The following is a 116,048-nucleotide window of genomic DNA, read 5'->3' as shown; positions in this document are numbered from 1 at the left end:
TCAAAAATTAAATGAGGAACTGAACAGAGAGAGCAGAAACAGTGCTGAATAATGTACAGAATAAAAAGATTTTGAAGGAAATTTTTATTTCTTCATGACTTTTTACTTCAATTGGGATACGCACCAAAATCCTCTCCCATGAGAATTCACAACACAGCAGCAGTGCCAGACAGACTTTATACATTTAAGCCTTAAATTTGCCAACATGTTCATGAGCTAGGATCAGTCTTTGAATCTGAGCAGTTGCCTCATAAATCTGGAAAGAATTGCAATAATGTTAGCTGATGATTTTTTGAAAGGTTTTAACAGGTATACATTCAGACCTGCACAGCACTGATCAATGTGGATTAGGATGTGCAGAAAGAGAAAACAGAAAATGCCAGTGTGACAGATTAACTGCAGTGGGCTACATGTAATAAATCACATACAAGATCGTAAGGACAGTCTTGCTTTCTCAGGTGCTCTTATCTAAATAAGGTTCTCATGAAAATAACACCACACAACTGTTACAGCTAAATAACGTTACCAGTCATGGTATGCATGGTATGTTTTTATCTTTTACATCTTTTATAATCTTTGTCATCCTTTTATGAACCTTTGCCATTTCCACAATAGTCTTTTGAGATGGAAGGACTTGACTAACTAATGAATTAAAGAGGCAAGTACAATTTGGATCCAGGCAGCAGCATAATTACACCTGCTTTTTATTTCATTCTCTTTAAGGCCCGTCTGCCCTTAAATATTATGGTTTTGACCTGTCCTAAGCATTATGCTGATGTTCACAGAACTATATATTACAAACCGCAAAATCTCTGTTTTGAGAGGCAGTAGCCATAACATTTCTCTGTGAAGTTAAGATTGCTTCTTTCCTTTCACGTGTGCATCCTCTTTTTAAAATTGCATTTGCCATTTTAGCATTCAGTTTCTTTCCATTCTCCTGCAGTTCTTTGCATCAGCCTCATATTTTTTATGCTAAATTTTTGTACAGTAAGATCTATCGCCTCAGCAGTGACCGCCTTTCCGCCTTTTCTGGTTTATTTATAGATATTCCAAATAGCACAAGACTGAGCAGGGCTGTGCCGCCAAGTTTTCTGCTATGAAACCTGTTGATTTTTAAAACTCATTTTGGAGGTTCAAACATTTTGAGTCAAGGAGGCATCCCTTGTTTACACACTCATTAGCTACTTCAGAGAACTTCAATTTATTAGCCATGTCTTCCTTTCACAAAAACCCTCCTCTAGCATACCATGTCTATCTGTGTACACTATTTCTGTACTTCATCTTACTTGCTCTTAATTTACATTGTGTATCAGGCTTTGGAGTAAGCATTACCTCAGATCTCCCTTGGAGATCTTTTAAAGTAATGGTGTCCAATTTGCCTCTTGTAATTTTGCATTTACTAACCAAGTGATTATACATTGCAATAGTCCAGCTACTGCCTCTAGTTTCTCTAGAATTTGTGGATGAATAAATCTAGTGCTTATTATCACTTCTTTTGTCTTTGTTCCTTAACCTTGTTTATTAATTTGTGATACAAAATATACCCTCTGGTTATTCGTTTAAAAAAAAAAAAAAAAAAAAAAAAAGTGTCTCCCATGGACACTTCCTAACTTCTTTTTTAGGTAATATAAATGAAAAAAAAAAAAATTTCCATGGTTACTCTCATATCTAAACACTGCCAAAGCAGTGCTGTGCTGCACCTAATTTAAGCTGAAAAACTGTCCTTCTGGAATAAACTCTCAAATTTCTCCAGTCTGTGCCAGAGACTAAAACAAAATATGACCTTCTAACTTCTCTGCCTAATCAGCAGACACAGTGCACCAGGGGAACATTAAGCAGTTGTAATCAGGGTAAGAAAATGTGGTCATAAATTACTAAATCATAATCTGTCTAATTTGTCTCCTGATTACATCCACACCTAGTTAACACTTTTATGTGTCAACCTGCCTACTGATTAAATTTAGATTATTCAAGTATGCAACCGTTTATTTTACACAGAATCTATAATTATGCATGTAAATCTCATCTTATACATCTTCTTTGCTTCATTTTACAGATTAAAGAGAATATTTACTCACCACAGCTTTCTGGTATGTGTGAATTCATAAGACCAAGTTCCCAAGCCCATTTTATAAGTAGTCTTCTATATTTCTTTATACTATTATACTATTTCTTTATACTATCTTTATATATTTCTTTAAACTGAAATAGGGGAAAATCACCTTCTGATGCATCAAAAACAACATCTTATATTTTATACAGGTTAAGATAAAACTATATTTTTTCCCTTATCCTATGGCAGTTTTACCTTTCCAGTTTTGTCATATTGTACAGCAACAGGAATAATTTCCTCCACAGCAAATTTACAAGCTATAGCTTGAAACTGTCAACTTTCCTGTTTCTTGGCTCAGAGGAACAGGTAGGTTCAGCAACAAGCTAGTGATGCTCAGATGCAATTCCTACTGCATTTTCTTGCACTGCTGCCTAAATTCTGTCACAAGCAAAAATATAATTATTGAAGTGGCAAGACTTAACGCTGCTGCCAGGAAAAGAGTGTGACAAGGACACACAAGAAGTGATGCTATCTTTAATATAATGCCAAAAGAACTACTGAACTTGTTTGGAAAGCTGCATGTCACAGGAGAAGATAGGATAACAATAAGTTAAGGTCACTAACCTTGATTCTCCCTCACATAACTCAGGACAAAAATTAAGAGTTGTCAAGAGTAGTTTGTTGCTGGGGTGATGTGTCAGGAGGCTGAACCTGAAATACCAATGTCCCATGTCCAGCATTAACTGCCATCTTCCCTTGCCAAAAAACACTATTTGTGATCTATAAAACTCCAACTGGCTCCAGATGGAGACTTCTCCCTGACCCAAACTTATCACAGCAGCGCTTTGGACACACAGTCAAGCTGCATCACTTTAGGCCCAAACACTATGGAGGACAGGGAGCTCAAACCAAGGTCCAAATTACCCATTTGCGAATGACTCTGGAAATGGGGAAACCACAAAAAGTCCACAGTAAATACTAAAATACCCGAGGCTTGAGTAATTTATACTTTCGCTTTTGAAGTTGGGAGGTTACTGGTGTTCAACATAGCAGACCTTACCTGTACTTAATTAGTAACTTGAGTAACTTAGTACTTGAGAGAAACAACTATTATACAGCTCACATATTTTTTAAAAAAGACCTTAGGTATCACAGCTAGGTAGGCTTAAGGAAATAAATGCCCTGCACGGCAAGCCCTGATGTTCTGAAGCCGTCTCCAAGCAGGAGGCACTGGGCACACACATGTTCCCGGTTAGCACGGCCAGAGGCACACGGAGAGATCACGGACAGCGCTACGGCTCCGCGGGAGAAAGCATCACCCGCAGACCAGGGCCGCGAACTCACGGACAGAGCAGGAGACGGGAGTAGGGCAGCCAAGGAGCCCGGCCCTGCACGGCCCCGACCCCGCGGCATTCCCTCTGTCCCGACCGGGAGCGGCGGTGCCTGCTCCGCTGCAGTCCACAGCCCGCGGCCCTTCCCGACACCGGAGCGTCCGCCGGCTGCCAGCACCACCCCGGACCGCCGGGCCTCATCTCCGACAAGCGCTCCCGCCGCCCGTCCCGTCCCGCCGCTCACACGAACAGCCCTGAACGCTGACATCTTGGCTGCCCACCAGCAGCCGATGCTCCCGCTGCTGCCCGGAGGGATGAGGGCGGGGGAGGGGCCGTGCGGGCTGCCCGCTGAGGCGAGCGCTGCTGGGAGCCGGGCCCGGGCCCGGGCCCGGGCGGGGGAGCGGCGGGTCCCGTGCTGGGGCGAGAGTCCATTGCCGGGTGTGTTCCGGTTCAGGAGGGGCCCGCGGGGACACGAGCAGCCCACCGCGCTGGGGGACGCGGTTGTCGCCTCCCGCCCAGCTGAGGGAAGCCCATGGGGGTCACTCTCTGAGGTGTCTGGCCCCGCCGCGGCAAGGCAGCCGCGTACCGCACGGGAGATCGCCTGGGGCACGGCCGGTTTCTTTTGTTGACGGGGCTGTCTTCAGCTGCCCTTGTCTGTTCCTTTAGCAGAAAAGCCCCTGTAACCGGATTTACTTTATTTTTACCCCTCAGGGAGTCACCAGCCGTTGTTTTGGAGAAGTGCCGTCCAGGGAGCTCAGCGGGCGCCTGGGCTCGAGTTCTTTCCAAGAACTTCTGGACTCGTCACTACAGAACACAATCTACTGGCATAGCTGGGCTTTAAATAAATTATTTGCGTACAAATGTGAACTTTAATACCACTGAGATATATACTTGAGATATAGTGATGTGTATTGTGTTGATACTTGAGATGTCCTATAAATTATTTATAGTCTGGCTGTTAAAGCAAGACAAACTTTTTACAAAAGTTGATTTTGTAAATCAACTGCAGTGCATCAAAGGTCATGTAATTTTTGTAGTTTGCCTTGGGATTTTTTTGCAGCTTTTTCATGTTTATTTAAAGCAATAATTTTATCTTGAAAAGGAAAAAAAGTATTTTCAATTATGTTCAATTATGTTCTTCTGGGTATCAGAAGCATTACTTAATTTGAAATTATCAATATTTTTAATCTACAAAGCCATAATTGCTCAGTCTTGGATGCTTTTGACTAATATATGTAAGCACATCAAGTATTTTTCCTTAATGAAAACGTTTTGAGTTACATTTATGGGGCTAAGGTAAACGGTAAAGAAGAAGGGACAGGCAAAACCCACCTCGTTGCGTCTTGTTATAGTTTTGGCCAGTGTGACTTTTCTGTGCCTGCCTTTCTGGGTAGCACGGGCGGTAAATCCTGATCCCTGCTTCATCACCCAGATCCCCCGCCGTGATTTTTTTCTAACTTTGATGAAAATCACTTCAGCATTTTTCAGGCCTAACTACCTCAAGACGCAAGTGCTTGGTTAGTCACGCCTTTCATTTGTGTGAAATATAAACAATTAAAAAGCAGCGCAAGGTGAAGCCTCTCGGCGTAAAGGGAGTGCCCGGGGCACCTCAACACCAAATCACTTCAACCACAACATTGAGTACGTTTCAGCGTACTCAGGGTCCTTCCCTGCAGGGTCCTTCCAGCTCCCCAGCTGGACACGTCCGGCCGCGTAGAACCGCCGAATCCCCACCACCCACCGGCACCGGCACCCACAGCTCCCCGGGGCCCGGCGCAGCCCGGCCCGCCAGCGAGCAGTGAGGTCAGGGGGCGGTGTGCGCAGGCAGCCGGCAGGGGGCGCTGCGGGGGCAGGGCCGGGACTCGAGCTCTGTGGCAGCGGCGGCCGTGAGCCAGCGGAACTCCTCCTGCACCGGGCGGATCGGAGCTCCACCTGGCGAAGGAACCTTTGCTTTCGGAGTTGCAAGGAAGAGTTCTTAAGGGAGTGTTCCAGACCAGAGCATTCACAAGTACTGTAGTGGTATTTTTTCTAATTTTCCGATTTATAGGCTTCCTGAGCTGAAATTGATACCTTTGTATTTAATAATGCGTTATGAATGTCTCTTCATTAACTTAATCAGTTGCTTTTCGATAGTGTTTGGAACAACAACTTTGTTTCTTACACTGTGGAAAACCACTTTGATTGGCATCTTTTCAACCTGGTATCTGCCAAGTTCATCTGTTGTCTTGAGGTGGAAGAGGCAGTGAACCATCAGTCCCTTGTCATCCTCTTTGAGTCAATGATTTAAAAGTGTCTTGATGTCCCCTTAGCTATTTATTTTCTAAGATGAATAGTCCCCTTTGGGTACTTTCTCCAGTGTCTTGGTTTTGAAGCGAAAGAATCAGAATCCTAAAGTGGATAAGGGTGAGCGTAAAAGTTCTGTTCTCTTTTTTTCTGTTATTCTGTTATTTTCTGGCACTTTTTTCTGGTACCTCTGAACATTGAAATGAAAACTTTCATGTATTATCTCTGATAACAAAATATGATTCCTAGGATGTAATGATAGCCTCAAAACTCATCCTTTATATAATTATTTCTCTGCACCTCTTGTCCATATAATTTTACATTTACCTACCCTAGGCTTATCTGAAATTCTTGTAGTCCCATAAATAAATTTCTGTCTGCAGCAAAAGTTTCCCCTTCAGTGATGAGGTGGAAATCCAGTCAATCACCCTAATTCCTGAGGGAATGTTTATTTCAGTAAGATGATATGATCAAAGGTTTTGTAAAGTGAGATACCAAGAAAATATGGAGGTGCAAACTTGACAGGCAACCACAACAGGGATGAAGATAAGAAACAAACTGGCTCTAAATAAACTGCAGGCAAACTGAGACTCCAACTGATAAGGATGAGGTAATCTATTACTGATGTTTTTATAAAGATTCTTATGCCCATTCTTGAAAGTAGGCTACATACAGATACACCCTTCTGCACAAAGGGAGCAGAATAACACTGAGCTGTAGAATAATACTGAAGCCTCTCTGAGAGTACTACTTCACCTCTGACTAGCACATCCTGTTGTGCCCTGTTGCCTTCAGATTGCCATGCCTTACCTGAATGAACCAGAAGACTTTAACCCACCACTTTGCTTCTTACAGACCTGTCCTACACAGCTTTTCTCAGGTCTGACTTCATCTCTGGCACAAGAAACTCTCCTTTCTGTAGGTGAGATCATCTTGCATTGCTCTCCCAGTCATCAGTGCTAAGAGGAAATAAGAATTTCTTCCCAAATATTAAAGTATGTTATCCCTTTTCTACATCAGGTATTTACCCTTGGTTCCATTTCTTGGAACAGGGCAGGCATCTTGAGTAGCTAGACCAGGCTTAAAAGGACAGGTGAACTAGGTTTAAGAAAGAACTCTTGCTAACTTTGCAGACCACCAGTGGTACACAGAATGCATAAACCTCTGCCTAGGTAGTATTCTGATGATTCTGATTTTAAAAAGTAGAAGGACGAAAAAATCCTCACACTTGAATAATCCTAACTTCCCCCAATACTTCCCAACTAACAGCAGACAAAATTCAGTAATTATTAGAACAATTAGCCTGAACTGAGACCTCTGGGGGGATGGATAAGATGCTATATACACCTGATTTAGTTTTCTTAAAACTAGACAAGGTGGCTAGCTCTACAAGACGTAATGTTGCACTGACTGTGGAGGAGGCACATACCCTCACTGCCTCTAACATGTATATCATTAATTTATGTTTCAGTACAAGCACTGGAACAACTTCCATGATCTATGCACATTAATTTGCTCATAAGCAAAACAACTGTGTGCTTTGGAGGGTCTAAAGCCAGTTTTTGAAAGGGTACTTTTGTTTACAAGCCTTGAAAAGTACTTATTCCTCAAATTGCTTATGTGTAAAAATGTGAATGATGGCCTACAGGTGCACTTCTGTCAAGAATTACATATGGTTCTTTAAAAGTGTTTTCAACACAAAACGTTCTGTGTGTTAGGAGTTGGTAATGTTTCCCTAAAACCAGACTAATACATAACAGATAAATAGCAACGTGACGTCTGAATATCATGATGATTTGGGCTGTCATGACCGAAAAAAAAAATCTCATCAATCAGAACAATTGCTTTTTAAGAGGCCATTGCCCCTTTCACATAAAACAGAGGTGGAAGACTATGACCAGCAATTCGTATTAATCAGCATGGAACCTCTTCCTTGATTGAATCATGAAACTGCCTCCACCCGGAATCAAAACTGAAGTGCTGAAATGTCCTTGGCCCAGCTCTGCCCCTGCCCGTCCTCTCCCGCGGCAGCTCAGCACGGCTGCCCGGACAGCTCCGGGGCGACTGGAGCCGCGTCCCGCGGGCGCTGCCAGGGCCGGCTGAGGGGCCGGCTGTCTGCGTCCCATCGACGGCACACCCCGGACCCAGGGCAGGACACGGCTAGCCTGCCCCCGACAGTGGCACAGGGGCTCCCGCCGCCCTCGCGGGAGCCGGCCCAGCTGCCGGCAATCAGGACTAGAGTGGGGGGAATGGCCGGAGCTCGGCGGCAGGCTGCCCCTCCCGCGGCGGGGAGCGGATGGAGACCCCACCGCCGACACCCCCAGGTTCGGCTAGCCCTGCCACCAGCTGCCGAAGTTGCTGCCGTGAGCCGGGCCCCGGCGAAGTTATCGGGAGCAGCTGCTTGTCCCACGACCGGGATACCGCAGCGGGCCATCCCACCGCCCCCCCTGCCCCCGGCGCGCCCCCTCTGCCCACCGCCCCCCCGCCACACTCGGGCACCGCCCCCGCGGGCTCGGCGCAGGCGTCGGCCGCGGAGCCGACGGGACGGGAGGGTCAGCGGGCGGTGCGGGCGGTGTTCCGAGCGGAGCGGGAGGCTGCCCGGCCGCTGCCGCCTCTCATGCCTTCACGGCAACAAAGGGTGCGCTGAGCGGCGGGCCGAGGCGCCGGGCCCCGGCTGTGCCGGCGCGGAGGGCACTGGGAGACGATGGCGAGGAAGGGAGAAGCCTCCGCGCCGCTCTACGGTGAGCGCTCGGGCGCGGGGGCGAGGCGGGGCGGGCGGCGGAGCCTCTCTTCGGCCTGTGTACACCGCGGATCCGGCCGGCGTGCGGCGGCGGCGGCGGGAGTTTGTTTCCCTCGGCAGGTGCCGGGGACAGGGTGGGCGCAGGGCCTCCGGCCGGGGACAGCCCCTGAGGGCGCCGGGACACCTCTCGACTCGTGCTACGGCTCTCCCGGCCCGGAGGAGGCGGGACGGTGGGTTCGTGAAGAGGGGACGGTGAGCGCAGAGATGGGGGCGGGCAGGGCGAGAACCGCCTCCGCCCCCCGCTCTGCGGGAGCAGGTGCTTTGTCCGCTCTCGGGGAGCAGGGGGCTACGGCGCGGGCCCGGTGGTCCAGTGTGGGCGGGCAGGCCGGCGGCAGGTGCGGGACGGGAGGGCCGGGCTTTGGGCCAGGCCGCGCCGGTCGGGGGGCACGGGGCTGTGTTGCGGGGCGGCGGCTGCGCATCGCGGGTGGGCCAGGGCCGGGGCTCGCCGTGCGGGGTGCTGAGGTGCGGTGTGTGGGCGCAGGGAGCTGGCGGTCCAGCGACGCAGCCCGGGTGCCCGGGCTCGGCCAGCTCCGCTCCATGGCTGCATCCCGCCAGCCAGCGCGTTGGGAAGGTCACCGGGGGCAGAACTTCATCGCGGTGCTCGAACTACGCTTTAATTGCTCCTTAAAGGCTCACGTATGTGCGGCGAAGGACGCGGGGCTTGCAAAGCTTCTTATCCCGTTTGAAGGTGTCGCTGCAACCCCGATTTCCCCTTCCAGTGTGCGCGAGATTTCCATGGCAAAACAAATCTGCAGAATGAGCAAAGCCCCTGGAAACAAGGCTTCTTTTCTGCGAGTCCAAAGGCTGCCTGCAATTGGCTGAGTAACACAAATGGGCAAAAATGGCTTGGCGAGGCAGCCTTTGCCTTGGTGTCACAGGCATGCTGTTTGACATGTTTACAGCTCGGAAAACTCTATTTTATAATTCATCTCGGTGGTCTGAACCTTGATCTGACTAAAGAAAAATTCACAGCTTAGCTTCCTTCTGAAACAAAGTCTTTAGGATGGGAAAACAACCCCGAAACAAATTAAGAGTGTTTGAAAGGCGAAATCTAAATAGGTGAATCTGTAGTTACTTAGTTTTTGAGAGAACCTGTTTGTGCTCCTTTGGAATTCAAATGGCTTTGCAGCTTACGGCAGACGGAGCAGGCCTAGGATATTCAGCACTGACAGTACACAGGTATGGAAGGAGTCTTCTGAATACAAGAGCAGGAAATACAGTATTCCGTTCAATAAGTGGTATATATGCTTCCCACTCTGATAAAGTCATGACAGGAGCTACTGAATGTTGTACTGTCTTAACACAATCATGTTTTAACTCCATTTTTCAAGGGATGTTACGAGGTAAGAAAGGCTGATCCTTTAGTTATTTAACTTGAGGAAGGGGGGCAGAGCATATGTAGTCAACTTGTAGTTCTAAACCATTATTTTGACCAGAATTTTTGCTACTTTTATGTTTCATTTCACCAGTACACTTACTTCCTTTTCTCTCATTTGCATACGTGGATATTGTTGGTGCTACTGTGTACTGTGTGGAGTGATTGCTCCAGTCTTTTGTTGGGAAGCAAGGTTTGAATTCATATTTGTTTTTCCTTGTTTGATATTACATCATATTAAAGACTTACAAAAGCGAAGTGCAGCACTTCAAAATTCAGCACATACAATATGGTTTTCCTTTTAAATTAGGTTGCAGTAATATTTATGCTCTTGACTTTGTTGTCTCTGCCAGTAATGGGTTGTTTTTTAGCCCACAGCTATATCATTCAGAGGTGTAGGTATCCTAAACTCCTCTTCTTGGAATCCCAAGGATTCCTCAGAGTTTCAGCATTTAAAAATGACAAAAGCAAACTCTTCCCAGAAGTTTTGGTCTTTTAACTTGTGGTGTCAATCTGATTCTTTAGAAGAGATGAGTCAAGCCCATGGTCAACAGCTGACCTTAGGCTCTGTGAACAGTTTTGTAACTAGTTTAAATTTCTCTCTGAGGCAACAAGTGTTTCATCAGGTGACTGATCACTGTTAGACTGACTGATGGAAGCCCAAGGGGCTAAACAGAGTGTTTGACTGCTGGTGTGACTAAGGCTCTGCAGAAGGTCTTGAGAAGCCTATAGGCATTTTGAGTCCTATTCTTCAGCTTTCTTGTTTCTAGCTGCATTGTCTTTCTGCATGCACATGTGAGAAATTCATCTTAGACAACAAGCTTCTTCATGGTTCCTTAAGTTTATTCTTCATTGGGATAGCTGTAAGGTACCCTCAGGAATTGCATCAAGTTTTTCCTTAAAACTGGCTAAATAGGTAGGTTACGTCAAGAAAAATGACATTGACATTATTGATGACTCAAGATACTTCCAAATGAGAAAAACCAAAGTTCCTTCCCAATAAGAAGGTTTCCACCAATGCTAAGGAGGCAAATTACTCATCATTTAATTTTCTTATTATAGCTGATTTTTGAGGTTATGGGATCTTTATTTTTAAACCAAAGTTGTATTATTTGTCATGTAATGGCAGTACTAAGTAAGGGCTGTCATGTGACTGCTGAAATCAATGGTGAAATTCTTTTTGACTTTGTTGCAAAATCAGGCTCTTAGAGGTGATTGTACCACAAGCAATTTCCTATCATAGTGAATTTTAGTTCTGTTGTTATCTCACAAACCACTGAAGTGATGATGTTGTCTTTCTAGAAAGCTGTATTCACTATTTTAAGAAATATTAACTATTATTGAGAACAAATATGTGAAGTGCAAAATTTAGGTATTTTCAACTCAGATTTAGCTAGCTCATTTTTTTATATCTGCATATTTAGATCTCTCTAGGAAGAACTATTTTCCTGTGATTCCTTTAGCCACTAGTGGATGCCACCAAAACTTGAGTCTAAAGTTGGCATTCCTATTTAATTCTGTGACGTGATCACGTCAGGTTTGTTTATTAAAATAATTCAATTTTTAAAATTTTCCCAAGTAGGGAAGTTCTTCTTGTTTCCCTCAGAAGAGCTTTTGATGAACTATGAAACTTTCTATCAAGATATGTTCTTTCTTGTAGCTTAGCCTGCATTTCCCTTTCTGAATTTCATCCCTTTACACACACGTACCCTGTGCAAAGGGCATCTGCAGTCTGAGCAAATTGGGCTGTTTCCCCACAGCAGTGCATTCTACAGTGTGGAAACTAAGGGCTGTGACACTGCTGTAGATAAAGCCTCCTTAGGTCCTGCACTTAATGAATTACATGACACGATACACAAGGATTTAATACCTTCAGAGGCTTGTTTTGCTCCAGTACCTTCATATTAAATACTAAACATCTGCACTCATAATCGCATGATTTAACACCTTATTCACATTTGAATATACTAAGAAGTGTCAGAAGTAGGTGTAACTGATTCAGATAGTTTAAACCTTTCTTCCTAACAGTGATTTGCATTTATAAATCTGGGCATACCCTTCAAATTTTTGCTAGAGGGCTTCAACAGATTATTTGTGAGATGCAAACAATAGCTCAGTTATATTTACAAACATCTCCTTTAATACAACAGTAAGCGCTTACTTTATTAATATAAGTAGCCGAGTTGAATTCTATGTATCTTCTCAAACTATGAAAAGTACTGCATGCCAGAAACTATCGGGTCAGTAAGTGAACATGCAATAAAAGCAGTAGAGTTTAGTCATTGCAAATAGCTTAGCTAGTGGTCTAGTACTTTGTTGTATTTCTTGAGCCAAATTAATTACTATAGTTTCCAGTCCAATTAAGATTCTGGAGTATGTGAAAACATCAAGGCTCTGATTTATCCTTTAGAACTTGAGTATTTTACTTTCATCTTACTGATTTAAGCTGAACCATTCTTTGGAGGAAGATACTGCTCAGCCATGAACTGGGATGATGCAATCAGAACATCTTTAAGGAGATTAATTTAACTGTTGCACAATCACACTGTTCAAATGATTATTGTTGACTGATATGATTGTCACTGAACACTACCCAGAAAGAAATAGTTTAATAAACTCAGCTTCTTTATAAACAAATAAACCTAGTTACATCTTTTAACAAGCTGGATATTAATACATAGTTGAGGGGAAGTTCTCTCCACTACTATACAGTTTAACAAGAAAGATGTAATGAAATTAACTCTAGCCTTTGCACAGTCCTCTGCTGGGTGGTTTGGAGCAGTTTCTACATAATACAAAGCCCAAGAAACTGTAGGTGTGTACTGGAGTTGTCATGCATAGGGAGATAAAACTCAAACCCACTGCTTTTAGTGGAACTCCCAGTGTTACCTACATGGGAGTCTTAAAGCCCTTGGTGTTCTTACTCCCTATGGGGGAGTGGGCTATGTGCTCTGAAAAAGCAACCATTGCACAGAAGCGTAACTGTTGCAGAGTTGGAATTAGAGGTTTACCATAACTTGGTAGTTCTGTCAGAGTTAGTGGATCCTTCTCTTCAGGACTCCATTGATTTTTTTTCTCTACATCAAGGCACCAAAAGCACAAATAGGTGGTTGTTGCCCAGACCAGTCTCGTGTGGGGCTTCCACCCAAGTACTCTGACCAAGGGTTCCACTTCAGCTCAGGATGATGCCTCTGGTTCTTGACTGATCCTATGGGTGTCTGTCCTTAGTCCTGTTTCTGAAGTGCTATGTAGAATCCCTGTCTGGATCTAGGCCTCCTGTTACCCTGTTTTGCCTGATGGTCCCTGGATTATCAGTGGGACCTGTTGCTGTCACTGCTCAATGTGCCTGCCAAGATGTATGAGGCTGCTGCACAGTTGTTTTGGGTGTGACTTGCCTTCCTTTACGGAGCAGTCCTGCTTTTGCTGGAGTCTGTCTCCACATCATTTTGTCCTCTTAGTATGACTGTCAGATACTAAAAGCTCATCCTTTTTGGATTAATCATAATTTTGTGTTTTGCCACAAAGCAATTGCTTTCACAACTCAACTTGATAGAAAGAAATTAAAGAAACCTCTTTATATCAAGTGCAGAGACAGTAATGGTTGTATGAAAGTGAGACTTGGCACTTTTCTCATACCTGTTTGACAAGTTTATGCTCTGGTGTACTGGCAGTTAAATATCCTCAGGTACTGCAAGCCCTTCTAAGCTTTTCTGACTTTGAAAACCAGGTACAATCTCAAATGTAAAATAAAACCAAAGTAAAATCTAGCCCTGCCTATTTTTCTCCAATGCATACATGTAGTTGACTTGTTTACATATTTTTAGAAACCTACTGGAAATCTCAAAGACAAGAGAGCAGGCTCATTCAGTCAGGAAACAGAGGAATAGACAGTACTGTGAACTGGTCTGGTTAACAGCTGCATAAATAACTTATATGTTTGTTTTTCAGTGGGTAGTCCTGTAATTTTCCTGAGCATCTGGGTGCTGTGCCAAGGAGACAGTGTCTTTTTAGTGACTATTAGCCTGATCTAGCAGCATAAGTTTAGAACATGAACATAAGAGTTTTCTTCTGAGGTTAGGGACAAGATGCGTTTGATGAAATATGTCTGTTTAATACAAGGAAGATAAACACATCCCCACAGTTGTGAGCAATCTTGTTTTGTTACAGTGGAAACTAAGCAAAACATCATGGTTGTGCATTGTACAATATATATACAAACCTGAACATGTTGGTTCATCCACGTAGTCTTTTTCACTTGAACTGGCACAGGTTCCTTTGGGATTTTGAAGGAGGTGGTTCTGCCACTTCTGTTGGGGAAGCAGTGGAGAAGTACTCAAACTCTTGGTATAAGACAAACAGATTACCTTTCAAAGTTCCTCCCAACTTTATATTTGATGATCGCTTAGCTGGGAGGTGGTTGAGTCTCAGCAAGTTTGAAAGCCAGAAGTACCAGTTAAAAAACAGTGTTTGTGTGGCATGCCTCTATCCCTGTTAAGTTTTGTATTGTTTGTAGCAGCTCCTGGTCAAGTTCAGACACAGCAGACAACATATGGCCCTGGGTCAGTATTAATTTCTTAAAAATTCATTCTTTCTATCCTCTTAGAGAAAACAGTAGCAAAGACAAGAAATGTAGTTCATAATACTCATTGGACTGTACTGACTTAGCTGAACTAATTTGATGTCATTCGGGTGGTGTGCTACAAAGGACATAAACTCCATGAAAATGGTGGGAAAGCAATGACAAGCGTAGTAAGTAATTACTGTGAAAAAATAGGTTTATTATAAACCCGTGTTTTACTTTTCCTAGGATAACAGAAAATAAATGCCTGGCAGCCATTAGGTTTAGATGGATGTCTGAGATATCTGAGTTTTCTTAGGCAATAGATCCTAACAGTAACTGAGTATAATTTTGGACAAAAGACCTGTGCAACTATAATGTTTTTGCTTTTTTTCCCCCTCCATGTTGTTCAGTCTGAATTTGGCATTTACCTCTATCCAGGTACAGGAATGTACCTGGATAACAATAACAACTTTATACCCGTCATTCTGAATAGTAAAGCTGCAATCCAAATGAGACATCAAGGTGGGCTTTTTTTAATATCACATTAATCTGCTGTGTCACTTCACAGCAGCCGGGCTGCTAGAAGCACCTGTAAATAAAAGAAGCCAGGAGGAAATCTGTGTAGCTTGTGGGATAATCCTTTATAGCCTACTGCTGATGTAGAAATTCAGTGCTGTCCACATGCCCATACAAATCATGGTGAGTTCTTATGGGCAGCGATGTGATGCTTTTGACTGTTTCTTCTAAGGAAAGGCCTTGCAGCAATATTTGCACATTTCCAGCCTGGATCCACATAAATGAAAACATGCTTTCTCTCCTGGATTGCGATGAAGAATGCTGCAGCAAGTGACAGTACTCTTGAGTGTACTCTGTTGGGCAGTCACTTTGAAGTAAAAGCTCTTCCCGCTCTAAAACATGAAACTGTGGCTTTGATTGACCTCTTATAGCTGCCAGGACAAGGAAGTCCTAAAGAGGACCAGTGACTATGGTTCTCAAAAGATGTTTGGAGAGATACTTCAGCAGGAAGTCCAATGTTTCTACCTGATTCTTAAACCAGGAAATAATTGGTTAAAATGGCTTAGCGTGTGCTTCTGAAGTGATAAGGGATCCAGTTTCTCCTTAGGAGCAGGTATCACCAGAAAGAGGAGCTCTAACACATGTGGGTGAGGATTCTGCCTAATTCTTCCTTCACGCAGCATAGTAATGTATAATATATAGAAGAAAGAACAGAATCCTGCTGGGCCAATTGCATGCAGAGCATCTAGACTTAAACAAGCTGATATGCCATGAAATCTGGTATCTGAATTAGTGTCCTTCCTAATCAGTGTACTTTGATATAAATGAATATGCTGAGTAATTGCTCTGGTACTTATTATTTAAGATTATTTGTACTGGTTGTTCCAGTAAAACTAATTGTTTTTTTCATCACTTATATTTTTCTACAAGAGTCAGTATTTCTTGGACGTGATCAGGTTACTAAAAAACAGCTGACTAACAGTGTAGCAAAATACAGCATTTATTTTTAGACTTTTTCCCCTAGAAGAATGATAAATAGTTCCTATGCTATTGCTTTGCTCTGTATGACAAAAGGCAATGAGTTGTATCTGTAAATACCCCTTTTTGTTGGTTCCAGTACAATGCAATATCTGTGCTAGCATCTAGACAACTGCTACAAACAGGAAAATGATAATAAGTGCTATGTGCCTGTGACCAGTACTCTTGAGCTCTTGTAATATTCAAAGGTTTGAATGGGATCTGTGAGATAATAGCTTGGATACATATATATATGTGTATAAGTACACACATATGTATATTTCCTTGTTAGCATTTTTCTGGCAGCTATTCAGGTCCCTACTATACCCAGAGAAAACATCAATAACATAATTATTATAGCCGTGAATACATAATTTAATTTTGAAAGTGAGTGACATAATCTATGCATTCTATTTCTCCTTACGTAGTTCATGATGAGTAGACCCTTGCTAATTTATGCGGGTAGGCTTTTCATAAATGACTGAGTGTTATGGCCAGAGGAATGTAACACTAGCCCAGCATCTTGCCATGAGCTTGAGGCTGGCCACCATTTTGGGAGCCCAGTCCTTCAGTCTGAGGGAGAATGGCCATCTCAGCAGCTGTCTTGAAGCTTATTTTGCATTTTTAGAGAAGATAATAAAAAGAGCTTGGCTTCCTTCTGATCGCTTTGTAATGAAGGGTTTTGCTTTCAAGAAAGGGAATAAAAAAAATCTGTGGATAGTGAATGAATTGTTTGGGATACTGCAAAACAAAACAGGAAGAGAAATCAATGAAAGTTTCTTAACTAAACAAAACCAACCACAAAACAAGTGAAAAAGTAAACAAGCCTGCTAGAATTGTGAGCCATAAACTATCAATGAATTTGTGCAGTACACCTGGAAATATAGCTCTGCAAGCAGAAAGAAATTAACTCCCCAGCTGCCAAGAGTTCTTTTCCCTGTTTCATAGGCTGCAACCACTGCCGGGAAAAGATAGAAGAGAAAACCTATGAATATTTTCTTTATGCTCTGTCTCACTCAGAGGTGTAAGGAAAATATAACAAAAAGGACAGTATAGTAAAGGAATGTCTCGGTGAAGTGTTCCTTTTCTCCCCACAGAATGACTTTCATTCATCGATGCTGCCAGCTGCTCATAGCATAGCTGTGCTCACAAATCACAGTGGGAACTTAATCTCTGCAAGTGTCGAAGTTGAACTGATACCTTCTCTCCCGAGTTAGAGCATCCCAGCACAGGCTATAATGTCAGTCTGAAAACACCAGCGGACTCGTTGAGCAGTCTAGGGTGATGCTGGAGTTGGCCCAGGAGAAGGGCTTAGGACGGGCTGGAGCTAGTTCCTGGAGTCCCCTGCCTTTACTGTCTGTCGGGGCTTGTAGGCACCTGCTTGAGGAGTATCAGAGATACAGTTTTGCAGGAGTGACCCAGGAGATCTCTGGTAACAGTAGCATTTTCCTGCTTCTTGTACATGAAGCTGGACCTGCCAAGTCTCAGGGAGGTTAATGGCATGCACCTGATTCAAAGGAAAGCAGCTCTTGTATGGCCACACCTGATCTGTGTAAAGATCCATCATCTTTGGATGTTTTGTGAATGAATTCCTGTCATTTTCTTTTGGCAAAACCTCAGTAATGATGAACATTGTTCAGCAAGTGGTTGAAGGTGATTTTGTTTGCTTGTTTTGTGCCTTTCGTAGAACTAGGTAGAAAGTACATCACAGCAGACTTTGTGTACAGCTGAAAGTTATTTGTAAATCTTTTCCAAATCTTCTGGCAAGCTAAAATGCTGCATCGGTAATAAAATAAACATTTTGGCCATGAGAAAGTCTTCCAATGAAGGCATGGAATATGATGGTTGTAGTCACAGGCTTAATCACATTAGAAAAAGACCAGGAAACACTTAATGGGTAAGGAAAGCCTCTTTTTTTCCATCAGTTAGCTTCTAATGACTTATGTGTTGCTCAGGACAGAAAACTGGTAGAATATGTGAAAAAGAGCTCACACTTCAGGACTCTTTTTCCAGTCACTTTGCTTGAACAAGTAGTGCACTCAAAGCAATTATAAATGTCATTGTATGGATACAACTCTGACACAGTATCAGTGTATTCCAGAAATACTATATATTAATACCTATTGTTCTGAACTGTGTTTGGCTTGGTGTTCTTGTTTATGGTGATGCACTGGGCAAAACAACTGGAACACTGCTCATGCTGGGAATATGAGTAGGATGGAATGTGGACTGTGGGGCAGATTTTTGCTTGAATTCTTAAGTGAGTGGGAAGTATTTCAAGAGGCATCTAGGCATGGTGGCCTTTTTTTTTTTTTTTCCTTTTTCTTTTTTTCTTTCTTTCTTTCTTTTTTTTTCTTTAGGTCTGAATGATGGCTTTTATGTGTATTGTGAAAGGACAAAATTGCTTCAGCCTTCCAGAACAAGTTAGCTAACAGCTAAAGTACGGCTTAGCAGGGTAGGTATCAAAATGATAGTGAGGGAGAGGGGGACCATGTCTTTACATAAAATAATTGGCAAACACATAGCTAAAAATGTGTTGCAGCACTATGGACATCACTGCCAAGATGCCTTTATTTTATTATTTCCAGATTTCTGAGTGCAGTAATTCACAATTCTAACAGTTTTTAACTTTTTAATTAGTCTATAGTGAAGCAGGAAGAGAGACTGTGGTAATTATTGGATTTCACCCTTATGTTGGAATGGAAGAGTAACTTGTCACAGCTTTTTGGCATGTGATCTTAGAAAGTCAGTCTGCTGTGTGCTAGTATTCCTAACCTGTGTGTTAATCTTTTCAATTTTAATTGGAGCTTTGATTAGGTTTAATGATTGAGATCTTGCATAGAAGGTGCTCTAAGAGGAATAACATTTGTTATCCATTTTGTTTGTTAATAATAGGAAAATACATGGCTGTGGTTCAGGTATTTTTTTTTCTTAAAGCAACTTCATTATTGCATTTATAAATATAACTTGTGGTAGACTTGTCTTTAGTGAAGGGTATAAGGATAAATCTGACATTCTTTTCGACACCTGATGGGTCTTGTAAACTCTCCTATGCTTATGTTACTGTTTTTTTATCCACATATCCTACTGCATCATCTCATTCCTGTCTTCCTTGATTACCTGATTAGGTGTTTCCATTTCCACTGGCTTTTAAGTTCACCCATGCTTAAGGGGTTTTTTGTTGGTGATAAAACCTCACTGGAGCATGAAAAAGACCCAAGTAGAAAAGTTACTGAAGTGAGTAGAGACCTGGGTTCAAGTCTCTGAAGTCTCTGTAGTAGAATTATTTTTCTCTCTCTTGTTCTAGTTTGAGTTGGGTTTTTTTGTTTTTTATTTCATTTTTGGCAGAGAACTGTTCAATATGAAGACAGTACTGGAAACCAAGCCTTCTCTAGCAAGCAAGTGTGCCTGTCTATCAGTCCTGTTTTCTCCTTGGCTTTACTGAGATCTCACAGCTTTTACATTCCTGTCCATGTAGTGGTCTGCTTGTAATGGGATACCTCAAGACCTAGTTTCTTTTTATAGGCTCCAGTTCAGTTTATAGACTTGTCCCCTCACTTTAGGCCAGCTTATACGAGACTATTACAGTGGACAACAACTTCCATAGAATAATAAAGGGCCAGTCAGAAATTTTCTTATTCTTATCTTGGGCATCCTTTTCTCTAGCATGAGTTCTACTGCTTAAAGCATGAGATAAACTTAAGACTTTTGCTATTTTCAGTGCAAATGTTTGTAGATTTTCTTGGAACTCCTGCTGTGTGTGATGATTGCAACACAAATTTAAGTTGCTCTTTAAGAACTCCATCTGTCTTTTTTTTTCTTTTTTTTTTTTTCTTTCTTTTTTAAATAAAAGAAGTTAGAATTTAGAAATAGTAGAGAGAGAGAGAGAGAGTTTATGAAGCCTAATTCCAGACTAGTTCAAGTCTCTTTCAACTTATGGGAAAGGCTGACACAAACGCTTTTGGGTTGAACTGATAAAGAAATCTGCCCTTTTTACTAAACAAGCTATAAAAGATTTGCAAATGTTATTGTAGAATGCTTAGTAAACGCACATGTAAACAGTGTTCACATTCATGTGTTCGTAAGTATCTGCAGAGTCATTGGAAGACTGGTATCTATACCTTTAAAGTCCAGATGCTCTAGTGATGTATGCTAGCATTCATTGTTAGAAGTTTAGAGCTGTGCTGGTTCCAGCGAGCTGATGAGCTGATGTGTCTGAGAGGCCAAAGCTTGAGACCATAACCACATAGTTGGCACTCAAGCTATCAAAAACGCTGACTTTTTATTGAGAGAGATATAAGTAAAGCAGCGCACTGCAGTGCGCTGGGTGGCCAGGGAGCCGTAGCCCCACCACCGGCTCGCAAGTTCGATAAAGTAAAACCGGTTCTTCTATACTTTTCATAAACCCCTTCCCCTCAGTCTCTTACCAGTTTATCACTGGTTTTCATTTTGCGGGCTCTGCCAGCACTGGTTCTTGTTTCGCGGGCTTCGCTCTGGTGCTGAGGGGAATGGTCACGTGACATCGCTGTTTGGCGGGTCCCTGCGCTCGGCCCCTCCTCCCGGTTTTCTGGCTTTTCTTCCTTATAAGTACGCTTAAACATACACCCCAAAACAACAGGATACAACATGCTACCTCAACAAACTGACCAAACAAACATTACTGAATTGAAAGATACACTCAGCAAAACAATAAACTTCAATTTTAAGCCCTTATTTTTCACACAACCTGTGGCTGTTCCTCAGTGGAAGAGGGTGTCTGGCAGCTGTTCCCATCGCTCATGTTACATGGATAACCGTAAGTTTTTGTTCCTGAAGTTCACTACTTTCCTTTCAAAAAGTGCTGGCTTTGAAACTACAGGAATTAGGTAAGTATCTGAGTATTAAAATGTATTTGTTTATATTGTTTAGCCTTTGCAGCTGTAGTGATCCTGAGTGAAGACCACTGCACATCAAGGAGTTAGTGACACATGTAACAGTTACCCTGAGAAGGTGCTGTACTTAGCTCTTGGGCCTACGAGGTGCTGCTCACGTCCTTGGGCTGTGGGATACCCTGCTCACAGAAACACATGGGAACAAAGTAGGTAAAATACAGTCATTGCAAAATTGCTAGGTAGAAGTATTTTTTAGCTTCTCCAGAGATTTGGAGTATTGATGAGTGCAGATTATAAGTTCATGTATTTTACATTTATATGTAGTTTAGTACAGATGCAGTCTTTCTCCTTACTTTACTTTTTTAATGAGATTAATAGAATGCTAAGGAAAAAGTAGGGTGTAAGTATGCACTGTGAAATCTCCCCTTCACACACTGGCAATTTAAGTTTGTCATACCTTCTGTTTATATCAACCAGAGGCTCATCGAAATGAATACTGCGATGTGGTGGCTCAATGTAGAAGGCAAATTCAGACTGCAGACCATGAAACTTATGTTGGTGTGCAGTTCCCTCAAGGTCTCAAGGGGTTAGATTATTGTACTAGGGTAATGCATTCTCTAAGCTCAATTCTAATTTCAGCATTTTATCTAAAGGCCATGAAAAGAGTGCTGGGACGTGCCCTGCTCTGAGTGCCTTCTGTCAGTGTGGCACTGGGAATGATGCCATAGAATTCTCCATGGCACCAGTGACAAGAGTTCCCAGCTGCAGAAACCTGTGCTCTGTTACTGCTGTAAACTTCAGCATAGCAATGGGTGTTAGCAGCACCTTCATGGCTGAATGTTAAGCTTACATGGGGAAAGCTTTGCTGCACTTGGCAAGCATCAAAGGCAGATTTTATTTCAGTACATCTTTTTGGGATCTGTGTGCTAGCAACTGACTTAATGTGTGGCAGAGAAAAGCGTAAGCAGCCTGGATGTTAACAAATATAACTTTAAATACAGATTTTATTGGGACATATAAAACCAACAATATTTTATAGGTTATTATTATATCTCTTGACTTTTCAGCTCAGTTATCCCTAATAGAAAAAAGCATTGCAGTAGATTCAGCAACAAGAAGTGATGCTAAAGTCTCAATTTTCAGGGTTCACTTTCCTTCTAATTCCTAGGATTTCAGTTTTCACAGGATATTACAGCTTTGTCCCAAAAGTGCAGGAACTATAGTTTCCAGTTATAATCTATGCAATTATAAATATTTACCAAGTACAAGATACTAATTTATAGGAATATGTTGGAGATTGAACTAGACTAGCTTTTAGGCACCTTGGCTTAATATTAGGCATTTTAAGCTGAGAAAATAGTACCAGAAGTTCTAGACAGCAAGTTCTTACATCCCTTATGATTTTATTGCTTGCTGTTCTTGAAATGTTAAGGGAAATGTACATTGCATAAAGCTGAGCCTAGGACTGTAAAGTGCTTGTTCCTCTGACTTCCTGTAAGGAGCTGAGTCCATGTTTCACTTTTCAGGTCAGCAGAGAATAATCAGATCTGATCTTTCAGCAGAGTAAAACAAATCCTATTCTTGTGGCTTCCATATTCTCTTACAGTTTTGAAGCTCTCTTTAAAAACTTTCTCAGTATTGCTAGATTATACCATTGTGTTAATGAATTTACATCCAGGATTATATTCTTCAGCTGTTTTGGTTATAAATTGATACAAAAACAGCAAGAGAAAATGTGTTCATAATTGCATCACAAACTGGGAAATTTGCAAACTGGGTATAATAAACTGATTCTTATAATTGTACATCATGTATTTTGCTATTGAAATGGAGGGAGGAATCTGAGCCAGCTCTGTGCACTTTAGAAAACTAACTTGAAACCTGTTTCTGCAGAACAGGTTGTTTCATAGAAACTTTTCTCATAATGCACAGTGCTCTATATAGTATAGAGAACTGGGAGTGAATGTCTGCAGAATGTCATTGCAAGTTAGTCTATGCAGGTTAAAGAGTTGCTATATATGATTTTTTTTTTTAAAATATCTAGCTAATGTGAAGTTTTTCAGACATAATTCCTTTCATTCAAATAATTCCAAGTTTTCAGACCACGATTCAATTATCTGAAGGGTGAAATTAATTTTTTAATTGAAGCACCTAAAAATGAGATACATGGAGACATTACTTCAGTGTCAGTGTGAAAATATCTCAATTGTGTATGTTGGAAATGCCAAAAAATTCCTTTTAGGAACAAGAGCTTTTAATAATGTTGGATTACATTATTATTAACAGTCTTATTACTTAGGAATAGAACCTGGCTCAAGTGGTGCAGACCAACTTGTCATAAAATGTTGTGCCTTTTGGGAACCATAGAAGCAGAAAACATCAGTAGTCACAGTCCACTTCTTTTGTCTAAGAATACATTTGGCTTTCTTTAAATTCAAGCAATTGATTCCAGAGAATTTTTATGAAGACAAAATAGAGAATATAGTGGAAGTCTGTTTTTTATTATTAAGCAGAAAAAGCTTGGAATGAAGGGTCACTTCTGACCATTTCTAATAAACTATAAGAGATTTTTTTCTCAAATAAATTCATAAATTAAATCTGCCTGTGTTATGGTTTTGTGAATATATTCACTGTTCCAGATACACAGAGCCATTGTTAACACCAGTAAGACTGCAGAACACATCCTACAGTAGTAGAAGGCAGCAGTCTCAGAAATGAAAGCAAAATAAATGAAAATATGGCTTCCTATTAAGATACTGGATTTGATTAACATAATCTTACAAACTCCACTTGTAACTGCGTATCTAATGGTTCAAAAGCAACCATGGAGAGCTGGTGCTTTGTTCATTATATCAGAGTGTGCTGTACATAGACTGTTTTCAGAAAGCCAGGCATTCACAATAATGCATCTTACATATAGTGTTATATAGACACAAGCAGTAGTAGTCATGAGTCACAACATCTTCATCTGAATAGTTTTCTTTATATAATACTTTTGTTTGTTTGTTTGTTTTTTGGGTTTTTTGTTTGTTTTTTAATACCTCTACAAGGTGTGAGTGTATCAATACAGAGAATAGCCAGTGAATTAGCAAGTGGCTAATGAGAAGGCTTTTTATCTTATTTGTGAGTCACTAATTTTCTGGACAAATACATTGTTTGCCTAACACTGTAATCAGTCTAAAGCATAACAATTTATTTTTGCATTCAAATAATCACACCAGATCATAGCAATGGTGTGCAAAAATTGCTCATGTAGTTGGACTGTCATATGAAACTGCGTGTCCATAGCTGCAGAACTGCCCTTTGGAAATGGAAATAGAACATTTTCTAGCTTTTGGAAGTGCTTTAACCTACCAACATACTGCTGATAGTTTTGAATTGTCAAGACTAGCATAATTTGCCAGCTACTGTACTGCATACACCATCTATTGGTATTTCACATGTTTGGGCAAACCTTTCAAGTCGGTGTGAGGCTATTCTTTTAAGACAAAATGTTTGACTAATGTTAAATGCACTTGAATTTTGTGCTCTGATGTTCTTGCAGGATAATTAATTAATGCATGTGTACGTAGCCACACTACTATCCAGGTGCGGTTGGCCCTGGGCCGGGACTGCAGGGTGGCGGCTGGCTCAGAGGGCAGGGAACAGCCTGGGGACCAGGAGCCAGCCCAGGCCGTAGCCGGTGTGCGGGGCTGAGTCCGGTCGGTGTCAGGGTGGGAAGGTGGCGGGAAGGCTGTGGTGAGGGCCAGGCCTGGGCAAGCAGCCTCGGAGTAGGGCGGTGGTGACCAGCACAGGCGAGGCCTCCACCTCACAGAAATTTAGCCATTACCAAAGGTCAGAGTGCACTGGGGTGCTAAATAGTTAGTGGAATAAATTTTATTAGTCCTAAAAATGTATTTTGAGGAGTATTAATAGCCTACTTTCCCCTTAACAATAAATGACAACTTGTTCTAGAGCTGAAGGTTACCTTGCTTGTTTTATGCCTTCCCTTTGATTTCAGTATCAGGCCCACGTAGTTTCTAGTAGTAGTGGTGGCTTCTGTCATTGTCTGGTAAACTGGAAGGTTATTTTCCTGCAGGAATATAGTTCTTCCCAAAGCGGGGCCCTGGCTGTAGGACTGACCTTGGCGGCTGCCGGAGGTGCTCAGCCCGCCCCTTGCCAGAGTGGGAGTGGAGAAGTAGCACAGGTACACTGCACCGGAGCAGGTGCTACACACCAGGAACCTGCTTGCCAAGACATGAAGAGCTAAAAAAAGAGAGATAAAACGGAGGTAATTACCTTAAAAATTTGGATGCCTAAAATGCTGTTTTCAATATGCAAGCTGCATTTTTCAATGTTTCAAAGAAAGGAAAAAAAAAAAAGATGAACCCTTGCTTTGCCATTCTGTCTACTTAGGACTGAATAAGTAGATCTGACTGAAAAATTAAATATTTGTTACAGATGGAATTATGGTATACCGCAAGACACATGCTAGCTATGTACATTTTATGTTGAACAGCTTAACAACACATTACATTGGGATTTTAAATGTAATTTTCACAGGGAATGGTAGCTCACTAGATAAATTCAGCTAAGAAAAGCCAGGCTATAATTGTCCATTCTTAGTTTAAACCAGCAAATGTTAGGAAAGGCCTGGTATACAGGGGAGAGGTGTTCAAAACTAGGCATTGCTGTTAGGGCTCTGATTACTGCAGTTTAAAGATGCCTTTTGTGAATTAAAAACACTGTTTTATTCAGAAAGTTGTGGGTCTGACTGTCTCCTTGTTTGTGAGGTTATTGAATGCATTTGTGTGCATAAAATAGCGGCTCATAGAAGATGTCCACAAAGTCCAGGATAATCCAGCTTTTCTTTCCTTCACTTGACATTTTTATATCTGAAAAATGTGTATAATTGTACTTCCTTTCCCAGTAGAAACAGTGCAGTGGTTTAATTATTAATGTTAAATGTTGATAGATAATGATGGTAAGTTTGTGAAAGTGTTATTTTAATGTTATTTTAATGGTGTATTGAAAATGTCTCAGATGGTATGCATGCAGCATGTTACAGCATAAGATATACTAGAAACGGTTGCAATGATATGTAGTGGTATAAAGAATTTGGGGCTAGCGTCTCATCCAGGAGAAAAAAAATAATTGGGTAGCTCCTTTTCTTCTAGATAACTGGAATAAAGCAGCCTAGAAATGGAAACATCTGGCATTTTCTGATCCTGGGTGGTTGGAGGCATCTGGTCATTTTAAAACATGACTTTTCCCAGTTAAAGCACCATGAAAGACTGTGTTTCAGATGCTTTTTTTCCAAAGCATCAGAGTTTGTCTCAAAACCAAGCACTCTTCTTATCTGGATTAACTACTAAAAATGTTGGGAAAAGGAGATACTTAACAAAACAGATCAACCATAACTGTATGATACCAGTTTGCTTTCCTCTAGAGTTCACTCAGTCTTCTGGGCCCAATGTCACTTTGACAAAATGTCTCCTAGAATCACAGAATATTTAAAGTTGCAGAGTATTGTTTCTGCAGATGCTGCTATATTTCAGAATTATAGAATGGTTTGGGTTGGAAGGGAGCTTAAAAGATCATCTAGTTCCAATGTTGTGGTAGCTGTGTCTTTGCTTAAAAATACCATGGGACTCAAGACTGCAATAATCCCAGAAGAAGATTAAGAAATGCGAGTCTGGGAAACAGAAGAGCAGACACTATTTAATCCCTAAAGACTCTGGGGGAACAGATCAGAAGTACATTGAAGTGCAAGCCATAATGAAGCTTCATAAGTGATCCAAACTTATTGTTGGAAATTTAGTAGAGAAATGTTAAGCTTCCTCTAGCTATTTGTGTTCCTGATTGCATGTCAGAATTGCAGTCTAATTGTAGTGCATTGCAATTAAATTGTAGTATATTAACTGTATATGTTTTTAATCCCCTTTCTATGAGTAACTGACAACTGGTGTATTTCAAAATCTACCTAATAGCCTATGTTCTCTCTAGCATCAGAAGAATGTATGGTACAGACCTTTGAAAATGGATCATATCATATTGATCAAACAAGTTCTGATGCTTTTTCTAACCTTAGGGGAACACGGACAACATGTTAATTGCACAGCCACCACCTCAGGAAAAAACACTGCACAGTTCTTGGATGAAGTGATAGTCATCTGGATGTGTGATGTGTTGTCATTCAATTGGTCTTGTGGCTAGGACATGGAGAGCATCAAGTTTCAGATACATGGCTGATTAGGATAGTGCAATAACTAATTTTAAAGTTTGGGATTACTGGAGCCTAATTTAGTGCTTTGTGTTCTTCTCATGGTGGAAAAAAAAAAGGTCAGCCTTCTCCATTGGACTGTTGCTGACCTCAGGATTCCCAGTCAATTCTCTTTGTGGTACATACATATGCATGTACCAGGCACATGGCCTGGACTGATTGGGAAGCAAAGGAGTCTGTATGATGGGTAAAACTGACACAGAAGTACATTGTACTTTGTCTTTTTGAAACCTCCTTAAACCCTTGTTTTTCACTGTCTTGTGTTTCTTCCCTGTCTGTGTCCTTTAGTAAGACTTGTGGAGGTGATGTGCTTGGTTTATGAGCAGTGCTGGATGCCCTCAGCACCTCATGGTAGTCAGTGACACTAATTTTTGAATCTCGTGCTGAATGTGAAGGGAGAACTGTGACTTGGGTGTGACGATTTGTGGCCCTGCAGTTGTGTAAAGCAAAGAACATGTATATGAAGAGGTGACCCATTTGTCTCCTCTGCTACCTCCTCTTCCTTCTTCACCCCTCAGTGTTTTGCAAATGCCAAGCCATTATCAGTGGTATAAAAGCAGTGCTGGATTCAAATATCATTTAGGTTTCAGCCCTTTGCCAAGTTTGTGAGTGTGCCCTGCATGACCATTGCCTCTCCAGTTGGTGTCCTGAACATTCTGTGGGGTGGCTGTCCATAGACAAGCCATGGTGGTCAGCTAGTGATCACAATGCAGTTCCAAATCTCATGTTGCATAGACTCTTGCCTTTCCAGAAAAAAAGGGTACGAAGTAGAAAGGTGATGGAAAACTACAGGAGAAAAGGAAGGTGTGAACATGGAAGTGAATGGGAAGAACTGTGTGGGAGTGGCTAAAGAATGTAGAAGACAGCATTTCAACTGGAGTAATTTGTTCTGATGTTGAACCCCTTTTTTTCCCCATGTGTTAATCTTTCTGAAAGTTCATAGGGGGAATGAATTCACACTAGTCTAATGCAGTAGCAAGTATATGCCACCCTTGGGTGTCTAGCTTATTGGAAGATTTGCAATGTACAGTACTGAAAATCTGCCAGCTCTGCTTGCTATTTGTTACTGCAGTTTCCATTTCTTGAGTTGATTAAAAACCTCTTGCAAGATGTTTTACTTCGTAATCTGGGTGATTGTCATATGATAGAGCAAATGTTTTTTTACTAAATTCTAAATTTTAATAAATTCTTTCTTCTTGCATTACTATTACATTGCAACACAAGCCATCAGTTTGAGTTCTGTTAGATCTTTTTGAAGCCTTCCATTTTGGTAGTATCTAGTACCATGAATGAAAAGAGTACTTTTGTCATCTTGAAAAAACCTCCTAAATTCTGTGTAATAATATAACGAGAAATTTTGGGTTAAAACTTTTAACAGAAGGAAAAATTATTCATTTATACCTGAATCTTTCAAGGTGGAAAAATCCCCAGACGTATGCCTGTGAACCACATACAAGACCTATTGAAAGAGCACTTTTTATACTAACATCAACCTTTTCAATAAATATAGACTGCTTCTACATGTGTCCTACAGTAAAATTAAATGTAACTCTACTAAACAGGAGTGCATCTCAAATATTTATTTGGACTCTTTGCAAAAGTGGATTGTAAATGTTACAAAGATTAGGCTTTTGTACATGTTCAAGAAGTTGCTGCTTCTGAAGGGGACAGGTGAATTGTGGGAGAACTTGTGTTATTTTGTTTTCTCCTTGCCCTACTCAGAAGAGAAGGGTGGGTGCATCCAAATCTTGACATTATTTTTTAGAGAGACATCAACTGGATGAATCTCATTCAGTCCTACTAAACCCGAGCACCACCAGTCTCATTTGCTGGTGTGTGTACTTGTGTCTTTGAGCACTGAATTAGCAGATTGTGTAACAGATTGGGTGCACTTGCCTGAAAAGAGGCTTTGCTATTGCTGAGGCTTATTACAGGAATACATTACTTGAACATACATATTTACTCCAGTAGAGGGAAGCCACACAAACATGTATAGCTCCAACACCTTTAATAAAAACACAGTTCTCTTAAACCACACCTAGCCACAGGCACTTATAATTGTTGACCAAACACAAAGGAAGAAACCTGAATAAACTCATAGTTCCAAAAGTAAGAAACAATTTTATTAGAATGGGGTAGTGTAGTGCTGGCCAAATGCTGTCAGTGTACATCTGTGTTTAACACTGTTCAGGGCCTTCTGTTGCTGTACTATACTGAGATTTACTGAATCAGCTTTAACAGAGGTGTGAACTTGAGCAGGAGCACAATGTGGAATCAGTCACTTGGCTTCTCTCTTTTATTTTTTTTAATTTGCCTAAGGATAGCAAAAAGTTTTGAGAGTTAGGTATGAGAGTTCATGCAGTGATTAGTATTTTATGAAAGATCAACCTACATTCTCTCTGTGTTATTTTTAGCTTAGTTTACTGATAGTGGTTGTACTGAATATCTAATTTGGTAAAAATTAGAACATTACCAGTTCTGTATAGCAGAATGGGCTGTGACTTTGTATCACAGGGTAAGTGGGAACTACAGTATGAGGTCATTCTTCATTGTCATTGTGTACTACATAGTCACAGAGTTGAATTAAAATGTTATTTTTATTTTTTTTTCCCCCCACATGTAGTTCAGTCCTGTCTTGTAATATAATTGTAGGAATGCATATCCAAGTGTATGTGTTTCTCATTACTGAATTCTACAATTGTTGTTTTAATCATTTTCCACAGAGAATGGAAATTTCATACTGGTCAGGATCACTACATGGGGATTCTGTTTCTTTGTGACTAAAAGGAGAGGTCACATTTTTTTTCTATATACCTTCAGGCTTTTGGTTTCAGATTACCTATAATGCATGGTACTCCCTTTCACTAGGTAGGCATTGCAGTATCTAAAGTTAAATGCTAAAAATTTCTAGCACTAAATATTCTGTGTTTTGTGCTATGCAATGTACTTTTTATTAAGAAAATAATTCAGTAAATTATGCCTACTTCTGCAGGAAAGTGTTCCACTTGACAAGGATAAAAATTAGATATACAGCAGTTTACATTTTTGCCTTCACCATGTCAATCTTCTTTTTCCTACTTGCATGACTTGTACATTGTGGGAGCTAGTCACGTGTAAAAAAGGAAGGTAGATTTGGTCTTTATGGTAATTATTAGCAGTGTGGTACCTTATTCTCAGTCAGCAAACTGTAATTTTTTCTTTTAATTGTATTGACTTCCATAAAATGATTTTACAGGTGCTGACTTTTCCCTTTCTGCTAATCTGTTGTATCTTAATGCAAGCTGGTAGAGCCTGGTAGAGGCTGGGGTGGAGTAAGTGAGCAAGCCACGCAGTGATAGCTTTCTATTCACAGAAAGGCCTGCCTGCCTTGAGAACTTCCATTCTAATTGGAGAAGTCTGTAACACTCAGCTTTATTTTAAAATATGTTTAAATAGTATTTTTGTGTGTCTGTGCTTGCTGGACAAAGTGTGCTAGTAGCACAGTTAGTCCACAGTATCTCACTCAGGCAACTTGGTAAAGTGATCCAGGTACAGCGACATGGATAGAGATACAGAAAACTATTATGGAAAATATGGTAATTTACCTGCTTTCTTATGACAATTCACAAGCAGCTGAATGAAATCTCATTTATTGTAACTGTGTTATTTCAGTTGACTTTGGTGGGCTTGGATCTAGTCCCAAATGTTTTTCAAGAATTTCTTCAGTTATTAGTAATATCCTAATATTTTTCCAGCATGACATTTGCACATTTATTTAAATTGCAGATTAAAGGTAATTTATATATATATATAGATATATATATACACGTACACACACAGTTTTTATTTTAGGTAAGTAGTTTAGATTTGCTTTTTAAAATTTTTACAGTGATAAAGTACAACAATTAAATGAATATACTGTTTGGAGACAGAACTGCTAAAGGAAATATCTTGTGAAGTATTTCTTGTAATGATATTGGAATTCAGTGTACATAGGTTTCCTGTTATAAAGCAGCCTGTGAAATAGATCTCCTCTGCAAAGAGGGACTGTCATCTCAGTTTTTAATCCTAGCAATAAAATTACTGTTGTTATGCCACACCACTGCTTTCTGCCTTATGCCTACCAAACTCCTGAAGCTTGGAATTAGCTTTCTCAGTTGGACTTTTATACCTAAGATTGTGGTTGGCTTTTAGCAGGAGCTATGTAAATCCCACCTCACTCCAGAAGAATCTTCTCCATTAAAAAAAAAATGGAAATAATTAAGTAGAGAATTTAATATCCAATTTTGAAAAATGAGAATAAATCAAACAATGTTTTCTGTTTTTTGTTTGAAGGTACTCTGCTGTATGTTTTGGTAAAGACTACAGACTTCTGTCAGTGAGTTTTAGTGTGTTTTTAACTTAGGATATAGCTACCTTTCCTATGTTAACTGCCATGTTCTGTAATGGATTTGTATCAAGAGCCAAGTAACAGAGCAGTGTTGCACTGCACAGTGCTGCCATAAGCACCCTGGCTGCTAATGGTTAGGAGCAGTCTTGGAAGAAGTTTGCTGCACTGCAGTAATTTGCAGAAATACTTATTTTGCAGAAATTGCTGTACAAAACCCTTCTTCAAAATACAGGGGTTAGCTCAGCATTAGGTATTGGTAGAGTACCCTTGCTTTCTGGACCATGGTAGGTTCCTGTTTTACCTGTGTGACAGTGTAACTTACCTCTTCCACTTCCCAGATTGCTGTCACACTGCTCTTCCAAACTCTTAGCTTTCCCAGTTTCTTCTCTGTTAAAATGTATTTTTTCTGGGAGCTTGGTAAGGTGGACCTGAATACCTCAGATGAAGGGCAAACTGAATTTTATTGTCTGCTGTGTTTATTGTACTGGTCTGTGTGTATTCTGGTAAGGTTGTTCAGATACAAACCAAGAATCAAGTTTGGCTTTAGGTAATAAGTAAATTCTGCTTTTTAGATGTTGCTGAATTATTCTCTCATTGAAAAAACTAAGTATTTTTTTCTGTGGGTGCAGGAAATCTTAGGCTAGTAGCACCTTTTAACACCAGTGTGTTCAGAAAAGGAGATCCCTATGTACTCTGTATGGTAAATATGAGACCTACAAAGTTTTTAAACTAGAAGGAAATAAACTTTGATCTCATCTACAAAAAGTAGGTAGTTGAAATGTGAATTACTGGTGAAACGCATGAAATTATTTTAACAGTAATAGATTATATGTTCTTCAAAGACTGTTAACACCCCCCTCTCTATAGATATTTTTTTTAAAAATAAGGACATATTTTTATATTGTTTTGTTTTAAATGCAGGTGAACCAAGGAAATTTGACCCAAAGTTCAGAGGACCTATTCATAACAGGTAAATATCTTAACCCATTCTTTTTAATACTTTTGGTTTTGTAATTCTTCTAAATCCAGAACACAATCCTTACCACCCTCAAGGATGTATGATTACTGGGGAATATTAACTGTATGCTCTTAAGTTCTTTCAGTTTGAGTGCTAATTCTGTATGCCTCATATTGTCTAGTACCTTGTATCTTATCTTGTGCTGATATAAGTAGGACCATTTGAGGTGCACTCTGTTTTCATGCAGCATGGGACATTCTGTCCTTCAGTTGGAAGCTGGTTTTCTATGATTTCATTGTCAGTTTTCTCAGTTTTCATTGATCAGGGGAAGAAATTGTTTCCATATTTGAAAAATACAGAGGATAGGTTTCTAGGGACATAGGCTGCAAATTGTACATATCTGCACTGAAAGGTGCAGAGAGATGAAAACGGTCACATCCCATCATCATGACTGCTGAAGCTGATGCATTTTGAGGTGCTGTAGAGCAGAAATGATGTTTTTGAAGTTGTTGAGCACCAAGCTATCCTCCAAGCCACTAAAAGGCTGAAAACCAGTTAAGCAAAATCTTACTAGTGATATAATAATGTCCATTAAAGAATGGGTTACTCCATGGATTACAGTTGTTGTCAGGTGGATGTTTTGCAAGGAGATTTAGTTAGCTGAAATTATTATTTTTTTATTTTTTTTTTTTTCCACAAGAGAGCTGTTGCCAGTGGTTCAAGTGTTGAACACTGGTGAATAGAAGGGGTGTTCAGTAAGGCAATGTGTATAGTGGAAATAGGCATTGTGTCTAACATGAAGGTAGTTCTGAAACATACTTTGTTGTTAAAAAGCCTCCTGCCAGAACAGTCTTGTTATAATGCTAGTTCTAAACCAGCATTTAGTATCTTTAGTGAGAAGAATAAATTAGAGAACCACAAGTTTTTTATCAATGTTATCTTTCTCAGTGGAAAAACTTAGGGCAGAGGAGAACACTGCAGCCTTGTGCTAATCTCACTTGAACACACACCGTTTTTGTCTGTATGACATATATTTCTTTGCTTCCTTTCTGAAAGCTAATGATTTTAGAAACAAATGGAGATACTTGTTTAGAGAGTTGATCCTAATTTGAAAAGTATCTTTATGATACTGCCAGTGAGACTTTGCACTATATATAGAAATGAATTTAAGTGATATTAGTGATTTAGGGATATTATTAAGTGTTCATCTGTGTGCTTTACTATCAAAATATACTTGTAAAATTTTATACATTGTATCCACCAAGTGAGTAAGCTTACAGGTTGAAGCAGTAGCTCTGCAGTTTTTCATGCTGTAGCAGGGGCTTCGGGAGCCAACTTTCCAGGGGAAAACAGGAACTCCTGGTTTTCCCTGCCACTCTGAGCTGGAGGTGTATACCTTCCTCACAACACATCGGATGGTCAGTTTAACTGAATTAATTTGAGAAAAAATCTAGCACATTGTACTTTAACTCTAAGCTATCTCTGATTCCTCAAGGGCAGAAATTTCCTCCAAGACATCTTTCCCTGCCCCCAGAGGTTCAGTCTTAGGAGCTGTGTAAGTTGGGTACCTCTCAGTTTCTGGACATACGAACACTTGTCTAGTGTCACAGCCCTAAGTCTGTCTATCTGTCCATCCGTCTGTCCCTCCCATTGGCACTGAAATGGACTCCTACTGGACTTCAGGCAAATTTGTCATGTGAGACACATCAGTTTTTTTTCCATATTTCTGGTTTGGGGCATGCAGTGTCTACAGATGTTGCTTATTTGCAGATACTGAAATTTGAGTTTTCCAGAACTAAACAGTATTTCCTTAAGCATGTGGCCTGTAGCTCAAGACGTCTTGTCAGCAAAACCGTGCAGGTCAGTGTGGATCAGTCATTCTCATTAAGAAAATGACAAATTTAAGTAAATGTAAAACAGCTTGTGGTGAAAACTTGTATGAATACTATCTCTGTGCACTTTTGGCCTCCGGAGTAGAAGTGGCAGTTCATGGCAGATTTTGAAAGGAACTTTTCTCTGCAAGCTTTTGGTTTATAGATGCCCTGCATTTTTATTCAGCTGTGCAGGATGATGCCTTCAGTGCCACTGTGTGATCTCAGTTCAGCCCAATGAAGAAAGGGGTCTTCAGAGCTATTTTTGGCATTGTTTGGCATGGGATGACATTGCCCTAGCTCAAGATGACTTAAGGATGTCTCAAAATGCAAGCTGTTAGACAGGCAGGGAGGAGGGACTCAGAAATGAGGACAGTAGCAGTGACCTTAATGTGTCAGCAGAGGTGAAAGGGGAAACCTGAAACTCACACTGTGAATGTCTTGAGCCTCATTTTGCTCTGTGGTTGGAGTGCTGGGCTCAGGACTATTTGTAGATGCTTGTTCTGTTTAACTGACAAACATCTTAGCTTCTTGCTAGTGCAGCATTGTGAGCAAAATCACACTTGTGACAGATTAGGCATGAAGCTGCCAAGCAGAGGGAGTTTCTAGACAGCCATTAACGATTAAATGCATGAACTGTCAGTGCAAAAATGGCTTTTATGTACTAATACTGAGCGTCAGTGATTTTATTTTTGCATTAATATATTTGCTGGGATGCTGTTACACATACACAAAGTACTGTTTGCATGCACTGCCACATGTAACGCAGCAAGAGAGGCCAAGGAGACAGTATGTTTGTAAGAGATGGTAGAAAGCAAATCAGACTCCATAAATTAAGAAAAATGACAGCAGCAAGCATTAAATGGTGATGTGGGAGCCTGAACTGTGCACTTAACCAAATGAAGGTCTTTATTACGTCACCTGAAAGTGGTGAATCTGTTGATTTTATCAGCAGTTTTATCACCATGGAAACTCTGTGTTTAAATACATAGACCTGATGTGTTTTGAACTTGGTTATCTAAAAAGTACAAAAACCCATCAACATTTTCAATACTGTGAACAGAAGCATTTTTAGTGTTTTCATAATCTTTAGGAAATATAAAGTGCTTTTTTCTCATTAATCTTTGAATGGTTACACATAATCATTATATAAAAGTATGGTAGCACTATCTGTAAGGAAGATTATAGAGTCTGTATAATAAGCAGCATTCTTGGTTCCCATTCTCGTATGATAGTTTCATTAATCCACCTTCTGTAGGGTTCAGTTTAACAGTTCAGTCTCCTGAGTGATTTTCTCTGCTTCATTAGCCTGAAACAAACTGAAAAAATAGATTTGCAATAGCAGATTGCTTTCTTAGTTTGAAAAAATTAGTATCAAATCTGTTTTGGGTTGGAGCATGACTGAATTATTTGTGATTAGATTTCAGTAATAAATATGGGCTTCCAGTATCTACTATTTAGGGAGAGTCAATTCCAATTCTTCCAGTTCCTGCAACTTTGAAAGCTCCCAGAATCTTTACAGTATGTAACCTTGTATCATTACAAATTTAATTTACCCATTTAAGTTTTACATTTTTTTTCCTCTTCTCTGGAGCATTGTATTTATGAGGTAATCTGATCTCACTGAAGGTCACCTGCTTGAGATAACAATAGTGTTAAATGGATCCAAGGTTTCACCCATAGTATCACGTAAAATAAGCACTTACTTTGAATTAAGTATTAGTCCATGTGAGCTGTTTCAATGTTTTCTGAAGCCACTCAAAAGAAGATTTATGTACTTACTGTATATTTTTAAAATATTTATATAACAGTAATTCTTGGCAACAGTGAGATTACTAGGTACTGCACAGAAGTTTGTGTATTATACAGAACAGAAAATCCTGGTAAAATGTTCATGGGTACCTGCAAAACTTCAAAAGGAAGCTTTGGCACAAATGAGTGTGGCCTTTAATTGCATTTAGGCTTCCTAAAATGAGACCAGTGACAATTGGACTGGAAAAGGTTTTTTTAGACTATAGGAGTTGTAGTTAAAGTATTTATGACACTATATGTCTCCTGAGACATCTTGAATTAGTGACTGTACCTCTTAAAAACAGCTCTGACAGGGAGAGACCCAGACTTGAGCAGTGTCAGAGCTGCTTCTGAACAGAGGCTGGGAATATGAGCAATAATGTTTTAGCATCTCTGCTTCTACTTGAAGCAGTTGTCCTTTCTTAGATTACTGTCATATTGACCTTGTGTCCTGTACCACCTTGGCCTTGCTAAAATTTATTGCAGTGTGAACTGTGTCACTCTGGAGAAAGGTACATGATTTTTCATTCCATTTATGCACCTCTAAACACTGTTCAAATTCTCCATCTGTTTAAAAGATCTTCCATTATTATCTCCTTGAAAGAAGACAGTGGTCTTCTATAAGTGGAAAGATTGATTAGAAAATGGAAAGAATTCTAAATGCTAAAAACGTGCTTCAGCTGGAGTTTGGCTTCTAAGATTTCTTTTACTGGTGAGATTCAGCTCGCATCCACTTGCATGGACTTGCAAGCAGAGATGGACATTGATAATTTCATAAGATAGTCCTTTACTTTTAACTTGAACCACACTTGAGCTTTCCTGGGGTGCTTGTTGCACACTCCTCTGTCATGGAAAAGCAGAACAGGGCTTGGATTGGGTCAGCACAGCAGCAGTTTGTTGGTGCAGCTGTGGGGACAGCCCGGTGCAGCACTGACTGACTGTGGACACAAGCCCTGCCCAGATGGGGTGGTTATGAGTTCACACCCCTGTACTTTATACAACTCTTTTCACAGAAACTGTGTCTGATAAGCTGGACATGGTAAATAATAGCAGCAGCTGAAATCCTTCTGATAAGGAGCCTCTACACAGTATACCCTCTTATGAGTAATTTGCTGCTTTGTTAATTAAATCCTGGTGACACAATTAGCTGGTTTATTAACCAGCAAGGCCCACAGAGCTCTTTGAGAAGTAATTCTGCTTCTGCACATCTTTAGAAACAAGGGCTCATGAAGGAGAGAGCTGCTTACCCTGGTCAGAGCCCTCAGAGTCAATGGTCTCCACAAGTGCATAGTGACCTTCTGCCTGCTTGGGAGTGTCATGCTTCATGTTAATTACACTCCTGGAACTGCTCTGATCAAGGGCAGACACTGGAGAAAAATTAGTCTGGTGGTCCACATCTCCACTCCTCTGCCTTAATATGCACATCAGTAAGCAGAAGACAGTAATTTAATTGAATACTTGCAGGTTGGTTGTTGGCTCAGTTTTCAGGATGGAGAGTGCTTTTCTTTAATTGATTGTCTGTAAAACAAGGTCTAGATCTTCACAATGTGCTGGGTTGTTGGTTTTTTTTTTTCATCCTCCCCACAGAGCATATTTTGATTGCATTAAGTGAAGTCAAGCAGCTGAACCAGAATTTTGTACAGGCATCAGTGGTAGTTGCATATAGGGTTTTCTCATCTTAAACTGTTGTTTTTCCATTTTTAAGCTATTTATAATGCTAGGTAAGTTGTGCTGAATCTCTTTTATCAAAGTGTTTGCAATATTTGATACCAGCTTCAAGGGCATGCTGAGGCCAGTGTCCTGTAACAGCTTGTACCATAAGTAATCTCACAGATTCAATATTATAAAGTGTTATTTGTTTTAAGAATAGTTAACCTGTTCCTCCGTGTATTTTCATTTCTGTCTACAGTGCAAAAGGCATACACATTTATTTGCTGCAAAAGCCAAGCCTTAGTCCTCAAGTCTGATTGTGTGAATAAGACTTCTACCACATGCAGATACAGACATTTTATTCATGTTAAAATATTCTATGTCTCAGTGTCAGTGAGCAGTCATATTAAACACCTTCTTTTTAAAGCGTTTCTTTCTGTCCCTAGGCACTGTACAGATGTTATTTGCTGTGTGATCTTCATAATCGTCATTCTGGGCTACATTGCATTAGGAATTGTAGGTAAGTAAATGCAGGTCAATAAACAATGCCTTGCCTAGAGGTTAGTAAGGAGTAAACATTCAGAGTCTGTTGTAATTAAGGAAGAGTTCAAAATCGTGTGTTTACTGATGAAAACCTCAAAATTAAGTGTATTCAAGTGATAATCTTGCTATTCTAAAGTACCTGTGGTGGAAAAAATTCACTTTCATTTGTCCTTTACCTTGCAGAAAAAGTTAGAGGTAAACACTATGGTTTTAAGAGGTTCTTTGTTATGTAAGATATTAACTGAATAGCATATGTGAGCAGTAAGAAGGAAGAGAAATTAATATATTGTGAGATCTGAAGTTGTTTGCACATCAGGATATTAATTAATAATAGGTATTTTATTTATGTGAGAGAATTAAATCAATGCTTGTATGTGAAAGGCCATGTGGTTTGTTGTGTATCTGCATGTTTATCTGAGCTCTTTCAATTTGCTTGTAAAAGATTGTTTTGGCCCCGCCTTACATAAAGATATTATAAATATATAAATATTCTTTTCACTCTTATTTATTCCTAAGTAAAAGATGACATCAGCTTACGTACAGTTCCAGTGGTCAGCCCTGTACAAAATACATGAGAGTCAAAGAAGATCACTTCAAGAAAAAATAGGTTATAAATTGATTGTTACTGATAAATTATGCCTTGTGGCATAATACAACATACACAACAAAAAAAGCATCTTTCCACAATTTCTTGAGTATGTGTGATTACTGCTCTTCATCCCTGATTAATTTTGCTTGAAAAATAAGCAATTAATGCAGGCTCATCACACAACTGCTACGACTGAAGATGAGTCAAATTTTTCCCTTATAATTGTATGTATTGCTCACATAGGCTTCAGCTATATGTGTGTCTGTGTTACAGTGGGTTAGAAATTTTTTGTTTCATGGGGGCTGAAATGTAGTCTTAGTAAGATAATAAACTCTCTTTGAAAGATGAAACAAAATGATTTTTCTTACTAGCCTTTCTTAGTTCTGCTTCAGTGATGGCTGCTATTGAGTAATTGCACTGAATAGAAATAGTTACTGTATAATTCACTTTCTTATAATTCTTCTAACTTTTCAGATGAACTAATAGTGTTAATTTAGTATTGTGTGTAGTGTTACTTCCCATCAAACTGACTTAACCCTTTGTATTTATTGAAGAGACACTGAGCCTCTCTGGGCAGCACTTTACAAATGGCTAGCCTCTTATTTTAAGATTATTTTAATTCAGAAAAGTGCACATAAAAGGCAGCAAATAAGTTGCCTTGGGAAAGAGCCTCACATTCCAAAGGACACATTAATTCAAAGGATTAACTCTTGCTGTATTGCTCTATACAATGCTTATACATTGCTCTATACAATGCTTATACAATACCAGTGTTACCAAGATGGATTTCTGTACCATGTAAATTGGTACAGAAAGGTACTAATGTACCTTTTCCAGTACATTAGTAAATTGCTTGTGTTTAAAAGCCGTGAGACAGGTCAGTTTCTCCATACATAAAAGCATTAAAAATATACCCTTAAGGGGAGCAAAATAGGTATATGAAAGACTTAAAAAATGCACAGTAGAGGGAATGAGACAGATAGTATAAACAGATCTGCAGTTGTGGATGCCATTGTTGTACTCATATTTTCTCCTTAACCTGGAGCTTTCCAGCCTTTACAACTGACATAACCCATAGAGCACAGAAAAAAAGAGTACAGCTGATACAGATGTAGTGATAGCAAGAGCTATTTTTGATACTGTCCATATGTGTTGGCTCCATATCAATAAAAGGACTGACAGAACTACAGGCATCCCGAAAATGCTACGCCGGTGTCACAGGATGTCACATTGCTGCCCTGATGGCTGAGTCAACTGCGTAATATGGCTCAGCTTTCTTTAATTTCCTTTTCTAGCCCAGATGTTTGTGCCAGCACCCACACTGTAGCTTTATGAACATCAGAGCATGCTGGAATAGGATTTTATGTGACTGGATTCCTTCTCATTTAGTGTTTGAGTCACCAATAGTGTGGCACAATGTGCTACACATGGTGTTGCTGTGTCAGGCCAGTTCTGACAACAGCCTTCACTCACTGAGAACTGTTGAATTAGGTGCTTATTATTCACTGACCAGGCCAGGAAACCAGTTTATCCCATGGATTCTTTCACTGTCATTGCTCTTAGTTTGCGGCAAAGGTGACAGAAGATTGTTTATTACTCTTAAAGGCTAACCTGCCACAGGCAATGAATGGAGCTGTGTATTTTCTCTTCTTTTGGTAATTTCCCTTTCTGGTGCAGAGTTAATTAAATGCAAAATATGTGTTATACATCAGACTCAATTTTTTTTTCCTTTGGAATTCAGATGAGAGGCATCTTCCTTCATCCACCCAGCACTTGGTCCCAATGATGGGATTTTACAAAGGGTGCTAAATCAGATTGGTTTTAATAGTGTTTTATCAGAATCGTGCCTAAAACCTTAGGCATACAGGATGATTACTACCATTTAGGGGTACTTGAAAACTGCTGAGAGAAAAGCACTAAAATAATTAAGTGGGGGCTAACAAATAAAAAAGTAAATGATATATGACACTGGTGAAGCCCTTCAGCTTTCTCTGAGCATCAGAGCACTAGAGTGAATGTGAAATGTGGTTAGACTGAATGTTCAGAAAGCATTTGATACCAAGAAGTGGGTTAGTTTACAAGCTCCAAAGCACAGGAAAACTAAGATAGGTTAAAAAGAACTAGCAGGTTTATTTTGGTAGCCTAAAACCATTCTAGGTGAAAGGCATTGTTACAGATTCCCTGTAACTCTTTGCAAGTCACTGAAGATGTGTTGTGCATCAATCCTGAACATTTCAATATATTTGCAGTCTGTGACTCTGAGATCTTACATAGATTCTGTCTCTGCTGCACATATCATTATTGTTAAACACCATTATTCTTACCAATGTGACCTTGAGGAAAACGACAGTTTCACAAATGACAAATATGATGTCACAAAGTTGAGACAAAACAGAGTGATTATAGGGAAGAAAGTTTAAGTTGGTTTGCACAGATCAAAACTTGAAGTGTATGCTAAGTGGGCTCCTGACATTCAGTGTATAGTGCAAGAGGGGGAAGGTTGGGACTAAGATCTTGGTACTACCTGTAATCTTTTCCATATAATACAAGCACGGGGTAATATTTGGAAGAAGATCAGTGGTCTTTTCTAAGAGTTCTCTAGCAACCTGATTATAGGGTGTCAGCTCAGGGTAGTGGTATGGAATTATATTCTGGCATTATATCTTGCTTTCTGATGAAACTTAAAAATAAATGAAATTTCCATTTTTTAGGGTCAAATAAGCAACTAGTAGTCAGAACAGTTCAGAAGCTTGGTTAGGTCTTCACACTGCAGCTTAGAAATAATCATACTAATAGTGATCCAGTGTGTGCTTGATCCTCAAAGGGAAATCCTAATGCAGGTGAAAGTGGCTTGGAAGAGAAACACTGCTTCAAAATGGAGAAAATAAGTTTAAAAGTTCAATATAAACCTCTCTACTTATTCACTACTATGGTTTGTGCAATCATAACATCTTTGTTCAGGCTACATTTGGGGGCAGAACATTATTCAGCTCTTCTGTCCACCAGTGACCCCGTCCCCACCAAGAAGGGGAGTCAGGAGGAGAGGATACCCTTGGTCTGAAATGGAAACAGATTTAATAAAACAGTAAAAAACAAAGCCATAGGCCTTGATCTCTGTAGGAACCTGCAGAGCATGGCTGGCTGCCTTATCTGCTTTGTTCTCACCTAGTAGCTGCTGCAGTCTTCTCAAAATTTTAGCTTTTCTGAACAGAAAAATTGATTCTATGATTCTGTCCCAGTGAAACCAGGACACATAATATGTAAACTGCCAAGTGCAGACCTAATAACTGAAAAATAGGATGTCTGCCAAGCATGAGGTCAGGAAATGTTTTCATTTACAAAATGAGAGTTTGTTTCCAGTCTTAGTGCAAATGAGGTGCATTAGATTTAGTCACACCCTGTGTATTCCTGTCACACAGCCAGGTAGTCCCATTAATTCCAATGCCTTTGTGGTTGTCAGTGAACACTCAAATTTGTCTACATAGTTAGCATCTCTTGTTTTCCCTTTTAATAGTGCCCGGAAGGTAAAAAGTCAACTGGTTTGCTTTCTTACTAATTCATCCATGTCTTAGTTTTCAGGTTTATAGTCATAGTTTCGCTTATATTTTAGTTCTGCGTTAGGAAATATGCAAATCAGTGCTCTTTGGTGTGATGAACAAAGATTAAAGTGCTATATTAGAGGTAATAGATTTTCATGTAGGTCACTTTCAACTATTAATTGTATACACTTGTCCTAAATGTTAAAAGATGTGTATGTATTTGCAGCTTGGGTGCACGGAGATCCCAGGAAAGTGATTTATCCAACTGACAGCTACGGGCAGTTCTGTGGTCAGAAAGATACCCTCAATGAGTGAGTACTAAATCCATTCACATACCTTTATTACTCATGCACTATGAGATTTAAATTTCTCTGCTAGGGCTTCTTGTAGGAAGTCGAAGAGACAGCAACGCTCTTACTGTTTTTTTTCCAAATAATGTTCAGAAACAGATTAGTTGTTCAGTGCAAAGCCAGAACTTAATTATTACTATAATGCTATTGCTTTTCTAATTCAGAGAATATTTTTGATAAAGTATCAATACCACTTAAAGACTGCTTCACCAGTTGCATAGAAAGTGACTAGATTGCAGAGTTTCTATCTGCTAAACTTTAGATAGTTAATAACCCATCAAGTAATTCTGCTGTAGTCCTACAGCATTGTAGGTTTTGATTGATTTTGGTGCCACCTTCTGATCAACAAAAAATAGGAGCTTTTATAGTCTAGCATTTGCTGATAGTAATTACGTGTGTGCTACACAGTATGTTGAGTGTAAGCTGAGGAACAACAATGTTTTTGCAGGTTGATTTTACAAACCTTACTTCTTAGAGGCAGGACTCCAGATACCTGTAACAGTGCCTAGGGTTGTTTCAGCTCAAAACCTTGCCGTGGAAAAAAACTGTTGAGAATTAGCATTCTTTCGAACAAATACTTCTGGTGTTGCATGAAACATTCAGGGTCTGCTTGGGATTTGCTGGTTTTTTGGGTTTTTTTTGTCTTGTTTTTGCAGTAGGACCATTCACAATAATGTAATTTCAATGTTGATGTATGATGTGAATTTTTGAATGGCAGAGTGTATGAGCACCCATATTTACAATGTTAATTATCTTATATCCACTTCCATAGGAACAAGACCATTTTGTTTTACTTTAACATTCTGAAATGTGCCAGTCCCATAGTGTTAATAAACCTACAGTGCCCTACAACACAGGTGAGTGAAATACAGAGATAAAGTATTTTCCCTGTCTCTTAGTCACAGTGCTTAAGAGCAAGAAATAAGATTGTTTGGATTTAAAAATTGTTAGTATCCTTCAAAATATAATATGATTGTTTTATAGATGTTGTGTAGCACATGGCCTGTGTAGCCTGTGATCATCAGACAAGTAAGTAGAAATGCACAAGATTGTGTGTTTTGGATAGGAATTGATAAAAACAAATCTGTTGAATACATTAATGAATAGATAAATACATTAATTTGTTACTTGTGAATTCATCATAGGCAGCTATCTAATGCATGTAGTAGTCAGTGCAGAAAATAATTTTGATTGTCGTCCAGGATTTTGGAAGCTAGACACGTTCAAGAAAATGTGCCTGTCCCCAGTGACTGGAGTACCTGAGTGTGGTTAGAGCCTATAGTACTTTCAAAAGTGAAGATCCAGAAAGCTTGTTCTTGCCTTTTACCACAATTTGTACTCTCTTAGCTCTTCTGCAACTTGTCATGAAGCTGTGAAATAAACCCAGCCACAGAACTCCTGATCTTTTTCACATGAGAACATTTACTGTCCTGGTTTGTTGAACAATTGCACAACCACTTACTTCAGTTCATCTTATAACAGGGCAACAACTTGTGGCATGGAGCAGGTCAGAGGAATTACGTGCAGTACTGCTCTGATCCACCTTTGCTGCCAAAATAGTTGTACTGTGTAATTAAGCTGCAGGTGACAGAGTATGTTCTTGGGGCATCTTGACAACATTTAGTGAAGTCCAGTATTAATTTTGGATAAGAGTTGTTACATGGTAACCATTGTACTGATTACAAATGTTAATTATTTATTCAGATGACTGTCATTTATAATGTTTCCCATTCCAGCTTGCCCTTACTCCTGATCCCTATCAAGGATCCCTATGGTTTCTGGCTTATCAGTTAGTGTGACATAGGGGCTATTTGACACAGCTGAAGAGATGAAAATCTCCAGCAAGTAAGAGCAAGAACCCTCTTAGGACTGACCAGCTGCTGTCGGAATGGATAATTCCTCTATCAAAACCAGATTTACTTCAGGAATCCCCACCTGTCTACATGCAAACACTGACACTGTTACCCTACAGTCTTTAGACTTTGTTACTGGGACAGGGCAGCCTGTTGAGAACTACTGAGGTCATTGTGTGGGATTTGAGTGGTGCTGCAGTCAAGCTGGTAATGAATCAAGTAAGGTGAAATACTTGTTGGAGGAGAGTTTGGGGGAGCAGAGTAGTTATTCTATTCATTTTTTAACATATAACATCTCCAAAACGGAGAATGTTTTTGAATGCTGTTTGCTGATGCAGATGGTTAGTTCTCTCTCTCTCGTGAAAATACTGAAGAAATATTTGCTTGATATCTCCTCTTTTGAACTGCAGACAGGGTCTTTAATTCCTATCCCATTTATATAAAATAGCGGGAGAAAAAAACCTCAAGTACTGGCATGGGAAAAGCTTCTGTTTGTAAGACTGGATTTGCAACTGTTATTACAGTTTACTGGATCCATAGACATTTCACTACCAGCTTCCTAGATGGGAAACTGAGATTATAGTAAAGTATATACTTGTTGGTCACTTGTTGTCCCAGTGTCATGGTTTCAAGAAGAAAAATTAGCTTTATCCCAGCCAAACCCAGGACACCTAGGAAGGTCAAAAGTGTCTTTGGTCCTTGGCCTGTGAATAGTCTGTACAACTGTAGTACTCAGATAGAAAGACCTTCTTGCAGTATCTACTGTGCTCTAAGGATTAGTACAAGATCTTTTCCTCAGATTCCTTTAGGTGGTGGAATGCCCTGGATGTGAAATACAGTTTTGTGTGTAATGTCTCTCTGGTACTTGGATATCTGGGTGCTTGAGTAGCACAGCTTTGGAAAAGAGAACAGCCTTCTAGAAAAAGCTGAAACTTGCTAAAAAGATGGACTTTAAACACAGTATTTAGGAACAGTGAGGAGTAAGAACAGTTGTACACTAGCATGATTCCTGTGACCAGCAGAGCCTTCAGAGTCTGTTTATTGGGGCAGCTGCTTCTCCGTTTACGTAAATCTAAATCATAACTTCTGAGTGGATGCACGCATCAAGCCCCAGACCTCACCTGATTTCTCACATAAATTAGGTTTTTAATGGGTGTACCTTGAGTGGTATAAATGTCATTCCTAGCATATGCAACGCCCTTGATATGTAACTGGGGGAGGTTTATCATTGGTCAGTTATAAATCACCTTACATTGATTTAACCTTAACTTGACTGGAACTGTATCTGCGGAGATGTATTTGTATGGAGAGACTGTGTAGAAATATAGAAAGATGGAACAACTTTAAATGTATGAGACTTTTAAAAATAAAGTTCTTATACATGATAGAAATTACGCATAACCTGTGAAAGTAGCTACTGCACCACCTCACTCATAGACACTGCTACTGATGAAAGTAGAGGTGGATCCAACAAATCTTTTTTTTAACGGACTGAAAGCTTTACATATCTACCAGAATGTGTAGAACCTAGGAAGATATATCAAGTGGATTGATATGCCAGATATGCGGAGAGACTTTGAAACTGTATTTTATCAAACAATTTTAGAAGTATTATTTAGGGAATCAAAAGGAAAAACATGTCCCTTTCTAAATACTACAGTAAACATTACTGAAGGCAAATCCATACAACAGTGCACTTTAATAGGTAGCCTTTTTCTTACTTTTTAATTGCATTGACTTTCCTTACCCCTCTCTACCTACAGTGTATCTTTACTAATTCTTTTCTTCTTTTCTTGCAGCTTTGTGTGTCCAAGTGCCCAGACAGGTTTGCCACCTACATTGATGTTCAGGCTTCCTACAGATACAAACCAGATCAGTGGAATTACTTCCGGCAGTTCTGCAAGCCTGGTTTTAACAATCCTCGCAAGGTAAGGTGTGTGTGTGTACATAGGGGACAGAATACATTTCTCCAATCAATATGTAATATGCATGATTTTACTGAGCTACTTCAAAGCTTTTAATTATTCTGATTTCACCATACAAGGCGTTTTTCCATTTATGTGATTTCACTGGGAGTGTAGGCCTTGTGTGCACACCAGATCTCCCACCCTTTAAATGGCTATTGTTTGCTTAAGAGAATATCTGGAGCTCCCCATGTAGTTGCAGTAGTGTGGCAAGCAGTATGCTTTAAAACTTAGGTACTTCACAGCAGAGTATCTCAAACCTGTTCTTAAGGCTCATGAATTATCTAAAGCTACTTAGCGACTTAATTTATCTAGGAAAATTGACTTACCCTTCCTGTAATAAATTTTGCACTCGAATATACAATGTTATTTCTCCTATCTTTAAAACACCTTGTAATTCAGCTATATTAATTGTGTTAAATTCTTGGTCTTAAGAGAAAAGGGAAAGGGGAAGCAAGGAACAATTGCCCCAATCACTTCTGGCTTAGATGCTGCTCCTTAGTAAGCAGGTCTTTTCCTTTTTGTCACTGGAAAAGGAAGGAAGAGTATCTTCCCGAATCACAGCAACAGTTTGGATTCTCATATCATGAGTGTAACTTGCAGCTTCAACAGTCAAATCTGGGGAGGAGGCTACAATGCCTAGTTTTGGGCAATTTCTCAGACTGGGTGACAAACAGAAAACACACAGTTATTCTGCTATGTATTCAGCATTCCTATTTTTACTCTTTTCAGTCTGTTGCTCAAGTCCTACGTGATGAAGATTGTCCTTCGATGATCATTCCAAGCAGGCCTTGTGAGTGGATCTACTTCTTACACACATCTTAGCAAATTAGAAGCATTCACATTAAAGCACAGCTTCAGCCTGAAAAGTGTTTTGTGGCAAGGTCACTAGGAGCTGTCTGTTATCTGGCAATGACTTCCATTCAATTTTAAACAGTTTGTAAAGATTTTTTTTTTGATCTGCCATCCATGAATATCCAACTGGGATCATGTCAAGCTGAGCTTTTTCTTGCTCTTGAATCATAACTGATTACAAAAGATTTACATCTCAAATTGTGCCTTCCAGAACATGTGAGGAAGCAACCCCATTGGCATCAGGAAAATGCCATGAAGGCAGGAGGGATCCTATGGATAGCTGTTGAAGTTCAGATGATATCTAAGCCCAGTTACAATGCAGTTGCCTTTTCAGTTGTGTTGCTGGCTATGCAAGGCATATAGAGGAGTTAGGGGGCCAAAAAATGTTTTTGTCACTGTGGTCAGCAGGTGTTTCTGAGTAGATAAGCAGAGATCTCAGCTCATCTCAGATGCAGAAGTCTAATACCAAGAGTATCTATTACTGACCCAGAAGCTCACGTAACTAAGAAATTGCTGTTTGTTTTTTCATGCTTTAAAATGGACAGCATGTAAACCAGGGACAGGTTATTAAGAAAATAAAAAAAGGAAATATGGATTGAATTTTTGTAAAAACGGATATACTGGCTCAAAAGGCAGAAAATAAGTTGCATAGAAGCTATTATCTTCTTTTAGACTGCCACAAGGAACAGAGATTACAGAGGGAGGAGAAGAGACATGTCACCTAATTATTTCCTCAGAATAATTGGTGGGGTAGATATTCTAGACTGAATATTGAATCCTGGCATCAGTGTTCATTGGAACCTGGTAAGGAAACCACAGAATTGGTATATACAGTTAAAGTTCAGCTGTGTAGGAGGACTGACCTCCTTACAGTCCTATGAAAACCAGGACTTTCTGAGCAAAGAGCAGAGCAGCATAAATGAGTATGTGAACATCTCTCCTTTTCTCTCTCTTTCATGATCCCCACCTCCCTCTGTCAAACCAGTAGTTTCTGTCTCTTTTGCATTGCTTCCTCTCTATCTCTATCTAGTGATAGTGGCAGTACTGGAGCTCATCTGGCATATGAGGAATTGACACTTGTGTGTTGTTTTGTGAGCTAATGCCATTCGTTACCAGTCATGTTGAGTCTGTCCCTAGGGACTGGTTTGATTACTACCAGGAAATGACATACATGAGAAGCTGCAGGTTTTGTAAGCTGCCCAGTTACTGACAGAGAGTAAGTTCTGCATTTATTACAAATTCTTAAACTGCTACAGATACTACTGTTGTTACTCAGTAGCACCTAGAATCTCCAGCTGAAAGCTATGATCTCACCATGCCTGAACTTGGACAAAAAGCCCCAGATCATAAAAATCGTAATACTGAATATAATGGCTCTTCCAAGATTTGTCAAAGTCAATATGTCATGAGATAACCAGTTGAAAAACAATTGAATGTGTAACTGAAATTATTTTAATATGTTACAAGACAATAAAAGTGGAGTTTGACATGAAATGTAATGTGCATGCTTTGTTTTGATATTTTTAATAGTTCTTAAGAGATGCTTCCCAGACTTCTCCACAAAGAATGGTGTGCTAACTGTGGCAAATCAGACAACGTTCAAAGATGGGAGAGGGAAAACAAGAAATGTAACTGATCTCAGGGAAGCTGCAAAGTAAGTTTTAGGCTTCTGAAGTGCTTATTTTTGGATTCTGAGATGCTGAAATAATTTAGGAATTGAAAAAATAATCAGAATCTGCTGTAGCAAATGAGTGAAGGGCAAGACTTGCTAGTAAATGGTCTCTGTATCTGGACGCTTGAAAAATTCCAGTGAGAAAAAAACAGCACTGTGGTATGGAGAAATGGGCAAGGAGACAAAAGTTTTAGTCGGGTTGTCTCAGAGTGACTGTCAGTTTTGAAAACATCCTTGTTGTTTTTCCTAGCAAAAATTAGTGTTAAAGAAAGCTAAAAGAGGTTAAAAACTAAATCCTCATACTGCAGGACTCAGGCTAGCCAGTAATGGCCTTAGCTATTGCTGGCCTTTCCAATAACTTGGACAGTCCTACTGCTTTGGGCATCTCACCTCATCAGGGTTATCCTGTTCTTAGTACATGTCTAAAGGTCAAAAATCAGTGCAAGGGATTCTGACGCATGACCACACCTCCCTTACAGAGGGACAGCAAGCATCTCAAGTCCTGGGTGTCAGCCAGGATGAGAGAACTGCAGCAGTCTCACTTTTCCACCTGCTGTCAGTCCTCAGACTGTCTGGAGCACAGGGGTACCTGTTCTTATCTCTCATAATCTAAAGCTGTTATATTCTAGCACCTTACCAACACTGTGATAACACCTGTACTCTAGCAAGTCCCCTTCTTTTGGCATCCATGACTATACTGTCTGTTCTTTGATAAGAAGATCATTGTTTTCATCTTGGGAAAAGAGTAATATGGGCAAGAACTTTACAAGATAGAAAAACTGTTCCATGAAGTCAACCTTTTGCTTCACTGAGCTGTTTTCTGTTTCTCTGCTATTAGCAGTTCACAACTGTTTGGCTCTTGGTACATTGCGGACCTTAGCAGTATGCATGGTTCTTGTGACAGAACAAATTATTCTATCTGGTAATAATTAGTACTCATAACCCTTTTGGAAAAAGCTTTTTTGGGAGCTGTATAAACATTTTTACCCTTTTTTTTTTCCTTTGGTGTAACTGATGTTGGCTTAGTTACAGAACTGAGGCTGGAGTATAGTAACATACTCTTATCTCTAGCAAAGATATTTCACATTCTTCCACTGAGCCTTTTTGTTGTATAAATAAATTCTGCTTTTATACCTAAAGTAACATTTTCTTTGTCTTTTCTCAGTGGCATCAATAATGTCCTGGATGCAAGATCAGTTGGAGTGAAAATTTTTGAAGACTATGCCATTTCTTGGTATTGGATTTTAATGTAAGATTTTTCATGAGTATTTTTACTTTTTCCAAACTCGCTTTGGAGCAGAGAATTAAAAAAAATAGACAATTTATGTGTTTGTTATCAATTCTATGTTTAAATTCAAGGAACAACTGTAATTTCCTGTCATCACACCATTGTAATGCTGTTATGGCTCTTCACATGAGGATAGCACAGCATGTCAGTCTATCTGGAGTAACTATTTAATATCCTAACAGGCAGAAAAATAGGAAGTGCTGTCTTGTGTTGCAGGACCTGTCTGTGTGGTAATTCCTAAAGTGAAAAAATCTTAATTAAGAGATTTTCAAGCCAGTTGCAGTTTCTAAGTGTCATTAGTATATATGCACATAATTTCTAATTCCATACTAGCAATATACAGTTAAAGGCACAAGAAGAGAAGGTTGCAATAGGGAGACCTCAAAGCACCTTCCAGTGCCTGAAGGGGCTCCAGGAAAGCTGGGAAGGGACTTTGGACAAGGGCCTGGAGGGATGGGACGAGGGGGAAGGGTTTCCAGCTGCTTCAAGATGAGAACCTATAACAAGCATATATTATTGAAGCCTGAATGTGTATCTACAACAATAGATATATAAACTTTGTATGATAAACTCAACAAGGAAAATAGGTGAGAAACCTAAATTGCCAGTCTTTAAAGGTGTTCTGTCCCTAGGGGGAGTACAGTGTTCTCAGAGTCTGCTACTGTGCTCAGAAGCAGGAAACTCACTGGTATTTAGCAAGCTCACTTCTCTCTACATCTCTTAATGAAATCAAGTTTATGGTTCAGCTTCTTTCAAAAGAAGGGGTCACTGAACAGATAAACTGGAGAAACAACTGACTGTTTTTTGAACAGAAATTCTAAATACTGAGACTAGTTTCCACATTTAAAATGTGATATTTTTATAAGAAATTGAAGCCATTTTTAAAGCAGTGGGATAGAATTTTTATGATAGCATACATCAAATGAATTCTGAAAAAGCATATTTAAGTGCCAGAGTTTGGGTGATGACAGTGAAGGCCTGTTATCAAAAGGATGCTGAATTAAAAATTAAATAGGGACCTGCTCCAGTCTTTGTATACCCCAAAAGAACTGCTGCTTTCAAGACTCAGTCTGTTGAGGACAGTTGTTATCATGTACTCAGTTTGGGTACTACTAGGACTCATATATAGCTAAAAATAACTTTAGATAATGATAACTTAAAACTCTAAAGAGTTATAAGCCCCTAAATGACAACTTTTTTTCTGAGGAACACATTCTGAATTTCAAACTAGCCATTCAAAAAAGGAAAATAGATCATGCTAGAAACCCTTTAAAGGACTTAAGACCAGCTTACAAAGGTTTAACTAAATAAGCTGAGGTTCTTTTCCGTGTCCCTCTGCCCATCTGGCTTAGTTTACCCAAAACATCTGTTTTTGATTGTTTATGATCAGGCTGACCCGTTTTTTTATCTTTGGTAACTGGCTAAATAAGCTGGGAACATTCAGAAGAGAAGATACAGAACACATTCAAGAAGAAGTTTTAATTTTTTTTGAGCCTGTACTGAAACAAAATTCTGATGTATCACCTACTAAAAATTCTGAGAAATTAAATGTTCTAGGAAGCATCTGAGCTGGATGTTTGTTGGAGGGGATTATTATTATTATTATTATTCGCATCATTTTATTCACATTGCTTTAGAAGGCTTTGCTGAGTAAAAAGGGCTTTTGCAGTAATTTTTTCATTTCTGAGTTGCCTTCTGGAAGTGAAACAAAACCAAATGCTTTCCTACTGCAGACTTGATAAAGAGAACATGTCTCTGTACATGTCTTTTCTAGGGGCCTCATTAATGGCTCTTAGTACTTTCTTTTTATGCATCACAATGCCCTGATCGTTTCTTCTTATGATGGGTAGAAAGAGTCACTGCATTTCCTCCTAAATCTAAATCCTTTTTAGTCTAGGAAAGCTCCTAGAGTGTTACTTTACTGATATTATTTCTTTTCAAGTAGGCATTTCTAAAGGAGGACATACACCAGCAGCCTCTACACACAGGGATATTCCTCCAGTCTAACTTTGTGTTCTGTAAATGAGACCATGGCCCAAAAAATCCAGTGAGTTGTTTAGCTGGTGTAAGTGACCTAAAATGCATTGTGCTAGTCCCATTCAGGCAACTTGAGAAGCAATTGTCTACAAACATTTCTGGTTGTGCCCTATGCAGTCATCATGTATAAGCTACTTGTTTCTAATTGCAGATAATAACCATGATGATGCACTTCATAAGGAAGATTTTCAGTCTTCTATGTGAAATGAAGTGACCCTCATTTGGAGTAACAAGCATGCAAGCGATGATTCTCACACTTGTTTTCCTTGTTTTCTTGTCTTTCTAGTGGGCTGTTCATTGCAATGATTGTGAGTCTCCTTTTCCTTGTGTTACTGAGGTTCACGGCTGGGGTTCTCTTCTGGATTTTCATCTTTGGTGTGATTGGAATTATAGGTTATGGTAGGTTTAATCTTCCAGCTTCTGAGGCTATTTTTCTTTATTGTTTAAATCTGGGCAAGGAATATCTGTAATTACATCAAGTAAATGGTAGAATTTGGAGAGTTAATGCCTAGTTTTAGACACAGTTATGCTAAGAAGGGCTTAAATAGCAATGAAATTTAGTAAGAAACCAGCTGTGCTGATACTTAGCAACAGATGTAGTAGGCTGAATTATCAGCATGCTTAGCCTGTATTCACTTGTACTGGTATTCCTTTCCTATAGATGCAATTTAAGAATTGACTAGTCTCGCACTAATTTTTTTTTTCTTACCTGACAAACTGAGGGCAAAGCATGTGGCTTACAAGAGATTTCTAAAAAAAAAACAGCCTTGTCTTTGCACTCTTCAGAAACACTTACTTAATACTGATTTTTTTTTTTAAAGGCATCTGGCATTGTTACTGGGAGTATGATCATCTTAAAGGAATACCTGGGTCAGACCTCACTGTTTATGATATTGGATTCCAGACAGACTTCAGAGTGTACCTGCAGCTGAGGCAAACATGGTTAGCATTTAGTAAGTGCCCTTTTAACTTGGAAATAAAAAGTAGGTCTTCTTGGTCCTCATCTAGAACGCATCATGATTGACATGGCTTTCCTTTTTTGTGACAAGCTACATTGACTTAGCAGCTGAACTGGAATGAGGCCAGCTTTAAAGAAACCTGAGTGTGTATTACTTCATGGGGGACCATATCAAAAATAGGTGCTGAAATGTGTGCTACAAAAACTTCGTTCTGAACAAAGTCCGTGGCTCTGAGCACCACAGTGGTCATTTGCCCACTGCAGTTCTGGTGGCTAGGGCTACTGATCATGATTTGGATCACAATTTACCATCACCTGTGACCACCTGGGTCTGGATTCTGAGACTATGTTGAAGCTGTGGAACCTGAAGCCAATTCACATGTCCCTTTGCAAACCTCCAGACAAGCCAAGGCTCAGGGAATTTGTCACTTTTGTTGTTTTGTCTGCCTACAAAACTTCTTGGTTTTCAGCTGAGGGGATAGGTCCTACTGTGTGCAACTGTTCACAACTGCTGGGCTGGTTAATTATTCCCTACTTGTCTGAAGCACCTAGAATGAATGGATATGTCTCAGAGGGGGAGCACATACCAATTTACAGAGGCAGCATAATTATTTGTTTATTGATAAATCTGACTTTTTCTGTTTGCTTGTTTACAGTGATAATACTGTGTGGTGTTGAGGTCATAATCATACTGATGCTGATCTTCCTAAGGAATCGGATCCGTATTGCTATTGCACTGTTAAAGGAAGGTAGTAGGTACGTTTGTCCAATTTATTTTCAATTTTGTTAAATGATTACTAGAGTACACTCTTCTTGAGGTTTGTCTTGCACTAGCAAGGGCAGAGAGTTAAAAAAGCCAAGTCTGGGTTTGTTGACCCAGGCATGTAATATAAGGGATATCAGTTCTCTGTGAATGGGGTTGTGCTTGTAAGAGATTTCTCTTTTGCAGTAAGACATGTCTTATGCCTCAGCCCCCTGCCCTCAGAGTACATATACTGCTAGTGGTACCATGGATCCTCATTGCAATAAACTGTATCAGCAGAAATGCTAAGTGTGCTATACTCCATGATCAGACATTGTAATATGGTGCAGTCCAATATACTTATTTTCAGATCTGAGTAAAGAAGCAACCAGAACAGGAAATGAGAGCTGAAGGCCTAGGAGACCTCCTCCTCATTTTGTGTTTCCTGAATACACAGACTTTGTTCACAGGGGTTCCTGTTTTACACAGTGACAACATTTAGTTCTTATTTTAAAAAAATGGGAAAATAACAAAGGAGAAAATGGACTTAAGACATCAGTCCTTTGGATTTCAATGCAAATAGGCTGAGGTCTCATATAGGCCTTAGAAGAGCTCTGTTACTAGAATGCATAGAGTTAGATCTGAGTTTATGTGTGAAGTTCTAGTTTTCTATGTCTTGCTTAACATTGTGGTTCTCAGGAATCTGGGTTTGGGATTTTTGTAATGGGATTAGGAAATACTGAAGTTCTGTGTTCAGGTAGGTACCTGTTTCCTGTCTTATGCTGCTGTGCAATTAGAGCATAGCAATTAATTCTGGCAGAGCTAAATTATACTCTTGAATTCGTGTTCATTAAAATCCAGAAACACTTCTAACACACAGCACTTTTATTCGCAACCTTGGCAGGTAGAAAGATTCCAGGAAGTTCATAAACTTCCTGCTGAGAAGTAATAACATTCTATAGTTTTCCAGCAGCATGGAAAGGTCACATGAGGGTGGTGGTTTTCCTCTCATGCATATTGCAGGAGATGAAACACTGCATATAATTACTGTAAACCTAACAGACCATCCCCTATATTCAGGAAGATGAAAAATAAGCTGCTAATGACTGGAAATCAAATTACTTTTTAATACCTTTTAACTACTTTTTAAAAAGTATTGCATTTATAATGCTAATAATTGACTCAAAATCCCTAGTTAGAAAAAATTGCCAGTTGTTACTCAGCTTGTTGAAGTAACTGTCCATGGACTTAGTGGTAACTAAGAAGCCCACAATGAACTGCAGAATACTGCTGATATGTAGGGATTATTTCTCAGACTGCTTAGGGCTGTGTCCTCCTGTGTGACTCTTAATGGACTTGTGCATCTCTAGGCTCAGAGTTGACATCTTGCTCTTACCCTCTTGATGGTGTGTGACAGCTCCCTTCCTTTCTGCCAAGCATTTACTGGTTTAGCAGCAGGAACTGAGTAAATTTGTTGCCTTTTACATTCGGGAAACTGCCTCTTGTACAATAAGTTGCATCAGAAGTGCCACAGGTTATAGGAGAGATATTGGATATAATAAGAGCTAAAGGCTTGTGATAAGCTTACAGGGTCACTGGAAAGAAAATTTAGAGTAACAGGAAGAGACAGATGACAGGAGTGTGAAGAGAACCAAACTGTAAGGTTCAGTGAACCTCATGTGGTCTCTGAAATCACATCTAGTGAGATACCGAGTTGGAGGTGTTTGCCTCCAGGATAGATGCAGTTTACCCAGGGGGACTGCATCAACTTCCTCTCTTACAGAGGAGTTATCCGTGGCAGGGCAGGAATTGCCATGCTCAGGTTCCTGCTCACTAGTCTCATTTTAGGCACAAGCAGTAGAATGTCATCCTCTAAAACATCATGTGTTAGATGATGTTAAAAGGAGCTTTCTAAGCTGTCCACAGTGGAAGACCATTATTCTTTCTGCCTGCCAAAGGTGTGCACCACTCATTTATGACACATATAAGGAAAGTCACACAGTCACAGGAAGGGGTTAGCATGTCCTTACATAACAAAGACAAGCTGACTGTCTCTGCCCCCAGATAGTTTTATTACTTACTGCAGGGAAGGGCTTGTGAACAGAGTCCTCAAATACAACATAGCAAGAAGTAAATTCAGGTGTGTAGGAGCTGAAGAAAGAGCACAGGAGCTGTACAGAGTGGGACATGGGTATAAGGGGAATGTCTGCAGCAGTCAGAAAAGAGACGTGATTGAAACGGGTTTGTGACCTAAAAGAGCTGGATCTGTGAAGCAGTAATGGAGAAGGAGAAAGTAGAAGACAGGCTTGAACAAGTCAAATTGAGAAAGTTGGCTGTAGTGCTGCTGATAAAGGTGCAGTGGTAGAAAAGACAAACTGGAGATGTGAATACACTTGAAGAAAGAGCCCTGCAGTATTCTGAGATCTCACCACAAGATTGTGCTACCACTATCAACGAGCAGCTCAGAATAAAAAGGCTGACGCTAGAGGAGGACTGATAAAAAGGTTGTTTCTTAAATTGTTGTAGCTTACTGATACATTTTGTTTCTTTAATAGGGCTATTGGCTATATAATGTCTACTTTGTTTTACCCGATTGTCACCTTCATACTCATTGCAATTTGTATTTCCTATTGGGCTGTGACAGCTGTGTATCCTTCTGTCTGTGAACCTCTCTGGAGGAACAGTCTTCTGGTCTGCAAGACCAGATAATTCTCTGATATTTCAGATTTACCAAACCATCAGTAAAGGGAGTTTTGGTCACTTGTCACTTGCTGCACTCTTCCTTATTGCACATTTACATGTGATGTACAAATTGGACAATGAAATTTATTTTATTTACAGGAACTTAACTAAAATTCATGCCGGGGCAAGGGGATCATACAAAGCCTTATGTACCATATAAGGTTGATTTTAAGGGGTAAAAAAGACCCTTAGTAGAGAGTGAATGTGGCCTTTAATGTGCTTCATGCTCTACAGGCCAGATGTTAATGGTCTCTTAGTTCGCTGGGGATGGTGTCTATTTCCACCAAAATACAAACCGTCACAGAACTACTGCATAATCTCCCATATCAGTGGTAGATATGCAGGAGAGACTGAGTCAATTTTCAGGGTTATTTCCCTTGCCCATTCTGGTCAGGGTTTATTACAGCTCCAGGATGGAGTTTGCCTGAATTCTTTAAGTTACAAGAGTATTCAGTCTCTGCATAGCAAGAGCAGTTTTTCTGTGTCTGTACAAGTTCTTTAGAGCTAGCATACACCCACTGCAGAATCATAAGTTGCTTAAAGCCAGCAGTTGTGTGATTCCTCCTTAATATATTATATTCAGTTTTCTGGCTACATCAGGAGAACCTGTGTATAAAGTAATGGCTAATCAAACACTGTGCAAGTATGCAAACCTGACTTGTGACCCAGAGGTAAGTGTAACAAATATTTACCTATAGTGAGAGCTATACTAATTGTGTTCATTAATCACCATTAAACGCACTATTAGTAGAAAATGTGCATGTTTTAAGTAATGATTCCTCATATTAAACCTGAAGATAGTACCTAGTGTTCAGATAAGGCATCAAAGCAGTTTATAAAGATATAATAATTTTTCTGCTAGGCTTTTCTTTAAGTCAGGTAAATATTAACCATTCTAACTTACAGGGTCAAGAAGGAAGATGGAGAAATAAGGCTTTATATGGAAAGGTGGTCTTGTATTTGTAAGGATTGTATTTCATTGTTCTCCAACAGCAGTGGCAAACTTTGAAAGCTGTGCATCAAACTTGCCCAAGGACCAGCCATGTTTTGAAGGAGAGGTTTAACTTCTTCCAGTACAGCAATGACCTTTATGATGCTCAAAAATATTTGTATGTTTTGTTTTGTTTTTTTTATTTTATCTTGAGTCAAATGTTTTGACTTGACTGTAGAGCTGAATATTAGTAATTTTTGAAAACTAGAAATATTTATCAAATGATACATCAAGGTTGTTTTCAGGTGTTCAAATTTCAGTGTACTGATGTGGTTATGTATACCCTGCTGATGTCTGAACACTAAAAAAGAAAGAGATTAGAAACTGATAGGTTTTAAATCATGCCCAAGCTAAGCAAGTACATGAAGTGAACAATAGATATAGGGAAAAGTTATTCAGTGTAAAAACTACTCCTGTTTTAATACTCTGAGAAAGGTAAGTGAAGTTGTGACTACATCACAGCTTGTGTGAAACAGCATAGCTTAGTTGATTTCAGTTGTGGTGATTTACCCAAACTGCTGATTTGGCCTCTTATTTTCAAATAGTTTTTTGTTACTGTTAAAACATAAGCAGGTTTTCTTTAAGAAAACTGAAGTGTTTAAGTATCTTGAAAGTAGATTTCTCAATTTCAGATTCCATCTATGTAGTTTTCAGCCATATGTTGAACAGCTCTTTTTGCTAACTACTATGAAGTTAAGCATCTGCATAAGACATTAGTATGGATCCTTAAATATGTAAACAGGTTACACAGTATTGCTGTACAGTACTGAGTAAGCTAATGAAACATCAAGCAGAATTATGTTATTTGTATTAAGCTGCTAATCTTCAGAGACTGTTTACACAGAATTCATTGCTTATTGTCTTGTTTATTTTTCTTTCTATACAGACTTTTAACACAACAAATGTAACTAAATTGTGTCCAGGTGCGCAGTGTACTTTTGCTTTTTATGGAGGAGAAAGCCTGTACCATAAGTACATCTTCATCTTCCAGTTAGCCAATGCCTTTGTCTTTCTCTGGCTGGTGAACTTTGCAATTGCACTGGGCCAGTGTACCCTTGCTGGTGCCTTTGCCTCTTACTACTGGGCCTCACGAAAACCAGCTGATATTCCACTGTGGCCACTCTTCTCTTCATTTGGACGAGCAATACGGTGAGAGTGTGGAACTGTATGTCAGCTTTGTCATGTTCTAAAGTTGTCTTTTTATATCTAGGGAAGCCCTACTTAGAATACCAAATTAAAATGATTTGTCAGTGTTGTGGTTTAACCCCAGTGGGCAGCTGGACCCTACCTAGACTCTCACTCACTCCCTCTCTGTGGGATGGGGAAGAGAATCCAAGGGGTAAAAGTGCAAAGATGTAAGGGCTGAGATAAAGACAGTTTAACAGGGGAAGGAAAGCTGCACAGGCAGGCAAAGCAAAGCAGGGAATTCATTGACACCTTCCCATTGGCAGGCAGGGTCCAGCCAGTCCCGGGACAGCAAGGCTTCACCACACCTAGTGGTGACTTGGGAAAACAAGCACCATAACTCCAAATGTCCCCCTCTTCGTCCTCCTTCCCACACCATGTGGTGTCAGCTGTCCAGGCTGTGTCCCCTCCCAACTTCTTGTGCCCCCTCAGCCCTCTCACTGGTGAGGGTGAGGAGCAGAAGAGGCCTTGATGCTGTTTGTCAGGAGCTAAAAAGTTGGTGTCTTACCAACACTGTTTTCATTACAAATCCAAAACATAGCACTATGCGAGATACTATGAAGAAAACTAACTCTATTCCATCTAAAACCACGATGGTGCAATCAGGAAAATGTAACTGTTAGGGGGAGGCTGAATCCTATAGCCTGGTAGCAGCAGGGGCCCTGCAGCTCTGTGTCACCAGGTCCCCTCAGTTACAAGGCTGGGAACACTGTGGTGTTCCCAGCAGTGCAACACCCACATACACGTGTGCACCACACATACAGCTGACCCCACAGATCAGCAGATAGACACACACAGCACTCACACGAACACCACCAACTCTGGAGGATCAGGATGAAGGTCCATTGGAATATCTAATTCCCACTAGTGGACCTTTCCCAGTTCTAATTTTATTTATTTACATATAGACACATACACACATACGTATATAATTCTACATACACACATATGCACAGCATAACAGCATTTTATCTTTTTTAGATACCATACAGGTTCGCTGGCATTTGGAGCCTTAATTCTTGCAATTGTCCAGCTTATTAGAGTAATACTGGAGTACTTGGATCACAAACTGAAAGGTGAGATTTATGAATCCACTCTAGATTATTGAGATCTCCTTTGGTAAATTACTTCCTTTTCCAAGATGTTTTTTGGCAATGAAGAGAGATTACTACCACATTATTTTTGGCCATTATAGTTCAATTGGAAGCCAGTGAATTTGTGCTAATGTACTCAAATTGAGTCTTGTGTCCTTGGGAACTTAATTCAGAGGGGGATGTGGATCTGATCTTGACAGCTAGTAAGCTGCTGAATTTGGTTGAGAAAAGAGCCCACATGTAGAGGAAAACAAATAATGTTCTTGCTTTTGTTACAATTTAAAATTTTTTTTCTGAGTATCTTTCTGTGTTCTAAAGACTGTTAGTAAGTTCTGTGTATGATGCACTATCTTGTTTTTTCAGGTACACAGAACTCCTTCACTAGATTTCTCCTCTGCTGCCTCAAATGCTGTTTCTGGTGTTTGGAAAAATTCTTAAAATTTATAAACAGAAATGCCTACATCATGGTATGTGATGTCTCTTCATGTGGTCTCCCTTATCTGGAATGCTAAATTACCCTAGCTACTACTAGTTGGTCAAGAACCAGCAGTACTAGACTCTGTTGACTATATAATGGAAATGCATGTTGCCCTGCCATGAAAAAGTAAGGTTGTTTTTTTTTCCCTTCTTCTAAACTCAGCCTTTTTTCATGCCTGTCCTTGTCCATTTCTCTCACTCCCCAAAGGAAGTGGGAAGGAATGGCATAACCTGTTAACTCCTCCTCTGATTCAGCAATCTAAACTCTCATTTCATCAGTATTATCTTATTTCATGTTGCATGTTGATAATACTTCTGTCTGGAGGCAGCATTTCAATAAGGAGGCAGGAAAAGATGTGGTATCTATATTTCCTGCTGGAAGCTAAAAGCATGAATTTCATGAATAGCAGCAGTGGTTTCTCTAAAATAACCCTTCATAGCTTCCAGAAGAGAAATTACAGATTTTCACCTAAATAAACATACACAGATTTCAGCCTAGGATGTTCTGACTTGAAGCAGTATTGGTGAACAGTTGGAGACTTGTTGTCTCAAAGGAGGTACCTTGTTCTAGTATATCGTGCCCTTGCGGACACTGTTCCAGGAAGAAGAAATGGTTTTGTTCCCAAATAATTTTAGCTGCTTTACTTTTTGCTGATATAAATCCACTGACTTCAATACTGGTATTGCTGATTCCTTCTTAAGTGAGAGCAGTGCCAGGTCCAAGGAGATACCTACAAGAGTCAGTGCCCTTCTGCCCTACTAGTGCATCTTCGTTTCTAGTGTGGATATATATACACACTATAAATCTAGTGTGGATAACTAGCAAAGCAAGAGGAATTCCTCAGCAAGTACCTTATTTGCTCTGTTTGGCAAACTAAGTACTGATTCTACTGCCTGAAAGGTCACCAGTGGTGGCAGAGTGGTGGCCAGGTGTTTTGAAGGGGAAGCATTGAGAGGGAGCAGGTGACTGGGGGGAGTACTTTATGTTCATTTGAGCCTTGTATGTTCAAGGCCTTGTATAAGAGAGAGCTATGCATTACACATAGTAAGATTCTGCATGTAAAGTGATTTCCTGATTATTTAAAGTACTTAACAGCAACTATTATTTTGCAGATTGCCATATACGGTAAGAACTTCTGCACCTCAGCGAAGGACGCGTTCTTTTTGCTCATGCGGAATGTGGTGAGGTAAGTGGCCATCTCCCAGTCCTTGAAAATTTCAGTGATTCCTAACATTGCACTCTGAAGACACACTTCCTTCCTCTCCCATGCCCCCTCCAAATGTTACTCTGAGCTGCTTCAGTCCTCAGACGTATCCCTTGTTTCCTCGTTTTGCTGTGTAACATCAGGCTGTCCAGCACAGTAACCTGTGAAAAGTTGATGGTAACTGGACGGTTTATATGATTGTGCTTGTAAATTTGTAAGCACCTAGTAGGTTGTAATAGTGCCTCCAAGGAACCAGTGAAGTGCTGGGAGGAGATCTGTGTATATACAGGAGTGGGGTGCATATTGTCTGCCATATGTGTGTTTCTTGAGATTTGGTCCACTCACTGTCTGGGAAAAGCTGAGCAGAAAGACCTAAATCTTCAGATTCATCCAGAAAGCTTATGGGGTGTCAGAGAGTGGCAGTGAAGAAGTGAGAATACTTTTCTTTCAAAACCTGTATCTTTAACATAACCAGTTCTCCCCTGTTGCTGGGAACTCCCCTATCCCTTTTCCCTGCTATCAAATCTGCTGCCAAACTCCCTGTTCTCATCAGTGCTTTTCTTCATTGCTCCTGGCTTTTCCTGTACTACTGTGAGATCAAAAAATAATGGGAAAGTAACTTAGGAGCAGGCTGTGTTGATGCAATAGCAGACAATCTAATTACCAAAAAAGGGACACAGTAAAACTGGTTAGGTGGTTTAAATTAAGTGAAGGACTGGGAGGAGGAGAGGAACTGGGGGAAAGGCTGAAAGAGGAAAATGGAAAGGATGCTTAAGAAAGAAGGGGAAAGGACTGGAGGATGGAGTGCATGCACTCTGTTACCCTGTGCAAATACCAGTGTCATGGTGTCAACACCATGTCGTGCCTGTGCAAAAGGAAAAAAAGCTGCCTTCAGTTCCTTTCAGCTTCTTCGTCATGTTTTGTAAATTATTAAGAACTTTAAGGAGAAAGAATACAGATTTCTGGTTTGTGATGATTGTGTATCACTTGTCCTTTGATGAACAGAGTTGCAGTTCTGGACAAGGTTACAGACTTCCTTTTATTCCTGGGGAAAATTCTCGTTGCTGGTGGTGTAGGTAAGCTAATCAGTTTTTCCCAAACAGCATGTTCTGTTTTCTGGTACCTACAAGTATGCTTGCCATGTCCATATCTGCTTAGTTAACAGCCAAGGTTCTCATTGGTCTCACTATTTGGGAAGCTGTTCCTGTGTTCCTAGGACTTGCAAGATTGAAATAAAATAGATATTTTCTTTCTTTTCCCCCTTCTCTCGCCCCCACCCTCATCAGTGGTTGGCAGCATCTTTTCCGTAATTGCTTTTAGTGCTCTTGTGTGTGCTGCTGGCACGGGAACTTCTGCAGCCAAAGCCTTATAGCTGGATCAAACCAAATTCACATCCAACGAGCCAGACACAAACGGTTCTCCTTTCATGAGAACTTCACAAAATTGACAGTGAGATTCACCTGGTAGCAAACAGCACGCATACAAGAGGGGATGGTGCAGGTCTGCACAAGGTGGGCTTGGAGTTCTGTTATATTCAAGCCCATTATAGCTATGTGTTAGAGTAAAAGAAATAGAATATTTTTAACATTCTTACAGAGTTTTCTTAGTTATCAGAAGGAATCAAAATCTATTATTCATGTTTTTTCTGTGACAAAAGTGATTTAAAAATTTTTTTTAAAAAACACACTTTCAGCAATTTAGCAGTATTCCCTTACAGTTTTTCTGAATTGTCACAGCAGTTTTAAAACAATATTTTAACAATAACCGTATTTTGCATTCTGTATACTGAAAATATTACCAACAAATAATATTTTATATCAGAAGTTGAAAATTAGTACCAGGAACAGATCTAAAATATTTTGTAATTACTGTAATAATTTTCAAGCTGAGGTAGCAAATTTCATTTGAAACGTCATATACTCTGAAATTTAAGCCATGCAATACTCAAATTAATTTTTTTCACTTTCATTTAAAAAAGATCCACCCAATGGACTTTGTTATCCCATTCCATTGTCTTTTTTATCATTATTTATCAACTTTGCTAATATATCCAATAGAATGATGGAACAAAGGAAGTCATTGAAATCTTCCTGGGCCTATTTATATCTTTATGGTAATTGATTAATTTACATACATCTTCTGTCAGAATATGGATCCAGCAGATGATTAATATTGAGGAATTTATTGGTTACAAACCTTACTTAAACTAACCTTGTATATTTTGTCTGTTTTGTATCATCTGTTCTCCAGGTGTTAGTAGAGGGATCACTAATCTTCTGTGCTTCTTGCAGGTGTTCTTGCGTTCTTTTTCTTCACACAGAGAATACCAGTCTTTGCACAGGAAGCACCAACATTAAATTACTACTGGGTTCCACTGTTGGTAAGGCAACCATACAATTGGTACACTTAGGGCAGTCTGGGGTGCTCAGATTACTTGGGGCATGGGTCTGGTAACAGCTCCTGTTGTTATCCTCTCAATGCTGATCTGTCCACTGAAGTGAGGACTGATCTGCTGCACTCTGGTCCTCTGGACTCTTCAGGCAGAAGTGGCACTGCAGTGACTCTGCACCTTTAGAAAAATTAAGTTTCACATCTGCTTTGCTCAGACTTCCCAGACAGAAAAAGGCTGATGTGGAGGCACCAAGAGCTGTGTGGCTCCTAACAAAAGGGGCTTGTCATGCACCTCCTGTTTTTGTAGTCTCCCCAGACTCCAGAGCCTCTCCAGAATAAGCAACTCTATTGTCTTTTTTTTTTTTCTTCTTGTAGACAGTCATTATTGGCTCCTACCTAGTTGCACACGGTTTTTTCAGCGTCTATGCAATGTGTGTTGACACGCTTTTCCTCTGCTTCTGTAAGTACGACGTTTTCTTTCACTAATACCTGCAAGTCATGGGAAGTAGAAAACGAACTTATCCATTCCTTAAAGAATTGTGGTGACATGCTGGAAGGCTGTGAGAAACTAACTGCTGCTGCTTTTCGGAGTGGCTCCTTGATGCATTCTTCAGTGCAAAAGTGTTTTAGTATTCAAATTTAATTAATTTTAAGTAATGGTAGCTACATGGCTCATGGGGGGGTACCTGACATTTATTTTTCAGATGTTCTTTAACTTTCATTAACAGTTTGCTTGTGAGTGCTTTGTGAAACTGTTCACTGATCTGTGACTACTGCATTGCATACACAGGGCTGAACCCAGAGCAGTGTTTTAATCATGGCCTTCTGCAAGGAAAAAAAAAAGTAATATGTCTGCCTCGTTATGTTACATTTGTATTCTGGTTTGCTTCCCATGCTTCCATTCAGTAGGGGACCGTAGGGGATGACAATGAATATTGTGCATTTGTGGCAGCAAGTTTTCGAAATAATTTTTGTCTTGGGCAGTAGAAAAGGGTCCGATTTTAAACGTACTAAATCCATAGGTCTCTGTGACAAACTTTCTAGCAAGAAGTAGCCAAAATGCCAGGCTTCGGTGGAGGCATGATTGTTTCTGGAGATTTCCACCTATACTGCCAAGCCAAAGAACTGGAAAAAAAAAAAAAAAAAGATATTTTTGCTGTAATTTTAAAATGGCTAGTTGTTTGTGTCTCTGCTGTGTGTAAAACCTCTTCTGGTTGGAGAAAATAGAAATTTTACAGTGTCCTTCAGCAACAGTACAGCTAAATTGCCTTGATAGAGATTTTTATTGTAATGTTGAATCTTTTGCTTTCTCCTTCAATTCTCTGTGTGTGCGTGTGGTTGTACGGCTGTTTGCTCTTTTGGCTGTATAAATTCAGGTGAAGACCTGGAAAGAAATGATGGATCTACAGCAAAACCCTACTTCATGTCAGCTAGCCTGCACCGAATTCTAGGGAAGAAGGAACTAAGCCCTAAGAAGGCAGTGGGATAAAGTACACTAGGCCTCAACATCAAAACAATGTCACTTTTAAGCAAAATGTGTGTAAAGTAGGCAAAAGTAAAAACTGTAAATTATGCTTATGGTTAATGGCTGAATCTTTTTTCCTTTTGCTTATATCAAAAAAAAAAAAAAAGAGCAACATTGGTAACATTTAACTCATTTAAATGCTTAAACTAACAGCTTTGAAAACAAGGCCACGTTTTATTTAATAGAGTGCCTATGAGAAGGAAAATGTAAATGTAAAGCTTTTTTAGGTCTATAATGATGTTTTAATAACTTTTGTAATGCAAGTTGCTGCCTTAGATGACAGCAGTTTTGATAATGTTTCTTTTTATAAGTGTATATTTGTAAAAGAAATTCAGGCAATTTTTTGAAAGCACTAACATATTACCTAATTAGCCATAAAAAGATAGTTTGAGACTCTAGCTAAGCAGGATATGGTACTAAATTTGTAAATATGGTGCTATGATTGTATTTTTTGTACAAGCTGGTTCACAGCTATTTAAACTGTGATTATACATGCATTAATGATTCCCTACACTGAAAAATGTAGTGATATTTTAATCACATCCACAACTGCATCTTTCAAGAAATGAAGGTTCCCTTCAGGTCCCAAAGAAGGTAGTCAGAGAAGACTATAGTTGATACTGTTAAAGTGAAGTTTTCTGTGAGTTATGTTGAAGAAATGATGTAACTGAGAGAAGGTCCCACTGCACTTGTGATTCACACAAATGAGGTTTCATATGATACAAGATGGAGAATGTATAATTTTTAGCTGATGTCCAGGAGATGCACTTGTGTTAATGCCCCCCCTGTCTGTAATGAGTGTCTAATTGTGTTCTATATTATAAGGAAGCTGAGCTTCACTGAAAGGGAAACCAAATGCAGTCTTTCTCCTTGGACAAAAGTCTTGGCTGTATATGTGCACAAGGAATTCCATTGCTTCTGCCTAGCTCAGAAGGGCTTCTCAAGGAGACATTGCAATGGCCACGCATGTGCTGAGCCCAGGTGTGCTCTTTCTGTGGATCCAGGCTCAGAGTGGATCACAGTAAGGTGTTGATACATTGAACTTGAGTCTGCTCATGATACAGGATGAATTATTTAGCTACTGAAAGATGCTTCAAGAGATTTAGTTTGTTTTTTTAATTATTATTATTAAATTTGCCTGGTAATTAGTGCAACATCTGTTGGCACATTAACATTCTGTTCAGTTTTATGACCCTCCTGTTAGTGGAACCAAGGTCAGCATCAGCTGTGCGCATGCAAGAAGTCTTACACTGGAGTACTTCTCAAGTCCCTTAATGCCATGAGCTGAGCTGAAAAGGTTTAAATTTGTCTGCTGGGTTCCCAAGGACCCAGACATACTGAGGCCTCCCCCTAGTTTTCATGTATTCCATTACTGTCTGTGTTACAGGAGTGGCTGTGCCAGATCTGGTATGTGGGTTCAGTACCTGGAGTCTGATGGTCTCACAAAGAGAGGCAAATTCTTTTCCAGTTAATCCAAATGCAAGTTTCTGGTGAAAATTTACTGACATTTCAAATCCTAGAGTGGTTTTTCTCTCTGTTATGGCTCCAGTTTTTGATGACAATAACCACTGCAAGGGCACAACTTGCCTTGGTGCCACAAGGCTGGGGTCTTGTTGGTGCACAAGTGATGACCACCCACGTGCTTGCAGGCATGGACATGGCAGGTTCCTGGAACCCTGTGAACTGAGGTGCAAGTGACAAGACACTCGTATGTGTTCTTGGTGATCCAGTGGGCATTGTAGCCCTTTCCCCTGAAGCAGAAATGAGTAGTTCAGAGTAGGACTCAAATAATGTACAGTGAAGACATACAGCTTCAAATGTAACTGCTGGTTGTGGGAACCTCCAGCTCTTGATAATCCTACTGGAGTTACCCTAGAGGAAACCTGACTTTCAGAAAGGGCTGAGAAACCTACTTTTGGAAAAAATCAGGTTCTTGACTAATGAAGCTTTTCATCATCATTATTCCTTTCTCATTATGTGCATGCCATTGATTATACATCCCCCCCCATCATTCTTATCTGAGAATAAGGTCAGTAACTTTTGGGGCTATGTGTTAACATTCTATGATTAAAAAAGCTGCTGGTCTGATTACAGCCCACATACTAAAGATTTATTTTTTTTTTTAATACTACTGTGTGATTATTTTGCAGCTAAAGAAACTGCATTAAGTAATCCATATTTTTACTGGACTTCTGAGTGTCTTACTGGGAGCTCAACTGAAGAAGTGTATTTCTTAACACAGCGTGCTTTTTTATCATATGAATGTAACCATAGAGATTACTAGGAATAAAACATGATAGAAATAGTATACAGTTATTTGATTAGAATACTTTTGTAACAAATCTATGCATTTACTAAAAGGAATTTCTAAAAGTTAAAGTTTAAAATTGTATTATTATTTATATACAGTAAATATATATATGTGTAAAATTGCTCCACTCACTATTTTGTGAAGTTATTTAGAATGTAAGTGGTCATAATTTCTGAGAAGAAAATTTAAAAGCCATTTTCTTAATTATATAATTATGAAAACTGTGAAAATACAAAGCAATACCATGTGAATTTTGTAATCAATAAATTGAATAAATAAATCATAAAGGTTTAATACTAAAATTGGCTTTTAAAAAATAAATTGCTATTAATGAGTTAAGTAGAAATTAATTCAAGTGTTTACTTGGTAAAGAATCAGTTAAAATAGTTTAATACTTATTTATGATAATGGTTCCTAACTAGCCCTGTGGGCCAGACTCTGCAAAATTACACCACAGAAGAGGACCTAGTAGTGATGTTTATAGATTTGGACATTTATTTGTTGCTTGATTTAGTATAAAATCTAAAATTTCATTCTTCACTTTAGAGAGTGGAACATGTGGCCATATAACTGTTAAAATGTCATATATTCTTTTGCTCCTGAGCCCACGGGAGTCAGTGTCAATATGCCCACCCCTTCCAGGAGGCATAGGCTACCCGGTGGCAGTGGGGACAGGAGGTTGGTGGTTGTTCTGAGCCTGCAGTGCAGTAGAGGAGATGGTGGAACAGAAAACCTGGCTGGAGGCCACCGTGCTGCTGCTCAGCAGGAGCTCAGCAGGTCATGTCCTTGGCTGGGGCCTTCTCTCCTAGGAGAAGCTTTGGGAAGGCAGGGTGGCCCTGCAGCAAAGACCCTTTTACAGGTATAGAAAGAACTCTGAAAATGCTGGGTAAGCAGAGTGTTGAAACCAAGAGATAGTACAAAACACCTGTGATCATATTCATGCAATCATGTTTGCATTAGTTCTGGTTGATATTACTGTGTCTCCATACAACGTATTACTGGATGTCTTTCATTTACATGTTTTATACCAAAGTTTTCATGTCAAGCCTTCAAATTTTGTAGAAAAAAAACAAAAAAACAAAAAAACAAAAAAAAAAAAAAAAAAAAAAAAAAAAAAAAAAAAAAAAAAACACAACAACAAAAAAAAACCTGACAAAAAAAACCCCCACCCCAGAAGCAAACAAGAAAGATGGGATCATTTCTTATGCTGAGGTTTGGTTTTTTTTTTCCAAGTAGTCTTCAGCATCTGATTCTTGGGTGTTACAAGGGTGCTGAGTCATCTTTTAAACATTAGGATTTAAAAGTAAGAAATATTTTACTGTTGCATGTTCTGCTGTAGAGCAGGAAAAAGATTTTGGCAGATGCAATGTGAAGCTGGTTCTGGGACAGTCAGGAAGTACTCTTCTACAAGTCAGAGAAGTCATGATGAAGAATAGACTGACTGTTTTCAGTAACATAGAATGTCTCCCTTCGACCAGTTGCTCAGCCTGGACAGCTGTGTCCTCTCTGACCAAGTGCCTTACTGGCTATTATTTTATCTGGCTTATATTTTGAAGTTTATTCACACTATGTAGACTACAACACAGAAAAGGCTAGTTAGGAAAAAACAATACTCTGTTTCAAGTTAACTGGTATGAGGTGAATTGTAGGACAGATGTCAGATTTGAACTGTGTTATGCAGCATTTCCCTGTTGCTGTTATCAGATCATGAAAGGAGATGGTGTGTGGGAGAAAACGTGACAATTGTGTTGTTGCAAATAATTAAATGAAACAATGCAAGACTGTTCCATTTCTAGTGCTAGATCTTTTTATAGCTTTAATTTATGGTCTAGTGAACTTCTGAGAAGGCCCTATTCTGCTTTGGGTTACTATGATCATATGTCTTGTACCTGTGTAGCTGAGGAGAGATATGGGCCCTTGCTACTTAAAACAGAAGGAAAAAAGCTAGTAAATATATAGTATATTACTGTAATACATCTGTTTATACGTCCACAAGCATAAAGTTCATTCTCCATTTCAAGACGGATAATTTACTATTCTGCAAGTGTTTTATAAATTATTCTAATTTTTTTAACTTTTTATACAGGTGATGATTTTTGAGGTAATACATAATTTGTACTGCACTGTAATTGAATTAGAAAGATAACTGTTTCTTCATGTTTAAGTAACACTAGTTCTACTAATATTAAAATTGTCCTTTATCCTATGCTACAAAATTCCACTTGTATTTGTCCCAAATGATGAGTTGCAAAATCACAAAAACGGCTCTGTAAGGTTCAGGAAATGGGAAGTTACTGTTTCATTGATGTGATTAAGGTTTTGTTACTATCTTGCCAAAACCAAATTAACATGAGCACGACAGTTTGAGCTCTATAACTTGTTTGCTTCTGCTATGCAGAATTAGGAACGTATTGTTTAAATATCTTTGATAACTAAAGTGTTTAATATTTAATTTTGTTGTTCACCGTTTTACAGCTCTTGAGGATTGTTCTAATAAAGATTTAGATACAAAATGCAGTTATGTGTGTTTATGCTGAGCTCTGGAGCTGCCCAGGCCCACACCTGGGCCCAGGCCCTGGCTTGATCCACTGGTGGCAGTGGCTGGGGAGGGGAGAGAGGGATGAGGATGGACGGACAGACAGGTGGACAGACAGACAGGTGGACAGACAGGTGGCTCCAGCTGCACCAGGGGGGCTGAGGCAGTGGCAGAGTTGTGTGCAGTAGCAGACAGGGTGTGTTAGCTCAGCCAAATTCATACCTTGTAACTCAGTAGAAATCTCTTTTTGGACTTAAGAGGCTGCCTAAAAGCCATATTTCCTACTATCTTTGTGTGAGGTCAAGAAACTATTTATTGCACCTCACGGGTTGGGCTGGCTCTGTCAAGAAGTGCTGGCTTTGGGGTCGCCATTACAGAGAGCTCTGGTGGGCCGAAGCTGGCGCAGCCCAGTGGACAGGCCCTGTGTTTGCCTGCAGGATGCTTTCCTGGGTGATGGCGGAGAAAAAAAAGCCCAACCAAAAGCAATGCAAGAACTTTTCAGAGATGAGGATGGATTTCAGCACAGCCAGCACTGGAATGGTTATTTGGAGGCAGGACAAAGGGAGAATTTGGGCTTGAGGTTGATAACCAAGGTATGTATTGCTAGTTGTTCCATACGTAGGGAGCTTTGCCTGAGGCGATCGCTGCAATGAGGTGTTGAGATAAAGGTTTTGAATCAGTTGTGGCCACCTGGGCAACCCTGTCACCTTGGCCAGAGTGGCAGCTGCAGTGGGACATCAGCTTCAGTGGAAAAAATGTGGCTGTGGGCTTGGGATCAGTGAACAGAAACGTTCAGGCTTTAAATTCAGAGTTCCAGCCTACATCAATGAAGAGCAGCGTGTTACGCCTATGGCATAGGATACTGTTTATTAGAGAGGCCTAAATGCTGTCAGTTGTGGGGAGGTTGGTGGGTTTCTGTTCTCTAGTCAGTGGCCATGAGCACAGGACATCTGCCATGAGCACTGAGGGGTGGATGGAAAAGCAAAGCCGTGACAAGGCAAATGCAAGAGTGAGGAGGCTCAGCCCAGAAGATGTAGATGTGGGTACTTTCAGTCCAAACTAAGCACTGGAAGGTCAATTGTAAAAGTGATCTTCAGTGGGATACTGGTATTCCCTGGTACTGCTCGGTGGCCAGGCTGACCCAGGCTGTGCCTTCTAGGAAGAGGGACAAGCCCTGTAGAGAGTTGCTTGGAAGAGTTAAAAGACACTGCTAGTGTATGGTAAGTCTCCATGAAATCATACTTTTCTCTTTTTTTCTTTTTTTTAATGTTTGATTAGATGCAAATTTGGATAAAAAGGAGGCATGCTTTATGTTCTGTAAAACATCACTATAAACCTTAGTTCTGACCATGGCAATAAGCAACATCAGTAGCAATAAAGCACTATGTGTATTAAAGCACAGTATCATTGCTTGAATTCAGATAATCATGGGTTGCCCTGCAGGATGTAGCATGTACCCAAATGCTGGAAGATACATCTGTAATATAGTTATTTTAACAGGGATTTTGGAGCATAGAGTACCTTTGCTATGTGTCTAATATGCACGTCGTTATTTTAACTAAACCAGGATTAATCTTTTTTAAAACTGTATCAGTATCTCCTGTTAGCACACATGGTCTTTTGGAACTGACTGCAACTGTTAATTATATTGTCCTCCTTCAGAAGGTATCAGGCTTACTTAATAAATTTGTTTTCTTGCCTCCTATTAAATGTGTTTTCAGGCTATTGTGTTTTACACCTCACATGGTTTTCTCGCTCAGCATACGAAGTTTAAAACTAGTACTGGCTGCATGCCATAGAAACTTTAAGCCACGTCCAGATGATATAAAAAAGAAAACCTGGGTTTTTTCTCATGTACCAGCAGTCTGATCTCTAGTCTTCTCTAGGGATGCTGCTTCTTCACCAAGGTTTGTTCTTTCTAGTTCCCCAAGGGGAAGTTCACACCATCCAAGGTGTCCTTGCAGGCCTGGGTCAGTGCACTACGTCACCACCTGATGGGCTGCCACACGGCTGCTCATTTTTCAGTCAGCATTTAGTCATAACTGTGCTGCCATTCCACTGAGACAGAATAGTGATGAAGTCAGCAGTGGTGTGGTCCAATCAAAATTCCTGCTGAAGGAGAAGATAAAATAACTGGCCTGACCTGTTATCATGAAACAGACCCTGGTCTGTTTCGGACCATACGGAGTGAAAAGGTTTCTGCCTTTGTGGTGGACAGTGTTGGATGTGTACCACCTGAGATGTCTTTGCAGTTTGACTTTGCAGATGAACACTGCTGTTGGTGTGTTGTTTTGGTTTTTTTTTCTAAGAACTGGCATGCTACTTTGAAAATCCACGCAGCTATAGATAGCTTGGAGAGGAAAGGAAGGGATTGTTTTATACAGAGTTTCGTAATGCAGTTTCTGGTTGCCATAATTTTCAACGCATCTGACCAACTCGATTTCCTGTCTTGAATCAACTTTCATCAAGTCCCAAGTTCTCAATTCTGTTGTTTTGGCTGAGCTCTGTGAGTGATCTATTTTAATTTTGGAGTCTGAAAGAGCCCAAGTTTCAAAAAGAATCAGTCTCAGGAGAAGGTTGTGTGCTTAATTTGCTTTAAATTACAATGTCAAAAGTGGGGTGCTTTTTTCCTAGTTTGTTTTTAGTTTAGTTTGTTGTTGCATTTGTTTGTGTGGGGTTTTCTGTTTGTTCGTTTTAGTTTATGGAGTTCTAGTTTCCTACAGAAATACTAGCTACTTAAATATCATTATGTTGGTATGATTAAGCTCAGAAGCAGGTTACTTTGTGGGAACACTAACAGTGGTCTAAAACAGTTCAACAGATCATAGCAAGATACTCAGCTGTAGGGGGCCTGGGTGACTGGAGCCTGAACAAGTTGATGCTGTCTCTGAACTGAGTAAAAGTGGATGTCAGTGTCCAGCGGTGGCAACTGCTACTTGCAGATGTCTGAGCTAACCTGAAACAGTGACAACATTTAATTTAGGGAACTCAAGTAGTCCAGAGCTTGCCCTTGGAAGCCACCTTCTTTCTGTGGTGGTAGGGAGAAAACTACCTTTTCCACATTGAAATAGCTTGACTAGGACAGTTAAGAAATTTCACAGACACTAACACATAGTTGGGAGAGGAAACAGGGATATGGACACACACCATTTTCTCCTGCTGGCAAGTAAAGTTTAGGTTTTGCAGACAGAATCTACCAGTCTGAAATCCTTGAAGGAAACTAGTCTGTGAAGACAGAAATCAACTGTACTGATCGTATGCACTAGTCCTTTGCCATGAAATCAGCGATCCATTAAAGGATTTTTAAAATCTAGACAAATAGGAACACTCCTGAGTGGTGTAGTGCAACTCAGCACACCAGGGACCTTTCTCTTGGGAGTGAAGATTCAAGCACTTGACAAATGACCAGTTCAGCCATAAACACAACATTTTTGCTTGGCATGCTACACCAGAAACTTTATTCAGTTAATTTTGAAAATATTTGCAACCAAAATTTATTTTTTGTAAACTCACAGAAATAAGCTTTAACATATAGGCTGTATACAACTCAAATACAGGTAATACTTTTAGCAATAACTTACAGATACAAACTAATGATAAACTACAATTTCACAAAGAATTGTAAACATCTTGCACAACTGTCAGTCCTTTCTTTTAGGCAAAGTGCTCTTTTGATGACAAATAAATTAACACACACAACTAGAGTGGACTACTTCCAGACAATACAAAAAGGTATTTTAATAAGGCTTGTAAACAACGTAAGTTTTTTATGCAGATTCCATAAAAGTGTCTTGCAGGCTAAATATACTTACATACCCAGGCAGCAGAAGTGATCTTGAAAATGCTTTAGATGTTAAATTAAGAGTTAACATTAATATATGTCCAATTATATTTTTAATACACAATAAATGACTTAGGGGTACTTCCTTAATAGCTTATATCCCTGACAGAAATTAATTAGGTGTGACTTAGTGGCAGCTGTGTCATTGAATGGGGTAGCAAAGGCTGGAGTCCAAGAGCTGTAGGTGAATGAGCTACAAACAAAACAGAAATATTTACCAGTCAACTTCAGAGGCAGGGAAATATTCTAAGCTGGTAAATCCCATTGGGTAGTAACAGCCCCTGGTCCAACCACTGTTCCTCTGCCCACCACGCACAGCCCACCTTGTGCCACCACTTTGGAGAAAGATAAGCTCAGGCCATACAGGTGGCTTAGAGCCCTCTGAAAGTCCTCACAGCCTCTCCTAATCACACAAGCTAAAGTTGTCCACTTGCTGGGTTATAAGACGCACAATGACTGAAACATACGTTTGACCACAAGGCTCTCCTCTGTGGTTACTGTGGGGGAAGCTGAAGGTTTCAGTGGGGCTGCTGGACTGACTAAACCAAGAGTCCTCGGGGTGAGAGCCAGGCAGCAAATGCTTTGCATTAAAATTACATATTATGAAAAAAGTGGCACGGATGTTTAAAGACAGTGTTTAATTTCTTACTACTAGTATTCATAGTTTGGAGGAAGCACAAAAAGCAGTCTCCATACCCAATATTCAGCTATGTTCTAATTAAGAAGTGCTGTCACTTGAAGAGGGACACTGCTTAATGAGGTATAGATAGCAAGTGCTGCATTAATATACTCTGTAAGGAATACTAGAAATTAAAAATCCATTAAGTTTCTTCAATCAGTGCTCAGTAAATTGTTCTTGCTGCAGTCAATAATGATTTAACTTGGATATGCGAAGCTGTTGTACCTACCATCCATGTAGCTGTGCAGAGCAGTTAGCATACTCCCATCCTGGGGTACGTAGGCAGAATATGCCATTTCTTCTAGCATGGGTGGAGACAGCCTGGAGGGCTGAACTGCTGTGACAGGAGCAGTAGATGAATGATTGGGACTAACGTGTTTCTTATGACGTGCCCTGCAATTCTGAAACCATACCTGAGAAGGGGAAAAATGTACATGTTAATAGATTGCATTCTGCTTCAACATTAGCGTAATAAACCCCTATGAGTTCTAACTTTGGATGAATTCAATTAGTTAATTGGGCCTTTAACATAACCTGACAGCCCAAATGCAGAAATATCCATTCCAAGCCTGTTTGGTTCAACCAGCCCAATCAAATGAAGAAAGCTTCTGCAGTGCCCGGGGGTCTGCAGAGGAGCAGCCAGGCCAGGGCTGCACCCTAGGGCAGGGGACCCCGCAGGTCACCCCCACTGCACACAGGGGTGACAGCCATGCAGGTCTGCCAGGGGTTAACCACTCTCCTCCTCACCCTGGGAACTGTGCAAGCTGCCTTTTTTTTTTCCCTTTAAAGCCTTGATAGCAGCTGTCAGTCCTCCTTTCTATAGAAACACTGTCAATTCTCAAGGCTGGAATAAGAAAAAGGAACTGCAAACTTATTTTTATATAAGCATCTATATGATGTTAAATATCAAATTTATGTATAAAAGAACCTACATTCAATGTTGCTGAGAGGGATCATCAAGTGAAGACTCCCAGTTTGTATTTATCTTGGTTTTGGATGGGCTTTGGTATGTATTAACTCTGCTCTTTGGAACAGATCACTAGATATTTCTAAGTTGTCACAGCACAAGCCATTTTCAAAATGAGTGTTGGTCTTAAGAAGTGTCTACCAAAGTAAAAAATATGTATTTAACTTAGTGCGAATTTCAGTGCTATTTAGGCTGAAAGGTTTCTTCCTGGAAGATTAGTAATCCTCCACACAAAGCATGAGAGGAATACAGCAAGTTTTCCGAATTAACATGTTTGTTCTAGACCTATTCCTGACTAAGAATGTTGTCTGAAGTTATGCTAAAACTGACAGATTAGATCTTTTTCCATTTCAGAATAACTACTTGGAGAACATTGTCATTAAGCATTTCCAATGAATAAGTACCAGACTTTTGTTAGTCAAGTAACCTGTGCAGTTACCTGTATAACACGCCTGCTCAAGCCTGTTCTTTCTGCCAGTTTCTGAAGTGTCTGTGCATCTGGATTGTTGTCCTGAGCAAACTGTGCTTGCATAACCTGGAAATGCAAGATAAGAGATTGCAAGTTTTTGTGTGCAGTCCTGAGAGCAGCATTACTGACTCCTCTCAGACCACAATCCTGTTCCTGTGTTTTTTGAAAGTTGTTATTAGTCCCCAGATGGTTCTCACTACATTAAGGGAAAAAAAAAACAAAACAAAAAACCCCACAACAATCTCTATCCCCACCCCACCCCCCAGATGCAAGCCTCTTTAAACATGCTTAACTGAGCTGAGACATTTACCAGAAATGAAGGAAATGAATTGTGTTTGGCAGTAATGAAATGTGAAGGAGGTGCTCAGTTATCATTGTTAAAATAACTGTGGGAGAAAATCCACTGCAAAGAAACTTGAACAGGCTTGTAAAGAAAACTTTTACAGCAGCAGACCTCAGTCCAGGGCATAATGAAGGAATGAACTTTGATTCAGCTCTCCACTTGTCAGTCACTGCTTGCAACTTCTATTACATGGGGCAACTTAACTCTCTTCTGCTGCATGGAGGATGCAGGCAAGTGGAAAGCACTTTGTCCCTCTTTTACTTTCAACTGACCTGAGGAACAGAGGCTCCTGTTTGGCTGACCAGCCCTAGGGAACTGCTTGGTAACCCTCATCTTTTTACAAAAACTGGAGTGAACACTTGTCATTGGGATATAAATTGCATGGCTTTGAGGAGGCAGATGTCTACTTGGGCTGCATTTTGGACAGTTTTAGAGCCTGTAAGAGTTTACCTTATCTTAGGAAGCAAGGCTTCATGGGTTTCTGCTGGGCCTCTTCAACAACTTAGTAAACTATAGTTTTTAATTTCTGGATTTTGACCCTTGCTGGTCTGCAAATTTTGCCTGGTTTAATCTTTGAAGATTCACGCTGCTTCTCTCCCCACTTAGAAAAACTGAAGCTATTTACTTTCCTATTTTTTCAAACAAAGACATCAAAAAGCACAGAAATCCTGTACAAGTACTTCCTTCTGACACTTGTTTTGCTTGTACCAGCATCACAGATGGGTACAGAGAAAGACTCACTCAGCAGATAGTAAGTATCATTAAATAACAAGAGGCTCCAGGATCTCAAACACTGACTGAAGTCAGTCACGATCTATTTAAAAACACAAAGAAAAAGAAACATGGGGTTTCAATGACAGCAAAAGGGAAGAGGCCCTGAATATGGCTCCTACCCAAATATCTGGGCTTTATCTCCTATTCAGCCAGAAAAGAAAGTTCCCTTTCACAGAAGTTTGAGCTCAGTGTCCAGAACTCTTGCTCTCTGCCCTTGTGAGGTTATTGCTAACATGGTTGGTATTCAGAAAAAAACATTGTCTCCAGTGTGGCTGAAATGAAAACCAAATTATGAACAGCCACATGCCAGCTACCTAGCACTGCTTAAATGCCTCACCTGTTTCTACATCTCAGCTTCAGTTTTTCTCAACTGATGTCACCCTGAACAAGATGAGGACAGGCCAATGAAGCAGAACTCAGGCTGAGACAGTAGAAAACTAATGGTGTAGTGGCCTCATGTGACCAGAAATTCAAAGGCATTATAAAATGAAAGCAAGTATGTGCAGCTAGGATTAGGTACAAAGCCAGCTTTCTTTCCACTAGAGGTTGAAACCTCTTCCATCCAGTCCCACCGCAACCCCTTTTTCATGAGGAAGCTGGCCCAAGACATGGGTTTTTTTCCCTAGAAGGCTAAAATGAAGTTGTGATCCAGTGGGTGAAATAACTCCTATCTGAGACAGTGCAGAGCTAACCCCCGCCAAAGTAGCAACAAGAGAAGAAGCCTCGAAAGCAGAGCAGATGCAGGAAAAAAACCCTCTATCCACCTTCAGAGCAGGCTTGACCATGCAGCAAAGATTTTGGCTTGGTTATGACCAGACTTCCTAGCTCCCACTTCCCTTAGTCCTAACCATGGAGTGGAACAGAAGTAGAGGCTGAGCCTGTACAAAGGGATATTAGAAGAACACTTCAGTACACATGTTCAACAAACTGGGACAACACAAGAATTGCTGCCAAGTACTTCAAATGCACTTTCCCTGTATTTCACTCCACCCAGCTCTATGAAAATAAGTGGGACTTTTTTCCCCTAAAACATGCAGCATTAAATCCCAAGTCAGGGTCTTGAAACATGCCACTATCATGCCTTCAGAGTATTTTGAACAGGCAAAGCTCAAAACCACTGAGGAAATCAACATGCGAGACATCTTGAAGGGGCAATGGAAAGAAAAAGTGAATGTGTCTCTGCTGATATTCTCTCTTCCTGGTGTACAGAAGCATGGCTAGGAATATAAATATATGACCTAAAAAGTATTAAGGAAAACCATCTTAGAAGGAAAAAGGGCAATCAAGAAATAAATGCTCAAATATTTCACATCTTCTCTATAAAGCAAATCAAAACAAGAAATACACACTAGTAGGAGTCAACCTGTGGAAAATTCATGTGAAAACAAACAGGAATCCATAATACCTGTTTTGAGAACACAATCTTTTGCAGCCCCTATTGTTCATTACAACAAAATTCAAATTCCCATTCTCTTCATGTCTTGAAGTCATTTACAGTACCCATCTTCAGTACAACTCCTCACATTACATAATTCCAAAAATATTTTGTCTTTATTATGTGTAGCGATGTAAATGTCTGATTAAATAGATTTCATTGAGCAATCAAAATAGAATCTTTTTGTTTCTACTCTGCAGAATTACTGTCTGCCCCCAGGGAAATAAAAAGCTTGAAGAGTAACTATTTCACATTAAACTGCTGAAGCTAACAAACAATTCCAGAAACATGCTGTGTCTTGATAGTTTATGAAATCATTAAAAACATGCAAGCTTTTTCTTTCCCCCCATATGCATGTGAATTCCTAACAGTTCTCTGCCCATGTCCTGCATAAATCTGAAAAGTGCAAGGTTTTAGCACTGCATCTACCTGAAGCTGATCTGCTGTGAAGCTGGTCCGAGCTCTTTTTGCTGGTTTTGGATGATTAACATCTTGTTCTGTTAGCAATGCTCCTTCCACACTAATCCCATTACCTGAAGCAGTAAAAAGAAAACAACATTGTCTGCTAAACAGTCAAAAAGGTGTTTTTTGTAAGTCAGATTGTCCTCCAACAATAACCAACAGTACCCAGAACAACTGAATTTCAACTTTAAAGCTTGAACTTGATCTGGCACCATTACCCATTAGACCCCAAACGACTCCCTTTGGTAAGTGAGGGAAAGACAGATCCAGCACAGTATTTTATCAACTAAATGTTTTCTTTTCCTTAGGATATAAAACAAGTTATACAAACTTAAAAAGAATTAAAACATCAAATAATTTGCACACTTTAGTTCAAGAACCTGCACTTCCAGCCTTAGCAAAGCTAGGTAATTACATCTTAAATAAGGAAGATGAAGTAAAACCCAACAATTTAATTAAAACTAACACACAAACACAGTATTTCACAAAAGCTGGGTGTTACCGTTTTCAACTTCTCTTTTCAGATTATCCAACATGCAGTCGTAATGTACTCTACAAAGGACTTTCTCTTCCACCAAAGCAAACTCCTCTCCAGTAGAAAGCTGTCTCTTGCAGGAGAAGCAGGCAAAGCAGGCCAGGTGGTACACATTGCCCTTTGCCCGGCGGACCCAGTCGGTGGAGTGGATGTGCCTCCCACAGCGGGAGCAGCGGGTGCCGTAGCGCCTGCACAGACACAGGGACAGGAGAGGAGGGCAGCCACCAGCCCCCCCCAGCAACATGGTGACTCCTGGAGCCACCAGGATGTGGCAGCACAGCCAAGACCCAAAAAAATCCAGAGTTTGTATCCAGTAGCTTTGGAGCACACTGAGCAACAGAAACCAATATCCTTAGATGGAAAAGAATAAAATGAAACTACAGTAGATGGTTTAGTGGCTAGGGGCTGTAGGGTGAATGGTTGGACTCTATGAAATACCTTAACTGCTAGATGAACTCACAACTCTTGATCTTTCCTCTTATGAAGATAACTTTTTTAAAAACTATGCATGGAAGACAAAAATGGATGACTGTGTTCAAAATTCTCTCAATTATTCAAATATATTATGCATTACTTTGGCGATAGTCTGAATTATTATATTTTGCTACATCATCCTCCACTGATTGTTCAATCCACTTTAGCAGACAGGAAAACCTGTATCTTGATAGTTATTTCCTTAACTAACATCACGTTATGATTTTTAATAATTTAAATACCTGCAAGCATTTACATTACTAGAGTAGAATATTCCTCTTTGAAGAGGAAGTGAGCCACCAGGTTATGCTGATTATTTAGACACAAATTTGTCCTGAAAATCTTTGCAGGTTTGTAAAATGTTTTTCAGCCCCACAAAACTTAAACCGGAGTTCACAGTATTCAGCCAGTCCTCTCTCTTTCAGTGTCAAAACTCAGCAGCTGAACATAATCCATTCCATACACAGGTGAGAATCCATAAATAGTCTAGTCTGGGGAAGTAACAGCAACCACACCAAAATTAACAGCAAAAAAGTTTGCCTCTTTCCTGACCCTCAATGCCAATATAATATTCTTCTGAACAGGATTAGACCTTAATATTGAAAAACTATTAATGTTCTAAACCAAGGGATCACAGAAAGGTATAAATCCTGAATGCTTCTTTTAAAAATGAGATTTATTCCATGTTGGCTTTGTAGTTCCAGGTGATATCATGAGTTTCATACCAGCATTAGTGCTAGTGCTAGTCCAGACAGAATATCACCTCAACTCTTCCTGGTGTGCTCAGTCAGCATTACCTCAGGGGGATTCTTTGCAGATACCAAAGCTTTACAACCTTACTGTGGGCAGGAATTCTGACTTAAGGATTTTGTAGTACAGAAGGAAATTACTGTATAAATGCAATAGCTATGCAAAATAGAGAGGAAAAGGGGAAGACTCATAGGTAGCTGCATTAGACAGACTTAGTGTTGCTCAAATCCCTCCACAAGAAAGGACAGTTTAATCACTGAAAATAAACCTAGCAAATAAAAACCAAGGAGCCTAAACATGCTTAAGCAAAAAGTGTCAAATAAGCACAGCAATATCTAATAAAATTGTATTCTTGTATGATATACCTGAAATAGTCAAGTTTGCAGAAGATATCTTTATCTTTGATGTAGCAGCTCGTGTGCCTTCCTAGAGAGGTTCTGCAAACACTGCACGAGAGACAGCGCACATGCCAGCAGAGGTCATTTACCTGCAAAAACACAAAAGAAAAGTGCCCCTCAGTGTTTGCATTACCAATATTGCATTTCATAGTTACAAAAATTATTTTTCCATCCATATAGACAAGGCCAAAAATGACACACCGAGATTCACAGAAAAATTATCTTCAAGGCAAAACATTTCCTACAGAACTGCATGCACACTAAGGGTTAATTAATTTGATGGAGTTCTTAAGAATAAGCTTTCATGGTTTTGTAATTAAAAGCATCAGAAGAGGAAGCAAGAGATTCGAGTTCCATGTAGGTATTTTGTGTTGAATTCTTTTCTCATAGCATTAGAGTAATAGAGTGAGTTCTGGCCTCACATGGCCTTGGTAAGGCAGCTAGCTTACATATTTTTATTTCCCAGTCTGCAAAAAGTCCTGTCTTCACAAAGAAGAAACTTTGCAAAGTTATTTTAGATTTCTTAAAACATGAGTATCGAAGAAAAAAAGAAACAACTTGTCAAACAAAACCACACCATGAGCCACATCTTTGTTTTCCAGGTTTCTGCTGAAGCTAAGAGAATGGAGTGAGTTTCAGAAGAGCAGCAGCTGTTTCAATACCAAATTCAACAATTCTTCAACATGCAACATTCATAGTGAAAACAGACATAAAAAGCTTTCCTGGAAAGCAGCAGAAATCTGCAGTTTTGAAAACTTGCATATAACTCTTGGGGCAAACAAATTGAGTGCAATAATTTTCATTTCTTCTTTCCTATAAAGAGAACCTCTTTGTAGTGCAGGCATTCTGCATCACACATCAGAAAACCTAGGACTCTCCATGAACATAAGAATTTAGTGACAGCCCTCTAGGTAGTTCCATGCAGCATAAGACTTCTGTAAACTTAACAGTGACTAAGCTTAGGTGTATTTTAACTTTCTGAGCCAATTTCTCCATCTCATACCAAACAGCCCATACAATGCCCATGGCAAAGCAGCAGATTTGAGATAATCCAGGATGTGCCCTTCATCAGAACACCACCAGACAAGCCACAGAGAAAGTGAAGTATTGACTCCTGCACTCAGGCTAGAATCACCAATTTCAGGTATTCTTCAGTTTATACAATGCAGCTTGCAGTTGCTCAGCGCTCTCCCAACTGCTATCCTTGTTGGCAGCCATCTTCCCATACACTGGCAAACCTATACCACAAAATAATGTCAAACTGTTGACAACAGCCGTCACCAAATTGATCCTCCCAAGTGTTTCTTCCCTCAGCAGCCACAGCCCCAGTGCAGGCCAGAGGACCCTGCAGGCAGCCAGGCCCTGGTGTGCAGCTTCACAGAGCCCAAGCTGATGTCCCAGCCACACCATGCTCCTTGCACTGCCGCTTCTTCCGCAGTTAATGCTTCTGTGCAGAGCAGGATAGCTTTGACAGTGGTCACATTTGGCATCACCCATTTATGTTCTTATGAATTTACAGGGCTGAAAGCTGGAAGATGTGTTGCTGGTCAGCAAGACACCAGGTTACCAGCAGAGATTCCTTCCTCTTTCTGCTCGCACAGGAAGCAGCAATTTAATTTAAAACTAATTTAAAGTTCAGGCTAAATGATTTACAGGTCTTTTGCTCAGAGCCACATTATCCCAATTTTTAAGACAGAAGACTGCAATGATCAGTAAACAACCTACTTACAGGTCTCTGGAGTTAGCTGGACTTGGAACCAAGCTCAGGTTAGTTCAGCTCCCAGTCCTGTGGCACTACTCCGGTGTCAACCCAGCTGCTGCAAAGGTGCCCAGGATTCACCACAAAAAGCAACAAAGCAGCTACCCACACCTACACCTACCCTATTTTACATGCACACCAACCCATGTTCCTTTGACCTTCTCACCCCATCTGAGGTCTAGGCAAGTGATCTAATAAGTGAGATGTTTTCAGCGCTGTTCCCAACTTTCACTTTTCAGGATATGCAATGGCTTTATTTAAGGCTGCATCTGATGGAACTAAGTTGATTCTCACACGATTAACTAATCCAGGATAATTTTAGTGGATACAATACAGGAAGAAAGTATCCCCCCTTTCAACCACATTAATGCTTTATGCTTAAAGTCACAAGGTTTTATTTTAAATTATCTTAGCCCTGAACATTTATGCTAGCAAAACTACTCTGCAATCACACAGCTTACTTCCTTCAAGGGCATTTCCAGACACATTTCACAGAAATAATTCCCCAAGAGCCATTTACTGCTTTGAAATTCACAACACCACGCTAAGAAATTTCCTTTAATTAATTGCGAACGGGCCATACCACCACGGCTTACCCAGGAGCACAAAACACATCAAGAAGTTACCCGCATTCGAAACCATAGGTTCTTTTCCGCTCTCTCCTTCCGCACTTCAAGAAAATAAAACCCTAGCGCAGGAAAGCATTACCCAAAACCCAAGCGGCAACCGGAGTTCCTTCGGGCCCCAGATCACACCGGCAAGCAGGCAAATGACTCCACTCGTTCTCCCGTCTTGCCAGACGCTGGGCTGGCCGTCTCGGTGCGCAGGGGAAGACCCCTCGGCCGCGGCACCGACGGGGCAGCAGCAGCCGCAGCGCTGCGGTGGGGCAACCCGGAGGGTTCTCCTGGAAGCCCGCGGACCACGGCTCCGGGAGGCTGGCTAAGTGCCTCCGACGGCACTGCCGTACCGGGGGAAGCGGCGGCACCGGGCCGCCCCCAATGTAAGGAGCCGCCACCGCCCCCAGATGCCGCTCACCTTCAGCAGGTACTTGTCCACGATCTCCAGCCCGCAGCTGCTACACACACACTTTCCGGGGCCGCAGCCGGAGCCCGAGGCCATGGACCGCGGCGAGGAGGAGGGCGAGAGGGCGGTTGAGGAAGAGCAGGAGTCCTCGTCGGCAGCTGCAGGGCTGGCCTGGGGGAAGCGCAGGGGAGGCGGCTGTCAGCACCCGTCCCCACCGCCCGGAGAGCCAGGACCCCCGCACCGGCACCTGCGGGGCTTCGCCGGGAGGGTGGCGGCAGGAGCCGGCACTACTCCAGGGGGCTGAGCCCAAGGCACCGGACTGGAAGGACGGGAGCGGCCACTGCCACCACCTCCCAACACAGGGCACCGGCCCCATGCCCGCCCCCTCCCCACGCACCTTCTCCGAGGGGCCGCCGAGCGCGGGCAAGTCCTTGTCCTCCAGCCTGCAGACGAACATCGGGTCGCTCTTCCAATACATGGCCCTGCCCTACCGCATACCAGCTCGGCGGCGGGCGGCGAGGCTGCCCGGGGACCCCGCGCCAGGGCTCTGCGCTCCGCGCCTGCAGGGAAAAAAGTTTTGTTTTCTAGTGGGTGGACCCGCGGCGCGGGGACCTGCCTCGCTGGCCTCACCTCCTGCGCAAAACCCGCCTTCTGAGCATGGCGGGAGCGCTACCTTCGCCAGCGAGCCTGGCTTAACGTAAGGGGAGGGGGAGTGAGGGGGTGGCGGAACCCCAACAACAAGAAAAACAAACAAACAACAACAACAAAAAAACCCAAACCAAAACCAACGAAAGAAACCAGGAGACCCCCTCGCCGTTTGTCTTCACTGTTTACCACGGCTTCTCCCCACCGCCCCACTCTAAACAAAGATTCAAATTACATCCCTGTGTTAGCTAAGACAAACACGGCCGAAAGCGAGAGAACGCGTGAACAGCCTTACTGTTCCTCTGTACAGCTGAAACCCAAAGCCCAAAAGAGGTCCTACAGCTTAGACTCACAACCCCTAACTCAGTCTGCCTGTTTCTGCTCTTGCTCGTGTCTTTAAGATCCCCAATAAAACCTTTCTCGTTAAGCTAAAAAAGGAGCACCTGAGCTGCCCAAAGGCCGTAGCGTTACTCCGTTCCTGAAATCGAGCCTGAAAGAGCACGGATGTTGCTAATTAACATCACCGCCTTCGGCCGCACGGCGGACAGAGGGTGCTCGGAGCTGGCGGTACGCAGCTCCCCGGAAAACTAGCGGAAAACTCCGTCTGTCAGTCGAGCGGGACCTCGGGTCACTGGCACGTTGTTTTCCATGATTACAAACCCTGCCAGCAGATTTCCCTCAACCCAAAAACTGCTGCTGTGCTCTGTGCTCGAGGCATTTCAGGAGAATAAAGCAACAGCTTGTCCACCGCAGGTGAGGTAAATAACCGGGGTGTCTGCTTCTCTGCACGTACTTAACTAGCCAGGTGTTTTTAATTAAACTTGTCGTTATGTTTCCATCTTCTCCCCCCCTCCCGTCTTTGTTTCAGCTCTGCCCGACGATAGATGCGAGACATGTTGCAGAGCCTCAGTAAAGCGAGCGACGAGAATTATCCCTACACTTAAAACCACGATAAGTTTGCTAAAAGGGAATTTTGCTTTTGAGAAGCTGCATGAAAGGAGAAGCTCCATGTTCTTTTTCCCCAAAAAATGTCAAGCTTTTTTTCAAATCCCGGGACCCGATTCTGCAGGACCGTAACTGAACAAGCGGTGGTGCCGAGCCCCGGGCGTTCCGGAACGTTCCATGGTCAGTCATTCGTTTGTACGGTGCTAAAACCCATCTAACCCTGGACTGAATCTCCCTTAAACTTTCCACTAATGTTCCTACCAGTTGCTGCCAGTCAGACAAACAGTGCCTGTTTTTTTGCTTATTTTCTTCCCATAAAGCAACTCAGGGCAGTGCAACCCACAGCCCCGAGCGGCGGTGCGGGGGCGACCGCTGGATCCCGCCGTCCCCTGCATGCCCAGGTCCCCCTAACCCCCGGTGGCAGCTTTCGGGCCTCTCCCCGGCCCGGCCCCTCAACGGCCACCGCAGCCCCACGGGGCGCGGTCTGGGGCTTCCCCCGTGGCCTCTGCCCCGGCCGCGACGGGGGGGGCCGGCCCGACCGGCGAGGTGCGCGGGCGGGGGGTGTCCGAGGCGTGGCCCCGTGGTCCGGCGGGGACGAGCGCTCTCTGCGCCCCGCGGAGAGCTCGGCCCATGGCCGCGTCGAGCACGGACCCTGACGGGGCTCCCCCTCTCTGCGCCGCTCGGCCGTCCGTGACCATCAGCCGTGCGACATTAGCGCTGTCACCTGTCTTCGGAGCCTCGACAGAAACCTAGCACCTGGTGGGGGCCTTCGAGAAGTGCGCGGTGGAAAATCCGGGCCGGACCCGTCCTGCAGAGAGCCGCGGTAAGCCCGGGGAGCGTCTGGACCTGTTCCGCTTCGTGCAGCGTCCAGTTGGTTGTCAGTCCTTTTCCTGCGCAGGTAACGAGTTAGTTCAGGTTGTTTGTGAGCGCTTCTCGCAGGGCTGCGTGTTAAATTTCGATAAAATAACTCCCTTGCTGTCCGCGTACACCTTTCCTCTCACAAACGTGGGAGCCGGCCGAGCCAGTCTGCGCCTTGTTCCCCAGGGTGGTGGTGAACGCGCAGGGGTAATTCCAAAGGCAGCAGCTGAGGGGAAAACAGCACACGAGAGATTCTCGGTGCTTCTTAGTATTTTCGGAGCCCGGAGAGAAGCGGGCGCGGCGAAGAGCCGCGGAAGGAGGCACTGCCAACCGGTGAAAGCCGCCCCCAGGCCCCCTTGCCCCCTCCCCGTTCGCTGCGCCCCGCGACCGCCCCCCTGCGCGGTTCCCCTTCCGCCCCCCCCGCCCCCGTGCTCTCTGCACGGGCTTGGTCCGCGGTACCGGGTTCCCTCTGAGGTCTCGGGGCTCCAGGAAGCTCCCACGCGGGGCAGGAGCACGTCGTGAGGCACCAGGCTTGGCTGGTCCCGTTCAGGGGCTCCGGGGGCTGTGCGGAGCTGGAGCTGGGTCTGCCGTCCTGCAGCAGCGGTGGTGGGCTGCAGGACAGGGCTGCAGGGGGACCGGGCGCCCGAGAACCACGCGGAGATGGTGGGGGTATTGCTATGGCTGGGGGTGTTTCGCAAGAGATGAGCGATTTTGACGAGTTTTTTCGAGAGAGATTATTTATTTCTGATAAGAGGTCAGAAACGCCGTGGCGTATTCAGGGTGGACATGGAGAGCGCACGGTCGCTTCGCCCCTGCGCTTTTGTAATCCATCTCTCCAAAGTCCAGACTAAGTTTCCTAGCTTCAGTTACAAGCCCTCGAAATTTTGGTGAATATTCTCAGCGTTGTTTTTTCGAGGACAGACACGTAGGCTTTAGGGAATTTACGATTTCTGCACGTCCTCGTCCCCATGGTGCTGTGCCCGCGCACACGGGGGGATGCAGGCTCAGATGCTGCTTCGATCCAGTCCCACCGCGGACTCCGCGCTTGGGGCACCGGGCCCTGCGGAGGACCCCGGAGCGGGGAATGGGAGGGGTCGCCAAAGGTCTGAACAGGGGGAGACGAGGGAAAGGGGAACCTGCCCGGGGGCAGGCAGTCCACCGCGGCCGGTGGTCCCAACCTCGTCTTTCCGAGGCTAAGAGTGGAGCAGGGGATTCCCGCGGGACCTCCCGACGTGTGTGTGTGGGTTTGCTTCTGGTTCCGATTCCTCTCTTTCAAAAGTAATGTTAGGACGTGTGTGGGAGGGAGTGCTACTCAGCTGCACATAGGAGGGGTCTCGTAAATATTTGACGGCAAGGGCACAGTTCGAAGAAAATAGTGAATGCGGAGAATTCGTGTTGTTTTAACGAGCGGGTGTCGCCACATGGACTTCTTAATCAAAGACTGTACCGCCGTGCATCTGCGTGCGGCTGGTGTTCCTCTCCGGAGGTGACTCCAGCAAAGCTGCTCCTCCCGTTACAACACGGTCTACTGAATACTCATAAGCGGAGGCGTGGGCAGCCCACGGGTACGGCTCCGAGGCCGAGGAGAACCGGGCCACCCGTCTCGCTCGGTCCCGTCGGGAAGGGCCGCGGTCTCAGCCCCTGCGCCGTGCCCTGCCCGCCGTGGCCGTCCCGGGGAGGGGAGGTGGGCGGCAGCGGGGATCCGCATCAGAGCGGGCTCTGCACCGCACCGCCAACTCCCGCGCCTTGACTGTACCTTTCCTCCCCCATTAATGTGCCCTGCGGGGCTGGGTCTCCGCGGTGGGAGTGGGGGGCTGCGGTCCCTAGCGGGTGCGTGCCCTGACCTCGCCATCTCACCTCCCCGATGGCTGCGAATCTGCCGGTGCTCCCGGGGGCAATGCGGGCGGTCGGTTTGCTCCGGTGTCACCGCGGAGCTGGGAGGTTCACCGCCTGCGGCAGTCGCTGCCTGGCAGGGAGAGAGGAGCCTGGCAGCAAGCGCGGGACGCAGATCACTTCTATACAAACTCCCCGCTTCTGTCTCGGCCATCTTCTTAGGCGTACTTTGGTATTTGCATATCTGCCAGTATCTAGAGGTCTCCCATCTGTAAACCGCAGCGTCCTGGGCTGTGGGGGCCTCGGTGGGCTGTGGAAGACAGGCAAGAAATCGAGCCAGCACTCCTGGGCTTGCTCTTTGTGAGTTTGCAACCCCACTGGCTCCAGTCACTGTTAAGAGCTTCTGGGTTTGGACTAGCCCTTAATTCTTTGTTCTGGGACGGTTAGCGAGAAGTAAATGAACCCAGCCTCTTACCAATGACTTATTTTCCAAATCAGTGCAATGCCTATGCTTTTGGGTCTAGGATTTTCCAAAGCTGCACACATATAGCTTTTGTTCATGGCTGTTCCTGTATGGAGCTCTGCATTGCTTAATTGTGAGTGACCAGACAAGTTGATGGAAGAAGTTTCTGTTTCCTGATTGGATTGTTGAGCCAGTGGTTCCCTTACCAGCATCCAGAACTTGATGCAATTTGTCTTTTTTTTTTTTTTTTTTTTTCCTTCTTCTCTAAAGGGAAAAAAAAATGGGGGCTGCAGGTGAGGAAGACAGAGGGGCAGGAAGGGAGTTAGTGGGATGCAGTCCTCCATCTTTTTAAAGCACTGGCCCATCCACTGCAGGGAGTCGTTGTGGCACTCCAGTGTATAACTGCAATAATTTCTCTCCATTTACTCAGATCTGCTTATTTCACTCCTTGGTCCCTGCATTATGATCAGACTGTCTGGATGAAAGCTCTGCATGTTTGAATTAAGTACTGTGTTTCTGAAATGGCTGTGAACACTTTGTAAATCAACACACTTCTTAAGCATTGGTGCTCATTGTGTCACACTGTTGTTCAGTGAGGGAGAGTGCCAGGGACATAAGAAATTAAAGCAGTGATCACATTATATAGAAGAGCGTTGGCAAATGTTTTTCGGAGAAAAATCATATTCACAACCTTGGGGTAACATTCCACCTCTTTTCAGTGCTGTGCTCTGGTAAGCAGAGTGTGTGGGGTGTTGCGCACTCCCATCATCTGCTGCGAATACCATTCACTGAGAATTTGCAGCAGAACCTTTGAAATGTGCTTGTTTTGTTTGAAATTTATTAGGGATTTCAAAGTAGTGTATTTCACTTTTTAAGGGCTCAGCTGCAGACATATTCAGCAAACTTTTCCTAAGTAGTACTTAGCTTGGTCAAGCTCAGGAGCTAAGGAGGTGTACCACCACTTCTGACACTTCCATGCTTCTGCCTCTCCAAGCACTACCTGTTGCTGAAAATCGTGGCTGTTACACAGGGATCTTGGTTGTTGGATGATGAAGGTAGGGACACTTCTTCACATGTTGCAGGGAGTACCTGGCTGCATGCTAAGCTGTGGGACTTTCTGCTGGTGTACCAGCTGTGAAGGATAGTTCTTTGCAATGCAAATTAAAGGGCCGATTAACTATTTCTAGATGTAAGCTTTTAAAACCTTTCCCAGGTGATTTGTGACTTTGCATGTTGATTCAGTGTTCAGCATGTGTATTAAAATGAAAATGTTAAAAACCAAGCATATTTGGGACTACTGAGCTGGAGTTGTTTAGTTTATACAGTGGGTAAGTTGGGATGGGAGCTCATGAAAAAAGGTGATTCATTCATACCAGATCTGAAAACCATAGCAAACCTCCAGAAATGAGACCTTGGTTTGCTACCCACAGGTTACAATTGTCAAAGTGTTTGCATGTGTCTACAAGTTAGGGAATCAGGATTTACATTCTTGTGACTGGCACATACAAAGTACTACTGTGATTCTCTGAAATAAAATACATTTATTTTGAAAGCACAGAAGCTGCAGGTGTTCAGTGTAGCATTTTAAGGAGGAATAAGGGTTCTTATTCCTCTTTGTGTTTATCATTTTTACACTGAGATGTCTACATTAACTCTTGACTGACACACACATAACTAAGTGGGGAAATTTTACTTGGTGCCACAACAATATTGTTCTAGATGAAAATGAAGTACCCAGACACTGTGTGTCTGCACAGACATCTACTCTCGTTGAGTTTAGTGCCTGAAAGCAGAGCAGCACTTCTGGGCAGGGAATGAGATAGGAGAAATGTCATCCAAGTTTAACCTAACTCCCTTGGTCTAATCTGTTCATCCAGAAAGCACACTGGAATTTAAAATACATCTTTGATCTGTGAGCACATTGCAGCTTTAGGAAAAAGCAGTGTGCTGTGGTACCTTGGCTTTAGCTGCTGGGGATCTGCACCCAGTCCTAGCTCACACGCGGCCAGCAGCACCCCCTGGCTATTTTGTCTCTGCTTTGGAAGGGCAGCCACTGAGTATACATTAAAGAAGAGAAAGAGAGGAAAAAAAGTAGAGAAAAAAACAGGAGAGATTGATTACTGAAGCAGCACATTAAAAAGGATGATCTAAAATTCACTGGTTGCACATACAGGAATAGTCTTGCTCACCTCACTGCTTTTAAAAGAACTGTCTGTCCCTTGTGAAGGGCCCAAGAGACATGGTACTCTCTATGTGATACTCTCAATATGCTTTGTGCTCCACCACCAAAGTCTGACAGAAGGTGTTTTTTGTTTTTTTTTTACTGGTAATCTGATGATAATCTTCTGTTTGTTGCTTCAGTTTGGGATTGCAAGAAGAGGAGAGTGGCAGAAAATCACTGGAGACTTTAAAGGGAACTGCTTGTTTTAATCTGTGCAAACAAACATTCAAAATGGAGTCAGCTCTGGCTGATTACCTGGAAAAAGCTTCACATAAAGCAGCACTTCACTGTCTGCTATGTTGCCATTCCTTAATACCTTCTGAATGTTGGTGCTTGAGCAGGAGAGAAGTTATTTATCTAACTCAGGGAGAGAGAGAGTAATAGGATGAGAGAAAACTTAGAATTCAATGGAGCACTCTCTTGCCATAAGGGTTGTTCAGACTGTAACATTGACGTTATTCTGCTGCTCTGGTATAAATACTCAAATATTTAGATCCTCAGCAACCAGCCAGAGGCAGGTTTACAAAATAAGGAATGCAATGGGCCAGTGCTTAGCACTGCCCAAAACTGCAGACCTCATATCGCTTGCTCTTACCCACTGAAAGACTCTACGGACATTAAGCCCGGGTGGGCTGGAGGTTCTGGTTTTGGAAAGCAGAAAGGTGACTCCCCAAAAGCTTGCCTGCCTTGTGCCTGCACTGTCCTCATGGTCTGGTTTTGCCTCCTACATGGCTGCCAGCAGAGTGGAAGACATGGCCTCTCTCTGTCTTGTTCTGCTTTTTAAACACATCTACTTTGCTCTGATGTTTCAGGAACCTGCATTTTCTTGTAAGACAAAAGCATTGATAGTTCAGAAATGGAAATCACACTTATCCTGTCGTTGCTGCATTCCACCTATTCTACCTGCAGTTTGTGGAAGTGTTTTGGGGGGGGATTTTCATACTGATCATGCCCCAAGTTCTCATGGAGGAAGAGGCCGGGACATAGGATGATGCTTTATGTCTTAATGTCAGTGTTAACTGGGATATACAGGATACCACAGCAAGTTTCTCAGACAGCTAAATCTCTGCAGAGGGATGAGAGGAGGACATATAGATTCTATTCAGCACTAGAAGGGCTGTATGACTAGATATACAAGAAGAATGGAGTCTGACCAGACTGCTATTACATCTAAAGACCAAATGAGATGCTGTTACAATGAAGGACTCCTTCCTATAATGAAAGCAGGTTTAGAATCATGATTGGTGCAGCAGATACATGAAATGATCAAATGTGCAGTGCCTGTCTAACCACAAATAAATCTTCTGGAACAGGCAGAGTCACTAGCTAGGACCCATCCCTGTAGTAATGTGGTGACCAGTCTGTGACAATGCTTCTTGGGAGCTGGAGTAGACTTTTAGAGATCACAGGTATGCCTGCCAAACTGGCAGACAAGGCATCCTCCTCACTGTCTGCTGCAACGCATCTTGCAATATCACTGGCCACAGCACCTCTCATTTTGTCACAGGAGATCAGGCAGGCAGTTCCTTCTGCCTCACTTTTAGAGAACAGTATACACTGGCAACAGAAACTTCATTATTTTGCAGATCAGTTGAGATGAGGTTCTCCTACAAAGTGCATTAATTAGGGTTTGCATCAGTCTTTAGTGAGGTGCACATTAAAATGATCAAGGAGATGCTGTTCATCTTGGTCCAGTGGAGAGAAGAGCTTTCACCTTTTCCAGGATCATCTAAAGCACCATCCCCCTACACCAAGAGCCCATGGGCCATATTGGTGCAGGATTTGTCTGCTCAAGACCCTCTTCTGTTGTTTTAGATGTGAGGTAATATCCAGTCAAAAGCAGAAGCTGGTGGACTTGATGCAAAGTGCTTTAGAGACCATGCTCAGGAGGAAACAGAATGAGATCAGCTGTGTGAAATTAGGTGGTGCTTTAAATATGTTCTGTCATACATACATATGCTTCCTTCCACTTAAATTCCCAAATCAAAACAGTTATTTATGTGAAGCATTGGCAGGCTAATGGACCCAGTTAAGGGGTGCAATACCTTCCTCTGCAAATGGGATACTGGAGGAAGGGGTTAAGGTTATATGCATACAGTTGGCAGTACTAATAAGCAGTCCTGGGCATGGCTTGTGCAGACACACAAGCATCTAAGAGGTGATTCCATAGCTTTTCACTGTGCAGTGCTCTGCCCTGTGGTTTCAGCAGCTGTGCCTCTGTGCTTTGTGTAAGAGCACAACAGCCTGCAATGTGCACCAGAAAGAAAGCAATTCAGACCCTCCCACCCCCAGCTGCACCCTGTGTATGCTAAATCTGTATGTGCCTTGGGAGCTTTGTGTGGATAACTTTATCTCTGGCAAAAGGTGCTGCCTCTTAGTGAAGATTTGTTGAGTATCCCACCACTGCCCATAGAGCACTTGGAAGGGGTCAGCTTCAGGGCTTTATTGGTCTTGATCCAAAGCCAATGGAAATACCTGCACTATGTTTAACAGCCCCTGGAACAAGCACTTATGGAAATGTGATATTTATTGGCTTGTACCATACAAGAGTGCCAACGAAGGACAGTTGTTCAAATGCCTCCAGATTACTGACTCTTGAGCATAAATCAGCCACGGTCTTTTGCTTTTGAGAGGGTTTTTTTGGGATGTTTTTTTTGGAAGGACACATGAGTTTCAGCTTGAAAGTGAGAAGTTAGGCTTTAAAAAGAAAATATACCAAAAAGGGAAACTCTGGGAACTTTCAATCAGCATGCCATGAGAGATGCTCCCCCACTCAGACAAACAGCCTGTGGTCCTCCTTCCTGCAGAGCCAGAGCCCCTCACCACATTCCCCTCAGACCTTAATGAGTTTAGTCTGCAGGATTTCCTCTTCCAGTGACATTATCAGAAGAAATTACCCTGTACCATTACCTGTGGTCAATGAAGGTTGACAGGCCTCCCCCTGCTCCCCTCTCCCAGGCTGCATGCAACTCCCTGAGACAGGAAAGTATTGTCTGGACTTGACCCTTTGAAGTCCCCCTCACCTCCACCTACCAGCCCTCTGTGGTGCCCTGCTCTTGGAGGCTGCAGATGCTGCCCTGGTTATTGCAGCTGGTACCACGGGTGCACCCGGGGAGCCGGGGGGGGTTCCCCACAGGGGGTCCCCGGCATCCTCCTGCCCAACCTTGGGTGGCTGGGGTCACCCCTGGCCTGGTGGGGAGGGAGTGGGTCTGCAAAGTGGGAATGCTGAAGGGATGCAGTGAAGCTATTTGTCAGATGTTTAACGTAAAGTAATAAAAACATGATGGAAAAGAATGGTCACTCCAGTGGTAATAAATTAACATCTTAGCAAAGTGCCAGACTGGGGGTCTCATGATCCCCCACCCATATAGGGGGCTGGGGCTGGCCCCCATCCTTCTGTCTGCCTTCAGGGCTGGTGAGTTGGTCTGGACCCTGGACTCATACTGAGTGTCCTGTCAAAGGGGGATGAGCTGCCTCATGGTGGGCTTGTGAAACTAACCCAGGCTTTGGGCCTGTTTGAAAGAAAACTTGTGTGGCACTGTTCAGAAAACATGCAAATCTAACTCTTTCAAGCATGACTACACATTACCTTGTTCATGTACTGTTTACAGCAGGCAGAGCATTGATCCTCTGAATGTAAAACACTCTAGGCTTTGCTGTTCTGGGGTGCAGCAGCATCCTTCTGGTCCTCCTGTGCCTAGGTGGAGTGATCCAGCAGCAGCAGGAGGGGTGGGGAGATGTGGGAATTTATAGCTGACACTGAGGCTTGCCCTGTGTGCAGGATGGGTAACCCCAGTGTTGCTCAGTCCCATAGCTCCTTGGGGACAGACGAGCTCATCTATGTAGTGGCTTGTTGGGTGGCAACAGATTGTCCTAATGATACACTGTGGATGCTGAATTGAGTCCTTGGTGAATGAGGGTTGAAATTTGAAGCGACTCAGCAAGCCTGATCTGTGCTGTGTATTCTGTCTTAGTATTTGTAACTGTTCAGTATCTCCTAAACTTTCCCACCAAATCAAACAACACCCCTCTTTAGGGAGTGGCTTTCCAGTGATTATGAAAAGGAAATTGTGTGGCATCTGGGTACACAGAACTACAACAAAACATCACTTTGTTAGTGAGTTTTTTCCTTTCCCTCTGATTTTACTTTTAGACATTAATTGCATGACTGCATTGTTCATCTTGAAAATTTGGGGAGGGTGTACCTCAGGGGTGTGTTCTCTGTGTAGGACTCTGCTGGCTTCACTTTACATCTCTTGGTTGTGTCTGAAGCCAGGCATTGTTTAGCCTGTGTTATGTGACTCAGAATGGTTTTGGTTTACATCCAGTTTATCATTCTGTATCTCCTACAGAATTACTATACACAGGAGTTCAGATGTCTGACTGTACAACTAGGCAAAGAAATACAATTCTGTGTGTGAGCTCCATGGGCACTGTAAATGTCACAGCCTTGACCACAAATGCCTGCCTGCCAAAAAATGGGGAAGCCTTTTTGCAAGATAGAGTGTCTCAATTCCTGTCTGATAACATTGGGTAACAAAAGGTGATGTCTTGTGGCATCAGCCCTCAAAAGGTGAAGCAAGGTTCAGGAAAACATTCTCCTTTCATGCCTTGTGGCTTCAGTTTTGGATTTACAGAGACTGCAGGGGGGACCCCCAGGAAGAAGACAACGTTGTCCTGTTTGGTGGGTGCTTCTGTTTGGAAGCCCTTCAGTGGATTGAATTGCTGTTGCTGATTCTACAGCTTTTTGGGGCTTCACTAACCCAGTTACTTGATTCACAGCTTGGAGAATTAGTATGGTTTTCTGTAACTGGAGGCCTTCATGTAAAGCTTGATCTTGGTGTAATTCTCAGTCCATTTGGTAATTTTTATTTGGCCTCAAAGTACTCTGTGGCAGGAGGAAAGTCCATGTAAAACTCACAGCTTCATCTGGTAGTGATTTGTCTTTTACCATGTTTTGGGCTTGCTGCCAGCTCAGCTGTTGCTGAATGAGAGGAAGACAAGGGAATAAAATTATTATCAGGAAAAGGCTTAGAAATGTTGCAAATGAAATAAACGAAGAATAGCTTAAAATTAAGATGAGGATATATATAATCAATCACAGAAGTCATGGGGGCAGGCATCAAGGGAGTTCAGGTTTCCCCTAGACCACAGTTCTTTTCACACTGAGAACACTTCAGCATTATCCTTCAAATATATGTGATCAAGTGGACCACCAAGAAAAAATTTCCTGTCAACCTTTAGAACTGTACTTATCTCTATTTTGTGTATCTTTATATGGGGTATCTGTTATTACAGAATCACAGAATCATCTGGGTTGGAAAGGACCTCTGAGATCCTCAAGTCCAACCCTTGATCCACTCCCCCCGTGGTTCCCAGCCCATGGCACTCAGTGCCACATTCAGCCTCCTCTTAAAAACCTCCAGAGATGGAGAATCCACCCCCTCCCTGGGCAGCCCATTCCAATGCCTGATCACCCTCTCTGGAAAGAATTTTTTCCTAATATACAACCTAACCCTCCCCTTGCAGAGCTGAAGCCCTCTTGTCTGACTGATGGAGCAGAGCCCAACCCCCCCCGGCTCCAACCTCCTTTCAGGGAGTTGCAGAGAGTGATGAGGTCTCCCCTGAGCCTCCTCTTCTCCAGCCTCAACACCCCCAGCTCCCTCTGCCCTTCCTCACAGGACTTGTGCTGGATCCCTTCACAGCCTCCTTGCTCTTCTCTGGACCTGCTCCAGCACCTCAATCTCCTTCCTGAGCTGAGGGGCCCAGAACTGGACACAGGACTCAAGCTGTGGCCTCACCAGGGCTGAGCACAGGGGCAGAATCCCTTCCCTGGACCTGCTGGCCACGCTGTTCCTGAGCCAGCCCAGGATGCCATTGGCCTTCTTGGCCACCTGGGCACACTGCTGTGTTGTTAAGAAGTTTGTTATCATCACACATTTGCTGTTAAAGGTCAAGGAATTAGGCAAACAGGCAAGGAGGGGCAATCTCTGACCCAAAGAGGATATGAGGACGGTGTGGCTGGAAGGATGCTCTCTGTGGAAAGAACATTCAGCAAGTACTGGTCTGGTTTCATGAATCTGGTGCTGTGTGGAAGGTCCCTGGTGGCTTGAGAAGTAGCTTGTGTGGGCCTGGGAGCCAACCGGTGCCTCTTGCCTTCTGAATGGGTAGAAGGATATTTTGAAATGGCCTGCCTAAACCAATAACTATTTTGAAAAATAGTCCTGACTTTTAGTTGATGGAATTTCTGGTTTAAAGTGCTAAGTGCTACAGGTTAAAAATTTGTATTCTCTACATCAGCTTTCAATTACAGTATTGAGTTGGTGTAAAGAGAGGGTTTTTTTATGCTTCCACTACTGGGTTTTGGCTTAGCCCAAATTTAAGTGGAATTTGTGACTTCATATTGTAAAAAAATAAAAGGTCAAAAGATAAGAGTGATTCAACAAGTATTTTATCCAAATATCTGGCACTTATAGGTCCTGTAAATTGTTTTGGAGACAGTCTCAAAGCTCTGTCAGCAGCCGGCTGTGGACAGAATTTCCCATAACTTTTAGTATGTTAATTTGCTTAGTATTTATTATCCAGTATTAATATTTTTTCCTCTCAGGTATGTGAGGTAAGTCAGTAAAATTCAAGAGGCAGAAACAGAGGTGTAGAGAGATTAATGACCTGCCTAACGTTCTAGAGGATCCAGGTCTGCTAGCATGCTGCTGTCCCAACAGCACGTCATGCTATGGGCACACACCAGGTTTGGGGGATGCTGGCTCACTATCTGTGGACAGTGACCCTGAACTCTGGCCATGCAGGACAGGGATGGCAGTGCAAGGAAGGGTCCATGCCAAGCACTGGGTCAGGAAGGCAGAGGGATGGCCAGGGGGACATCCTTTCAGTTGCTCCTCTGGGCTGGGGGGACAGGAAGGCTGGGGGAGAAGCAGGTCCTCTTGTTCAACCTGGTGCAGTAGTCAGGGGTGAGTGATGAAGTCTGGGCCTGCAGCAAGAGCAGTAGCACTGTAATCCTACTGCCTGGTACCCAGTGAGCAGATGTGGGCCTCTTACAGGCATTTTACATTTTGGTAGATGGAAGTTAACCAAAGCAGCAGCTATTCAGGTAAACTTGTGCTTCTTCAGGCTCCAGCTCTGCTTATGATGTTCCAGTTTTCTCAGTCCAGATATCCTCTCCACTAATAAACATGCAAGGGCTGTGTTTGCTCTTCTTTATCCACTGTCTTTACCATGGTTAGCCTTCCCAGGGTTACTGTTCCTCCTTTACTCTCCCTTCCAAATCCACTCTTCCTCTTCCTGCCTTTAATATTTCTCCTGCTTTGAGATGCATATTGCCTTAGCTGCTTTTCCCCTGCTGTGCTAAATTGGTCCTTGAGGAAGGCAATGCCTTCCATCATCACAGATCAGTGCTGATTTTCCCTTACAGAAAGGAAAGGCTGCTGTCAGGGGGGTCCTGGCCTTGATGATAGGCAGCTTGATGTCTGCTGTGGTTATAGTCTTCAAATACATGAGCAAGAGTAGTTTTCTTGTCTTGTGGTCTCTTTATTCTTTCTTGAAGGTGCACTGGTACACTGAGAATAAGGCACTTGAATTGAGCTGGCAGTGGCTGCTTTGTGGTGCCAGCACGTGGGAATTCAGCCCAGCCTTACTCTGAGGGCAGAATTCTGCTGCTCTGGGAGTGAAATGTACCCTGCCCCACCAGCTCTCCTCTCCACCCAAAGCCTTAGCTGATGTTGAATATTTGTATGCTTCTAGTGGTGGTGAGCAGGAAGGCTGTATCTATTTGATATAACTAAAGCAGCTATAAAATAGTGAGCCTAATTGTGGGCTAAGATCAAGGAAATGTTATGCTTTATTCCAGCTTTTGAGACTTGACTTCTTTGTAGTACTGTGTACAGTGCTACATACAGACCTAACTGTGGAAGTGTTCATGTGATCTGAAACCTGCAGAGACAGCATAAAATACTAGAAATGTCTGTTTATTGTGCTTGAACTTTTGGCTAGTAAAGTACATGATCCACTTAGAAATGGAGACCAGGAAAGGAAGACTGCTGAGATGCAAAATAGTCATAGGAAGCTGATGATGAAAATTTAGAAATAGATTTGTATTCCGTATCTGTGGAATGTAACATATGGTTTTTAATATTTGGGAAGTGAGAATGGGTGTGTTAGCAGCACTGTTTTCCTCAAAAATCCACAATGCAGCACCATACAAGCTACTGTAGAGAGAATTAACTCTAGCTCATCCAAAACCAGAACAATGATGTGTCACAGCTGAAAGTTAAAAGGGAGAGTTAATGGGAAGTCAAAATGCCAGAATCAAAAAAAATCTGTAGAGATCTGATAAAACAAAATGAGTTGCACCTTGCTGAGAGACTGAAGTGCTCTCGATTTGCAGCCACTGGTTCCCTCCAACAGGGCCTGGGTGGTTAGAAGCTCATACACAGTTGCCAAGGAGAAGGTGCTCTGCTGGTTACTGTTGTTTTGTGTAAGTGTAGACTGCAGAGGTTCACACAGCAGCTTTGCTGGAAAAGTTGAGAAGCAGAGGTAAATGACATGAGAGCTTCATCTGCTGCCATCCTTGGGCCATTCAAACATGAGCTACTTTCAAAGTAGCAGAAAGTGTCCCTGCTTTCAGTAAAGGTTGCCATATCGCCTTCAAAGATTTCCTTCAACAAAAATTATTTTATCACTTGTGATAAGAGAAATGTAGAAAAAAGTTGGACTTACTCATTTATCCTTCCTTACTACTTAATTTCTGTGAGAATACCCTATTTTTATTAACTGCCTGGGAAGATTTCTGATTATCTAATGATATGCTTATGACTAATTCATGCTTGCTCCAGATGAGTGAATCAAAATCCAAGGTAGCCATCTATGAGCTATACACTCAATCTGAAAAATATTTTACTTTATTTTCTTATTCTGAACTGCAGGATCTGTCTAGTATTTTTGCCTTCTGAAAAACAATGAGAATGCTATTTCTAAGCCTCCCTTAGTAGAATGATAGCAATGTGCTTTGGAAACAGGAAAAACAAAAAGAAAATATTTACATTTCTAAACAAAATATCTATCCAAGCAGGTAATCGCTCTGAGAAAGACAGAGGGAATGTGTCAGGGCTGCTAGCAGCCCAAGCAGTAAGAATGGCAGGGAAGGGTAACAACTGATGGTTGGACGTGGTCTTTTCCAATCATGACAGTTCTGTGAACTGCAACTCTGATATCTCCAAACTGAAATAATAGAGCATGGTTTTCAGTGCATAGTCATTAGAATAAGTGCAAGTTCAGTGCACTTCAGGGAGGACTTTCTAGGCACAGCAGAGTTTTTTCACACTAACGAACAATGTCATTACTGTTTTCATGGTATGGCAGAACAGCTCTGGTTGGGAGGGGGCCCTGAGGTGTCCCAGTGCAACCCTGCTGCTCCAGCAGAGCCAGCTACACCAGCCTGGCCAGGACCATGTCCAGCTGGGTCTTGAGTATCTCTTCAGATGGAGAGTGCACAGCCTCTCTGGGAAATGTCTGCCAGTGTTTGACCACCCTCACAGTGAAAAGTGTTTCCTGACATTCAGATGGAGCTTGTGCCCGCTGCTTCTTGTTCAGCTGGTGGGCTGCCCTCCCATCGGGACCCCCTGAACCCACTCTTCTGTAGATGAAAGAATCCCAGCTGTTTCCAGCTCTCCTCATTTTCCAGTCTAGGAAACCAATCCCCAGTGCAGAAGATTTTGGAGATTTAAAAGCCATGTAGATGCGGTGCTTATGGGCAGGGTTTGGCACTGGCCTCAGCAGAGTTCTGTTTGTGGTTGGACTCGACAATCTTAAGAGCCTTGCCTTTAAGAAAATATTAAAAGAAAATACTAAAATATTAAAATATTTAAGTCCTTGCCATTGAAAGTCTTGCCTCAGGTTTCTAAGTTTTACCTGCAAGTCTGATAGTCTTGGGTGAGGTCTTTCAGACTGGACCCAAGACTGTGATCCAGCTGGTTTTCTGGTGCAGTGAGCTGGAAGGGGAGAGGGCTGAGATCAATCAGTGCAAGCAGTGTCTGTGGGCATGTGGACAGTCTTCATGCATAAAACCAGTTGTGAATTAAGACTGATTAGGAAAAAAAGAGACACAAAAATAAGATTCCTACTGATGACAGGATCAACTTCTGTTAAACGATCTGCAGTTTCGAGTTTGCTGCCTTAAGAGGCAAAAAGCAATCTTGATTTAAAACAAACAAATAAATCTCCCTTTTTTCCTGTTTGCTTATGCCACTATTCCCACTATGTAATCTGATCATAAAGGAAAGCATGCTGCTAAACTTTCTGAAGCCTTCATCTAGCATCTGCATGAAGAACTTTAAAAGAAATAATACAAACAAGTTGAATGTATGTAAGGAGTCTTGGAAGATTATATCACAGATAAGGAAAATGCTTAGGATTTTCTTTTGCTATGTGCAGTGCCTTTGCAACCTCCTCACAACATTATTCCCTGCATGAGGGCCCCCTAATTATTTCATCATGCAGCAGGAAATTCTGGTAGGTCATATATAAACAGCCTAAGGCAGAGACCTCTTCATCAGATAGAGCGTGACATCTGACATCTGTGCAGCCCGCCGTTCGCATGCCACAATCAGCCCGGCAACGCAGCACGAGGAGCTGGGGCTCACGGCTGGTGGCAAAGGTCTGCCCTGAGCCAAAGCTAAAACTGCACCGTCCCAACCCTTTCCAGGGGCTGAGCAGCTCCTGGCGTGGCTGCACCCTGACCAAAGGCACTGGCCTCCAGCATAGTCAGCTGAGAGCCTGAGATGCTGAGATGAGGAAGGAGAAGACAACTAAAAACCAGATGGCACCAACAGGGTACGTCTCTGTGTCAGAAGGGATCTATGGCTGCTTAGTTTTTCCTCTTGGTGTACTTATTTTTATGGTTCCTCAACAAAAAGGAAGATTATTTTTCCTAAAATCAGTAACGGTCAGTGGTGTTTCCCTTGGTATAGAAAATGGCTTGTTGCAAGTAGCCATCTGGGGAGGACTTTTAGAGGTGTTGGGAAAGTGCAGTCACGCTGCCCTTTGGTGTTTCTGGCCTGAAATTCCATGTCTCTATATCCCCCTTCCTATGCCAGCTTACCCAGGCCATACTACGTGTTCAGGAGAGCTGCAACGGTGGCTTCTGTGACTTGTTTTACACAACTTCTAAAGCAAACTTCTGTTCTACTTAGAGCTTCCTCTGCTCTATTTTGCAGCCTAGGACCTAGACATTTAGCTGGAAGCAAAGTAATTTTTGTTTTTCTTTAATCCACAAACAAAACGAGTATCCATGAAGTTACGGCAATATTATTTGTTGCCTTGAAATTTACAAAGTAAATAGATTATTCCTGCCTTTAATTATTACTGATCAGTGGCCACAGAAGAGGAAAAAGGCCTCTCTCAAAGATGTTTTATTCATTTTTTAGTGTAAAGAGGAGCTAGTATTTCTCCAACAAGATTCAGAAATTGGAAGATGTTGCTTTTAGATCCGCTGTAATCTACACTACTGAATACTGAACACTCCTTTACTTTAAGCAGTCACCTTGTCATCTTCCGTCTTTCAAAACATTTCACAAAGCTTTGTGAGTTTTATTTTTAGAAACCACACTGGAGTTGTTTTTATGATTCCCTCTGTTTTGCACTGTCATACATTGGACAGTTCATGATGAGCAACTGGGAGCTTATGCATTGACTCCCCTAAGCCTTGTAGCAATTATTGCTGATCCTTGTAAAATGGCTGCTCCACTTCTGCCAGGAAGGACTTTCCTGTCTGTGGGTGCAGTGTTACCCTCATAGCCCCTTTCACAAGCCTCATCATGATCCCATCAGGGATGCAGTTTGCAGTCTGACTAAGTAAGGCTGAGATAAACACATTTACAACATGGTGGGTGCTGCTCCCTCTGGGACCCTCCCGAGCTCCTGTCACCCAGTCTGGGGACAAAATACAGAGAGAACAAGTGGCTGTAGGAAACCTGGGCTTTTGTCAGGAGCCATGAGCACCTGAGAAGTCAGGAGTGCTGCATGCTCTGTCTGAGGATGTGGTGGGAAGAGGCTGAGCAACGTGGAACTCAAAGATGCCGTCCAAGGAAGCATTGCCAAGAATGACACATCTGGTGGAAAATAATGCAGCCCCAGGCTATGGCTGTCATCTGGGAATGGCTATGGATTACGTCCGGGTAGGATTGTGTGGGTGCTGAGGAAAGAGTGTGGCAGAAACTGAGGGGATGAAGGGGAGCTGGAGCAGCATAGCAATGGACAGGAGGTTGATGGGCGCTGGTGTGACTCCTGGAGAGATGCAGGCCACCATCAGAGGAGGGGCTGATGGAGGTTGGTGTCACTTATGGTGAGCTGCAGGCTGCCATTGGGGGCATACATTAATACACACTCTGCCAGTTAGCCTTGTTTGTTAGGAAAATGAGTTGAATACTTGGGCCATTTTTACCCGAGAGAACACTCTTTTTGCAGAGAGAACACTTTCCATTTCCTAGAGCAGGACAAATTTGGGAGAGATGGCCAATGCTGCATACCACTGCTTGTGCTTGGTGCCTGAGACACTTCCCCATGAGATGGAACAGGCTTATGTCTCTGGCTAAACCTAAGCAAATAATATACAACTTAACATAAGGGAAATAACAGACTTGGGAGAGTTGTAAGCACAGCAAACCTTGAGAAGGTGAGGCTGTTGCTGATCTCTGGCATAAGGGGAGCAAGATGGTGAAGACTGCAGGAAAAGTGGTGTATGTGATGTGGCTGCTGAGAGAACCACTGTGTGAAGCTGTCATACCTGAGTGAAGTGTTGCTGGGAGGTAGAAGACATGGAAAGTAACTTCAGTGCTATAGTTTTTGAGTCAGTGTTGTGGTGTTGGTGTTATGTTGGGTTTTTATTTGTTTTTTGGTTTTGTTTTTTTTTGGGTTTTTTTTGTTTGTTTGTTTTGGGTTTTTTCTGTTTGATTTTTTTATTATTCAGTGTCTGTTACCCCTCATCTTTCCTCAGGTCTGAAGGCATCAGAATATCAGTATATCCTCTAGTATGTTGGGCTGAACTGTGGACACACTATGCTTTTCCTATCACAAAATCTCATTGGTTTGTCTTTGGTGCTTGTGTTTTTTTATCTTTCTGCCAAGGGAGGTTTTGCAGCTACTTAGCTGTTTCACCCTGTAGAGCTGTGCAGCTTGGTGTCAGGCCCATCTCTGCCAACAATGATTGCTGATGGGTGATGGCTGAGGCTGTGAACTCCCTGGATCCCAGCGTAATGCCTGGATCCTTGGCACTGCAGCCACTTGAGCAAACGAGCTGGTATCTCTGCATCTCTAGAAGCTGTGGCTTGTCTGTTTGCCTTGTTCATTGACTTGGCTTCCATCAACAAAAAGCAGTTGAGTTCTGAGGTAATTATACTTCTGAGAGCATGGATATATGAGAGTCAGCCCACATTTCATTCCAGATAAGCTGAATAAACAGACTGTAACCAATTCCTGTCCTTGTTGCTCTCTCGCTGCTGCAGCTCACCTGACTGCTGGATGTGGCGTGCCGTCTGCTGGGAGCTGCCGTGCCTGCTGGAACACTATCTCATAGCTCCTTCCTAACAGGCAGGAATGTGGAAATCTGATGAAACTGAGACAGGTCTGTCCGGCTCAATGAATGTTACTCTTTCTGATTCCAGAGGAAAGCCTCTCAGGAAAAGTTCTTGCATGCATACTTCAGCAATGCTGAGACTCCTGGGATTCAAGCGCCCATTAAATCCTGGCCTGATTACTGCTTGAGTTCAGAACATGCTTAGGTTATTTCAGAGCTGGCAATTGGGCCACATGTTTGCCACATGTGATTATATATCAAGAAAGCCAAACAGTCTGAGCTAGGGCTTCTGCCTACTCTATTGTAGATTCAAGGGGTCTTTTTTCTTCTCCACAACGCAGCATGAAACTTTAATTAAATTTCACTAGTTCTTTAAAACATGTACACAATTAGCTGTGTTTGAGACAAACTTCTGAGTGAAGTGTGTGGGTTTCTGGGGAAAAGAAGGATATTCTTCGGTGGTGGATGACAGGATTGTGCTGCAGACTTGTGATTGTAGCAATCAGCAGAGCTGAGGTCTTCATCAAACCACAACCTTTTAGCACTTTTTTTCCTTCTTTCACATCCCTTGGTGTGCAGTGTGGTTTCTGAAATCAGCTGTGTAAGTCCTTTGTACCCAGTTCTACGAGAAAAGAAGTGTTAGGCGGGAGTGGCATCATCTCCTTGGTTCTCTTGTTAGCAGCATGTGGCTCAGGCTGCAAGAATTAAACACTTGGCTTAAATGAAGCCCTTGCTCATGTTATAGCACGCATAGATGGTACCTCTTTGGGCAGTGAAATCATAGAGTAAAAGGTGATATTTGTCACTCCAGTCTCTATGAGCCTCTTAAATCCAGCATCCTATGAAATGTATGACATCATCTGAGGATGTGGCAGGCAATACCCCAGAGCAATTGTTTTTCCAGCATTTGTGTGGAACCAGCTGGAAGTATAGAAACAAAGTGGAGTGAGTGAAGGTGGAATTCATTGTCATGGCATCTGGGCAGCCCAAGTGAAGATCTCAGCCTGGGTTTGTTGCTGCTTACCTGTGCCTTTAAAAATCCTTCACTAACAAAAGTTGGAATTTAATCATTAGTAATTATGTCATCAGCACCATCTGTTGGAAATAGTTGAGACTCAAGATGCTGAAGATTTTTGAGTAATTTTAGCCTTCTGTGCCAGAAAGTGTGTGCAAAGAATACCTTGTGAGGTTGTCTTAAAGATCTTTATCTTCTTTTAATATTTCTTCTCTATCTCTGCACAGAAGTCCTATGATTATTGCTGAACAGGAATGAGAAATGTCTAGTCTTTAATAAGCATTACATAAATTTATACGTAGAGGGCATTATCATTGGAGCTAGTACAGGATGAAAAGTGTATTCCTATTTAAAAAAATCTAAAGATACATATGTTGAAGGTAAAATCTAAAATATAAATTCTTCATATGGATCAGAATTTCATGAATGACTTTCTTTTCCTTTTCTACCTCTTCTTTAATGAAGAACACAAGTAAAATTGCAGATTCAAACACTTTTGAGTACTGGGACAGGCAGGGGGTTGATTAGAGTTCTCTAATTATAACTAATGACAGAAATAACATAGTCTCCTGTTTTGCCTAGATGATATATGAATTAAGTTACCTCATATAAATACAGCACATCTCCCCTCATTTTCTTATGGCATATGGCACAAATCTGACATGGTAAACCATGCTGCTGTTACAGATCCTGAAGAACTGGACACCTCAGTCTGAGTCCAGACTCCTGGGCCTGTTCTCCTGGTTCTTTGTGATGTGAAATTGTATTTCACAGCAAGGGAGCAGCAGGTATTTGAGATTAAAGCTGTTCTCTGTGTGCCTGCTCTCATTTCAGCTGCAGTTCCATTTCAGTTACTGAGCTGAGGCTCACATCTGTCTTAGGGCTTTGTGCAACTCCAGGTACACCGACTTGGGCATTTGGGTGTTTCCAAATGTTGTGCTGCATTAGCAGATATAGGTATGGGGGACAGCTTTGAAATAAGGGCTTGCATCACAAATCCAAAAACGTATCTTCTAGGATTTATTTGTTTTGTCTGCTAACGAACACATTCACTGGCACAAGCACCTCTTGCCCTGAAGCAATATCCTAACACTGAGGGAAGAAAGGATGACAAATATTTTTGTTACGTATAAGTCTCTGTCAATATTTGTAGAACTTGATTCCCAAGGTAGCTGTGGGGGAAATAACACAGAAGAAAAAGAATCCTCCAGCCTACACCTGACTCCTAAGGAACCCAGCCAGTGTGTATTTTATCCCCCTGATAAAAGGGACCCTAAAGCTGGGCTCAGGCTCTGGGTGTCCCAGTGACTGTTCCAGGAGGGTGACCAGAACCCTTTCTGCAGCAGAGGGGCTGCCTAAGAGGTGTTGCTCTGCTCTGGCCCCTGGCCTCCTGTTCCCCTCCCGTCCCCCAGACACACAGGATCTGCAGAGCTGTGGGAAGGGGCGTGGGTTTGCCTGCACACACTGCCAGAGCAGAGAGATGGACTAACAGTGCAGAAGGAAAGAAACAATCTGGCACCCAGACCACAAGAACTGATCTCTTTTCTAATTTTTAATTTCCCTCGGGAATCACATGTTTATTAAAATGTTAAAATGTATTGTCTCACACTTCCTTTAGCCTAATCCCAGAATTTGCTAGAGAAATCCCTTCTTGTAGAGCATGCGCTGTAAATCCCACTTTGTTTAAACAGGGTTCACAGTAGAAGTTTGGGAAATTCAACATTTAAGCTTTGCGTTCAGGGGTCTTTTTGAATATTGTGGCTTTGCTCAAAATGAGAGTATCCATGCACACATGCTGCATAGTTCCCTAAGCCTCAGGAGAAAATGAGTATGTGCACTACATGTGGCTAAGCGTAACTGTGGAAGTAGCCCCAAAACTCTTTTGTAAACCACAGACTTTTTACTCAAGGACACCATGAGGCAGAATCAGTGTCTTTGCTTGACCTTGCATGCAGAACAGGAATAAATTTAGGTTGCTGCACAAGAACAGATTTTTTTTCAAATGAGGGAAACATTGCCAGTGTAAGTGCTTTTCTTGCTTTAGATATCTACAATTTAGAAGTCCAGTCTGATGGTCCCTGGCTGTGGGAGTGGGTGTCTGAACAGCTGAACATTCACCAAAGTCTGTAAGCAGCATGTTGCCCCAATGATGTCCAAGAACTGATTAGCAGTATATAGAAAAGTTTGTTTACCAAGTTATATGAACTACTCATAAATAGCACTTCCATATCAAGTCTGTTTTGTTTTTTTTTTTTTTCAAATCCCTAGTAGGAACTTAAATTCTATGTTTAGTGGGAAATGTTACAACATAGAAGCAATTACAAGGCTATAAAAACACAGGGATGTAAATTAAAAGCACAAAATTCTGGAATAGTGTGATTTTAGGGAAACCTTCTGTAGCTATAGGAAAAGCTAGGATTTGCCAAGAAAGGTTTCTGGTTCTGGAGCTATGCTGATCTTCTGTGTGTCAGGAGTGTGATAATGCAGAAAGTGGCATATTAGAATTGAGTTATGGCTTAGCTGATTCTGTAGAGGCCTGCTGTAAAAAGCCCTTTTGAACATGTAAGCTACTGATCATCACCAGCAGTTCCCTCTGCGTTTATTTCTGTATTGCGCAACATTGTGTTCCTGGGAGGAGTGTCTAGGTATTTCCTCAAACTCTTAGGTTTGCTGTGTGTGGTGTTTATTCTCGGTATTTAAAATCAGTTGAAAAGCAGTGAGAATTCTGGTATCTGGGACAACTGGCTTGTTTACGGCTGCCCTTGTTGTATCAAGGGCAAGAAAATTGAGTGGTCTGATTATCCATATATCATTTGATAGTTTAGGGGATTAGTTCTGCTGAGCTGTGAGATCGTCTCCTCCTCTTTTCCTTTTCCCTTCCACCTGCAGCACTCCCTTGTACTTTTATGTGCCTGCACATCAGCCCAAGCTGCTCTGCTCCACCGTGCAGCTCCAGGGAGCACAGCCTGGTCTTTCTGCAGGCACAGCCACAACCCTGCAGCCTTCTTCTGCAGCTGGAGACCAAAGCAGGACCAGTACCTTCATTCTTGGTGAAATGCATCAATACAAAGGGACTGTCAGGGCTGTCAGAACAGAATTCTTCATACATTTCCAATTTTGTGGTAGCAGAGGATGGCCCTTTTGACTTTGTGACACTGTTCTTACAGTTACTGAACTGTGTAATTATTATTCATGGTATGTTGCTGCCATTTTAAGATTCAGGCAAGGACTAGGGCTCATTGTGCTATGCACTTGAGTGAATACATATAAAAAAGTTTTCCTTGTTCCAAATCATAGCAAGAGGAACTGCAGGGGTTGCTTGAGATCATCTTTTTCTGTCTTCCCAAAACATGCTTCCTTTTCCATTTCTGACCTTTGTTTTGGATTAAGATGCAATACCCTGCAAATGCCTTTTGCACTCATTAATATTTAATGTGACTTGCAGGTCTGAGGAGTGACATGGAGTTGTTGATAGTGATGCAAATGTCAGTTGCCAGTGCAAGGAATCATTACCCCAGGCTCTCTCTGGCTTTGCTTTGCTCTCTCTTGGAAGGGAGCTCCACTCCACTCCTATCTGCTGTGGTTGCTGGAGGCTTTGGCAAGGAGTTCTGGATGACTCACCAGAGGAGCAGCAGAAACAGAGAAAACAGATGAGAGATAGATGACTTTTTTCTTTTTTTTTTTCTTCTTTAGTATGAGTTTAGATGAGAAATAACTCTCCATTGGGCTGGGAGGGAAAGCAATGATTGGGATTGTGTCCTATGGCTGACTTCAGTGCCCATCCTGGGGCTAGTTACAAGGGATGGGATTTGATTTTAAGCATGACAAAGCTTCCCATCCAGCTGAGCTTTGTTATCAGTAATCACTGGGTGTGTTGAGGTCTATGCAAAAGATACCTTCAGTGTTTAAAGAAGGCATAAAGCTCTATGTCTATTAAATCCTCTAACTCTGCCTGCCTATGAAGATGCAATTCCTTGAAGAAAGAAGGTCTTGAGAAAGAAGACCTGTCTGCAATGCTGTTGGAGGTTTTTCAGTATCCCTGAAAACCTGTTTGCAATATATCTTTGAATGGACAGCATATTGAATGGCAAAATCCTTGTCATACAGGACCATATGCTCAGGTGTTAAGGGAAATTTTCTGGTGGGGTCTGCACCAGACAGCTTCCCAGATTATTAGCCCTGCTTTTTTGCTCTTCCCCAGACAAATAAATGTGATCAACTGCTTAAAATTTAAACGTTGCCCAAAAGTAATTATTGTAAACAGCAGATATGTGATAGAGTTATACAAAAGCAAAGAAGAATAATTATTTATAATTGAAAGTAACCTGTACATCAGTGACACCAGGGATATGATCTGGTGCAACCTGTACAATTTAAGTAAATGACACAAAAGATGCAACTGGTCCAAAATATTTCTATTTGCCACCAATGAATTGATGCCTGTCTACAGCGTTTTCACTGTTAGCACTTTCTTCCATTTCCATATGATGATTCTTTCACTGAGAGAGTTTTCACACGTCAAGACACAGTAGCATCTTTCCTTAATAGGGGAACTTTGTAAATAGAAATAACCCAGATGGGAAACAACTTGTAAGTATTGAAGAGGTCTCAGTCCTATGTGTAAGTCCCATAAAGAGGAGCCTTGAGTTTTGTAGATGGCTGTGACTTTACCAGCAGTGCTGTGGCAATGCCAGCTGCTGAGACCCCTCCTGTTCTTCTACCCCTGTGCTCCCTCCTAGAACTTGATCTGGCAGTCAGGGGGTTTCAGTGGTCAGGAAAGGCAGCAGGTTTGGATCAGCAGTCTGGGAGCAGCAAACAGGAGCAGTTGGCCTGGGGCTGATGCTGTAGCAAACTCTTCCCTCCCCAGGAGTGTGTGTGCTCTGGGGCAGCACTGCTGCTGTGCGGAACAAAGAATGTGTGTGGAAACCAGAATTAGTCTGAGACAGAGTCATTTTGGGAAGGGGTGATATAAGAGGCTTTCCTGGGTTAGCGCTGTGTGTCTGCTGTTGACCCTGAAGGCTGCGTTTGGAAGTGGAGAGTGATCTCTGCAATGTTATTGGAGCGATAAGTAGTACCAGTAATTGTATCATTCTGAGAGACCCTTAACTTTCCAGATACAGATCAGAGAGTAAATGCTACTAATATTGTAAGGCCTAGATATTTCTGCTTCTGTTGGTCTCTAGGTTTCTTTGCATGTTGAACAGGTTTGGAATTTCTTTAAATCAAAAGTGTAAAATCTATCTGGAATCTCTACAACGGACAGAGAAAAACAATGTTGTGCAGACTGAACTGGATAAATACTTCAAAAGGACACTATGAATAAGTAAAGAGCCCGTAACAAAACCAAAATATATTAATCCAACAAAAAGTTGCACCTTAGGGATAAAAAGTGCAAGATAAAGTGAAGATTACCAAAGCTGATGTGAGCTACATTTTTATGAGGCAAATAAAAAATTTCTGGAATCAAGTCTGAAAAAGAAGTAAAAGGTAATATAAAACATATTTTAAATATATTGATCAGAAGCTAATATCATAATAAACTAAGTCTTGGTCCAAGTTTCCAATAAATATTATTTCAGCCTTGTGGGCAAGTGCCAGAAAGCTAATGAGACAAAAGTATGGGGAAAAACACTTGGATTAGAGGCAGTCTGTGATGGGCTGAGTCCAGTCATGAACTAAGCACCTACCCTTGGTCACTCTTGCTCATGCTGCAGTGGTGTGGAGGAGAGAATCAGAAGGGCAAAAGTCAGAAAAAATAGAGGGCATAGATAAAGACAGTTTAAATGGAGGGAGGATAAAAAACCAAACCAAGCCAAAACAAACAGGTGATAGAAAGGCAATCACCACCTCCTCCAGAAGGCAAACGTAGTGTGTTCTAGTAAAACTCCCTGGTTTCTTCCATTTTTTCCTCCACTAAAGTACAGATTTACACAGGGAATAGTCACAGTTAATTTCTAGGGGTGTTACCACTGAGTGGAAAATGATTTCTCAAATGACAGAAATATGAAATGTGTTTTCCTTGGGTATTTCAAAGAGAGCACAAAAACTATTGAAGATAAATGTGCAAAGAAAGTGAAAACTGTCACTTTTGTCATTTGGAACTGAAAGCAGCCCTGTTGCCTGCTTTAGCACTGCACTGCCAGAGTCTTCCCAGAAGAGCAGCCTTGAGCAGGAGCAGTTACAGGAATGTCCAAAACCAGATGGTGTCATTGGAGCCTGAATGACTCACAACTGAAATGCTTTGGTCTCAGATTCCTCCCTGATGTTACTCCATCCAAGCCTCCTGAGCCTCCTGATCTTTGCCAAACCTCTTTGGCTTGTTACCATTGCTTGCAAATGGTTTTAAAAAAGTCCTCTTCACACCCATTCCAGGCCTGTGTTGTGAGAGCATGGTCAGTGGACAAAGACTTCTTACTAGGGGAAGAACTGTCCCTGCTTGGAAATTGCACTCAGCCTGAAGATATTTTTTATTATGTATTAGCAGTGGGTCTGATAAAGCTGGAAGAGCTTTAGAAGCAAATACTTGATTTTTGCAAATACTTGAATTTGCTACTTTTCCTCTGCATCAAATTCAGCCATCTGTTAAGAAGGCTCTCTTCTCTGAAAAAGATAAAGTAACACAGGGAGAAGACTAAACTAGCACACTAAGAAAATCCCCCATGACTATCTTTTCCTTTTTTTAAAGCACATTTGCTGCTAGGACATTCATCTTTTCACTTATTCTAATGTTTAAAAAAATTAAGAGTTGTACTCACTGAGCAGCAAAACTTCTGCTCAGTGAAGAAGCAGTGGATGGCTTTGCAAACAACAGCTCCACAAAGTCCCTTCTATCCTGGATGCTGGTTCAGGTCCAGACCAGATGGGCAATCCCCAGCTGATATCTCTAGGGGGATGTGGTGCAGCTGCCCAGGGGGAGCCACATGCTGCTGGAGGGTGAGTGGTCCTCCTGCCTGCAGCCTCTCCTGCTGCTGAGCTGACCTTCCCTCCCTAAGGCGAGGCTGTGGGCTGAGAGAGTCATGGGGAGGGTTAGGCAAGTCTCAGAGAGGGGTTGGAAAACACTCCCTGCCAGTATCACACTTTAAATTTATTATTTCCATTGTAGATAGTTTGGTAAGTACAAGCATCCCTCTGAGAGGTGCTCTGCAACTTTTTCTTGCAAGTGGGGAGAGAAAAACAGAAACTGTTTCCCTCCCACTTCTTTGCTTCCCACCCAGAAGTAACTTGATTTGATTTCCTGGTGCTACTCCAGTTGACAATTGGAGAAATGGGGGAGTCTTTGTTTAATGCTGTTCTTCAGAAATGACATTTCTAATGTCACCTTACAATGCCACAGGAATCATGATGTGGTGTAGTAATCCTGTACTGATGGGCAGTGTTTCTAACACTGTAATGCTGAAGTCACGGTAAAGTGGAAGAGAACACAGAAGGCTGAACATCAAACTTGCCTTCAGCTAGGCACGTGTGTGGGGTGAGGGCATTTGTCTTTGCACCCAGAATCTCATTCCACACGTTCCACTTTGGCTGGGTTTAGGCGTAAGAAGCAGCAGTACCTTGCCAGGTATTTCAGGTGCTTTTCCCCTGTGTTTCAGGAAGGAACATAAAACCACAACACTGGCACTGAAACAAGCAGTGGACCCAGATGTTTTGGCCAGGAGTCATCCTTCCACTGCGTGGTGGGGGGTCAAGTCTCTGCTGGTCTTAGTGCCCTTCACGTCTCTCTGTAATGCAATGATGCATTTCCCTCGTGGAGGGGAGATGCCCTTACATCTGGTAATGATATTATTCTTATTGCATTCGTGTGTTGCATTGCTGTATAGACCTTGAAAATATACATCCCACCATCTGATCCAGCTTTTTTTTACAATGTACATTCACTTATTCTTCAGCTCTGAGGCATATTGACTTAATTCTCTCTGTTTTCTAATGCTGTGTGTGGTTTAATCATATCCTCAGGAAGAGGTGTAATTATTAAACCACAGGAAAGTTAATGACTGGTATTTGCTCTTCAGCATAACCCATTTTGGTGTCCGGGGTTTGGCATGTCATCCAATGTGAAAACTAGCTTGGAGACCTAATCCTCAAACCACACATGATTTTCCAGTGATTTATACATCTTTTTTTCCCATACTAGTTAGAAGAATAGTCTTGCTGGTTGTTTTAGAAAGGAGTGGTTTTTTGATCCAGCTGTGCGGTGCTTACCGTGCAGTCTAAGGGAGTACCTCCTGAAAATTCTTCCCTGAAACCATCCCATGTTTTATGTGGGGGATGGGTATTTCACCATATGCAAAATAGATTTTACATAAAGCGTGCATACTTGTGTAAATGTTGTCTACAGTACTTGTCATTACAAAAATGCATAATTCAGGGGGGTTTGTTAAATCAAGAGCCCCAAATGTACTTTGCATATTAGATATAAAATCCCTAAGAAACTGGGTAAAAATTGCTTAACATTTTCTTTACTGAAAGGGTTTCCTGGCAGTCTCACACAATAGCATTTGGTTATTAGTCACTCTCTGTATGTCTTATGAATTCTGTTTAATTAAGATCTGCTAAACTAAGTAAAAATTTATATTTGTCAAAAGGAAAGTAATAGAACCCATTAGAAAACACCATTTCTGCAGTTGGTTGGTATTTTATTCAGGAAATTATATTCTGGAATCAGATCTCAGCTCCTTCTCTATGAGGTTTGTTTAATAATAACAACAACAACAACAATAATAGTAATAATACTAATAATAAAATCTTAGAAGCCTGACCAGTTTGATCATCTTTTTCTGTCCCCACAGACAGAAAAGTTTGCAAACCAAACAATCTGTGAGTCGTGGGTGTTACCCTGTGCGAGTCAAGGAATCAGCACTGCAATGAGTAAACTCCAAACAAGCCTCTCTGCTTCAAGGGACAGGTTAATAGCTCTGGAAATGAAGGATTAACTGGAGTGAAAATGACCATGGTTTGCTTGCAGTTTCACAGGGCTAAATATACTCGAATTCAGGTGTAAAATTACTCAGTTGCATGCCCATAGTTCTGCTTCTTGAACATTTGTGAGACTTTGCTTTTATTGTGTGTGAAATTCACTTTCTCCCCTTCTTCAGAGGTTTAATCTGAGCTGTATATGGGACTGCTCTTAAAAACTAAAGAAACTTTAAAGAGCAGGTTCTGAGTTTACACAAAAAAGTGACATTAGTGTTTTACAACCTTTGCTTTTGAGATTGTTTATGATTTCATGTATTTCAGTTCATGAATGCCAAGGTGCCTGATTTAAACTGGCCTTGAGGTCTTAAACAGGCTCTAAACTTTTGCTTAGGAATTTACAGTCATTTGTATGTTGGAGGGGACATAAAGCCCTTCCACACCATAGTGGCAGACCCTTTGTGGGTAGAGATTGCCCATGATTTGGTCACGGGGGAATCAGGCTTTGGGATAGAAGTTCATTCTCCCTCAGCCTGAACTCCTCATCCACCTCCTCCTCCTGGCAGCTGAGTCAGGACAGGCAAAGTGTCTCCACCACTGACAAAGTTTCCCCATCCTGTCAGAGGTGTGGGGCTATGCAGAGGTCTTAAGTCAAGAAAATCAGATTTCTTCTATGTGAAAATGTGCATGGCATGGGAATTGTTTCCATGTTATAGGGAAGATGAAATCTAGGAATGTTCTTTTGTTTTTGTACAAATGGGGCTCCAAATAAAAGAATGTCACTGGGGAGTAGGGAAGCAGTTGTTCAGTTAGAAAGTTTGAAACTTGTTTTTGAAGCATGAGAACATACTGGTTGTTGTTTTTTTGGTGGGTTTTTTTTTTCCCTTTTCTTTTTTTTTTTTTCCCCACTCTATAAATAACTCTTGGCAGGCAGAAACAACCTTGATTGCATGAGATGAAGTAGAGCAACCAGCAGGCTCTACAGCAGAATAAATGGCACTGTGCCAAGAGCGTCATCAAATGAATAATAGCTTCCACTTGACAATCAGCAAAGTGCCTCTTCTCCTGTGGATTTAGTTTTTAATGATGATTAGAGAGGATGGGCCCCT

The 116,048-nt window shown here is 41.6% G+C and overlaps 2 protein-coding genes across 2 annotated transcripts; one reads left to right on the top strand and one right to left on the bottom strand.

Annotated features, from left to right (window-relative positions):
* The first annotated feature begins 8,184 nt into the window (after positions 1-8,184).
* Positions 8,185-65,814, top strand: SLC44A5 (solute carrier family 44 member 5). The gene is made up of 22 exons (XM_030454942.1): positions 8,185-8,408; positions 32,360-32,408; positions 38,155-38,228; positions 42,606-42,690; positions 43,502-43,586; positions 46,382-46,510; positions 47,279-47,339; positions 48,932-49,055; positions 50,239-50,322; positions 52,685-52,797; positions 53,220-53,351; positions 54,013-54,112; positions 56,654-56,746; positions 57,424-57,511; positions 58,718-58,980; positions 59,998-60,092; positions 60,474-60,577; positions 61,701-61,774; positions 62,798-62,868; positions 64,084-64,172; positions 64,559-64,643; positions 65,560-65,814. The coding sequence occupies exons 1-22, from the start codon at positions 8,372-8,374 to the stop codon at positions 65,670-65,672; spliced, it is 2,148 nt and encodes a 715-aa protein (XP_030310802.1). The 5' UTR covers positions 8,185-8,371; the 3' UTR covers positions 65,673-65,814.
* An 8,179-nt stretch (positions 65,815-73,993) lies between these two features.
* On the bottom strand, positions 73,994-85,005 carry LHX8 (LIM homeobox 8). The gene is made up of 8 exons (XM_030455373.1): positions 84,862-85,005; positions 84,477-84,635; positions 81,650-81,771; positions 80,028-80,248; positions 79,493-79,596; positions 76,482-76,577; positions 75,305-75,488; positions 73,994-74,589 (listed from the first exon to the last, which is right to left on the bottom strand). Exons 1-8 carry the CDS (start codon positions 84,940-84,942, stop codon positions 74,513-74,515), a joined length of 1,044 nt encoding a protein of 347 aa, XP_030311233.1. The 5' UTR covers positions 84,943-85,005; the 3' UTR covers positions 73,994-74,512.
* Between the last annotated feature and the right edge of the window lie 31,043 nt (positions 85,006-116,048).

The sequence above is a fragment of the Calypte anna genome, chromosome 8, assembly GCF_003957555.1.
Source record: "Calypte anna isolate BGI_N300 chromosome 8, bCalAnn1_v1.p, whole genome shotgun sequence".
Taxonomy (NCBI): Eukaryota; Metazoa; Chordata; class Aves; order Apodiformes; family Trochilidae; genus Calypte; species Calypte anna.
The sequence above is the reverse complement of the archived record's forward strand: the minus strand, read 5'-3'. Positions and strand labels throughout refer to the sequence as shown.

Excerpts from the sequence above, each read along its gene's own strand:
- SLC44A5 (XM_030454942.1), top strand. The coding sequence starts at position 8,372 with ATGGCGAGGAAGGGAGAAGCCTCCGCGCCGCTCTACG. Across the intron at positions 32,409-38,154 it reads AGAGGACCTATTCATAACAG|GCACTGTACAGATGTTATTT; the intron begins GTAAATATCTTA and ends TTCTGTCCCTAG. Across the intron at positions 50,323-52,684 it reads TCTTGGTATTGGATTTTAAT|TGGGCTGTTCATTGCAATGA; the intron begins GTAAGATTTTTC and ends TTGTCTTTCTAG.
- LHX8 (XM_030455373.1), bottom strand. The coding sequence starts at position 84,942 with ATGTATTGGAAGAGCGACCCGATGTTCGTCTGCAGGCTGGAGGACAAG. Across the intron at positions 76,578-79,492 it reads TCACAGCAGATCAGCTTCAG|GTTATGCAAGCACAGTTTGC; the intron begins GTAGATGCAGTG and ends TTGCATTTCCAG. Across the intron at positions 74,590-75,304 it reads TCTGCACAGCTACATGGATG|CTCATTCACCTACAGCTCTT; the intron begins GTAGGTACAACA and ends TTTTGTTTGTAG.